We start from the raw sequence: 144,179 nt of genomic DNA, 5'->3' as shown, positions 1-144,179 counted from the left end.
GAGCCGTTTCGTTGCGCTTTGAAGAGACTTGAGTGGTGTTGGCGCTGGTCACGTTGGTGGTAGCGGGGGTTGTGCTGAGGGCGGGAGGGTCAGTGCTGTTGCCGGACACTGTCACGTTAAGCGCGCCAGTCGGTAGCTCCGTGGTTACCATCGGCTCCTTCATGGCTGGTGTGGACCGCTTGGAGATGTCGTGGTTTGAATCGTCTTCGTCCGACGAAATCTTCTCAGTGGTAGTGTTGGCGGGCGGTAGTACCTGCGAGGGGCTCTCCCCGACTTTGACGGGATGCGGAGGGGGAGGAGTCTTGTCCTGGCGCGCTTTGTCCGACGGGTTGTCGTCGATCTTGTCAGCAAACTGGTGCATGCCCTGGTCCGTCAGGAAGCTCTTGAATGACTCCAGATTCTTCTCTGTGGGCCCGCGGACGTCGCTGGCCGCTTTGATCTGGGCAGTGGAGCTGGGAGGGTCCGAGTCCCGCCGCCTGCGTCGTACGGGCTGAGACTTATCGGCCACGTAGCCATAGACACCGCACGTCGCCTTGGCGTCACTGAAGGTGCTGGCATCCCAGCTCCACCCCCGCTTCGCCAGGCCCGCCGCTCGCTGAGCACTGCACGGACACAACAATAACATAACATCAACAACCATGACTTGAATCAAGAATAAGTACACCTGGAGTAGAAACAACAATTCGCAAACCAAAACAGCTGCAAAAAAGACAGCGTTCTACCGAAAAGTGAGACAGATGAGAGGAACACAGGATGCGGGTTAAAGGAGTACAAAGGTTAAACTGGGATGAGAAGAAAACTTACCCCGTGTATGGGAGGACCATGCCTTTCCCTGGTTCATCCCATACCTGACGGCCGCCCTCTTTGTGCATGCCCGTCCACACATCGCCCACACCTGCAACACATCGCACAACCATATCTTAGACACTTTGTTTACACACAGGACAACAAGTAGAATGTATGGATTAAATTCCCCTTCTTTGAGCCATTCGACTTTAGCAGCCGAATAAAACTCATATTTTCGCGGCTCGTCAAGACTGCATTTGCATGTGTGCGTTAAATCATACCAAATTAAAAGAATGTAGGGGAGACCGGGGCTAGTCCGCCTACTTTTATGCTTTTGGTAGCATAACTGGCGAGTTTGATGAACTAGAAGACTGATTTTTATATTTAGTCAAGTTTTGACTAAATATTTTAACATCGAGGGGGAATCGAAACGAGGGTCGTGGTGTATGTGCGTGTGTGTGTGCGTGTGTGCGTGTGTGCGTGTGTGTGTGTGTGTGTCTGTGTGTGTGTGTAGAGCGATTCAGACTAAACTACTGGACCGATCTTTATGAAATTTGACATGAGAGTTCCTGGGTATGAAATCCCCGAACATTTTTTTCATTTTTTTGATAAATGTCTTTGATGACGTCATATCCGGCTTTTCGTGAAAGTTGAGGCGGCACTGTCACGCCCTCATTTTTCAACCAAATTGGTTCAAATTTTGGTCAAGTAATCTTCGACGAAGCCCGGACTTCGGTATTGCATTTCAGCTTGGTGGCTTAAACATTAATTAATGACTTTGGTCATTAAAAATCTGAAAATTGTAAAAAATAATAAAAATTTATAAAACGATCCAAATTTACGTTTATCTTATTCTCCATCATTTGCTGATTCCAAAAACATATAAATATGTTATATTCGGATTAAAAACAAGCTCTGAAAATTAAATATATAAAAATTATTATCAAAATTAAATTGTCCAAATCAATTTAAAAACACTTTCATCTTATTCCTTGTCGGTTCCTGATTCCAAAAACATATAGATATGATATGTTTGGATTAAAAACACGCTCAGAAAGTTAAAACAAAGAGAGGTACAGAAAAGCGTGCTATCCTTCTTAGCGCAACTACTACCCCGCTCTTCTTGTCAATTTCACTGCCTTTGCCATGAGCGGTGGACTGACGATGCTACGAGTATACGGTCTTGCTGAAAAATGGCATTGCGTTCAGTTTCATTCTGTGAGTTCGACAGCTACTTGACTAAATATTGTATTTTCGCCTTACGCGACTTGTTTATTTTACATCAAGACAAATGTGTAGCTGATATCAATGTGCACACAGTTTTTATGTGCGCATGAACATTTGTTGTACATACTGCTTTAAGTAGACCTACCCTAACGTAGGCGAACTTGCCCCAAGTCGGGGTAAGTCCGCCTACAGGGTGGGGCAAGTCCGCCGCTCTCATCCCATAGTAGGTACAAGACTAGTAGTGGGCAAGCTTTAGTGGGAAAGCTTTTTTAATTCTCTTCAATATTTAGGTTCAAAAATGCCAATGACAAAATACGAAAGAATGTAACACAAAATTACGTTAGGGGAGACCGGGGCTAGTCCGCCTACTTTTATGCTACTTTTATGCTTTTGGTAGCATAACTGGCGAGTTTGATGAACTAGAAGACTGATTTTTTTATTTTACATCAAGACAAATGTGTAGCTGATATCAATTTGCAGACAGTTTTTATGTGCGCATGAACATTTGTTGTACATACTGCTCACGGCGAACATGCCCCATGACAAATAGGCGGACTTGCCCCTGCACGGGCAGGCAACTCTAGTGCCAGATAACGAGCACAACATGGGAAGGAAGAAGCAAAACTTTCGTCAGAACTCGACCTTAATTAATGCACTTTCACTCGACACCAAGACTAAGTATTTGTTCTCAGAGGTAATGCATCAAAACCTAAGTCAACTCCTATGCATTCATGTTACAAAAATGAAGAAAAACACTTTTTGTGATCTGTACTCACGATATATGGGCGCGCAACCTCTGAACTTCTGCAGGATATGGCGGGAAGAAGAGACACCACTCCCACATGGTGTGAATGACTAAAAGGTGGCAAACGTAAGAATAAACAGACAAAGACGGATGTGCCCCGGGGGCGGACTAGCCCCGGTCTCCCCTATCTTATATGCATTTGTTTTTATCAAAATTCTCCTACAACTCCCACTTACCTTTGTCCTTGAGGTACTGCAGAAACAGCCGGTCCTCTACGCTGAGCACGGAGTCGAGCGACAGAAGGACACTGTCCTTGGCGTGACAGGCTGCACGTGCCTGGGCCCAGGGCAAGGTCTGGGCGTGCAGGTACAGACACAGGCCCGCTGACTTGTCCTTGAAAGACTGGTCCCCTGTCGCGCCGCGCACCTGCACGTGGTACACAATGATGAACATAGAGAATACTACTTGGCTTGTTGTGTAAGACCAGGTTTACACGAGTTTTGGAATGCGAGCGAAAGCGATGGGTGCTTGTCTATATGTAGGTGAAGTTAAGTATGTTTAAAGGCAAACAAAAACAAACAGGGGGACTGGCAACCACGCAAGCACACACACACACACACACACACACACACACAAACGCACACACACACACAAACGCACACACACACACATACACAAACGCGCACACACACACACACACACACACACACACACACACACACACACACACATTTGCATGCATGACTGTATACTTCCTTAGTGATTTTGGTCCAATGTTGAATTGGTTTTTATATTTAGTCAAGTTTTGACTAAATATTTTAACATCGAGGGGGAATCGAAACGAGGGTCGTGGTGTATGTGTGTCTGTCTGTGCGTGTGTGTGTGTGTGTGTGTGTAGAGCGATTCAGACTAAACTACTGGACCGATCTTTATGAAATTTGACATGAGAGTTCCTGGGTATGAAATCCCCGAACGTTTTTTTCATTTTTTTGATAAATGTCTTTGATGACGTCATATCCGGCTTTTCGTGAAAGTTGAGGCGGCACTGTCACGCCCTCATTTTTCAACCAAATTGGTTCAAATTTTGGTCAAGTAATCTTCGACGAAGCCCGGACTTCGGTATTGCATTTCAGCTTGGTGGCTTAAAAATTAATTAATGACTTTGGTCATTAAAAATCTGAAAATTGTAAAAAAAAATAAAAATTTATAAAACGTTCCAAATTTACGTTTATCTTATTCTCCATCATTTGCTGATTCCAAAAACATATAAATATGTTATATTTGGATTAAAAACAAGCTCTGAAAATTAAATATATAAAAATTATTATCAAAATAAAATTGTCGAAATCAATTCAAAAACACTTTCATCTTATTCCTTGTCGGTTCCTGATTCCAAAAACATATAGATATGATATGTTTGGATTAAAAACACGCTCAGAAAGTTAAAACAAAGAGAGGTACAGAAAAGCGTGCTATCCTTCTTAGCGCAACTACTACCCCGCTCTTCTTGTCAATGTCACTGCCTTTGCCATGAGCGGTGGACTGACGATGCTACGAGTATACGGTCTTGCTGAAAAATGGCATTGCGTTCAGTTTCATTCTGTGAGTTCGACAGCTACTTGACTAAATATTGTATTTTCGCCTTACGCGACTTGTTGTTGGTTACTCTTAAATATTCCCCCAAAATAAGTGTAAAATGCGCTTTTGTTCCTCCTTGTACGGAGCATTTGTGATTATGCTGCTTTTTTATGTCTTTCTTTTTTCTTTTTCTTGTTTTTTATATTTAGTCAAGTTTTGACTAAATATTTTAACATCGAGGGGGAATCGAAACGAGGGTCGTGGTGTATGTGCGTGTGTGTGTGTGTGCGTGTGTGTGTGCGTGTGTGTGTGTGTGTAGAGCGATTCAGACTAAACTACTGGACCGATCTTTATGAAATTTGACATGAGAGTTCCTGGGTATGAAATCCCCATACGTTTTTTTCATTTTTTTGATAAATGTCTTTGATGACGTCATATCCGGCTTTTCGTGAAAGTTGAGGCGGCACTGTCACGCCCTCATTTTTCAACCAAATTGGTTGAAATTTTGGTCAAGTAATCTTCGACGAAGCCCGGACTTCGGTATTGCATTTCAGCTTGGTGGCTTAAAAATTAATTAATGACTTTGGTCATTAAAAATCGGAAAATTGTAAAAAAAAAATAAAAATTTATAAAACGATCCAAATTTACGTTCATCTTATTTTCCATCATTTGCTGATTCCAAAAACATATAAATATGTTATATTCGGATTAAAAACAAGCTCTGAAAATTAAATATATAAAAATTATTATCAAAATTTGTTTTTCGAAATCAATTTAAAAACACTTTCATCTTATTCCTTGTCGGTTCCTGATTCCAAAAACATATAGATATGATATGTTTGGATTAAAAACACGCTCAGAAAGTTAAAACAAAGAGAGGTACAGAAAAGCGTGCTATCCTTCTTAGCGCAACTACTACCCCGCTCTTCTTGTCAATTTCACTGCCTTTGCCATGAGCGGTGGCCTGACGATGCTACGAGTAAAATGGCATTGCGTTCAGTTTCATTCTGTGAGTTCGACAGCTACTTGACTAAATATTGTATTTTCGCCTTACGCGACTTGTTTTTCTTTTACGTCAGATTAAAAAATTAAATTATCATCATTTACATTATCACCACCATCATGATCATCGCAAGCATCCCCAAGACGTGTCTAGATGAATGCTCTGCGCGCATCCTTGGCCCCAGTACACGTTGTATAGTACAGTACATCAGTATGCAAGGAGGTAGGTAGTCAGGAGATACACACCCATCCATCAGGACACAGCGGGCGGGGATGGGGGACGGGGGGCGCAACAGACCCATCACCCGGTTGTTGTGGAGCTTCTTGTTGTGGCTGTGGTTGTGGTGGAGCTTCTTGTGGCTGTGGTTGTGGTGGAGCTTCTTGTGGCTGTGGTTGTGGTAGAGCTTGCGGTGGTTGTGGTGGAGCTTCTTGTGGCTGTGGTTGTTGTGGAGCTTCTTGTGGCTGTGGTGGAGCTTCTTGTGGCTGTGGTTGTGGTGGAGCTTCTTGTGGCTGTGGTTGTGGTGGAGCTTCTTGTTGTGGCTGTGGTTGTGGAGGTGCTGGTGTTTCTTGTTGTGGTGGTGGTGGCGGTGGTGGCTGCTGAGGGTCCGGCGGCACGGCGGCTGAGGCCGCCCCCTCCACCCCCACCAACGTGCACAGTACTGTGACACCTGAACACACACACAAACAGAAAGATATTAGACAGACACACAGACCGACAAAAATGTATTAGACGGACAGACACAGACGCAAACTCAGAGAGACAGAGAGAAACACACCAGACAGGCAGACACACAAAAACAGACATGCAAACTGACAGAATGAAATACACTTGACAGGCACACACACAAAGACAGCCACACAAACAGGCAGAGAGAAACACACCAGACACATACAGATATAAGCACATACACAAAGACATCACACCACACAACATACGCATAGACACAGGCAGACAGAGAAGAACCACCGGCACATCGACATTGCCATCGACTCGCGCACGCACCCACGCACACACACACACACACACACACACACACACACACAAACACACACACAAACACACAAACACACACACACACAAGCACACACACACATGCATACACAGACACACGCACAGACAGACAGACACACACACACACACACACACACACATGCGAGCAACACATCCTAAATCCATCATTGCTGACTACGAAACAAACATCTCGACACGCTTTTATTTTACCCCAGGCTGTACACTAAGAGTGATGCGATACGATTTGGTGAGAGTGAGAAGAGTCTTGGTTGACAACGATTAATGCCCCAACGTGAAAGTCTTTCGGATGAGACGAAAAACCGAGGTCCCTTCGTGTACACTACATTGGGGTGTGCACGTTAAAGATCCCACGATTGACAAAAGGGTCTTTCCTGGAAAAATTGTATATGCATAGATAAAAATGTCCACCAAAACACCCGTGTGACTTGGAATAATAGGCCGTGAAAAGTAGGATATGCGCCGAAATGGCTGTGATCTGCTGGCCGATGTGAATGCGTGATGTATTGTGTAAAAAAAATTCCATCTCACACGGCATAAATAAATCCCTGCGCCTTGAATATGTGCGCGATATAAATTGCATAAAATGAAAATAAAATAAAAAAATAAAAATAAATCCCTGCGCTTAGAACTGTTGCCACGGAATACGCGCGATATAAGCCTCATATTGATTGATTGATTGAAAGGTGAATGCTCGCCCTAATAGGCTTGAGGTTTGCTGGCCGATGTGAATGCGTGGTATATTGTGTAAAAAATTCCATCTCACACGGCATAAATAAATCCCTGCGCCTTGAATCCGTGGTTGAGATATGTGCGCGATATAAATTGCATAAAATAAAATAAAACGACACTTCAAGACAACGAACAATGGGAGGGAGCAGTTCAAGAGGGTCATTGTTGACAGCGACACAATACATAGTATGAAGCTGATGAGATGAAAACAACACAACATATGAATTATGCGAGTGATATAAAAACAACACAACATATGAATTATGCGAGTGATATAAAAACAACACAACATATGAATTATGCGAGTGATATAAAAACAACACAACATATGAATTATGCGAGTGATATAAAAACAACACAACATAATTATGAATTATGCGAGTGATATAAAAACAACACAACATATGAATTATGCGAGTGATATAAAAACAACACAACATAATTATGAATTATGCGAGTGATATAAAAACAACACAACATATGAATTATGCGAGTGATATAAAAACAACACAACATATGAATTATGCGAGTGATATAAAAACAACACAACATATGAATTATGCGAGTGATATAAAAACAACACAACATATGAATTATGCGAGTGATATAAAAACAACACAACATATGAATTATGCGAGTGATATAAAAACAACACAACATAATTATGAATTATGCGAGTGATATAAAAACAACACAACATATGAATTATGCGAGTGATATAAAAACAACACAACATATGAATTATGCGAGTGATATAAAAACAACACAACATATGAATTATGCGAGTGATATAAAAACAACACAACATATGAATTATGCGAGTGATATAAAAACAACACAACATATGAATTATGCGAGTGATATAAAAACAACACAACATATGAATTAAGCGAGTGATATAAAAACAACACAACATATGAATTATGCGAGTGATATAAAAACAACACAACATATGAATTATGCGAGTGATATAAAAACAACACAACATAATTATGAATTATGCGAGTGATATAAAAACAACACAACATATGAATTATGCGAGTGATATAAAAACAACACAACATATGAATTATGCGAGTGATATAAAAACAACACAACATATGAATTATGCGAGTGATATAAAAACAACACAACATATGAATTATGCGAGTGATATAAAAACAACACAACATATGAATTATGCGAGTGATATAAAAACTACACAACATATGAATTATGCGAGTGATATAAAAACAACACAACATATGAATTATGCGAGTGATATAAAAACAACACAACATATGAATTATGCGAGTGATATGAAAACAACACAAAGTATGAATTAAGCGATCGATACGAAAACAACAGAGTATAAGGCGAGTGATGCAAAAACAGCACAAAGTTTAATTAAAGTGAGCAAATAAGAAAATCATTGTGAATTTAAGCGAATGATACGAAAATTACTACTGATGATACCTTGACTTTGTCATCAGGGGCGGACGAGGGGGGGGGGCACAGGGGGCACGTGCCCCCCCCCCCCCCCCCCCGAAAAAAAAAAAAGAAGAAAAAAAAAAGATTTTTCTATGCTGATTCTATGACCATTTCTAAGTTCAAATGGCACCAGATGGCACCATTTTGCTTCTTTGGGCAAAAAAAATTTTCCGGGGGGGGCATGCCCCCGGACCCCCCTAGCAAATTCGGGCGCTTCGCGCCCATCACATTCACTTTCGATTCAAAGTGCCCCCCCCCCCCTTACAAAGCAACTGATCCGCCCCTGGTCATCTTTCAAGGTTTCGGTCTGGAAACAGAAAGCCCTCTTGAACTGAGCGGTGATGCTTCAAAATGCTTCAAGATCCTGACAGTTTGACTAAGTCAGACCTAAGTTTGCTGGATGCATGCAGCGTATGAACGAATATTGCAGCCAACGGTTATGGGCAGTCATAAAACTTTTTGTCAGTAAAACACTACAGTGCGCAGTTTGTCTTATCGTGGAATGTGTGCTCCCAGAAAGGTGCTTGCCGTGTCAACCCTGAAATGATGATAATAATAATAAATGAGCATTTATATAGTGCAACATCATAACTTTACAATTATGCTCTTTGCGCTTGACACATTTAAAAACTAAAACACAGTTATACAAGCATTTACATCTACATTCATAGTCAACAACGCTTAATCAAAAGCATACACCATCAAACATACATTACAAAAAATTCTTCCACTAACTATGTAATAAAGATGGGTCTGCAATCTTTGTGATGACGGTTTATGAGGGTCAAAAGACATTTCTGACAACGATCTTATAGTTAAGAAAACTGTTCGGTGCGGCTCGGAAAGAAAGGCACTGTTTAAAACGTTAAATATACATACACCGAAAAAAGTACATAGTACACCGTGTTCTATTTTTAAACCGTATTTGAGACTTGTTTCTGTTTTTAAGTCGTGGAGCACGATAAGTGGGTCGAGTATTGCCACGTGTGGAAATCAAGAATGAACAATGATGCATGTTTCATTTGGGAACGCAAACGGTCATCTTGTTTAAGATGTAGTTCTAGACAGAAAACATTCATTCTGACCGCATCGCAATACACTAACTTTTTTGAAGGTGTATTTTAGGGGTGCATCAGATTACTCAATTTTCTTTGTTTTTATCAACATTTTCCGGGAGGCATGCCCCCGGACCCCCTAGGAGATTCGGGCGCTCCGCGTCGTCGATCTGTCCCGAAAAGAAATTTGCCCCCCCCCCTCCCCCTCCCCCCCTTAAAAACCGCCCCTGAAAGACACCAAAAAGTGTGCAGTACAACAAACTCACTCCAGAGAGTGATGAGAATAAGATTGCTGATATATATATCATAGTTCACCTCCAGACGCATAAATATCTCAAACGCCACTTCCGACAAACCACGTGTTGAGTGTGGGGTTGAAAGAAGAACAACAAACAATACTTGTTACTGGTTGTCTCGATTACCAGAAACAAACCTAAAACACATTGTCTATGTGTCTGTCTGGATGCCTATATGTCTGTCTGTCTGTCTGTCTGGATGCCTATATGTCTATCTGTCTGTCTGTATGCCATATGTCTACCAGCCCCAAGCCAATATCCCCCTCCCTACTTCCCCTCCCCTAGCCTTACCCACCAATCTAACCCCACCCTCTACCTCCCCTCCTACCCTCCCCATATCTCCCCCATAGCCCCTACCCCTTCCCTATCCTCCCTCCAATATTCCTCCTCCCCTAGCCCCTACCCATACCTCCCATCTTACCCGCCGATCCCCCCTCCCTAACACCTAACTCTTCCCCATCCTCCTATCCCCCCCCCCAAGAAAAAGGGTGTGGAGGCTGAGCAGAGGAGGGTTCAGTGCATCATCCCATTGCTGCCCCTCCGTCTTTATCAGACGGGTGCAAGGGGATGGGACGGTTTGACAGAACCTCCTCTCTCATATCTAGCGAGATGGGAACACAGCGAACCTTCACATCCTGTTACTTCCCTCCATCTCTGTGAGATGGGTGCAGTGGGAAGAGATGGAGGAAGGGTTGACAGGTCCCTCTCTCTATTCCCTCTAACTAGAAATTCGAACCTCATTTAAAATCCTTTTTCAAATTTGCCAGGTGACTTTAGGGCACCTTGTTTGAAACAGAACGGTAAGTGTGTCTGTAAACAGAAACTCTTGAAAATCATCCTCGTTACGCAGAATGCACTATAAATGACTTTTGTCGTTTTACTTTTGTATTTTTTAAATTCCTCTAATCGATGGAATATCCCAGTAAAACTAAAAGTCAAAAATTAAGAATGTTACTTTCCCAAAACGTTGTGGACGCCCAGCGCATAATAAGAAAAATAGTAGTCGTGGTCAACTAGTGAACTCTACGCATTTCGTTTGGCGATATTCACAAATGCACCATCTCTGTAATACAGCCTGCCAAACTTCCGCTGTAAACACAAGTGTTATTGTGGAGTTGTGTCTTCGTGAAGTGTGTGTGTGTGCGTGTATGTGTGTGTGTGTGTGGGTGTGGGTGTGTGTGTGTGGCTGCGTTTGTGCGTGCGTGTGTGTGTGTGTGTGTGTGTGTGTGTGTGTGTGTACACAATCTACACAATTTACCAGTGTGTATCTTTGTTAAACTTCAGTATCTGTTTCTGTGGCTGTGACTGTGTTGATAAGAACAAACATTATGAATAGTCAACATGGGCATCAGTAAATCTTTTCGACATTAGAATTTGAAAGAAGTATGTCACTGTCAGAGTGAACAAGTGCTGAAGCTTTTTGCACTTGTACAGCGTATATGTGCGTCAATGACTAATTCGTCACTGTACGGTACCTAAAGAAAGATACATTCACACTGACTAGTTGTGTATTCTCAGAGCATCTTAATGAATTGACTGTTGGAAGAGAGGCGACATATTCCGGAGCACAGCAACGTTTACAAGACTAAGTGTGTCAACGTTTACGAAAGACAAAAACACGGAGACAACTAACAGAAACGGCAAAGGTGACATGAACAGTCACACGGAAGTGCCCTTATAATACGCACTGAAAATGCGACCAAAAAACAACAACACACAAAGAAATGATGAGAACAGACATAGCAAAATCAGACAAACGGCATACCAGACATTCAGGAACTACGACCAAGTTTTCGCAGATGATTCATCTTGATTTTCATCACCTGTCCTCTTATGTCCTTGATTCCTTTTTTTTTAACGATATGCAACATTTTCACAAACATGTGACTGCTGTTTTGTGTGTGTGGTAAAATCTATAAAAACAAATGACCGCCAGATCAAGAGACATTGAGGCATATCGGACTAATGCAATGACATTTATATCATTAAATGCGAAAGGGTAGGGGTTAGTATGGCGGTTGTGGGTGAGAGGCGGTTATCATTTTTTTGAGACACTGACTTGTAAAGAGGAGGACAGAGGTGGAAGAGTTAAAAGATGAAAAGGCACACTTGAGGAGAAAGTCAGTGTGAGAAGGAGAGAAAGATCCACACATGATGTAGATGGAACCTTGAAAAGAAAAGCGAGAGAGGTGGGAAGGGAATAAAGAGAAGGCTCCATCACGAGTCATCGACTCATAAACATGCCATTAGGATGTCGTGACACAGCAAGACGTTATGCAGTTAAACCCTGGCTGACCACTGGGGGCTTACACCAGTCAATCATGACAAGTCACCACTTCCTCTCCTGAATGAAAGCACGTTCTTGTTGCTGTGTGTGCACTTGTACACGTCGGTGAACAATCGTCGGCTTGTGTGTGTGTGTGTGTGTGTGTGTGTGTGTGTCTGGAGGGTGTGTGCGTGCGATAGGGGACTATCGTGCGATCGTGCGTCTGTGTGTCTATGTCTGTGTGTCCGTCTGCCAGTATTTCTGTGTCTCTGTGCGCGTTGTTTTTTTGTGCTGTTGTTGTTGTTGTTGCTGCTGTTGCTGTTGTTGTTGTTGTTGTTGTTGTTGTTGTTGTTGTTGGTGTTGTTGTTCTTCTTCTTCTTCTTCTTCTTCTTCTTCTTCTTCTTCTTCTTCTTCTCCATGCATGCGGTCTAAGCCATATCGCTAAAATTACTGACATGAAAAAGTCAGAGCGTAGCAAAAAAAAAAGACATCAGAGCAATGAATTTCATTTTGCTTTGGAGCAGACTTCCTGTCGGGTTTTATTCAGCCTCGGCTGGCCATGAAAAACTCAAGTTTAATATAATAATAGACGTGAGCGTGTTTGAAATATCATGAGAGATAAATGTAGGCCGGTCCCAGATACGTCATACACGCTTCCCAGTCTCTTATCTAATTTACATGTTTCCCAAAACATAAAATAAAATACATGTAAAATAAAATGTATTAAAAAGTATATGCGCAGAACGCCTCCCGGTTATGACATTGTAATTAAGCTAGGTCAAATGTGACTAATACCAGTGTCAAAATGTGAAAGTTTTACAAACTAAGATTATAAAAGGATTGTATACGCAGTTACTGCAAGGTCGAGTTCAAGATTCTCTCCCTGCCAACAAAATTCGTGAAACAATTCTGCTCCGGGGTGGAATAATCATACGTCGCAGTATCCAAGACATTTTTTACTGTGCAGATATATGATTTAAAGACGCCGTCCTAAACTAGCATGCACGATCATGTATTTACGACACAATATATGCAATAAGGCAAACAACAAAAGTCTGTTTACGGTATCCCGACCGACTCTATTTTTTCGCGCGACCCTAGACTTTTTTTTTTTGGCATTTGGGGGGGAAAAAAAAAGTCTTTGTTTTATGGCAAAATAACTTAAAAATATGGTTTGTGGGAGAAAAAAAAAGGAAAAAAAATCCCGACCTACCGACACTATTTTTTTGCCTATGTTACCGTAAACAGACCTCTTTTTTTGGCCTAATTAACTTGGCAAAGAAAGGTGTCACTTACAAAATATCTTCAGCAACAACAAAAACAAAACAAAACAAAACATGAACAACAAATCCCATTTTAAACAGAAAGCAGCCAAGCTGTAGATGTTGGTGTGTGTCATGTTGAAGATGGTTGTATTTCATGTAAAACGACCAGAGTGTGTTCATACGTGTAGCGGTCATTGCGTTACTGAAGTTGTTGTTGTTCCACTTGTTTCGATTTTATGTTGTTATTGATGTTGGTGGTGTTTTTCTTTGAAAAATAAATCCTAACCAACATTCTGTGCATTTTTGTCTTCAAGAAACAAAAATCCATTACGGTTTTGTTCTATTTCTTTCTTTTCAGTGTTTAATAATAAAACGATCGTTCCGAGATATTATAATGACCAAATACGTGTTTGGTGTGTGACCAAGTGGAAGGTGGTTGCATTTCATGTAAAACGACCCAAAGCGGTTTCTGAAGGGGCCCGCTCATCTCCAAGTTTTAAGACTACGCAGAAACTGTCATGTTAAAATCGGTCATGTAAGTTAAAGCCAGTCATGGGGACTCCAGTCGTTCATGTTATGTCGTGTTTTGATGTAATGCGGACCACCAAAGCCTCTGATGCTCATGTCACGAGGGCAAGTCTGTCGCTGAGTCAAATGATGTAGAGTATTAGCGACAACACTGTGTACGTGACACTTTCATGATCTTGCAAGCTGGTCTGGCGTTGTTGTTGGTGGTGATGATGGTGGTGGTGATGGTGGTTTTGTTGCTGTTGTTTTGATTTATGTTGCTGTTGGGTTTGGTTTTTTTTTTCGTTTCTTAGTTTGTTTGTTTGTTTGATTGTTTGTTTTTGTATGTGTGTTTTCATCCTTTTGCGGTTTTCTTTGTTGGTTGGTTTGTGTCACTGTCTTTGTTGTTGTTCGACTTGTTTCGCTTTCATGTTGTTATTGATGGTGGTGGTGATTTGTTTTACAACAACATAATATCCTTACCAACATTCTGTGCCGTTTTGTTCTAGTTCTTTCTTTTTTCTGTGTGTAATAATAAAACCAATCATTTCGAGTTATGATAATGTCCAATGCTAGGACTGAAGACGACGACAATAATGATGATAGCGATGACAACAGCGGGCCTTCAAGCCAAGCTGATTGTTGACAAGTAGGAAGATGTTGTACTCACCGAAAAGAAATGTAGCGAAATAAATAATGTTCACCGGCTGCTCAAACAATATCCGTGTTCTTGATAATCCCATTACGTAGACTGTGTCAAACTACCTGCAACAAAATCAAACAGACATGAAGTTAACCTTCGGTTTATATATATTAGTCCGTAACAGGTTTTCCTTTTGCATCTTACTCCCTTGCCTACGCATCCGAAAGACGTTAAGGACGAACTATAGAAGAAGAAAAATAGAAGAAAACACCAAAAAAAACCAGAAAAAAAACAAATAGACCAAAAAACGAGGATAACGAAACAGCCAATTATCAGCTAACAAACAAACAAAAACAACCAACACATCAGCAAACAAACAACACAAGAAATAAAATCACGATTTACGATGGTTTTGACGTAACACAACGCTTCTCTTACATTGTAGACAGCATCTAACTTGAAGGTAAGAGAGGAGGTGCGCTCTGCTTACTGCACTTGCTACGTCACACTATCCGGATGACAAGCAGTGTCTCAAAACATATACGTAAATTCAATCAAACGGAGATGAAGATGATGAAATGCATTGTCAATCTTTTCTTATTTATTAAACAAACTATGCGCATGTACGGACGGTGTGTGTGTGTGTGTGCGTGTGGGGGGGGGGGGGTCAGAGGCGGCGGTGGCTGAATGTCCTTTGAATAATATCTGTGACCCACAAAGAAAACAAAAGCTTACAAACGAATTGTGTCTTTTTCTTTTGAGAAGAAACAAAGGCTCTGACTCGGCTACTTACAACACTTACATGTTTATTTTCAGACATTACCTGGCATTATTTAGATAATGTGTCGCTAGAAATGACAGTCAGTAATAAATTGAATCTTAAAATTATGTTCTGTTGGTATTGGTGTCTGCTTTATATGTGACAAGAAAAAATACAGAATGCAACAAAATGAAAATGGAAAAGACAGACATACGCCTCGAATAGCATCTGATACTTTCTCTCTCTCTCTCTTCAGTCAGAGTTTCAAGCCGAGGCAAAAACAGTGGAACCAACTACTAAAAAGTTGAATACATAGAAGATGACTGAGATAGAAAACATCTGCCATTGTGCCTAAAACAGGTTTCCCAAGAAGTACACAACGAAAAATACAAGCTAATCGTGAGGAGAAAACACAAGCAACAATGGGGCCACACACAAAAAAATAAGGAGGCTTCACGTAGGTTTTGTTTTTTAGAGTTAAGGTACAGTGTCCTCGTGTGTATACATGTGTGTATATACAATTCTACCTTCGCTATGAGGCCCTTCTGATGCGAAGACACCTTCCACTTACACCAGAGGTCCCTTTGTCTGTTATCTTGACCACAGTATACCTGTCATGAAGGCCTCCTGCAATGTAGGGACACCTTCAGCTAGTCCCAAGGGTGCATGTCCCTTCACGGCAGGTAGCACTGTATGTGTAGGTAAGCAATGTGGTGTGTGTAGGTGTGCGGCAAAGAAGGGGAGCGTTGTGGAGAGGACGTGACAGAGAGTGATGGATGCCTTCTCCGCGCCGTGACCCGTGTCGTGACGCGCTCACCTCGTCCCTCCAATAAACATCTGTCTGCTACTGCACAGCTTTCCTTCTTAGTGATACACGCCTAACATCAACACAAACGAAACTCTTCGTTTTCTCAACACCGTCACTAAAATAGAACACTCAGTTTAGACGAATATCGTTGACCTGTTCAGTAACAGTGAAAGGAAGGTACTCACATGTTTTCTTCAAGTCGTCGTGGAGGACGGAGAGGAGAGTGAACGAAAGTGACTCGGGGGAGATCTGGGAGGAAAACTGGAGGTCCCTCTCTGTGACACCTTGCTGCGTTGCATGACGGGACACCAAATAGAGGGGCGGGGGGTGGGGGTGGGGGTGGGAGGTCCGGTGTGAGCGGAGGGGGTTATGCTCGCACCCGCAACACATATTTATGACTGTCATCCCTTACACATGCTTAAGATTCGTCGGCTTAACAACATGGCCAAGGAGAGACGCGAGACACATCGCTGAGTATTGCTGTCACTTGGTCTATGATCTCGGACATCTGTTTGTCAGGTGTTGAGCCTGTTGGGTTTTTTTTCATTGTAGAGTATTCTGAAAGTGATCAGAGAGCTCACGTGCACGTTGACGCAGACACGGACCACCCGACGGACCGACCGACCGAACCAATTGCATATACACGCGCACACCCGAATACATCAGTTAAGCTTGAGAGCGAGCAAGAGATAGATAGAGAGATAGAGAGAGAGAGAGAGAGAGAGAGAGAGAGAGAGAGAGAGAGAGAGAGAGAGAGAGAGAGAGAGAGAGAGAGAGAGAGAGAGAGAGAGAGAGAGAGAGAGAGAGAGAGAGAGAGAGATGATGATGGAACTTTATTTTTCAAGGATAGAGGTTTAAGGCGACGCCTTTTCTTACAACCGGTCCTTACTTCTAATACAAATGTCTAATAAATGATAAACAAGTAAAGCAACATGACAAATAAACAAAGTAAACGAACGAATCAGCAAACAATCGACAAGTAAGCAAACAAGCAAATAAACATAAACAACAACATGACAAAGTAAGCAACAAACAAATCGAAAGCGAAACATCCAACATGTAGGTTACACATGTAAAGAGAGAGAGAGAGAGAGAGAGAGAGAGAGAGAGAGAGAGAGAGAGAGAGAGAGAGAGAGAGAGAGAGAGAGAGAGAGAGAGAGAGAGAGAGAGAGAGAGAGAGCGAGAGAGAGAGAGATCAAATCAAATCAAATCAAATCACATTTTATTTTACGAGGGTTCAATCAATAGTCAATCAATAGGAAGCTTATATATATAGCGCGTATTCCGTGGGTACAGTTCTAAGCGCTTGTCGAAGAGTTGTCAACACAGGACTAACAAAGAAACTAACATCTACAGACGGACACGAACCCTATCACACACTAGCAAACCCTGATAAACATACAACAAACAACGGTTTAACAACAATGTACACATCAATAGCTAGGTCCAAACAAAATAATATTAAGCACAAAGAAAACACCTCTCACAGAGCACAGCACAAGAATGTCTTTTGGGGCACAACACATCACGTCGAACATGAAAGTCGCAGCCAGCTACGAGAAGAACTGAGTCTTCAACCTACTCTTGAACGCGTCAAGAGAGGGGCTCTGGCGAAGCTCAAGCGGCAGGGAGTTCCAGACAGAGGGGCCCGCGGAGGGAAATGCACGTTGACCAGCAGATGCGAGTTTTGAGCGAGGGATGTGAAGGCGGAGTGGGTCAGCAGCAGAACGAAGGGGACGGTCGGAGGGCTGGGTGTACAGGTCCAGGGAGGATTGAAGGTACTCGGGAGCAGAGTCGTTGAGACACTTGTAGACCAGAGTGGACAGTTTGTAGGAGATTCGGGTGTTGACAGGGAGCCAGTGCAAGGAGCGAAGTAGGGGGGTGATGTGGTCTCGCTTCGTCTTCCTCAACGTCAGCCTGGCAGCAGCGTTCTGGACTCGTTGTAGGCCATGAATGGATGAGGCGGGGAGGCCAGCCAGAAGGGAGTTGCAGTAGTCCAGACGACTGAAGATGAGGGAGACAACCAGCTTGACACAGGCGTCGTGGGTGAGGTAGCGACGGATGGAGGCGATGCGTCGTAGGTGGAAAAAGCAGGTCTTGATGATGAAGGAGATCTGTGTCTGCATACAAATTAGCTTCTTTTCAACCAGCCCTCGCCCAGAGAGGGACTACTCTAATCATAGAGAGAGAGAGAAAGGCAGAGAGAGAGTGATGATGATGATCAGTGATGGTGGAACTTTAATTTTCAAGGATAGAGGTTTAAGGCGACGCCTTTTCTTACAACCGGTCCTTACTTCTAATACAAATGTCTTATAAATGATAAACAAGTAAAGCAACATGACAAATAAACAAATTAAACGAACGAACCAGCAAACAATCGACAAGACACAAACAAGCAAATAAACACCCCAAAAAATGACAAAGTAAGCAACATACAAATCGAAAGCGAAACATGCAACATGTTAATTGAGGTTACACATGTAAAGTGATCGACGGTAAAATTCACACGATACCAACGTTTACACTAATGCTTACAATGATTATATGGTGTAAATGATGATGATGAAGATGATGATGATGATGATGATTGTAACATTGTACATGATACACAGACCATTGGAGACAATCCGCCCCAGATGTAATGTACATTATGCAGAGTAACTTCCCTGCCCTTCTTCCGCCATCACGAATAAAGAAGCACATGTCATGAGAACTCGGTCTTGTTGAATCAATGTCTGACCACAAACAACGGCCACCCATCATAACAATGATGATGATGATGATGATGATGATGATGATGATGATGATGATGATGATGATGATGATGATGATTTGATAATGATAATGATGAGGATGATGTTGATGATGATGATGGAAAATCGCAACATAAATTCCACATAATACATGTAATAAAGAACATACTTTTGTAATTCATAAAGCTTTGCCAATTGTTGACAGCTACTTGCACATGTTAAGACTAGTATAGCCATCTAGGTAGACATATAATGATTAGGCCTATGCAGAGCTTGTTTAAAACTCTTTAGTGAGGTTAATGATCTTATTACAGACGGAATGGAGTTCCACACGAAGGCCAGAGAAGGCTTGAACAAATCAATCCCGGGTATTGGTGGTAGAAAATTGATAGACCCGTACCTTTCGGTGACTCTGTGAAATAGGTCCTGAATATAGTTGGGCACTTCGCCATGATATACTTTATACATCATTACAGCCTTATTAAACTGTAACTGTTTAACTAGCGGCAGGTAGTTTAGATTCTTTAACTTCAAATCAGCTGATAATTCATATCTGATAACTGATGATTCGCATTCGAATTCCTAAGAACTTCTTCAAATACAAATAAATGGAATTTTTCACATTGCAGAGCAGCCTTATCCAGTCCCCATAGCTCAGCACCATATACTGTACGATTGGTTGTACTTCGGAATCAAACAACTTTAAAAAAAAAACCTGAATTATAGAGAGAGAGAGAGAGATCAAATCAAATCAAATCAAATCAAATTTTATTTTACGAGGGTTGTGGCATAAGCAATATAAACGAGCTTCTTTTCAACCAGCCCTCGCCCAGAGAGGGACTATTCTAGAGAGAGAGAGAGAGAGAGAGAGAGAGAGAGAGAGAGAGAGAGAGAGAGAGAGAGAGAGAGAGAGAGAGAGAGAGAGAGAGAGAGAGACGCAGACTTGTTTTTTCTTATGCTTGCTGATGATTTATTGCTGTTGTCAGTGACTGTTGTGTGTCTACAGGCTCAGTTAAATAGTTTACGTAGGGCAGTGTCCTCTCTTCACTTAAAAGTAAACATGAGTAAAATTAATATTGTTGTGTTAGGAAGGATGGAAATTTGAGTGCAAGGGAAAGATGGACATATGGGGGAGATATTTTACCTGTTGTCAACCGCATGGTTGTATAAGTACGAGCCATTTCGAAGTTAGAGTCGACTGGTTGAGCAAACTAACTAACTAGGGGATCCTTTACGTCCTCACAGAAAATTTTCCTATTAGGGACATGAAATTGATGATATGCTAAAAGGCTGGTAAAAGTGAACAAGACAAGGGGAGGATGACGGAGTGGGTATAAGAGTGATGATGACAAAAGTTTGTTAAAAAATATCGGGTTTTTTACTACGCAATGTAAATTTGTGTATGTTTGGGTTTACACCCATTGTCTCCAAAAGCGTTTGGGGTATAGGGTTTTAAAAGAAAACGTTTATTTTCGAAAAAGATACTTTATAAAAAAGGGATAACATTTCAGAGCCACTTTTTAAAACCAAAGGTTAAAAAATATGATTTACATTTATACAGAGAAAGCGTATAAGTATTTAGGAATATTGTTTTTAACTCGACTCTGTTTTACTGCTGCCTGTTGGCGAGCTCTCAAGCCGGGCCAAACATGCTCTGATTATTGGGGCCATACGGATAGTTTTGATGGGGGCCATGGGCAGCGCCATTTTGTTGTGAAATACGTCATCAGTTTGTGTACACAGGAAGTTGTGACATCCGTCACCCTATGGGAGGCCTGTGAAGGCAACATTGTTCATCAGTAGAAAATTGTGAAATCCGTCACACTATGGGAGGGGTGAAGGCAAAATTGGTCATCACTGAGTTTGTGTAACACAGGAAGTTGTGAAATACGTCACCCTATGGGAGGGGTGAAGGCAAAATTGTTCAACAAAAACATCATAGGTCGAACTGTGCAGGGTCAACCGCAACAAACTCAAACCATTCATACTGAACTGCATCTGAGTGACTTATATACCGATATTTTTATTTCTTATTTTCAGCACAGGTGTAGGAAAAAATCATGAACCAAAATGTTATTTATTTTCTAATTTAACATTTGTTTTACAAATGTGACCATGGTCTTTCAAACATACAGTGACATTAAACATTGTTATGTTAAAAAAAAGAAAAAAGAAAAAAAGCTTTTGTGCACAAATCAGAAAATACATTGTACATTTTACCTACAGGCCGCCAAACAGTGTCTGTGGCTAAGCCCGACCCAGCAAATTGTCAAGAACAGGCGCTTGCATTTGGATGTGTCCAATGATAGTAGGTTTGGTTGTGATCAATCAGAATAATGTAGGAATAAAAATGTATGACAGTTTGGTATGATGACATGTAATTCACATATGCTGAAATATAATATTATACATCATATAATATTATTATGGCTGTTGCCATGACCATGAAGCCCAACAAAGGTTTAATGTTATGTAATTCAAAATACCAAAATCAAGCACCTATTACGGATTTTGCGCGTGAAGATTGAGGCCTTCGTAAACGTTCAACGTTGGCCAATAATGATTTTAACAATGTTGTGTCGTTTTTTATTATGTTTTATTTTGTTGATCAATTGATAAATATGTCTTCCCAACATATTACAAATCAAACAGAATTAAAGTCTTAGAGAACTACAATAATTATTGTTGCTGTCAAAACCTTGCAAGGCCTCAACAACTGACAAAGCTTTGTGTGGAAGAATGGGGAAGAATCTATTTTTATGCACAAGGTCAAGGGGTCTACAATAATGTTTGCACGTTTTAAAAGTTGCCGAAAAAAAATTATGACTAGTATTATTTCATTCTGCTTTGTCGAATCATAGCATTTAAAACTTAAAAATTGAGAAAAAATAGTTATTATTATCACACGCCGAAACCACACGCCGAAGCATATCCGGTCGATCGATCGGCCCATGTCTGCCAGTAGCGGTTAGGTATAATAGCACTAAATTCACTGACTGAGCAATGAAGAGTTTGTGGCTGGGTGGTAAGACGTCCGGCGAAAGCGGTCCGGGTTCGTTTCCCAGCATGGGCAGATTATCTATTTTTTTGGTTTTTTGTGTTAAATTCTTGTTTATTATTATTATTTATTATGAACGTTTTAATGTTTTGTTTTACTCTAACTAATTTTTTTAATGTTTAAAATAAATAAATAATTAATTAATTAATTTTGTTTTAAATTTTAATCCTAGGCCTGCGGACAGAGGGGGGGGGAGGGGGCGAAGTATACCGGTATCAGACCAAATGAGAATTGAACCATTTGAGAACATCCTTTTTTTTTCAATCACTACATCGAAGGCCTGCGGCCCGGGGGGGGGGGGGGGGGGGGGGGGGGTTCACATGGTTTGTTTGTTTGTTTGTTTCAGACCCACACCCATATACATACATTTCACATTTAAACCATTTGTCGGCCCCCTGTCGATATTTATCGACTAAGTTCCTTGTGTGTATTGTACAAAGGTTATCTGAGCTCAATAATAATGGGCCTCAAGTGCCCTTTGTAAATTGTATCGGTACGGTAGGGCTTATTTGGTTTTGTGTATTTGATTTTTTTGCTTTTTTAATTTTAGGGAAAGGTTGGTCAATTGCAGTTGGCAAGAGTGGGATTCTCATGTACAAAATAGTTATAGATTTTTTGTTGTTGGACATTTTGTACTGTACATGATATTAAACCCTGTCTTTTGTTGAATATGGATAGGCATTTAAAATTCATTATGACTAGGTTTTGACTCGGCATTTCATAAATTGCTGTGCATGCTTACCGATATAAAAGACACAATGCCGATGATTTGATGTGTTCGCTTTGTAAAGAATTAACATAAAGATGAAGTCAATTGTGTTTTGTGTTGCCCATAGGCAACTTAAGATAACAACTTATTTCTTTTAAATATTGTAAAAAGCCAAGCCTCTTTCGGATTAGCTTGCTTTTAGCCTCATCACAAGAAATAATTGTCAGAAATGTGTCCTTGTATTTGTATAAAGCATTTGAATAAAGAGAATTATTGATAACCTATTAGTTAAAGGCACAGTAAGCCTCCTGTAAACCATCACAGATACTGTCATGCTTTTACACACAATACAAACACCCTTCCATTTGAACGCTCACCAAACGGGAACATCCTAGCTGCTTTCCGTCGAGAGTGAGACATTTTCAAAGAATTTATTTTCGTGGACCGTCTGTTCTACAATCAGGCGCCTCGTTTGGCGCTAGAACTAACTTTTAAAATCTAAATAATACATTGACAGCTTGTAACACAAACATTCTTAAATCATAAAAGATTTCTTTTTTCATCAAGACAAGATCAGTACAATTTAAAGTTTTGAAAGTTTTAAAAAAGATAGCCCGGAAGCAGGGTCACGAAAGGTCGTGTCTCAAAGCAGACGATTTTTCTGAATAGTGCTCGCTTTCTTTGAAACCAGCCGCAGCCGACAAGTTCGTGTGACTCGTTTGTTGCGTTTTAGAATCAGAGGTACACAATAACGTGCTATTGCAGATACAGCCAGTCGCATTTAAATCACAAACTGACGACTAAATTGTGAAAAAAAGGAAAGTGGATCACACGGGTTCACGATGGCTCAGGGGTTAGATAAACCACGAAATCTGGTGTGTGGTTTACGCGAGCTAAATAGCAATTCAAACGAACTGTTTCATTTAATGTTATTAAATTCTATTGCAAGTGTGTTCCATAAGGCTAGAACTACTTTTTTTCATTAGAAGATTTAAATCGTTTTGTAAACCCTTTGAGACATACTGGGGCTTTAAATGCCGTGTAATCAGTGTATGTTTTAATCTATATTATTGTTCGATTATCATTGTTTCTTCTTTTGCACCTGTTCAGTGCAATTATATGCAATGTTAACTTTTTGTTCACAACCCTTCATAAGGGGCAATGGCCTAATGAATAAACCGTCTGCGTCTCTCTCTCCAGGACTAGATGTTGAAAAAAAGCACACAGAAAAAAAAAGCTTATATCATTACCCTCGAGAATAAAATAAGAATGTTATCATTTTATCTTATTGGTCTGCATGCACGTGCGCGCTCTTACATGTGTGTCTAAAGGTACATACTGCATACTAATATTATTGTCTCGTAAATATCAATAGATCCTTCTAGGCTTTTTACATGGGATTAAGCGCATCATCCTTTCACGTAGACACGTACAACAGTCTGACTGTGTCCAGTGCGAAATGTTCGGGGTTTTTTTCGAGGGGGGGGGGGGGGGGGGGTGCGTTTAAATTAAGTTTTCAGCTGGACGGACTGATTATAAAAAAAGAAGTTTAATCCCACCTTGCACAGAACGCAGCCAGATTAAATGTTGTTGGCATGTGTCAAGTAGAGGGATGCATTTACCCCACGTAAAAGCCTGGGCAATTTGTGTGACAATGTACAAGGTGGTTTATACGAGAAGGAACGTATATTTATATATATTTAAGTAGCTGCATGGCCGTTGATAATATATCGCTTTCGTCTGGCAGTTAACAAAACGGCAAACCAAAGAAGACCGAAAAGGAACTGTTTTGATACAGACAAGAAGGTGCCTGTTGCTGTTAAGTTACTATTCTCTTAAGCAAAACTTCTAATTATGCACGTTTACGATTCAAGCTTCATTGAATCATTGACTATCAATCGTGAAAGAAAACACACGGCAATTTAGGATATCAATAAGCAAATAGGCCTACAGCGTATCTTTGGCTACTTCTCATAGGAAGGGGAAAAATTAGTTCCCCCAGGGCTGATTAGGCTATTGGGTAGAATGCACTGCAATAAAATAGGACATCAAAGATTTCGCTAAGTTGTAAAATCTTTGAAATAACGCAAACAAGTCTGAATAGTGAAAATTCAGTCACGACACTGAGATTGTATATTATAGATGTAACCATATGTGAGTTTAGACACAAATCCAGACGTAATTTCACTATCCAAAAGTGAATACACTATATTGGAATGTGTGTCCTATCTCAAACAAGGAACAGTATCTGGAAGTGAACACACTACCTTGTAATGTGTGTCTTTTCTCAATCGAGGAACACTATCCAGAGGTGAACACACTATCTTGGAATGTATATGTCGTGCCGAATTCGCGTAATTGCCGATTCCGCGTAATGGGCAACATTTTTGCCCATTTCGCGTAATCGGCAAAACGCTGCCCAATACGTGAAATCGGCAGCGTTTTGCCGAAATCGCGTAAACGCCTCTAAAACTTGCCTATTTCGCGAATTCAGCAGCCGATTACGCGGAATCGGCAGCCGATTACGCGTAATAGGCAAGTTGCCCATTACGCGAAATCGGCAATAGTGAGTTTAGTGTGTATGTTTGTTTGTGTGTGTGTGTGTATGCGTGTGTGTGTGTGTGTGTGTGTGTGTGTGTGTGTGTGTGTGTATGTGTGTGTGTGTGTGTGTTGTCGTCGATACTGACCATGAATGTGATAATATACTTTTTAGCACGTACGCACACACTCACAAACACACACACACACACACAAACACACACACACACACGCACACACACACACACACACACACACACACACACACACACACACACACACACACACACACAGTATACTAGTGATGCAAACGAGGCAAACATTTATTTTCGAAACAAAAGAACGATAATAGGAAAAGATGAACAAATAGATGAACATGAAGAATTACGCATAATTGTGAAAAAGAACGCTCCTCAACAATACAAGTTAAGCTGCTATTTTCATCTTTCAGTACCACAAACACAGGTTATAGTTTGGCTGACATGCAGTTTGGTAGTAATTTTTATTTGTTTTTACATTTGCTGTTTTTCGGGTGGCAGTGACTGTGGCAGAGAGTGCAGCTTTTTCTACAAGCGCATCTCTTGGAGCTGCAGGATGTCTGACAGGCGCATTTTGCATACCCCTGACCACCATGGGCGGAATGCTTTGTAGCGATTTTTCTAAAAGAAGAAACGGCTGGGTTTGTATCTTGAAGCTTTAGGATTTGACAATCTGCCTTCTGTAACTGGTTTCTGGAATAAGCAGTATTGACGACGCCGTGCTTTGTAGCGATCCTATATACGCGCCGTGTTCTGTGATTTTAGACACGACTCCAGGGATATTTCTGGCGTCGAGTCGACCCCTGTCAAACTCAGACACTGGAAGTAGGACACAGTCCCCGACGTTTAGGGAGGGTTGTTTGGCATTGCTTGAAGACAGCACATGACCGCTACTTTTTTCTTGGCCAAGTGAAGCCTCCGCTCGGCACGCCCTTATCTTCTTCATGTGTTCAGCATTTGTGGGGTCATCAGATGTATTGTCATTCTCTTCTTCTTGAGATCTGGGATCTGCCTGGGAACAATCGGATTGTGCTGATTCCTCATCTCCAGTCTCTAAATCTGCACTGGCAGCCACATCTTCTTTGTCTACTGCCATAACGTCTTGAGCAACGAGTTCTGCCGCCCCTGTCAACTCTGGTATGGCCATGGCTTCGTCTGTAACTCCCTCTGGCCCTGTCATCTCTGGTACGGCCATGGCCTCGTCATCAACTTCCTCGGCCCCTGTCATCTCTCGTATGGCAGATTCCAGCTCTTCCTCTGTCGTCAGCACGTCTGCAACTTCTTTAGGCAGAAAGGTCTTCTGCAGACCCAATCTCGGTTTTTCCCCAAACAACACCTCGTATGGAGTTTTGTTCTGCAAATTTCTGTGTGGGGATTAATTCTTTTGTAGCTGGACAAAGCGGACCCCTTCAGACCAGTTACTGGTGCCGTTGTCAATGGTCCACGCTAACAGCATTTGCTTCACATCTGCGTTCGATCGCTCTACTGAACCCTGGCTCTGGGGATGTCGAGCCCGCCCATGTACAATGCGAAGGTTTTGCCACATGTTTTAGAGTTCGTCAACCACTGAAGCAACAAATTCTCGACCATTGTCGCTTTGGAGGATACACGGAGCGCCAATCATTGTGAACATGTCAATTAAGTTGTATGCAACTTCTGCCGCTCTTTTGCTTTTCAGCGGTCGTAGGACCAGGAATTTTGTGAAATGGTCCTGGTAATTAAGAACGTGCACGAAGCCGCCGTCAGGGGATGACTCCATGTTGATAAGGTCCACCTGGCCTCTGTCGCAGAAAGACTTTGACCTGACAGGTTTCACAACCAGGCCTTTGCTTGGATTTGCCTTTTTTCGTTGGCAGGTTTCACAGGCCGACACAAAACAGTTAATCATTTTACCGGAAATGTTCGCGTACTTATTTTGGAGAATTGTTTTGTTTTTTTTCTCGCCTCCGTGCCCAGTGTTGACATGTGCCTCAAGCAGGACGTCGAATAGCTCATTTTGGGTGACGATGTACCGGGGAGTTTCTTGTTGCGTTTACGAACGCGAACACTTACACATTTGTGTGTGTGTGTGTGTGTGTGTGTGTGTGTGTATGTGTATGTGTGTGTGTGTGTGTGTGTATGTGTGTGTGTGTGTGTGTGTGTGTGTGTGTGTGTGAGAGAGAGAGAAAGAGAGATCAACACAAAATGACACATTAACAAACACGTCACACAAACAAACTTGATTTGTCAATGCAAAATGAACACACGTTTCGAACAAGCTTAAGCACGTAAAAAAATGAGAGAATTTTTTTTTTTCGTGAATAGAGAGAGAGAGGGAGAGAGAGAGAGAGAGAGAGAGAGAGAGAGAGACACACACACACACACACACACACACACACACACACACACACACACTTAACTTGCTATTGCCGATTTCGCGTAATGGGCAACTTGCCTATTACGCGTAATCGGCTGCCGATTCCGCGTAATCGGCTGCCGAATTCGCGAAATAGGCAAGTTTTAGAGGCGTTTACGCGATTTCGGCAAAACGCTGCCGATTTCACGTATTGGGCAGCGTTTTGCCGATTACGCGAAATGGGCAAAAATGTTGCCCATTACGCGGAATCGGCAATTACGTGAATTCGGCACGACATATACATGTCCTATCAATCGATGAATCTTTTGACTTAAAAAAAAAAGTGTTATATTCAAATGTTCCTTCCATCCCGTGTATGCCTAGATTATTTTTAAATCACGACAGAACCGCCCAAGGCTCAGTTTACTTAAAATGAAAACATCCTTCCATTTGGACACATAACACAAATCAAGAGCCTGGCTGGTTTGTGTGCAGCCGGAGTGGGTTATTTTTCTTCATTTTTTCCCCCGGAATGACTGATGTTATCACAAAAACCTTAGTGTGTCAACTTCCGAAAGGGGTTGAACAAAACGTTGGCCGCACTATGCACAGAAAGCAGCCAGGATGTGGACATTTCTGGGTCCGGGTGGAAGGATGCTGTATCCAACGCAAATGCCTGGACAGATCTATTGTGATTTATAAGATGATCTATAAGGGAAGGAAGGTGACTTTAAAAATACTGTCCTTCTTGTGAAAACACGTAACTGTTAATCGATTGACTTGCAATTTAGACAACCTGATAGGTTTTTAATGCTGCAACATACCTGCATCTGTTAAAGAAATAGCTGCGAGACCCAGCGTGTAAACTGAGCCTGGCCAATCTGAGATGGTTCCCGGAAGCCGAACTAAAAGTGTTAACCCGGGAAGGAGTGTGCCTTTAAAGAGTGTCACTGTCGACACTGGCCGTCCAGTTTACACAAAGCAACTAATTCATCTGGAAGTACACACGCGGACGGAGTGACAAGTCTTCTCCTTTAATCATCCCACGCTTGGCTGAACACTCTTAATTGTTCTTTCTTCCACTGCGTCACCGGGGTGACGCTTGACCTTGAATAAACACGAATGCCACGTAAGTCATGCGTCTTCTCGACCAGCTCCCTCGTCACGGCCCTTGCACACTGAGGCTGCTGTTAACACGTCTGCAACAATTTACGGACTCCAAGACGTTAACTATCCTTAGCGGATTATGACTTTATTCAGTTATTCTGCAGAAAAACAGAAATGCTGGAGAAATGTTTGTTTCTGCAGCATTTCTGCATAACTTGATGTCATCTTTCGCGAGAGCAACGTTTTTTTCTGCAGTAAAACAGTTTTACTGCAGTAAAATTAAAATCAAGAATGCTGCAGTAAAACGGTGATGTTGTTTTACTGGAGAAAAACTGTTTACACTTTTTCTTCAGCATTTTGGCATTATTCAGTTATTCTGCACAAAAACAGAAATGCTGGGGAAAAAACTGTCTTTTCTGCAGCATTTCTGCATAATGTCATCTTTTGCGGAAGCAACGGGTTTTTCTGGAGCAAAACATTTTACTGCAGTAAAATTGAAATCAAGAATGCTGCAGTAAAACGGTGCTGTTGTTTTACTGCAGAAAACCTGTTTACACTTTTTCTGCAGCATTTTGTACTGGCTCATTATAATATTGGAGCACGCGAGCCCCCCTCTGTCAAGAGATGGACTCATCCAGAATTACCAATAGTTACAAACTATTATACTATCCCAGGGGGCGACGAATACAAACCCTACTTTACAAGGTCGTTCGTTTTTCTCCAGAAAAACTGTCACAGACTATTCTGAAGAAAAAGTTAATCGCAATAATGCTGCAGAAAACCAAGTAAACATTATGCTTCAGAAAAACTGTTTTACTGCAGTAAAAAATGTTGCTTCGGCGAAAGATGACATTATGCAGAAATCCTGCAGAAAAGACAGTTTTTCTCCAGCATTTCATTTTTCTCCAGAATAACTGAATAATGTCATAATCCGCCAAGAGCCAGTACAAAATGCTGCAGAAAAAATGTAAACAGGTTTTCTGCAGTAAAACAACAGCACCGTTTTACTGCAGTATTCTTGATTTCAATTTTATTGCAGTAAAATGTTTTGCTGCAGAAAAAAACGCTGCTTCGGTGAAAGATGACATTATGCAGAAATGCTGCAGAAAAGAACGGTTTTTCTCCAGCATTTGTCTTTTCTGCAGAATAACTGAATAAAGTCATAATCCGCTAAGGATAGTTAACACTGACTCCTGTGTACTTGCGTTTTTAATAAATAGCTTATAGTAAGAGCCATTTTCATCATCGTCCCATAAAGAGAAAGAGAGAGAGAGAGAGAGAGAGAGAGAGAGAGAGAGAGAGAGAGAGAGAGAGAGAGAGAGAGAGAGAGAGAGAGAGAGAGAGAGAGAGAGAGAGATGATAATGACACATTAACATGCTTCCAATTGAAACTTCGAGGTCTTCATCGGGGATTGACGCCCGACAAAAGCTAATTGAAGCCCGACGGAGCGAAGCGACGGAGGGCTTCAATTAGACTTTGGGAGGGCGTCAATCCACGATGAAGACCGAGAAGTTTCAAATGGAAGCATGTTAATGTTATTGTAATTCAATCTGACGACGATCTCTTTCCTGCTTTCATGCGATGGTAAACAGACAGAATTTCTTGGGGCTTGACCCTTGCAGGTAGGTGGACTGAAAGTAGTGTGTGAACAGAACAGAACCAATTCTGTTTGTTTACAACCGCATGAAAGGAGGAAAGAGATCGTCGTCAGATTGAATTACAATAACATTAACACGCTTCCATTTGAAACTTCTCGGTCTTCATCGGGGATTGACGCCCTCCCAAAGTCTAATTGAAGCCCTCCGTCGCTTCGCTCCGTCGGGCTTCAATTAGCTTTTGTTGGGCGTCAATTACACATTAACATGCTTCCATTTGAAACTTCGAGGTCTTCATCGGGGATTGACGCCCGACAAAAGCTAATTGAAGCCCGACGGAGCAAAGTGACGGAGGGCTTCAATTAGACTTTGGGAGGGCTTCAATCCACGATGAAGACCGAGAAGTTTCAAATGGAACCGTGTTAATGTTATTGTAATTCAATCTGACGACGATCTCTTTCCTGCTTTCATGCGATGGTAAACAGACAGAATTGGTTCTGTTCTGTTCACACACTACTTTCAGTCCACCTACCTGCAAGGGTCAAGTCCCAAGAAATGTGTCTCTGTATTCCTCCTGTTTTGTTTTCTTTCACATACATTTTCCCTTCTTTTTTGACGAGTTTCTGGACAGCAAACTCAAAACAAATTCTTTTCATCACAAAGAGAGGCAGAAGGATGATGATGATGGAACTTTATTTTTCAAGGATAGAGGTTTAAGGCTACGCCTTTTCTTACAACCGGTCCTTACTTCTAATACAAATTTCTAATAAATGATAAACAATTAAACAAAATTAAACGAACAAACCAGCAAACAAACAATCGGACAAATAAGCAAACAAGCAAATAAACACAAACAACACAAAGACAAAGTAAGCATACATAAAAAATAAAAAAAATAAGACATTAAAAAAAACATACAAATCAAACAAGCGAAACATGCAACATGTTCATTGAGGTTACACATGTAAAGTGATCGACAGTAAAATTCACAAGATACCAACGTTGACACTATTGCCTACAATGATTGTATGGTGTAAATGATGATGATGATGATGATGATGATGATGATGACGATGTTGATGATAATGATGATGATGATAAATCGCAACATCAATTACACATAATACATGTAATACACAATATATTTTTGTAATTCATAAGCTTTGCCCATTGTTGACGGCTACTTGCACATGTTAAGACTAGTATTGCCATATAGGTAACATATAATAATTATGAAGGGCTTGTTTAAAACTCTTTAGCGAGGTGAATGATCTTATTACAGACGGAATGGAGTTCCACACCATAGAGCCAGAGAAGGCTCGACTAGGTATTGGTGATTGACCCGTACCTTTCGGTGACTGTGAAATAGGTCCTGAATATAGTTGGGCACTTCGCCATGATATACTTTATACATCATTACAGTCTTATTAAACTGCAACTGTTTAACTAGCGGCAGGTAGTTTAGATTCTTTAACTTCAAATCAGCTGATAATTGTGGACCATGTATCATGACTAGGAAGAGGGACTAGGCTGTACCCTCTGCTTGGAAAGTATGGCTTTGAAATCTTTGTCTGCATGTGTGTGTGTATGTACATGTGGCTGTCCGAGTGTACGCGAGTCTGCGTGTTGCTAGGTTTCAGTCTACATGCATTTTCTTTTATCTTGTCAGGGCTCATGTGCGATATAAATGGAGAGACAGTCACACACACACACACACAGACATTTTTTGCTTGTGTAGGCCTTAGGCTTATGTACATGCATCTTTCACTCCAACAGGTACATACCAATAGATTGCAAAGTGTAGTGGGGGACATTATGTGACTTGTTGATTTTCGGGGCCATTTTCACTCAAGAATAAAACTTGGATCTTGTGTTTGTCTTTGACTGTGAGCATTTACTTTCAATTACTGTTGTCTTCCACATTCAGAGCTTACGTTCATTGTTATTTGATCGTGTTGTTATTGCTCTGGTTGAATGTGGTTACGCTTTATTGTAAAAATGTTCTTAAACTGGAGATATGAACTACAATATACTTTCACATATGCACTCACACACACACTTCTGTGAATAAAATATGGTGAGAAACGAATCTGGACAAATTATTTTATTCTCTAAATTGTTGCGCACAAGCAACACAAACAACACCAATATCAAAACACAAACAAATAAAAATCCAAATACAAGCACACAAAATATAATCTTGCATCAAGGTACACATTACTACAATAATTTTATATTTACTACATTAGTTTTACTGTACGTAACAAGATCTAACAAAAGTTTACACACAGTTTTAAATTAACAACACCAGGTACATGGTTTCCATTCAGAGTTTGAATTTCAATCACAATGTATGATAACTATTGTTAGGAAAGAAACCATACCAACTGATGAGCATCCTACCTTTCTTTTATATTTCAAACAACAAAACCACATACATGCACACAAACACACACCATTATACACTTACACTCTCTGCTTTGCACACACACACACCACACACTAACACACACAGTCTGTCTCTGTCTCTGTCTCTGTCTGTCTCTCTCTCTCTCACACACACTATCGCACCCAAACACACACACCCCTTCCTTACCTCTCTCTTTTTCAATATCACATAAGCAAAATAAATAACCAAATAATAAAACTAACACAAAATCCTTCTTTCATTGTTCTTCACACAGCTTTATAGTGTTGCTAGTATGTGTTTCAGGGGAGATTCAACAAGCAGAAACAGTGCTGGTGGCGGAGCGAGGAGGCAGTCTTGTCAGCTCTCTGCACAAACATACAAATGACAACAAATGAGATCATAATTACTGGTTAATAGTGTGTGTCCATATTTGTGTTTGTGTGTGTGTGTGTATGCAGGCATGCGTACGTGAGAGCATGCGTGCGTATGTGCGTGAGAGCATGCATGCGTATGTGCGATTCATGTGTGTGTGTGCGAGTATGCATGCGTGCGTACGTGAGAGCATGCCTGCGTATGTGTGATTCATGTGTGATTCATGTGTGTGTGTGTGTGTGTGTGTATGCATGTGTGTAAAAACAAGAAAACTATGTCTTCAATACATCTCATGAAAAAGACTTGGTATATATATTTGGTGTCTGCGTCACAAATAATCAGAAAGCTTACCTTCAGGCAAGTGTCCATTGTGCAGTCTTTAATTAGCTTGCTGGTTTCTGCAAAATAAAAGGGAAGGATAATAGTTACAGGACTGGAAGATTTCAAGTCTTTCCCCTTGGACTGACTCTCTCAAGCAACTACTAACAGCATGCCACTTAGAAATTAACAAAACCTGGGAGTTTTACCTGTTCATATACATTAGTAAGAGCTTGAACCTGATTTGACTGTTAGTGTGCATTATGCATGACACTTTTAACTAAATCACTGTCAAATCAAATGGCAAAGGGAAAGAAGCATTCAAAACACAACACAAATTGACAGTTATTCAAAAAGTATTCGTACCAGAATTGTCATCAGATGCACACAAAATGTGGGCACCAGAGAATATGACGTATTAATTGACAAGAAGAGCAAATGCTCATATGACGCTCCTACATCATATGATGAAAAAGAGGATCTGCTGTAACACAAACAAACACAAATGCATGCACACACACACCTCCTTTTATTGTGCTCTGGCTTAAAACAAATCTTCAGAAAAGTGATCATTGTTTGTTCTTTGTTCCTTAAATTTCAACTTGGACCAACCAGACTTGGGTTACACCGGAAGTATAGATAATGGATACTAGTTGCCAAACGTTGTGCAGTTTCAAGATCTGGCTTCATAAACGTTCAAGAAAATTATAAACTTCCAACTTTTAGACCCCAACTTGACCCCACAGTGACCTTGAAATTGAACGAGGGTCTACCTAACTCGCACCATGTATGGAGGGCATCAAACCCAGGAAGGAAGTGCAAGGAGTATCTACAACCAAGCTCCAAAATTCTTCATTATTTGAGATCTCGCATAGTTCTGTCTGAATCAACGCATGTTTCTCATTTCTAAATAGTAACTGATATCATTTTGAATGTTTTGAATTTAAAAAAGCCATTATTCTTTCAACAACAAGAAAAGCAAATGCTTACACGACTCTCCTTCGTCATTTCCCATTACAGTGAAACCACCTTTTCTTTTCTTTATTTGGTGTTTAACGTCGTTTTCAACCACGAAGGTTATATCGCGACGGGGAAAGGGGGAGATGTGATAGAGCCACTTGTCAATTGTTTCTTGTTCACAAAAGCACTAATCAAAAATTTGCTCCAGGGGCTTGCAACGTAGTACAATATATGACCTTACTGGGAGAATGCAAGTTTCCAGTACAAAGGATTTAACATTTCTTACATACTGCTTGACTAAAATCTTTACAAACATTGACTATATTCTATACAAGAAACACTTAACAAGGGTAAAAGGAGAAACAGAATCCGTTAGTCGCCTCTTACGACATGCTGGGGAGCATCGTGTAAATTCTTCCCCCTAACCCGCGGGGGGGGGGGGGGGGGGGGGGGGGGGGGGGGGGGAACCACCCTTTTAAGACCTCTCCCCCTCTCCCCAAAAACAAGACCAACACAAATGAATACTAAGACTCACCCATTACTCAGGCGAGTCAAAAAAAAAATCATGGTGGCTATCTCACAGAAAACATCCATGCAAGGCACATGCAGCTGCACCAGCAACAATGACAATACATTTGATTCATTCAATGAAACTGTTGAAAGACTGCACAGGGAGCAGCCATACTGCCAACCTGTACTATGTGTTAGTGAAAAGATACTTGTATCGCATGTAAAAGCTTGCATGGGTCTGTAGTGGTTTCAATAATTGCCATGGTTTACATATTTAAAGCATGGGGCAAAACGTCTTGTAGCTGCATTCAAGAAAATAGTAGAAAATCATTTCCAGAAATAAGCGAGTGTGCATCAAGAATCTAAAGATTAGAACTAAAACACAAAAAGCAAACATAGTAGTATCTTTGCAACATACACATGCATAGTAGAAAGAAGAAGAAATAGCACAGTGTACAAGAGAAGAAACTCAAAATTATGTGAACATAAAACCAGACAAAGTCGTGTTGCTTAACACACCGACAATAAAAATCACCAAACGTAAACAAGGAAAAGAAACAAAAGTAAAAACAACAGAAATCATCAGAACAGAACACAATCAGTAAACAGGTTGGGAACATATGCCAACAAAATCAAAAGTTATGTTGCTGTATCTGAAACCAAACATTGAACAACAAAACATAATGTCACACGCTTTCCTTCTTTGCCACTACTAAAGCAAACGTGTGCAAGATTATATGGGTGTTTTTCAAAAATGTACGAAAAACGTGTCTTTGATTTTTAAATTAATTCAGAAAGAAACATGTCCTATCTATCTTAATATAATACATTTTTTTTAAAAATTTTTTTACAAAAATGAATAGACAACAACATGAACATTCATTAAAGTACATTCTTGACACTTGAAAGTTAGTTTTGCATGGTTTAAACAAGTAGGGGTATCTGAAAATGCCTGTCTTTTTAAAGGCACTCAAAACGTGTCTTTGATTTTGAAATTAATTCAGAAAGAAACATGTCCTATCTATCTTAATATAATACTTTTTTTTTTTTTTTTTACCAAAAATGAATAGACAACAACATGAACATTCATTAAAGTACATTCTTGACACTTGAAAGTTAGTTTTGCATGGTTTAAACATGTAGGGGTATCTAAAAATGCCTGTCTTTTTGAAGGCACTCAAAACTTCCACCACCTCTAAAGAAGAAAAAAAATTGTAGACCATTAAAAAAATATCAAAAAAATTGCTTACGGGATGAGCACCTTTGGATTATTGCAACAGATTGTGATTGTAAGGTTGACCCAGACTCTGAATGTGGACTTAAACTCTCAAAAATGAGTGTCTGTCACTTTTTTTGTCAGTGGTGTTACCAGAACAGTTAAACAGACCTAAACAATGAGTACTCCAGTTTTTTTAAACCATTTTGGGCCTGTAGTTATCCCTCATCCTTCAGCAGCTTTCTGCAGCGGGAACAGCTAAGCGAGTTTGATCGCTTGTGTATGGTGGACTTGATAAGTGTAGAAAGGTAAGATGTGTTTTTTTAACGAATCAGTTGTGTTACTGTGTGTCTCTGGCTATCTTACTGTGTGTCTCTGGCGATCTTACTGTGTGTCTCTGGCGATCTGAAGGAATTTACATTCTTCTGTTACTTTTTACATTTAGTTAAGTTTTGACTAAATGTTTTAACATAGAGGGGGAATCGAGACGAGGGTCGTGGTGTATGTATGTATGTGTGTGTGTGTGTGTGTGTGTGTGTGTGTGTGTGTGTGTGTGTGTGTGTGTGTGTGTGTGTGTGTGTGTGTGTGTCTGTCTGTGCGTGTGTGTGTGTAGAGCGATTCAGACCAAACTACTGGACCGATCTTTATGAAATTTGACATGAGAGTTCCTGGGTTTCCTGACACGTAGGTATTCGATATAGCTGTTATGTTACCTTCGGGTGACATTCCTAATTTTCTTTAGTAAAGTTGGTTTATTTTAAATATTTGTAATGTTAAACTTGTGGGGTCCTGATTTGGCCTATATGGTGCGCTGGACCCAAAAAGCAACAACTAACTAACTAACTATTCTGAATACTTCTTGAAAGCAGAAAACCTGAGGAAATGCTTCGAGACCAGCAAATAACGCAGAGGACACATCATCAAGAGCTTTGCAATGTATTCTGACGAATACCTTCCTGGAATGTCCCTGGACGAGAACACCGTAAAACGAATATAGGAAGCGGAAGTGATGAAGATAATAAAGCAAAAAACATTCATGGGCATATATGGACGTCTGCACGTGTTGACATGAACATGACGCACTGGATCCCAAACCACTTCACACCGGGTCTACCATATTCACCAACTGCTGACTGCACTCCTAATCAAGTACCTGAGTAGTTGAATGTGCTAGAGTCCAGCTAGGTCACTGTACTGTTCGTGCCAGAACGTTGGGGATTCCACTGCTGATCTGTTTCAGAACGTTTTATTGTTTGTCGAAACATCTAAAGGCAATTTGGTGTCAGTGGTGTTACCATGCCTGTAATGTTACTGTTTAAAAAAACTGTGCAGCTTTGGTTGTTTAAAACAATCCTGTTTATGCTTTGTCTTCGCCGTTTGAGGAAAAGAATTGTATTTCTGTCAAACAGTATAACACTGCTGATCGTTTTTGTACGTGTAACTTCTGTCGAAACCAGCCAAGGCAATTTGGTCTCAGTGCTGTTACCATCTGTCAGTAATTTTGCTGTAATCAATAATGTTACAGTGCATTGCAGTACAGTTCTGTAGTAATGCTGCAAATAAATAAGATTTTGTTCTTTCCTTGAATCATATAAAATTGCGATTTTGCTAGGCCTGTGCAAATTCACGGCGCGATCATTACAGTTTATTTTGTGATAAGTTTGCATTTTTTTGGTCAAGTTGTGGAGTTAGGCTTAAAAGGTGGAAATAAAGTAAAAATGTCTTACTACATATAAGCAATTTTTTTCCCCATTTAATTAACTTTACGTTTAAAGTTAAAATCAGTTCATAAATCAAAGTTAGCTGAGGATGGTCAGTCGTGTTATGAGATGTCAGTCATGTTACTCAGTCGTGTTACACACGTCATTGGTGTTACTGAGGCTTCTGAATGCAGAATTTCCAGGAAGATATAATTCTTTTCAGTCTGTTTATCTTTTGCTCAATGCTCTCATAATACTTGATTCGAGAAAAATACAATTGCAAGAAATGAACAAGTTTCAAGCTGCTGGCGATGTTTGACATTTTTCAAAAATGATTTTTATTCATTTGAGTGACAATTTCTTTAATTTTTATCGCTTTCTTTCACTTTAAGGTATATATTTTTCTTCAGAAAGTGAAAAGTGTATTGTTTTTGTCATACTGGAGGCAAACTAGTCATCTGTCAACATTTCTTCAAAACTAAAAAAAAATTAAAGAAAGAGTAACACGACTGACCACTGCAACAAAATATTTTTTTGTGATTTTTTTTTGTGGCAAAACCATTCTTTATTAAGAGTACATATCTTATGTTAACATGGCACTGGGTGTGCTGAATAATGTCAACCCATTTGTTAAGAGTTTGGAATAAATTCACTTTTAACCATTCACTAGTCTCATTTTTCGTTCTTTTTTGAAAAACACCCATATGTTACACGCTTTAGAAGCATGGCAAGAACGGATTCAAACTCAAAATCGTCCCTCCAAAAGCCAAAAAATGCACACACGACTTTTATTTCTCCTGCTGTTATTGTTTCTTCTCTTTACAAATTCTTCAACGCTCAGAATACTGAAAACGGCATCCCAGACGACAGTACTGTTTCCATACGCGAATTTACCTTCCCTTGGAGAGTGGCTCGCTCAAGAGGCCTGTTAGTCTGACACTATAAGGACAGAGTTCTGAACATAGATGACAAAGATTCCGGAATGAACAAACATTTCGCGGATGCAGACACAGAAAGACGTCATGAAGAATGCGATGCTTCAAAAGATACAGACTGTGACGATGACTGTGATGCCATTCACATATACCGAGACGTCATTCACAGTTGTTCGGTCACTTCCGTCAAAAAGTAGATCTCTCCACAATGGCTGCTCCTGTGTTTAGGTTTGTCAAGCTTGAGTACACAAAACGTGTTTGTTCTCTCCTCTGTTGAAGCTGTGAGACATAAATGCTATTCCGACTTGGTCGTGTGACAGAGTTTTCTTCCACACTCGATTAGCTGATGTCTAACTCAGCCTGACGGCTTCGTTAGACAATCAACGTAATCTCGTGTGGAAGAAAACGTCTGTCACACGACCAAGTCGGAATAGCAGGTACTATTACATGCACAGTGACCACAGTTACTGGTGTCCTGTTAAACGGTATTACCCAAAAGACAGGGAAACTAGGTCTCATAAAATACGGTCCTTTAGTTGGAGGAAACAGTTTAGATAGGGTGTGATAATATTGCGATAGCTTTTTACCAGGTTAAACTGTCAAAAGGAATCATAGCTGGTACAACTGACTGGTTGCCAATTTCCAGTATTTTAGAATACAGTAACAACATACAAAAAACAAAAACAAAAACACACACAAAAATTCAAATATATAAGCAAGCATTGCATGGGAGAGACAGCTTGTCTACTATACGGCTCCTTCAGAGAAAAGGCAACACAGTGTTCCATAACAAAAATTAGTAAAAGAAATAAAAATTTCAGATAAGTTTAGTGTTAGTTCTTTCTAAACAAGCTGTTTTAGTATAACAATTGTTTTCCTGCTTATGCATTCGAAAAAGCTGGAGGAACTTAGCACAAGCGTTAGCTGTTTGAGTAAATGTTAGTCGTTTGCATAATTATATGTGTACATACTATTTAACTAACTCACCCATTCTTTTTTGTTTCTTTGTTGCTGTTCTTGGTTGGTCTCAAAAATATGACCTATCCACTTTGTGCTTCTTGGAGACTGTTGAGTATTTTCAATATATTTGGTGTTAATTCTCTTTTCTACGCAACTATTGAAATACAAAACAAAATGAGCCCCCCAAAATTGTCAATACCGATCACCACTAGGCTCTACTGTGTCTTGATACAGTGGTACCTCTGATGAGAGGACACCCTGAAAACAAACTAAAATGTCCCTAGATTGCATGTGTCTTCTCGTGGCAGGTATACTTTAGTTAAGTTTACTGACTGAGGGACAAGAAAAGCTGTCCTTTATTGAGAGGTGTCCTCTCATCGGAGGGGGACTCACATCACAGATACCACTGTACAACACCAAGTTCAACCTTAATGACCAAATAAAACCAACAAAACTGGTCTGCAAAACTGAAAACCTGTGGTGTGGTCAGGCATGCTTCTCATCAACTGACAAAAACCATTCCACCTAAAATCACACTCACCCACAATTCATTCAGCACTATGCAGCCTGGAAAAAGTCATTTCATTATTTTTGGCACACACCATCAAACATTATTTCACCATGCCTATTTACCCACCAGGCTGGAGAATAAGAGCTGCATGAAGAATACAATCTCTGAAAACAGATTGGGGACTGGTCGGGGCAACTCCCTCGTGGGAAATTTAAAAAATCCTGATTACCTTTTCTGGCAGCTAGTACATATGGCTGACAAATAGGGTGGATTTGGAAATAGACTGGGAAAGATTGCTTCTCTTTTCACAAAAATGTTTTTGGGGCAGGCCCAATTTTTTTTCCTGGAAATACAGTTGCTTTCCTCAGGAAACCAAGGATCTGAGCAGAGTTCTCCAGCCTGCCACACTCTTCCTATTGTCCTAAATGACTGCATTCAGCGTAGCACACTGCTTCTTCTGCACACCCTTTCGATTAAAGATACCTCCCCTCTCATGTACACAATCATATTGACAATTACACATCCCTTCATGGTTTTACTGGAACTAGAGCATCCTCCAACTCAGACTCATACCAAATAACAACAGCTTCCTGCACAGGGTGAGAATATTTTGCTGAATTGACTTTACATATTGAAATAAGCTTAAGTTTCATAATTAATTCCGCAAAAATAACAAGCCCACCACTCCCATCGTACAGGAAACACCCAGGCTGTTGATTTCTGGTAAGTGTCTCAGTGAAATTCCTTGTCAAAGCCAGGACAGATCTGTGGTGGTTTACAACATCATTTACATGGGAAGCAAGGTACCTTTTAATCCAGAACGCTACACAATCACTTTCTCAGTGGATTGCAATCAATGAGTTTCACAGATGTGTCAGATAGATTTCACAAAGTGAAATTACACAAACGAGCAGCTTAGCATTAAGTTTTGAATCCTTCATGAATTAGTTGTTTCAAAATGCATGATCCTGGATCTGCCATCAACTTCATGCATCAGTGAAGGAAACAAAAATATTCAGAAAATTGAGTGCAATTACATAAATAAACAACAAAACATGTAAGTTAATTGAACAAAAATGTTCAACAATTGTCCATTTTTTTTCCCCAGATAAACTATGTAACTCTGCTTTGCCAAAATATGTGTGCTTCTGTACAAAGCGCTCATGCATCAAGTTACACACAACTGCTAAAACACACCAGAATACAGACCAGGGAACCCCTGTTTTGCACTTAGAGTATTATCAAACAAACTTGGTGTATATTCATAAAAGTGAGCGTACTCCACACAGCGTTTGAACATCCATGATTAAAACATGCTTCACACGTGTCCGTCACACCGTTAATCAAGTTTACCTATATACATTTAAAACAAATGCTTTTTTCAAAGTTTACTGACAAAAACTGTAATCATGTGTCAAAATACTGGATCGGCTTCGGGATGAATATGGGCTTGTGAAGAAAAGTAGTCTAGGAATCTTTAATTCTCGTCGTATTTTTTTCCCACTGACCGTACTGATCGTATTCTCGACAATCATGCGTACAAAATACGGCGAAATCGTATGGGTTCCCAGGTCTGAGAATACCGGAGTAGCCACGATTTCAAAAATGCACATCCAAGGCCCAGTAAAATATGATCCCCTACCTACTCTTGCAGTGGACAGATACATATCAACAGAGGGTCTGTTTCTTAATTACATAATTAATTGCTACCGTTGTGCGGAAGTGGCAAAAAGCTGTGATGCATTAGATAGGGCTTGAGTTAGCAAATGTAGAATAGTAATGTCTTTCAGAAACTTTTGTCTTGAATAATACTGTCATGTCTGAATGTAGCTTATGAGCAATGGCAACTAACCATGAGGAATATTCATTCTGAATCAGTTGTTTAGCAGGAAGTAGTTAAACAGAGAATATCTGAAGCATTACTATTATGGAAAGTTGACTTAGTTTCAGGCCAGAAAGATGGTATTGAAGAAGTCACAAGAACCAAAGTCCTTTAGAAATATCAGTGTTAATTAAGAGGTGAGCACGGAATTAGTTCTACAAGTTACCTGGTCTGTGTTTTGGGCTTGATGTCATCGATAATGGCTTGGATGACGTCTGTGGTGGTGGCCTGTCCACCCATGTCTGGCGTTTGATGCTGCAAAACAGGGAATACAATGTGTGTAACTCACAAGATATTCAATGACTAAATATCAAGACATCATGCAGGTGTTTTTTCTATCCAATCTGGTGTTGTTCTTCGTTTAAAAACAAACTTTCACTCTTTAAAGTGTCTTCCTTTCTCTCTTTCTATGACAGACAGACACAGACACACACACAGACACTCACAGAGCTACAGAGACAGACACACATACACACACTTTAAAACTTCTAGTGTCTCATGTTGATACCTGAGGTTGTGCGATGACGTCCAGGACGGATTCCCGAATTAGTGCTCCAACGTTGTGATGGCTGGAAACATACAAGAGAGAAAAAATCAAGTTATCACATCAGAGTGGATTTAGCTGTGCAGTGTTTGTTTCATGAGTTCTCCATCTCTGTGTGTATGTTTTCATCCTTATAATATGCATGTACAGAACTGCTTTGTGAATAAATAAAAAGTATGATTCCATAACTACTGGTGCATATGCAACATGGTTTATTTAGATTTTTTTAGGCACAGAACTGTTTCAAACAGAAGCTGTAGCAGAACAAAATGAGAACATATTCACTGAATCCTGGTGTAAGACTTTTACTGAGCATCAAATCTTATACAAATTTCCCAGGTAAGCACCAAGTCATTTGGTCATGTAAGCATTTATTACAGTTCCCCCTGTATTGAAGTTACTGCGAATAAATGGACGTTGTGAAAAAAATGCAAGCTTTATGAATCTATGCCAGAAGCAGATGGAAATTCTGTACCTTTTTAGCAAAACACTGTACAAGCAATATTAATCAAACAGAGCAGGGTGGCCTGACATACCCAAGGTAGTCCAGCATGTCACAGCTGGCCAGCAGCATGCCTGTCGGGTTGGCGATGTTCTTGCCTTTCAGCGAGCGCCCAGAGTTACGTGTACCCTGTTTGAAAAAAAAGTTCCTGTCAACCACAAGACTTCTTTTATGAAACACAATGGCAGAAAAACAATGGTGACTGCACGTGAGAGCAATAAATAAAAATACCAATCAATACTGTACTTACAAGTGAATGAAGAATACAGATCAACCCTGGGATCTTCTTCAGACACAAACAAAGTGCGTGCGTGCATATGCATGTGTGAGTGCGTGCATGTGTTAACAATATCATGTCTGTACGTCTGCTTGCACATGTAAGTGCGTTTCTCTGTCTTCGTACAGCAGACAAAAAAATGTAGCTGAAGCTCATGTAACTGAAATAACATAAAACTCACAGATTCAAATACTGCGTATTTGGCGCCCACATTCATTCCTGGCACCAGACCTGCACCACCCACCAAGCCTGCAGCGATACTGCTCAGAATGTTGCCATACAGATTTGGCATCAACAGCACGTCAAACTGCTGTGGTCTGGACACCATCTGTACAATTCACATATCAGTAACACAAATTAGACCTCATAACACAACAACTATTTGTTTTGTCTTTATTTTTACTTACTGTGAAATGATAAAGATGATATTAAATGTATTTCTCAAGCAGTATAATAAAATAATCCTATATATTCAAGAAGTACAGTATTTGCTTTCTTCACCGCTGAAAAATTATATTAGTTTTACTCAGAGCCCTTCTCTCCCTTTATTTGTTGTTGACTATGAATGTAGATGTAAATGCTTGTATAACTGTGTTTTAATTTTAAATGTGTCAAGCGCAAAGAGCATAATTGTAAAGTTATGATGTTGCGCTATATAAATGCTCATTTATTATTATTATTATTATTATTATTATTATTATTATTTGACCTTTGAACCTTTGAAGTACAGTATAATTTTGCTTTTTTCACCGCTGAGAAATTATATTATTTATTTTTTTATCAGGAGACACATATAACTCTCACTTATTGTTGACCTTTGAACAAGTGCCCTAGCCTGGTTTGTGCCTAAAACCAATGCCAAAGGCAACCTTCCTGTTGTGTCTCACCTGCATGCTGGCATTGTCAATGATCATGTCAGAAAACTTGATGTCAGCATAATCTTCCGAAACCTTTCTGCAGCTCTCCAAGAACAGGCCATCAGCAAGCTTCCTACAAATAACAATACACGTTGCATAACACACATACATGCACACATTCACATTCACACACACACACACTCAAATTATCCATCCATCTCTGCCTCAACAAGGATACAGATTTTGGAAGAAAAACTGTCCCAGACATACTCAATCTCTGATATGGAATGATTTCATGACTATTTACAGAACAGGTGATTGTTTACAACAAGATAACACAGAAGTGATCATTTTACACCCTCTTTAATGCAAAAAGATCTCACAAGAAATGCTTTAAACTTTGATGTCCATCATTAGATGTTCTAAATTTTGAGTTTGCTTGAAAAAGCAGAACATACTGAAACATTATAAATAACCAATGACAATGTCCCCTTCATACTTTCTCGAAAATAATCAATACAGTGGAGTCCAGCTATAACGAACCTGGGTATAACGAAATCCCGCTTTTAACGAACTGCCATTGATTTCCCGGCAGACAGCCTTCTATTTCTTACTTGTTACTTTCCGGCTACAACGAACCTTTTGAACTCATTTGCATAACGAACCCCTCTTATAACAAACACGTTTTCATCGCCCCAGAGCTGTTTTGTCTCTAAAAGTCACAAGGCTACAACAATAATTGTCTCCAAAGACAAAAATACACAAACACAAGTGCACATCGCGTGATGAGCGAACTCTGAACAAACAGCGGGAGGTGCACGGAACAGCCACCGCCGCTGTGTTTTCACTATTCCAATCAGCTGCTAAGCTATGACCGTGCTCTAAAACGTCACAAGGCTACAAGGATCTGCGTGTGAGGCAGATCAAAGGCAGGTCCATTGTGATAGCTGGGTGGCCTTGTTTAGAGACACTGACCTTCTTCCCAGGGGTCATTGACCCAGTTTTAGCTATGAGAGGTGGTTCCCCTTTCATATGAGGAAACACTTCCTGCACCCGGGTCAGTGACCGAGTTTAACCTATGGGGAGTTTAACCTATGGGGCGGTCTCTTTGATGTCTTGAGAGGAAACTTGGCCAGGGTAGTACATGCACCAGAACTGGTGGACACCATGAAATCGGAGATTGATCAGAATGTACATGTACATGCTTTTACACGACTTTTTAAATTTTACTTCTAAAATTGTGACAGTAAAGTGAACATTTGAACTATGCCTCTATGGATTATATTATTAAGGCCATTTAGGGTTGAAAACTCTACAGCGAATTACTGATATAACGAACTAAAATGTATCTCCCTTGAGATTCGTTGTACCCGGACTCCACTGTAGTTGGTTGGACTATTAAAAAGAACTGCACAAGATTACCTGCAAAATAACACAGATGAGGAAGATGATAGCTGGTGCTAACCATGAAAGAAATGTTCACCACTGTCTAAGAGAATGTTTGTGTTCCACTCACATGATGTTGGCTTTGTGTATGGCCGTGACCTTCTTCCTCCCATTGCGAGCAGCAAAATCAAAAGCGTATCGAGCAATGCGCTCACATTTCTCGGCTGTGATGATCTTTAGACTCTCCACAACGCCCGTCACACTCTGAAAAAGTAAAAGCTCTTGAATATGAACAGACATGGAACAGTGTGTAAATGTGCATTCAGAAACAGCATAAATAAATGTATGTTTGTGTTATATATTATATATGTTCTCTGTTAATCATGTTCACACAAGTGCATACACATACATGCATAAACACACACAGAGTTGGAGTATTATTCTCATGTCAATTTTAACAGCATCTTATTCTCACCTCATGTTCCAAAGAGGAATACTCTCCCTCCGTATTTTCTCTGATCAAGACGATGTCAATATCATCATAGCGAGCGTTTACTCCCTTGAAGGAACGACACCACACAATGTTGCTCCACAGATCAAGTCTGCTTCTATAACACGAAACCAGGAATGAAACACAATGTTATTAAAAGCAGTTAGTCAAACAGGGTACAGGCAAATAATTATGCACCACTGAACATTTATCTAAAGAATTTTAATCAGTAGTGAGCTTTTTCTTTAACTAAAAGTAACAGTGTACTTTGCCATCACAGGTTTATGTGGAACAATAAACCACAATTCTCAAGTGAAACACATAATTTTATTTTGATACTTGTCTGCACTTTCTTTTTATATTGCATGTGCAGACCTGTTCACCCCCCCCCCCCCCCCCCCCCCCCCCCCCCAGAATGGCTCGCAGGAATGCAGGCAGTTGCTCCACAGTCATTTGAGGCATGTGTCAGTAATCAAACACATCCGACTGGAAACCGAATATTTGAAACTTCTCTTAAACAACCAGACCAACACTGATGTAGCATACACACAGCTTTACCACAAAAGACAAATTATGCAATCAATCCAAGTTGCCCTTCAAAAAAACGAAGTCACACATCATGGATGACAGGTCTGTTTCGTTTCGCATATTGACAGTATACTCTCACTACTTATCTGTAATCTAAAGTTACTTGATTGACAAAAGACAAAGACTGACATTTTACCCAATATTGACGGACTGTGTGATGATATCTTCTGCTATGGTCTGTTGAGACAGTGATATGGTCGAGATTTTGATATCACTGTCGAAACACACCAATAGCAGAAGATATCATCACACAGTCAGTCAATGTTAGATATATTGCTAATTCTCTGGACATTTTGTATTTACTGTAAAGAAATTACAAAAGTATTTGTCTCAGTTTTGGCTGTTCCATATCCCTCCCTCTGATTATTATTTCTTTTTGTTCACTCTTTTCTTGTACTTTTCAGTATTTCAAAATGTCTTTTCTTTCAAAAAGTCTTTAGTCACTTGCTCAACTAAATTCTGGGATAATTACATTTTCATATATATATATTTGTTTGTTTTTAAATTTAGGTGTTTTTGTTTTTGAAGTGGGGATGCAATAAAGAAGTCGTTGATATCAAAACTGATATCGACGGAAATGTCGTCGATATCACTTTTGCACTGAGCTCAGTTTTGCCCAATTGACCAATGGAAATCCACGTAACATATGAAATAGCAATATTAATGGTAATTGGCTACATGATAAAATATGAAACATAAGCTGCCAGTGCCATATGCTTCTATATTCTGATATGGCATAAAATCATGACTTGCTAAGGTTTTATCTTGGAAGAGTCTCCTCCTCCCCCCCCCCCCCCCCTCCTCCTCCCCCCCCCCCTTCCCCTCCCCCCCCCCCCCTCCAAAAACCAACCCTCAATTTATAATGTACCATGATTAGATCAAAAGCTCTTTAGTGGACAGATGCAAAATTAGAAAGATTGCTTTCCTCTGAAGTCTTACCGTAGTGCAACATTCATTGACCGAAATTCTGCATCATCGAACTTGGTTTCAATGTTACCTGTGCAGAAACAAAAAAGAACTCTCAAAGACCTTGACAGTTGAATAACCATCAGTACAGTATACAGATATATGCATATATGCAACAATCTTAGTGCATAAAGGATGTTAACATGTTACAAGTAGTATCAAATAAGCTATTCATAATTCTTGAAGTTGTTCAAACTTGCTAGTAGTGAACTCTGTAGCCAATGAGAGTCATATAGACAAACAGGCAGATAGACACAGAGAGACAAAGACTCAGAGAGAGAGAGAGAGAGAGAGAGAGAGAGAGAGAGAGAGAGAGAGAGAGAGAGAGAGAGAGAGAGAGAGAGAGAGAGAGAGAGAGAGAGAGAGAGAGAGAGAGAGAGAGAGAGAGAGAGAGAGAAAACAATGCATGTGTATAAATTTATTGTGTGTGTGTGCATGTGTTAGTGTGTGTATGGCCCCTGCTTTCAGGGTATATGAATATGGCCACTACCTGTCCTAACATTTATCAACAAAGGACCCATGAAATCTGCGCTTTCTTTCTTTCTTTATTTGGTGTTTAACGTCGTTTTCAACCATTCAAGGTTATATCGCGACGGGGGAAGGGGGGAGATGGGATAGGGGAAAGGGGGGAGATGGGATAGAGCCACCTGTTAATTGTTTCTTGTTCACAAAAGCACCAATCAAAAAATTGCTCCAGGGGCCTGCAACGTAGTACAATATATGACCTTACTGGGAGAATGCAAGTTTCCAGTACAAAGGACGTAACATTTCTTACACACCGCCTGACCAAAATCTTTACAAACATTGACCATACTCTATACAAGAAACACTCAACAAGGGTAAAAGGAGAAACAGAACCTGTTAGTCGCCTCCCACGACATGCTGGTCAGCATCGGGTAAATTCTTTCTCGTCCCAACCAATATGGGACTCCCCCTAACCCGCGGGGGGTATGAAATCTGCGCTGGTGTCTGTGCACACTGACCTTTCAAGGCCACGCCATTTCTTTGCACAGACAGTAAAGCAGCTTCTAGGTAGGCTGCATCAGTGGTCGAGGAGTTGATCTCCACCGTTTCAAAATCAATGGGAGCTCCTGCATATCTGTCCAACATTTCAAACCATGGTTTTTAAGCAAAGTTCATTGTGTTGAAGTCAAAATATCTTGGAGCAAAATGACAGTGCATAAACTGAAAAGCCTGTGCTTCCCTTCAAATCTTGCCATCAATGTTTCTGTAATGAGGATCCACAGAACACATAACCTTGAAAGGTGTACAATTATTGGGAGAAATCTGCAAAAGTTTCTTTTATAGACATAGCTACATGAAAAACCAAAAGTAAAAGAACATTGTTGTTAAATGTCTATGGAATTCTGTTGTTGTATGCTCTGACTTTGCTCTATTTTGTGCTGTATTATATAATGTACTGTGCTGCACATTATTCTACAGTATACCTTAAACGTATAGCATTTGAACTTACCTGAAGATTTCTTGAACATGGGTCAAGATCTCAGGACCAACACCATCCCCGGTCATCAAGGTCACACAGTGTCTGCCTCCATACTTTGCACATGACAACACCTTAAACGCAAACAATACAAGAAAGGTGAATGCTCATACGACGCATACTTGTCTTACGTTATATGACTCCGAAATTTTCTGGCGCGTATAAGGTACGGAAACATTGAAGAAAATGAGTACTACTTGTCGACCTGAACTTGACCCCCTTGTGACTTTGAAAATTGAATAAGATCAACCAGATTTGGGTGATGTTTAGAGAAACTAATTTTATTATCACACCCTGAAATTTGGAAGCACGTGAATTTTTGAAGATCTAGCTTAAAAAATATTCAAGAAAAGGAAGGCGTTTTAAACATTTTCAACCAGAACTTGACCCCACTGTGACCTTGAAATTTGATGGAGGTCAACAAGACTTGGGTCATTCCTGAAAGTATTTAACCATATGGGAGAGAGTAAAGTTTGAAAGCTCTAGCCCAAAAACATCAAATAAAATGACAATTTATCTTTACTCCAAAATGACCCTGTTGTGATTTGAAATTTGACTACGGTCTCCAAAGCTCAAATTTAAAAAATCATTGAGAAATTGATCATTTTGATAATTGATAATTTGCGTCACGTATTGAGGTCAACAAAACATAGCAAAGTGTCGAGTTTCAAAGGTATTGTGACAATAACATCTGAGAAATATCAACATTCAGTGATTTCACCCACAGACAGCTGTCCGGACGGCCTAAAACTGCTACTTATTAAGAGTTATTAAGACTCTATTTAATGATTACTTGGGGGAATCAAAAATAAATGATTGCTTAAATTCATGTCAATAGCTTAAAGTTAAATACACATATAATTCACACAGATTTGTACTATACACTGGAATCACCCCCCCCCCCCCCCCCCCCCCCCCCCCCCCCCCCCAAGAATTTCCCACTTTTTAAGACCTAATTGCTTCTCCACAGAAATGTACCAAAAACTGAAAAGAAATAAAACAAAAAGAAAAAACACAAGTAAACCGTATCTATCCAATGTTCACACAAAATTAGATGATAGTAATATACCTGTTGTTCTGTTGCATTGATGGTGTAATTTCTGTTGCCAAAGCTAGACAGAGAGGGTACAACAGTCTGTCGCCATGCCTGAATGTTGAATAAAAAAAACTAAATTAGTAAATATGTGTGCATACGCATGCGCATAGGAGAGAGTATGGGTATGTGTGTGCAACATGTATTATGGCATATACGTGTGCAGGTTGGGGGGTAGGTATTTTAAGTGGATGTACGTGTTAGGGTATACTTCTGGATCTGGTAAAGGTACGTTGCAGGAGCCAGTATTGGCTATCGTTGCAACGGAAACTGGGAGAGCGCAGCGCCTATTTAAAAATTACCTCTATGGGCATAGTGATGTTACTGCTGTCTCGTCGTCCCTCATGCCCCCCCCCCCCCCCCCCCCCCGACGGCCAGATCGGTCAAGGGAATGAAATGAAATGAATGAGTGATGTTAAAAGTTTTTGCCCCACTTTTCTTGCTCTACATATATATACAGTTTCTTTAAAAGTTCCTGTACTGTTCACTGAGCACTGATTTTCGTGTGGACAGTCCATCAGCTCATGGTTTCAGTTGGAGTTCCGTTTAAAAAGCTGGCTAAAAACACTCTACTGTCTGATACTAGCTAGTACTAGTAGGTAGTTGGGGCAGACCGCGTTGGTGATCCACCTGGCGCTGATGGTGCTGCGCCATAGGGGTCTGCTGTGATAGCACTGCAGATGGCATTGTCGGTCAGCTGGTTCCACTCCAGCACAGTCTTCACGAAGAAGGAGTTTCTGTCCTGTTCAGTAATACTAAGTGTTACTTCTCATTGTTCATCAGCTCACTAGCTGGTGGGGTATGGATTTCAAACCGTTTTCCAAACCGAAGACCTTACAAAGATTCGGCAAACGTCTCAGTTGTTCTTCTGATAACATGCCAACTACCCGCACTGTTTGGTGGGCATGTCTGACATCGTCACTTGTTAAAAAGCCACAGACCCATTAGCTTAATACATTTTAAATTGCAGAATTTTCAACAACGATTGACGGGAGACCAGCATGACATCGACACACAAGTTGGCTACAATCACATCAAAACGATCGTATGCACCAATGCAGTCACGTTTGTTTGTTTGTTTTGCTTAACGCCCAGCCGACCACGAAGGGCCATATCAGGGCGGTGCTGCTTTGACATTTTAACGTGCGCCACACACAAGACAGAAGTCGCAGCACAGGCTTCATGTCTCACCCAGTCACATTATTCTGACACCGGACCAACCAGTCCTAGCACAAACCCCATAATGCCAGACGCCAGGCGGAGCAGCCACTATATAGATTGCCAATTTTAAAGTCTTAGGTATGACCCGGCCGGGGTTCGAACCCACGACCTCCTGATGACGGGGAGGACGCCTAACCACTAGGCCAACCGATGCAGTCACGTTCAGTGGTTCACAATCATTCAGATGAATTCACTTCTGCAGTGTATAACTTGTGTTCGTGCTTCGATCCAGGCCTCTTCTTCTTCTTGCGTAGAGGACTGGGTTCTTGCGAACGTCTCAGAGTCCTGCGGTTGAGTCACTGTTACCGAGAATGGCTAGCTCCGGCAAACAGGGAGATTAAAAAGGTGGGGAGGTTAAAACTATGATTGTACAGGGGAGAGTGCGTTCAAGGGGCTCTCATGCCCGACTGCAGGAGACTGCTGCCGAGGCCTAAATACGAACTTGTTTGCTCTACCAGTGCGAGCTCGTACAAACTAAGAGTCTGGAAGGATCTTGCAAGGAATGAGCATCTCAGTAAAAATCTGAAAAGGCCAAACTTACAGTGTTGCACAGGAGCCTCCTTGTCAGAGCTGCCATGATGTTCCAATCCGTTCGTTTGACCTTCACCGCAAAGACGGTCTTTAGTTATGAATCTGTCCTCCGACAGGGAGTGACCGGCACACATGTTGTACTGCCAGCCGATGCAGCCACACACAAATTTGCGTCCCTTTCTTGAAATCTTCAAGTATTTCATAGCTGGTCTAGCTGATTTAAACCATGAAGTAATCAGTCTAAAGAGCAAACAAAGCGCATGACCAAGGTGCTTACCTTTTCACCACAATTCCCCAAGGGAGGTAACTCTAAGCACACTGCAACGCGGATGATGCAAACTGAGGGAAGGCAAATTGAGGTACATGAAACTAAAACTAAACTGGTTCACGCTTGGTAAGAATTGATTGTTATGGGTAGGATGGGTGTGGATGAATAAGTACATTTTGTATTACTATTTTAGATTTTACTTTGAGATTCCACAAGTTTGTGTGTGTTACAGTGTTAATTAGCCTCTCTTCAGCAGCTGTCAACAACTTTCTGTTTTGCAGCCAGAGGTAGCTTTCTCTTTATTTTTCCCCAGAAAAGTCCACATCTGCTTATCTTTTTTAGATCCTTCTTTTCATGCATTTATCTTTTGCAGTTCATGCTTTGTATGTTCTTTTCTGTCTATTTTCTGTCCAGACAAATAAAATGATTGCGAAGATGACCAACAGTGGTTCCTGCAACGTAAAGAATCCAGATCCAGATCCAGATTGGTTGATTTTGGGATCAAATTAAACACACAGAAACACAGAAACACTCAAACAGGTACACACACACACACACACACACTTTTGACAATTGCATTGGCCTTCTAATATAACTAGACAGAAACAATCATGCCGGCACATATATAAAATAAGCCTATGCATTATCATATAATGATATATACATGATATATAGGCAAATATTTAAAAACAATCTTCTCAAGAGTTTCTGTGATGAATATGGAATGTTTATTTATGATAATCCCGTAGACAGCAGTAAAATGACAACTCATCGAATGAGTTAGAACACAACAACACATAATTGAAGAAATATAATTTAATATATATACAGGCAAATCCAGCTAACTCACAAACGGTTAAGTCAAAAATTCGCTTAGCACACAAAGAAATTCTGGTCCGGAATTATATCCCTCTTTATCTATACTGTACAAAGTACCCTGAGCTCGAAATGGGATTTCTCTTACGTAAGTCGAAAGACGGATAGGACACAACAGAAAGTCAGTCCCAAAGACAAAGTTTACTCTATATTTACTACAGCAACTCGAAACACGAAACTTGGCGTCTCACACTAGCGCATTGTGTAACCTTATTCCCTTCTTCTCTACACGGACGCCACACCGACTGGTCAGTCGGCACCCAATAAAGTATGAACTGAAGTTAGGAGGGGGCGAGGAGTAAGGAGGGGGCGAGGAGTAAGGAGAATTATCCAACTCCAAGAAAACTTTCTGAAAAAGGTGGGGAAGTGGTGACAAGGCAGTGAACGCACTCACCATGCACTGACATCATACGAAAGCAGCCACACAAACACAGCACAGAGGCAGAGGCAGGTGTGCAGATGCTTTGTGAGACTTAAGCGTTGAAAACCAGTTTGAATAAAAAAAACAGCAGATAGAGCCGCATGTCATAATCATTCTTCTTGTCTGGCTTTATTGACTGCATGCCGATCTTGTGGCAGTGACTTTTCACTCTTCAGTCGGACTGTACACAAACCGCTCTCACTCTCCCTCACTGACTACCCTAAGCCCTGACAACTGATCCTTGGACATTGTTTGGAAGAGTACACCTCTCTATTTCTCTCCAATGCTCTTTCTGCTGACTTCAGTGACACCGGACACCCCACTGAGTTTAGCCAGCTACCCCCCCCCCCCCCCCCCTCTCTCTCTCTCTCTCCCCCCAGCCATGTACTGTTTGGTGCTGTGGCCAAAGAGGTGTCACCGGCTAATTGAGGCCAGCTGCACTGTTCACTCAGAGCAAAACTAGTTGACTGTGTCTAACTTTTGACAAAGCAACACAACTGAAGGGTTCACAGATTAGGTAACCGACTCACTGGTCAAGGCTGCAGGGAAACAAGAGTATCTTGTCAATGAAAGAGGTTACACACAGATACGCGATGCTGAGAACGGTGGCCGATTTTTCACTCTCTTTCTCGGAGGGCCTTCATCATTGCAGGGACTGCTGTAAAGAAATGCTTGCTCAGAAACTAACTCTTTTTGCATTGAAACATGCACCAGAACTGGTGGACACCATCGACAATGTCAAACATGAAATCGAAGCAGTTTGCTTGAGGAAACGGTCGTCAGCAACTCAAACTTCTCTGTTTTCTTTTTTTAAGAAAATCTGAGGTGACTTTCTTTGTGGCCCCGCCCCCTCCCTCTGTAAGGACCCCCCTCCATAAGGACCGATTTTTGTCAACATTTTCAAGGTCGCTAGAGAGGGGTTCCACTGTACTATGACCAAGTCGAAATTTCGGATAGGACACAATAACAATTCGGTCCCTTCAATTTCGTCTTATCCGGATTTGCCTGTATATATATATATCAAAAAGGCATCAGAGGAAGAAAATTAAGAGGAATTAAGCTTTTAAGATTTATGATTAACCCCTTCTTCCTATCCATTCTTTCATTTATTTTGTTTTCTTCTTCTACAGCCCAATATGCTCTTGAGTGGCTTATGAAAGATGAAAGAAAGCCTCAACAAAGCTTTAGTCGGGTCAACAAAGTCAGCTAGTGTATTGAGTCACATTCCATCCCGAGTCATCCTCATCACTGGGAAATTAACCACAGGGAATCATTCTCATGGTCTTAACACAACATTTATCACCAAACTGCAGTACAGAAAGTACTACATACCAATGGGAACAAAGAAATTCTTCTTTTTTTTAGATAAGATACGACAAAACAAAATTTAGATTCAGACTGCATGACACCCAATTTGGCGAACTGCATTCTCAGTATGGTCTGTCTGTATTCCCATTACCAAGATGCTAGTCTCTCTATGTCTACAACTGATCTCCATAAACCTTTATGTGAAAAAAAGAAAAGACAAGAAAGTATATATATGAGCGTTTTTCAAAAAAGAACGAAAAATTAGACTAGTGTATGGTTAAAAGTGAATTTATTCCAAACTCTTAACAAATGCGTTGACATTATTCAGCACACCCAGTGCCATGTTAACATAAGATATGTATTCTTAATACAGAATGGTTTTGCCAAAAAAATAAATTAAAATTTTTTTTTTTGTTGCAGTGGTCAGTCGTGTTACTCTTTCTTTATTTTTTTTTCGTTTCAAAGAAATGTTGACAGATGACTAGTTTGCCTCCAGTATGTCAAAAACAATACACTTTTCACTTTCTGAAGAAAAATATATACCTTAAAATGAAAGAAAGCGATAAAAATGAAAGAAATTGTCACTCAAATGAATAAAAAATCATTTTTGAAAAATGTCAAACATCGCAAGCAGCTTGAAACTTGTACATTTCTTGTAATTGTATTTTTCTCTAATCAAGTATTGTGAGAGCATTGAGCAAAAGATAAACAGACTGGAAAGAATTATATCTTCCTGGAAATTCTGCATTCAGAAGCCTCAGTAACACCAATGACATGTGAGTAACACCACTGAGTAACATGACTGACGTCTCATAACACAACTGACCATCCTTACGTAACTTTGATTTATGAACTGATTTTAACTTTAAACGTAAAGTTAATTAAATGGAAAAAATAAATGTGCTTATAGTAAGACACTTTCACTTTATTTACAACTTTTAAGCCTAACTCCACGATTTGACACAAAGAAAATGCAGACTTGCCACAAAATAAACTCCAATGATCGCGCCGTGAAACTCTGAATTTGCACAGGCCTAGCAAAATCGCAATTTTATATGATTCAAGGAATGAACAAAATCTTATTTATTTTTAGCATTGCTACAGAAATTTACTGCAAACATTTTGCACTGTAACACTATTGATTCTAACAGCAAAATTACTGACAAATTGCCTTAGCTGGTTTCGACAGAAGTTACACGTACAAAACCAATCAGCAGTGTTTACTTACTGTTTGACAGAAATACAATTCGTTTCCTCAAACGGCGAAGACAAAGCGTAAACAGGATTAGTTTTTTTAAACAGTAACATTACAGGCATGGTAACACCACTGACACCAAATCGAAAATTTTATAAGTAAATTTTCATTTGATTAATATACTTACCCGAATCACATATAGCATTGACGTAGTCTAGGATTAAGGTCTGAAAACAATTTTAAAGGGAAGCAACCCCACCACAAAAAGTGTAAACGTAGCCATGGTAATGACCACACACCCGGGGAGTTACCTCCCATTGGTGTGTCCTACGTCACTACCTCTACTCAACACGTGGTCAATATCATACGGCTTTAAAGAAAACTAAAAAACCATAAGCGGGGTTGGCGGGAGGGAAATCACTATGTGATTAAATTTTCTATTAAATTACATATTCTTACTCCGAATCACATATAGCAGATAGCTTCAACAAGGCGGTGGGAAAGAAAAATCTAACTCACTCTAAAAAACCCTGCCAGAAACTGGCCCGCTGCCAACAAGTCAGGAAGGGCCCGGTGGGAAAGAAAAATCTAACTCACTCTAAAACCCTTGCCAGGAACTGGCCAACTGCCAACAAGGCAGGAAAGGACCCGAGAACCATCCTGATTGACAGCCGCGATGTCTCTCAGGCAAAAGTTGCGAAAAACAACTTCAGAGAGCCAGTAAGCTGCCCAGCACTTCTTCCAATAACCTGGACCGTAAAAAACGGCCCGGGAAGAGACCCAAGCCTTGGATTAGTAAACCCGAGCCGAGTCGAGGGAAAGACAAGCTGCCCCCCCCCCTTTCTATTGGAAGGAAATGCCAATGCCCTGGAACGATCCGTGCGTAAGGTTGTCCACTCAGTGCTGAGGAGGACGAACCCTCGAGGAGACCGTAAGACAAACATGCCAAAGTATGCAAACCTTGGGATGGAGTGAAGCCCGAAAGGCCTGTGAGATAGAAGTCAGCTCCAGAGAAGAGTGACCGATCTCCACCAATGAGAGAGAGAGAGAGACACCTGAGTACAAGGTACCAGAGTCCCACTCGATGAGAAAATTTCAAAAAAGAGACGGTCGCCAGTTATTCTCTACCAGTCCATGCGAAAGCAGAGAGAGAGGTAAAAGGAGGAAGCAGCGACTTACGATTGTGAGTAAGCCACCGGAAGTGCGGAAATCACAGTGGTCGAAGACTGGTGTGACTCAGGTGACCATAAACAAAATGACTAAAAGCCAGAGTGTTCGCAGATCAGTCTGTTTGTAGGTAATTGAATGTGAATCAAAACCCCAAAACAGAAAACAAGACTGGTAAGCATAAACGGAAACCGTGAAGCCGACCAGCCATAAGACTCCCGAGACAAGTGTTCTCAGGGAAAAACCGGAAGTTAACTTCGCGGCCAAATCAAGAGCCTTCCTGAGTTTGGCCGAAAAACCAGCACGCGTCTGTCTACCTCTGAAAGACTGAGAGTCAGACGCGGAGATCAACGGGCAAACGCCGTAGTCATAGTTGCCTGTGGTAGAAGGGTGACTGTAAAAGGAAAACCGACCCAACGGAAGTCGTCCTGACTCACCTCACGCTAGGATGAGGGTGAAGAGAGGAAGAGACAAAATCCGAAGTCACAGGAACCGAAAATGCCATAGTCGCACCGCGACAGGCAGGAGACTATTGCACAGGCTAAGGCTAACAGCCGTGATGCCCGTAGGACAGCCATTGTACCAAAGTACCCACAGTACATAGGTAAACGTAAGAAACGGAAGTTTCGGCTGCCAAATAAGCCCACAGCAAAGAAACCGGAACATTAGCTAACCCTCTGCCAGAAGGAGAGGAGTAGCCAAAAACCTGAGAGAGGTGATAAGCCACAAAGAATGACTCCTCAAACATCCATTGCCAAAGACATTGATGCCCCCTCAGGAAAATCTGAATGTTACTTCCGAGGCCAACTCAAGCGCACCTTAAGTTTGGACGAAACACCAGAACACGTCTGATCGCTAGAGAAAGACAGAGTCAGACTCTGCGAAAGACCAACAAGGACCATAGTCCAGATGCTTGTGGCAAAAGTGAGAAAACGGGGTAACCTGAAGACAGAAACCCCACCCAAACGGAAATTGTCCTATCTCATCTCCAGCATAAGATGAGAATAAAGGAAAGAAATGTCGAAGTCCGAAGCCACAAGAACAGGGAAAACAACAACCACCACCGCCGACAGGTAGAATGGCTGTTGCACCAGCCGAGGCTAAAAAACCTGGATGCCCTAAGGTCAGCCGTTGTTCCAAAAACCCTGACGTACCTATGAAACGTCTGTGAGAGAAACAACCTCTCCGGTTAACACTATTGTGACTAGCATTGCCACGGCGTTAACGTCCTGCCTGCCCAAGCTTGCCACCAAGAAACTTCCCAAAAAACAGTAACTGTAAAGAAATCTGTCTAGCAAGCTTGAATTAAGTCCAATCACCACCAAATTTTGTGTACTAATTAAAAAATGGATGCCCAGTTCAGTCGTGCTATTTATAAGTTTGTCACGCGATTTGTTTTAGCAAAGGGGGGGTGAAAGGGGGATAATTTGTGTTTTTTAACGTTTTTTTGTGTGTGTTTTCTTTTCCACTGCTTTTTTAAAAGTTATTTTTTAACAGAAAGTATTAAAACTAACTTTCAAGTGTCAAGAATGATTGTACTTTAATGAATGTTCATGTTGTTTTCTATTCATTTTTGTACAAAAAAATATGTATTATACTAAGATAGATAGGACATGTTTCTTTCTGAATTAATTTAAAAATCAAAGACACGTTTTTCGTACATTTTATAAAAAACACCCATATACTGATTTCTGTATGCTTAAGATTATCTTTTTGCAGAAACCACATGTTTCCAAAGAGTGATGTGAACAACTACAAGATTAAAGCATCAGCATGAAGGCTTCCAATATCCTGGCCAGTACGGCCAGGGCTACCTCCTACAACATGCTTTTACAGGTCAGTGTTTATAAATGCATTCATTAATGTTAACTAATCTGCAGTGGATGTCAGTAGCAAGAGATTTTTTGAGAGGCATCTGTATAATTTTGGTTTGAGATTATAACTATGCAATATATTGTCGCTGTAATTCACAAACCTCATATCTCAATTGTTGCTGTTTTGAGAAGAAAAAAAATGTTTTGAAAAATGACTGTTTCAAATATAACTTCAATTCATGGATTGATATTTTCTTTAAAACATTGCAATACCATTATTAATTTGTTTTTATGTCAGTTATTAATGATATTCCATACAACTGAGAAAATATGGAGATAATTATTGGAGCTTTTTATCCAAAGGAGTCATCCAGAATAGGTATATGCAAGCTAAAAATACCACAGCAGAAACCCCATATCTTTCATATTATGACATATTTTCTGTCCAAGTGTTGCACAAAAACCTCAGGTTTAACTTAAGCTCTTTTTTTTTGCCGCTCACTTCAAACAAATGAAGATACAAGTTTTTTTCTCACAAACTTTTCTTCACTTTAAAAAGTAGTTGGAGCTACGCGCTTTTATCACCACACAGGCAAACATTATTAAGGGAGCTTACTATTGTTTTAGTTTCAAAACCTCAAAAATTGAGATACAAGGTTTGTGAATTACAGCGACAATATTTAGTTCTTGTTGCATGACAGTGAATGACAAATTCCGCTCGGTTTAAAACAAAACAACCCAGAACAGACAGTCACTTTTATGCTGCATGTTTTTTGTTACCCAAGTGCTGATGTTACCTCAAGTATTGAGTATTATAATTATTCATTCTTTCAGGTGACAATCAGGGTGATGACTTTCGTGCTGAATGCTGTTGTGCTGCGCTACATTTCACGAGATTTGCTGGGTGTCGTCAATGTCAGGTATGGTACTCCACAATGCTGACTCCACAGCTGCTTATTGGTACATGACAGAGTGGGCTCAAACCAAGTTCACATAGAATAGATACATAGAATGATAGATATACACAGAAACCAAGAAAGAAAGTGAGAAAGAAAGAAGACGTTATAAAACAAGAGGATTATGCATTGTGCAACTGTTACATTTACAATATCTTTCTTTTCTTGTTCTTTTTTTAATGTGGTTATTTTTAGCTCAAGGGATAGGAAATGCTGTTAAAAATGGGGATCAGTTGACGTAAAATCTGTGCATGTGTTTATTTAGTTAAACTAAGTCCTTTTGTGAATAGGCATCATAACAAGGGGAGAGTAATGGCGGAGAGAGAGAAAAACAGGGGTGGGGGCTGGTTGAGGGGAAGATTTTGCAGAAAGTGCAGCTTTTGGAAGAGATTTGGGGATTAGGGATGACAGTAAAATACAAAAGAAGAAGATTGATAGATGGACACTTACACCTTATATCAGTTAAATCTCTAGAAATGTTACAATTGAATTACTCTTAATTAATATTTAAAAAGTTAAATTTAATATTGGAAACTTGACTGCTATCTGTTTTAGGCTTACACTGCTGTACTCAACCGTCCTGTTCTTGACGAAAGAAGCGTTTCAAAAAGCCTGCCTCAGTCGCAGAGACAGTCAGGATTGGAGACAAGTCATAAACCTCATGTGGTGCACGTAAGTGACATCTGCTGTATTTCTAGTCTCTTACTCAGTTACTGAAATGAATAGAGGTGTAAAAGTAGTACAGATTTGCTGAGGGGATTATCAGGGCCAAGATTTATATAACATGGGGACTGACTGTCGAACCTGTTTACAGCGTTTAAAAGCATACATTCCTGAATGTTTGTTGCAAAGCATTTATGCATGTTTTAGTTTTTCATGGAATGTGTGGTTGAGTTAAATAACAAAGGGATTTAAAGGCATACTATTGATCTGATTGTTTGGGGGGAGTTTCTTGCGAATTTTACGAATTTGATGTGCACTCTGAGCTCACATATGGTTATGAGGTCAAGTGGTTGCTAAATATTTTTTCTTGGAGGTTGCTCCTGCTGAACCTCAGTAATAAGTGTCAACGCTAGTTTTAAGCATGTTTTTTTTTATTATGTATTTCATTGCAAGATTTCAATTCGGTGTCTGGATAGGTACACAACTCAGTGTGGTTTGACTGCATTTTCTGAAGAAAAAAACGACAACATGTGAGGAAGCTATAGTTGCTAGCATGATGTTTTTCTTTCTCAGATTTCCACTGGGTGTCTTAATAAGTACACTGCTGAGTATGGTATGGCTGTACCTGCTGGAAACTCCTGACCCCAGCATTGTTGCCAGCTACGGTGTGGGTGTGGTGGCCTTCGCTGTGTCAGGGTGTCTGGAGATACTGGCCGAGCCCCTCTTTGTCACAGGCCAAGCTTTCCTCTTCATTAAACTCAAGGTCAGTGAATCAGTGCAGCACTCAAAATTCTCATAGGTCTCATTTTCTTGTACCTGTAGATCACAGCACATGCATGTTACTGAGACTGCTCTATTGTCCTATTCTGTGTGCCAACCCAACAGAAATGTGAGCAAAATTGAGTGAATATCACCAGGAGTGTTCAACGACTGTCCTCGTTTTATGCTGGTATTGCTCCTGCTGCCGAGAAAGTCATGTGCAGTTGACCACACTATTGCTTTTGGAAGACCAGGCCTATTTCTATCCATGCCTTTATAATGTGCTTTGAATTATTGCACTATTAGACAAACTGTATTTACGTCTCACAAACCGAATGGTAACGGGTTGTGTAAAAAGAATGTTTACAAGCTGGAGTGCTCCAGTACAAGCAGAGAGCATTCAAACGTAATGAAGTATTTCACTGAAGAAAATAGCACATCGGCTGTAAACTGAATCTGTTCTCTTGAACACTTTTAGTTTTCAGCCAGAGTGCTATTTTCTTTTGTGAAATTCTTCATTGCATTTGAATTCTGACTTTCCTCAATATCTCTGTTGTCCTGTTATTTGTTTGCCAGGTTCTCTCACTGGGCCTGTCCCAAGCTGTGAAGTGTGTGGTGGCAGTGGTCTTGGTGCTTGCCTTACCGCACTGGGGGATCTACAGCTTTGCCCTGGCACAGCTTTTATCCAGTCTCACCTATGTGGCCATCTACTATGCATACTTCACACGCTACGTCACCAGCAGAGCGAAAAATGATGACGGAGACAATTTCCCATTGATGTCTGTGTCAGACTTCTTTCCTCACGCCATTCCTGGAAAAGTGAGCATGGTTTAGTAATCAAATAGCACTAACCTAGGGTTACATTTCATACTGTTGTGAATTAAAGACTTCATGCCATGCATTAGTATTATGTGGCTGCTGTATGTCTGTAAAAAGGCACAGCTAAAGAATTGTCTTGTCTTTCTATTGTGACTAATTTGAGTCATACCTGTTCCAGAATCTAGGGATGTCTTGATCCTGATTTTTGACTCACATGCGAAGCAAAAGTGAGTCTATGTACTCACCCGAGTCGTCCGTCCGTCCGTCCGTCCGTCCGTCCGTCCCGGCGTCCGTCCGTCCGAAAAACTTTAACGTTGGATATTTCTTGGACACTATTAAGTCTATCAACACCTGATGTGGCCTGATGGTGTATGGTTACAAGATCTCAAAAAACATGTGCGGCAACTTGACCTCACTTCAAGTTCAAGGTCACAGGGGCCGTAATTGTTGTCTTAAAAACGACCATTTTTCACATTTTCGCATTTTTTTCTGAAGTTATCGAGAATGGCAACCTTAGCTATGTATGCTGTACAGGGCAATGTAAGCCCTATCTTTGGACACCAGTTTGGTTGACCTTGCTTCAAGGTCAAGGTCGCAAGGGTCCTTTAAAGTTGGATTGTATACATATTTTGAAGTGACCTTGACCCTGAACTATGGAAGATAACTGTTTCAAACTTAAAAATTATGTGGGGCACATGTTATGCTTTCATCATGAGACACATTTGGTCACATATGATCAAGGTCAAGGTCACTTTGACCCTTATGAAATGTGACCAAAATAAGGTAGTGAACCACTAAAAGTGACCATATCTCATGGTAGAAAGAGCCAATAAGCACCATTGTACTTCCTATGTCTTGAATTAACAGCTTTGTGTTGCATGACCTTGGATGACCTTGGGTCAAGGTCACATGTATTTTGGTAGGAAAAATGTGTAAAGCAGTTCTTAGTGTATGATGTCATTGCTAGGTTTAGTTATTTGACCTTGACCCTGAAGGTCAAGGTCATGTAAAGGTCAAGGTCAAGCATGTGAGTCGTATGGGCTTTGCTCTTCTTGTTAAGATTGACCTTTGCTTCTCATGACATTAATTATGAGTGTCTAAAACAAACTGATGATGTATAACGTAGATCTTTATCAATGCATGTTATCAAAACTGTCAGCTCGGAGTATCCTTTCTTTCTTTATTTATTTGGTGTTTAACGTCGTTTTCAACCACGAAGGTTATATCGCGACGGGGAAAGGGGGGAGATGGGATAGAGCCACTTGTCAATTTTTTCTTGTTCACAAAAGCACTAATCAAAAAATTTCTCCAGGGGCTTGCAACGTAGTACAATATATGACCTTACTGGGAGAATGCAAGTTTCCAGTACAAAGGACTTAACATTTCTTACATACTGCTTGACTAAAATCTTTACAAACATTGACTATATTCGGAGTATCGTATTTCATGATTTCTTCATACTGTATTTAAATCATGTTGTAAGGTATACTTACCTTATTATGCAAGGCTACAATACCTGCTATTCAGACTTGGTCGTGTGACAGACGTTTTCTTCCACACGAGATTACGTTGATTGTCTAACGAAGCCGTCAGGCTGAGTTAGACATCAGCTAATCGAGTGGGGAAGAAAACTCTGTCACACGACCAAGTCGGAATAGCATTTATGTCTCACAGCTTCAACAGAGGAGAGAACAAACACGTTTTGTGTACTCAAGCTTGACAAACCTAAACACAGGAGCAGCCATTGTCGAGAGATCTACTTTTTGACGGAAGTGACCGAACAACTATGAATGACGTCTCAGTATATGTGAATGACGTCATAGTCATCGTCACAGTCTGTATCTTTTGAAGCATCGTATTCTTCATGACGTCTTTCTGTGTCTGCATCCGCGAAATGTTTGTTCTTTCTGGGATCTTTGTCATCTATGTTCAGAACTCTGTCCTTCTAGTTTCAGACTAACAGGCCTCCTGAGCGAGCCACTTTCCAAGGCAGCTAAATTCGCGTATGGAAACAGTACTGTCGTCTGGGATGCCGTTTTCAGTATTCTCAGCGTTGAAGAATTTGTAAAGAGAAGAAACGATAACAGCAAGAGAAATAAAAGTCGTGTGTGCATTTTGGGGCTTTTGGAGGGACGATTTCGAGTTTGAATTCGTTTTTGCACATGCTCCAAAGCGTGTAACATACAATCTTGCACACGTTTGCTTTAGTAGTGGCAAAGAAGGAAAGCGTGTGACATTGCCTTTTTATTTTGCAGGCTTTGTTTGATGTCCATGTGGTCCATTTAACATGGAGCTTCTTCAAACAGTCTTTTCTCAAACAAATTCTTACAGAAGGTAAACATTTTTTTAACAAATTTTAAACAGAATCTAAAAAACAAAATGGCATGGCTGTAAAATACATTGAATGCCACTTCATGTATTCTTACTTTAAACAAGATTGATAAGCAACAATATGGCAGATACATTACATTTAATGTGGATTGTATGTTCTTACTCTTAACAAGAATATTCAAGCAAAAATACTGCAGATTTTTGTTTTAAGACTTTGTAGTAATTTGCTATCTCAGAGCAAAGAAGAATATTTTAACAAAACAAGCAAACATGGTTTGAATAATAAGCAAGAAAGCAAAACAAACACACAAGAGGTCAACGCTCTAACCATTTGAAATTATGAACTGAGGTGTGTTTGGTGTTCATGGTCTCTTGTTCGGTGATACCTCTGATATTTAGCTACTTCCAAATCAAAGAACTTTTGCATATTGCAGGAGAGCGTTATGTGATGACCTTTCTGGATGTCCTGAGCTTCGCTGACCAGGGTAAGTTGGACAGGTAAGACTAAACAAAAAAATAGAAAAGAGAGATGGAAGGCAGATGTCATTGCATTTAACATTGATGACAATATATGCACTGTAGCACCTCTTGCTAAAGTGTCAGAAGTCTTTCTTTATTTGGTGTTTAACGTCGTTTTCAACCGTTCAAGGTTATATCGCGACGGGGAAAGGGGGGAGATGGGATAGAGCCAATTGTTTCTTGTTTACAAAAGCACTAATCAAAAAATTGCTCCAGGGGCTTGCAACGTAGTACAATATATGACCTTACTGGGAGAATGCAAGTTTCCAGTACAAAGGACTTAACATTTCTTACATACTGCTTGACTAAAATCTTTACAAACATTGACTATATTTTATACAAGAAACACTTAACAAGGGTAAAATGAGAAACAGAATCCGTTAGTCGCCTCTTACGACATGCTGAGGAGCATCGGGTAAATTCTTCCCCCTAACCTGCGGGGGGTATGCAAAGTCATGAATTTTTTGGACACAAGTGAACAATCATACGACGAGTTTAAAACCTTCTTTCAAAACATTGCATAACATTTTAACACATTATTGTAACGATCCAAATTTTCGCTTGAAGTATCATCAGTATGTTAATGAATTATTCTGAAAGTTTCAAAGCAATCCACCAAGTGCAGCGCTTTTTGTCATGATACCCCCCAAAAATGATGCAAAACGTCCCGTTTTTGACCCCTCTTGTGATCGACACCTGCAGCAGTAGGAATAGCATAGCACACGAAATACGCAAGGTAGCTAAACAAAACAAAGTTTTGTTTATTGTGATTTTTTGTCGATTTTTAATTGGGCCCTTCCGTTTTTGTCTGGTCGATTTTGAGGGTACCCTTATTTGAGCGGCGGTCACGTGATCCCTGTGAAAGATACCTTTAATCCAAAAAGTGATCCTGATAGTCGAGTGAATGGCCTTAACTGGCATATAATGTTTTAATTAAATGAATGTTGCAATAATTTTTTGGCCAAGTTTATTTTATTATAGTTTGGAGAATCAAATACATGTAGTCTACTTTAAAATAAGAGATTTGTTGTCTTATTGATCGATAGACTGAAAGGCTACATAGTGTACTCCATTGTTTGTCACAGTCAGATAGATATATAACTGTGTGCTTTCTCATGAATGTAAAAAGTTGAAAAGTTTACATAGGCAAGATTTGTAAATGCTCAAGGCTGAATTTCTTGGGGTTTTCTATGTCTAGGCTAACTTGTTTTCATTGTGACTTTGAGTCAGGTCAACGTCTGAAATCAGCGGCTCAATTATGAAAAGCGATTGCATGCCAGATGCCATAACTCAGGACATCTGTCTGCAGGTGTCTATGATGTCATCAACAACCTGGGTTCCCTGGTGGCCCGCTTTATCTTCCTGCCTATAGAAGAAAATGGCTACCTCTTCTTTTCTCAGACACTAAACAGAGCCAAACCTGCCAAAGAACAAGCACAGGTGTGTGTGTGTGTGTGTGTGTGTGTGTGTGTGTGTGTGTGTGTGTGTGTGTGCGTGGCTAGGTAAGGAACTTTCTTCATCAAATTGTTCAGACTGAGACTCCATATTCAGACAAACAAAAACCTGCCAGTTTAACCTTCACCGTGCTTCCTGGGTCTTGGACGACACAGATCGAGCCTCACAAAAGTGTCTGTATTTCTAAAACTATTGTGAGTTTTGGATTGAGACTTCATGTAATCCTCAAACACCATAGAACCTTCATATCGACCAATTTTTAAAGGATTATCTTTGTAAACAAGCAAATAAACAATGACATCATTTGAACTACACAGTCCGAAATGTTATGCGTTGTGGACCACCCATATGGAATTAAAGAAGGTATGTTATGGTGTTTATCCCTATTCGGATGGCGTGGGTTGTGTACGACCCATACTCTGCAAAGAGGCGGTAAAGCGTTTACCCCTATTCAGATGGTGTGGGTCATGTACGGCCCATATAACTGTTTACGTTAAATCCTTCTTTACAAAGTATTTGTCGTACACGACCCACATCATCCGGACTGTCTAGTCCAAAGCGTGATCCGGTGAAGGTTAAATGTTACAGGCAATATTTGAAAAGAATTGATAGTTCCCTACTCACAATGTTAGACCGGTGTAAGTTATTCTATTATTTGTGCTAGTAAAAAGGTAAATTACATGGAGTATGCAAACAAGTTCGCTTGTATTTGAGAACAAGAGAGATAGAAAAAAAGTGTGCGTGTGTGCGAGCGCGAGCATATTATCATACAGATCCTGACAGGCTTTGGTGTTTTCTGTTGGTGCAGGACTGCATACAGTTAAGCAGCAGGGTCCTTGGGGTTTTGGTGAAGATCGTCACCTTGATCGGCTGTACGGTGGTCGTCTTTGGTTATGCTAACTCCTACTTGGCGCTGCACATCTATGGCGGACAAAGTCTAAGTACTGGAACTGGTAAGACCGCTGATATAGTACGTAGTTGGAACAGGAAGAAAAGTAGTCTCTTGATTTTCTGTTCTAATTCTGTTTACGCAAATAATATGGAACATTTGATGTTTCTGTTCGATTTCTCTTGGATATGAGTTGTCAACTGCTCATTTGCCCTTTAAGATAGCAATGACATTGTTCTTTAAAAATATGCACATGTACATTTCATGTGAGACGTTTTTGTTCTGCAAAGGCAGGCACTTTTGCATTGATGCTTTGGATTGTTAATCTTTTGGGCAATTGGTATCACCTCACTGCAGTGATATTATAGGTTGCCGTTTCTTTCTTCAGTGATGGTATTATTCTAGTATACAGTACAGTGGAACCTCCCTTTTAATACCAAAAACCTGAGAAAATCCGGTCTTAAGAAGGAGAGAGTCTTACAAAGGGGGTCAATTTACATCCAGGTTATGGACAGAAAAATCTGAAAACAGGGTCTTTAAATGGAGAGGGTCTCAAATTGCGGGAGTTCCAGTGTAGTAGTTGTGGTGATATGCTTTTGATCATTAATATTTGATACGCTGTACAGGGCCGACACTGCTGAGATGGTACTGTGTGTACGTACTGCTGCTTGCTGTGAACGGGGTCACTGAGGGCTTTGTGTTCGCCACCATGAGCAAGGAACAGGTCGACAGGTCAGTTGTTGGACAGCCTTCAATGTATAGTGCTTGTTTTGAAACAAGTTTGAAAGTTTTCCTGGGCACCAAGTTCTGGGACTGCTGACTTCATGGCAGCCACCGACCTGAAGATATGACGGCCATGAATATCGAACGCAGAAGAAGAAACAGTTTTAAGGCTTTTGGGCATTACAGACCTGTTTACCAGTACGATTTGGGCGTATTTTGTACGCCAAATTATTATCGGTACGCAAATACGCGACACACGCACAAAATACGCCTAAGAAAAAGTCTAGAATACGTTTTCCGTTGTTGGTGTGCTGATTACGGAATGGTACAACTGATACCGATTTCGGTCGAAGGGAGATAACCATGACAGCGAGTCTTCAGTTGTGGAAACCTTGTTCAGTTGTTGGCACGTGCGATCGTCTGGACAATCGTGGCAAAATGAAGCGGAAAAATGTGCCAGTTTCGGATGACTGTACCAAGTCTAAACAGCAGAAGCAGCAGATTTTCTTGGACAAATATAAGAAAGAGCCAGGAATTGTGGAGTCTACTATGGGAAAAAGTCATGCACACTGCAAGTATTGTAAATCAGATTTCTCCGTTGCCCATGCTGGGAAATATGACATCGAACGACACTGCAGTTCCAAAACTTACCTGGACAAGGTTGCTGCCAAGGAATTATGAAGTTCATTCCCGCAAAGCAAATCCTGCCAGAAGAAAAGGCTGTAGTCCGCGCTGAAGCAATGTTTTCGGAGATGATTGTAACAAGAAGAGCAAACGCTCGATCGAGTCACTTTCGCAGTTCTGAATATTATATGAGGCATCAGATGGACAGGAAGAAATTGCTATTCACAACACAATGAGTCACGTTCACATAAAATTTGAGCCCGGTCACTTTTATAGTTTCCGAGAAAAGCCCAACGTTAAGTTGTGTGTTGCCGAACAGAAAAGGCTAGTTATCTCCCTTGTTTTTCTGATAACGTTCGTAAAAGGCTACAGATGTAAATACTTTGATGTAAAGAATAATCCTACAAAGTTTCAATCACATCCGATGAACTTTGTCAAAGATATAAAATGTCTAATTTTTCCTTTGACGCTGACCTGTGACCTTGAAAAAGGTCAAAGGTCAACGAAACCATCGTTAAAGTGTAGAGGTCATTGGAGGTCACAACTAAACAAAATATGAGCCCGATCGCTTTGATAGTTTCCGAGAAAAGTCCAACGTTAAGGTGGTGTCTACGGACGGCCGGCCGGACGGCCGGACGGACGGCCGGACGGACGGCCGGCCGGACAGACTAACACTGACCGATTACATAGAGTCACTTTTTCTCAAGTGACTCAAAAATGAACTTGCCACTGTCAACCGCAGATGCTATTTCACAAACTTCATCTTTTCATTATCAATCTGTTTGGAAGACACTGGTTATTATGATAATGCTATAAACTGACAGGTAAATAAAATTGTTGTATTCCTGTTGTATTGGAAGGAGTTAAATTCTGAAGGTGTTCACAAGACATGCTATTCTTACACAAACACGTTTGCACCCACGCGTACATTTTCCCTAGCCCATATGGCTTTGCTTGCAAAATACACCAACTTTTTGAAAAATACACTCAACTTTTTGGGAAAGTACTCTTGCCTTGGGTTTAGGGTAAACAGGTCTGGCATTACCTTTATTTACACTGTAAGATGCCTGTTACAAATCTGGAAGAGTTTTCTTAAACCTAGGTCAGTAGGTTAATTTGGCTTCATGAAATCTTAATCATCGAGTCTTTGGATGTAGGGGAATACTTCCATGCTTGGTGCAGTTCTGAACTACATTAGTGGGACAAAAATAATAAATTACAAGCACTCACACAGAATTAAAAAAAGAGAATTATTCAATATTGTAATTCAATCAAGTTGGCGTTTTAATGAAACAGATCCTGTGATTGGTCAGAATGCCCCAACTCATTAAAAATTACCGGTCATTAATTGTCGATAACCACTCGCTAAAAAGGCCATTAACCACCTGCTGGCAATTAAGGCGCATTGATACAACCTCAACTAGTCTCGGTTAGCTTTGAGGGTCATTTTACAAGTAGGAAATATGAAGGTCAACGAAATACCGAGACCATAAGGTATGCGAAGTGATGACGTCGAATACGTGACGTAAGTTGATGCATGAATTCTTCCGGAGACATATTTCTTGGGACTTGACCCATGCAGGTAGGTGGACTGAAAGTAGTGTGTGAACAGAACAGAACCAATAGACCTTTTTCACTTAAATTTTGGCACATGCGCTGTGAAGTTTATTGTCAGATCTACCGGAACTAGGGGGCAAAAGGAAAAATCGACAACGAGGCTTGGTGCAAAGTCAAGTGCGGAGACGACGAGGCAAACTGTTGTGTTTGCAACTGCAAGTGCAACAGTGGAATGAAGAAAGAGAAATACGGTGGACAGAATTTGTCATTGTATGGCTTTCCGATGGGTGCAAGTGCGAAGGCGCAACAGCGAAGGACGCGATGGGTGCAAGCAATCCGACGATAGGGGTTTGTCGTGCCATTGAAAAGTCTGCTCGAGTCACTTTGTGTCTGGCAATGGCACGGCTATCAGCGATGCCAACTACGTTGACTTCGTACCCACCCTTAATCTTGGATTTCCCCCTCCCCACTCTCTACCTCTCTCGATCTCTCTCTCGCATGATACCGTATATACATACACGGATGTTTTTCTGTGTGTGAGTTTGTGTGTACGATACCGTGTGTACGTATGAGTTTGTGCGTGTGTGTGTGTGCGGTGTGTGTGTGTGTAATGAAGAGAGAGAAAGAGAGAGAGAGAGAGAGAGAGAGAGAGAGAGAGAGAGAGAGAGAGAGAGAGAGAGAGAGAGAGAGAGAGCGAGCAAGCGGTAATTGAATTTGGCTTTTACTGAATGAAAACTATTGTCAAAAACAGTGCATTAAGAACTAAAACCAACCAACCATAAAATAAAAAGCACCCTCCATCCCTTTTAACTGTCTCTCTCTTCCGCTTTCACGCGCTTTTTCTGTCTGTCAATCCCCCCCTCTCTCTCTCCCCCTCTCATTTCATAAAAGAATTTGGGAGAGAAGAAAAGGTTTCAATATCCTCGGTTATACCTTGTGTCAATATTTCCATTTACAAATATATGCAATAACACTGTCTTACAATTAGTCAAAAACAAAGCCCTTTTTTCTAAAAAAATCAAAATCCGAAAGAAACAACTGAAAATCATGCAGAGACTTTCTTCCAAAAATTACAAATCTCTGGCAAATTGATAGGAACAACAAAATATTCCTTCAGAGAGAGCGAGAGAGATAGAGAGAAGAGAGAGAGAGAGGCAGAGAGAGAGAGACAAATCAAATCAAATCAAATCAAATCAAATTTTATTTTACGAGGGTTGTGGCATAAGCAATATAAACGAGCTTCTTTTCAACCAGCCCTCGCCCAGAGAGGGACTATTCTAATCTTGAATACATATATATATATATATATATATATATACATACGTAAAACAATTACAAAAGATAAGCAAGGCAGAGAAACTATTCACATGAGTGAGTGAGACAGAGTGAGTGAGCGAGTGAGTGAGCAAGAGAGAGAGATAGAGTCACACACACACACACAGGCACACACACACACAAACACACTGAAACAGACAGACACACGCACACACACATACATACACAGACATACATATACACACACAAACCACGAGTGAGAGCGAGAGACTGAAAAAATGAGAAAGAGAGAGTCGTCAGTAAGTAGTGGTATTGACACGTAGCGATAATGACACGTCGCGCTAAAAGATGTAGTGCTGTCGACACGTAGTGATAATGAACGAATGATGGCGACTCATCGACAAATTATTTGTAGCACTAATCAACGTAGCGATAGCGGCACGTAGCACAAATGACACGTAGGACAAATGACACTCAGCACAAATGACACGTAGCGCTAGCGATACGCACCCTCGCTTATGCAGGGGAAGTTTGCCAAGTCTTTCGTCCATATACCACCAATCGCCGTTTCAAACCATACCTTCGTGCATGTCCTTGACTTTTTGTTCATGATTTTGAACAAGATAATCCGTTTTCTTGCAGAATTTCTCAAAGTAATCCTCTGGCAAAGTAATCTTCAAGCATCGAAAGTGAAAGAGGTATTTCAGGCCAGGCACCTATTGCCCCCTAGTTCCGGTTATCAGAGAGAGGCTGCCGTGCCCTAAAATCTGATTGGTCGAAACGCTGGGGGCAAAGGTTATACGAAAAAGGTCTATTATGTCTGTTTACCATCGCATGAAAGCAGGAAAGAGATCGTCGTCAGATTGAATTACAATAACATTAACATGCTTCTATTTGAAACTTCTCGGTCTTCATCGTGAATTGACGCCCTCCCAAAGTCTAATTGAAGCCCGACGGAGCGAAGCGACGAAGGGCTTCAATTAGCTTTGGTCGGGCGTCAATCCACGATGACGACCTCGAAGTTTCAAATGGAAGCATGTTAATGTGTAATTAGTCATTTTTTATCCAATGTGAGTGCTTGTATTTTATTCCCCTTTTCACTTGTGTAGTTGTTTGTTACAGGTACAACCAGAAGATGCTGGTGTTGTCAGTGTTGTTCCTGACGACATCGTGGTTCCTGACGACACAGATCGGCAGTGTAGGCTTCATCCTGGCCAACTGTTTCAACATGGCACTGCGCATCACTCACAGGTCAGGTCTCCCTCTTTTTTCCCTTGTCATTCTGGACAGAACAAACAGTTATCTCCCTGTAGACCTTCCCAGAACCATTTTATTTTGTAACTTCCATGTGTCAAATCACACAGAAGGGCAGCTTTGGCCTTCTGTCTGAAATACTTTAGCACTACACCAAAACTTTCTTCAGCGTAAAACGTTAGCTGTTGTACTGGACGAATTCTGGAAACAACTGTATTGGGATTTTTAATTGGCTATGGAAGGGCTGTGCTCCTTTGAAACACCGAGACAATCACTGTTGATCAGTGGACTCAAGCAATCATTGCATCACAGTGAATAGTGACCTCCAAATGTTTGAAAGAAAAGGGCATCAAGTGGAGCGGACACTGCGTTACATGCACATAACTTGTTTATCAACAGTGACGCCAGGAAAGCTTAACTCATTGTATCCCAGGTACGGATATATCCGTACCCACTCATATGGCTCTATCTGACCAGGTACGGATATATCCGCTCAGACTGTTAGCTTCAGTCGCTTCCTGTAACGTCCATCTAACGCCTGCATTCCAGCGTGTTGATACACAGTTACTACAATTCTGAGTGACCTGCTGCAGCACAGCTGGTCTCGGCTAAAAAAAACTTGGTCAACATAGGTGGGGTAAAAAGTGTTAAGTCGACTGATCAGCGGCTCACATGATAAATGTGGACATTACAAAACTAAAGATGTTCTTCTTTACAGTATAATCTTCATCTGGAAATACTTTGAAAACACCAGCTACACACCACTGGCAGAGATCATACCATCTGGACCTGTGATAGCAACACTGGCTGTCTCTTTTATCATCACTTCCATATCAGAGGTACAAAATTCCTAGGTTCATTGTAATTGCTTGGAGATAACCATCTGTTGGCTGAGAACTGTGGATCATGTATTGGAGCATCGTCCTCTACAACATGGCTGGTAGGGAGAGGGGGAGACCCTTTGAAACATACATCATCCTCTCCAGAGGCCTGGCTGAAACTAGCACTATTATGCATGCAGGTTTAACTGATTCTTTCAAGCTCAGATACCCGAGATCTTATGCTGTAGGTCCTGGCACAAAAGATCATGGTTTTCAAACTTAGAAGCGATTGAGGGATGAAGCACTGAGAGAAGAGGGGTGTAAATATTTCCAAGACACTTGTTTGTTTCATTGTATTGCTTTCTGTCATAATAAACAATCTTGAGCAAAACAGGCCAAAGGCAAGAATGGCCAAAAATTGCACTTTAGTTCATTGTGTATGAATGGTGTGGCTCCGACTTGGAACATAACTGCAAAACCATGCTTCTCTTTGCAGAGACAGTGGGTCATGCAAGGGAATCTACTGGGCAACTTACTACACATAGGAGTCAATGGCATCTGTCTACTGGCGGTTCTCGGAACAGTTTTCTTCACAGAGAAAAATATGGTGCAAGTGATCAGAGACCAGTTATTGCACAAACATCACACAGAATAAAACCTGGCTACAATAGCATGAGAGTTGAAATGCTTGATGACCAGTTCTTCACTGTGTCTTTCAAAACTTTCTGTCCTGAATGTGTGTTGCTGGCAATGTGTGTGTGTGTGTGTACGTGTGAGTGTGTATGCGAGTACTACCATGCACGTGTAATGCAAAATGTATATCACTGTGTATGAAATGTGTTCTGTTTGTATATGTACATACTGGTGTCACTGTCTATGTGTGTGTTTAGTACCAAGAACTTTATTTTGCTCTACAAGCTATCCTTGTAATTAAGCTTTTGGAACAATAGAACAGTTATCACACAAAAGGACTGCCACAATGACTTAATAGAATGAAGTGTTAGGTGTTTTTTTACCAGCAGTAAAATGATATATGAGACTCCACATGCTAGAGAGGAACACTTTGTTGACATTAAACTCATTTGAACAAAGGCAAGTGTGTCTAAATAGTTACATTGAAAACAAATATTTCTGAGACAACAGAAAGTAGTTTGTAACTGCATATGTAAAGGTAGAAACTTTGCAGGAGGACACACACACACAACCATACACAGAATGTTCAAACAAATCACAAATATCACTGACTGGTTAGCACATATAGTTTGAAACACAAATTAACGTTCAGTAACAACACTTTAAAAAAAAAATCCCCTTCACTGCTGAGGCGTTTGACACTGTGCCGAGGAATAAATGAGTAATTTACACTTAATTTCCCTTTTTTGTGTGTTTCTCCTTAGTTTGATAAAGGATAGCTACCAAACTTTTTGACATGTTTGAAAAGCATTACTTTTCAGTTTTGATTGAAAAATATTCATTGGTGAAAAAGAAATCAGAAAATGTTTGTAAAAAAAAATTTTTTTTTAAAAAAGACAGAAAATGTGTGTAAAATAAAATAAAACATAAAAGACAAAAAATGTGTAAAAAGCCGAGTCACACTATTACTTTATTTGGTTTGTACAACTCAAACACAAACATTCAATCACATATTCTTACCTCAACTCACATAAATGGCATTAACTTCAGTTCATTGCTAAGATATTGAAGTAGTACTCGACCCTGGTAAGGGGGGAAGTAACTCCCTAAGAAAAACAATCCGTAGTCAAGGACGGGAGTCACCTCCCCTACCGGTAACCCGCTCATGCGCGGTCCTGCTACCGGCCGTCATTCCACCCACTTCAACACTACTGCACAGACGTGTTGTTGTACTCCGGCATATTTTTTGCCTTGGCCTTTCGTGGAAGGCCATTTGACCCTGGTCTTTGCGTTGCTATCTTTAGGTAAGATCGTTTCACTATCTCTTCGCTGCGTTCGTTCGAGTTTTTTCGTTCGTTTGAGTATTTTCGCTGTTGTAATTCATCTCCACGTGCGCGTGTTCGATATTGCAAATGGCGGACAAAAACTCAAAAAGCAAGGGCAAACTTGTTTCCCTTCTCTCTTCACCGGGAAAAGAGAAGGATAAAGACAAGTCTAAGTCTAAATCAAAGACGCGTGCCTCTGTGTCTTCTTCACAGCCTACTTCTTTAATTCTGGTTACTGACCCGGTGACTAAGAAGACAGAACGGGTGTCGCTCGACTCTACGTCACCGTCACCGGTTTTCCCTACGCGGGAACGTTCTTCTCCTCCTCTCTCGCGCTCGCAGACGCCACGGTCTAGCGAGTCCGTGTCGCGGGAAGAAATTCTGGCTATGTTTGCCACTCTGAAACATGACCTAGTTGCCTTACATTCGGCTGATAGGCCTGTCGCTCCCCTCCCGCCTGGCGTGGGGGGGGTGGCTTCTCTTTCTCGGCTGCGGCCGTCCGCGACGATCACGTCGGCTGATCTCGGGCCGGATTTTTCTGGTTCGGTTGCGGATTCCCCTGCCTTTTCAGGGGGGTTCGCGGCCTTAGCGCCGCCCGGTTCCAGCGCTTCGGCGTTGGGCGGCGTTTGTGGGAGTCCCCATCTTTTTGGGGGCTCACACTTGCCTGCGGGCCCGGGTTACGCTCTTGCGTCGCCGGGTTCGCAGACGGCTCCTCCCCGGCAGTACACCGTCCATCACGTGGCGGGTGCGCTAGGGAGCGGCGTAGCGCGCCAGCCTGCCCCCCTGGGATCAGTTTCGGCTGTCCCGGCCTCTGGGGGGCAGGCAGCAGCGTCTTGTTTGCCCAGTTCTGGCCTACAAGATTCTGTCGGCGGTCATCGACCTGTAGCTCTTGGTTCGGCTGCCGCCGTTCCTGGTTGGAGTTCGCAGGGGGTAGGCTCCTCTGGTTGCCCCTCGGGGCTTCCGGTCGGGCCTGCCCGCGGATTGTCGTCCTCGACTTCCGGTTGTGCTGTGGCAGGCACTTCCGGTGGAGGACAGCGGGCTAGTGGTTCCGGTGGCAGTGTCCCTGCTATCCCGTCCCTGGTTACGCATCGACTTCCGGCCCCGACTTCCGGTTCCGCCGTGGCGGTTCCGGTTGTCGGCGGTGCTGTTGGTGGACAGTTTGCGGCGCTTCCGTCTATTGTTCAACCGACTCTAGCCACTTCCGCTTCCGTGGACGGGTGGGTTTCCGGTTTACCGGACCCTCCTTCTGATGGAGATCAGGAAGGTTTTGGAGAGGAACAGGAAGGGGATGAGGATCGTTCCGAATCCGTTACCCCCTTACGGATTCCCAATAAGCTGGGCCCTACTCTGGAGTTGGCTGCGGAGATAACCTCACGGTACTTCCCTGAGGGTGTCTCCGCCGACTCTACTGTTGTCGCACCCCCTCCTTCTGCTTTGGCAGACTTTGCGGGCGCGGGGGACACGAGGGCGAAGTTCCGTTTCATGGAATCTCCTTCCGTCCCGTTTGTGATGGCTCAGGTGTTGGCGGACGCTAACACACCCTACCCTCTTTTGGCTGCTCATGGGGAAGCCCCCCCTTCTGCCCAGCCTTGGTTAACCTCGGCTCAGGCAGGCGGCGGCCTCCCAGCCAACTCAAGAAGATCGCGGCTGCCTAGCAGGCCACATTCTCTTCTCTCCTCTTTTTCGCTGCCCACAGCTCCACTTCCGGTGACTCCGGAACTGGCTCGCTTGCGGCAGGATGGTTATAGCCGAGATAGGACTTCCGTTTGTACGGAACAGAGTCTACTCGGGCTGGAGGAAAGCGGGCGTTCTTCCCTTGAACTGACCTCTTTAGCGGAAACGCTCATCCGGTCTCTCACGAGAGCCATCGCTTCGTCCATCGAGCCTTTTAGGTTTCGTGACGATGCTATTGAGGCTGATGCTGCCATGCTCCTGGCGGCGCTTGCGAAGGTCACTGACAGTCAGATGACGCTTGCTGCTCGGCTCTACTCTCAGGTGGTGTTCTGGAGGCGCGAGGCTTTTCTTAACGGCTCTCGCCTAACGGATAAGACCACCATAGACTCTTTGAGAGTCTCTCCCTTTTCAGAGGGTGCGTTGCTGGGGTCACGCTCTTTGGATGCCCTTCGGCAGCAAACTGAGGAAACTCGTGACCAACATGTGGTGCAACTGACGGAACTCGCTCTTAAGCAGCACAGCAACAAACCACGGAGTTCTGCGTCAGCGCCAGACAGCTCTTCTGGGCAGCAGTCGTCTCGCGCAGGTAGGGGTGGGTCACGGTCCCGTCCTTACCAGCGTAAACCTTCCTTCGGGAAGCGGGGGTCTGGGCGCAAGCCCAACCCCCAATGAGCCACCCCCGATCCAGTCACCCCCCCCAGCCTCTACCCTTTTGGTAGCAGGCGGCCTCTTCCGGGTCCTGCCAGCTTGGCTGTCTCGGACAAGCAGCCTATGGAGCATGGGGGTGATTCGATCGGGGTTCCGCCTTCCTTGGCAGGAAGGCAAAGCCCCTTCGTCCAGGGCGCCGGCCAACTTCCGGTTTCCGGTCAGCCCAGACGCTCAGGAGACTTTACAGGCGGAAATCCTTCTCTTTCTGCGGAAGCAGGCTATAGAGGAGTTTCTCGGCCACCCCTTCTTGGGACTTTACGGCAGAATTTTGGTTGTCCCCGGGGTGTTGCACCAAGGCATGGTGTTCGATTCACGGGAGTGGGCAGTCCGTCCCACTCAACGTCGTTTATACAAACTACAGGCGCGCCCTTTGCAGGCGGCGCTCAGTTCAGTCTGGAATCCGACGTCACACGGCTGGGACGTCTCAGTTCCGTTTCGGGGTCTGGTTGCAGCAGACCACGCCTCAGTGGATGAACACTCCTTGGCTTCTGTTTCATCACTTTCTCTCCGCTTTCCAGGGCACCCATTTGTTGTTTCTTTACGACAACACGGCGGTCTCTGCTTATTCCAACAAACAGGGCGGGTCCCGATCTCGGCTGTGGTCCAGCCGAGCATGCGAGACTCTTTCTTAGATCCTGATCTCGGCTCGCTATCTGCCTGGCTGCCTGAAAGTCCTTGCTGACGTCATCAGCCGTTCCTTCCAGATCCTCCACACGGAGTGGACCATCCCCCATCAGGCGCTCCTCCTTCTTTGGGCGCAGGTAGAGCGTCCGATGGTCGTCCTTTTCGCCACGAGATTTTCACGTCGCCTCCCGATCGTTGTGTCTGTTTCCGGGCCCGGAAGCTTGGCAGATCGACGCGAGGACGATCAGCTGGGCAGGGCTAGAGGCTTACGCCTTCCCTCCCACTCCACTCATCGGAAGGGTTCAGCCTAAAGCCGACTTGGAGCGGCTTCATCTCCTTCTCGTGGCACCGCGCTGGCCCAGTCAGCTTTAGTTCCCGGACCCCATGCGGCTCACCAGCGGCCCGCCAATCCCGCTCGGCCGCCGGCGAGGGGAGCTTTTCCAGCCCAGAACGGGGACTCTGCACATCGCCCCGAGGGCCTGGATCCTCACGCCTGGAGAGGGTTCGGAGATCACTGGGGTGCTCAGGCGCCTCCGTTTTCGCTTTTGGACTTAGGCCAGAAGGCTCACAGGCCACCTCCTCTGTCTACTAGTCACACTGGCTGGCTTGGACTCGATGGTTTGCGGCTAACAATGTTGTCCCGGTCGCCCTGCGATCAATGCAGGTCGCAAACCATCTGGCATGGCTCTCCGCTCGGGGACGCGCCGCGTCCGCTTTGCGCGCTCGCCGCTCAGCCATCTCTGTTACTTTTAAGCAACTTGGACGCTCCATCTCCCTCGGGGGAGTTATCGCGAGTGTGCTAAAGGGCGCGGCCCTCAGTTCTGCAACGGAGAGAACTTCTGTCCCGGCTTGGGACGTTCTTCTAGTACTCGAATTTCTCCGTTCTAGTGCTTTTGAACCTTTACAAGACGCTAGTCTCTCTGACCTTACGCGCAAAACTCTCATGCTCATACTGCTCGCTTCCGCGCGGAGGGGCAGTGAGATCCACGGCCTCTCAGGCCTAGACCGGGATATCACTTTCGGAAGAGACGGCTCGGTTTCACTGCGTGTCCGTCCCGATTTTCTCGCCAAGAATCAAAAACCTGGTCCACTTTCACCGATCATTTCCATTCGGCCTCTCCGGGACATTTTTAGCCCCCGGCGATCCGGATTTTTCTAACTGCCCGGTACGCGCGCTTAAGGCTTACTTGTCGCGCTCCGTTTCGAGCATCAGCTCCGAAGTTGTTGTTTATTTCGATCATTTCAGCCCGAAATAAAGACTTTGCAAAAACCACGCTTTCCAGATGGTCTTCCACACTTATAAGGCATGCTTATCAGTGGTGGCAGACACAAAAAGGGGGGGGGGCAGTCAGTCCTTCCTCCTCGATCACCTCGTACGCACGAGGCCTGAGCGTGGGCAACTTCCTTAGCTGTCCTCAAGTCTGGAAGGATGTCAGACGTCCTCAAAGCTGCATACTGGACGACTCATGATGTCTTCCTCAGCTACTACCTCCGGGGCATTGCCAGCACTCATCCGGACGGTACCAACTGCCTCCCAGCTATGGTTGCCGCAGGCCAGATACTTCCAAGAGATTAATGTGAGTATCCCACCGCCTTTATGTGCAATCTGCCATTTATGTGAGTTGAGGTAAGAATATGTGATTGAATCGAAAATTTCAAAACTAAATTTTCATTTAATTAATATACTTACTCAACTCACATCGTTTATACCCTCCCATCCATCCCCGCTAACATTATATGTGTTACAGGTGTGTGTTTCCGTGGGGGAATGACGGCCGGTAGCAGGACCGCGCATGAGCGGGTTACCGGTAGGGGAGGTGACTCCCGTCCTTGACTACGGATTGTTTTTCTTAGGGAGTTACTTCCCCCCTTACCAGGGTCGAGTACTACTTCAATATCTTAGCAATGAACTGAAGTTAATGCCATTTATGTGAGTTGAGTAAGTATATTAATTAAATGAAAATTTAGTTTTGAAATTTTCGATTATTGTGTATAATGAATGGGTAAACTTCATGCTGAGACAGGGAAAGGTTTTAACTTGAATCTACTGCCACAAAACTTGCTGGGTGTGGCAGAATTAAAATAAAAGTGGGTGCAGCTCTGCCAGAACGCCCTGTGCCACGCCCCCCCCCCCCCCCCCCCCCCGCCCCCCCCCCGGCCGGGTGACACCCCTCCCCGTACTTATTCAAAGTCATGAACTTATTAGGGAGTGCGGCCATGATGCAAACCACATGCAAGCAGAACCATTCACACAAAAATTCTGCAAATGGCTTCCCAGATATGATTTTGCTTCTAAACATAAAAGAATTGACAAACGTTGGCTTTAAAACGTGTTTGTAATGGTCGGAAGAGTAGTATCCCCTCGGAAACAAACAAGAAAATATCTACGTCACAGACCCGAGAATTTCTCGGCTTACTGGCGCACAGCAAGCAACCTCATCGCCGAGAAATTCTCGGGCTGGGGCAGTGAAGGGGTTAAGTACAAATTGAAACATAAGTTTTGGAAGTTATGGAATAGGATTACATTCTCCTTTATTTGAAAAATAAACTACATGTATCGCTAAATGAAATATGATTTCTACAATCATAATCGTTTTGATATAACTCGCACATTCAGACAGAAAAGGTCATCCTTAAAAAACTTCAGAATCATACAAAACAAGGAATCGAGTGAGTCAAAAACAAGCAAGAAAAACAGACGATCAAACAAAGGTACCTTTCTTCACACCATACCCAAATCAGTCAACGAGTATCATAAGATCAATATACAATTATCACAGGAGAGAATTCATGACTCGTTTGCGAAGCACACTCAACAATCTACAACTAACCAACTTCATGAAGGTTTAGATTAAACATGTGTATATGTACACCCTTACATGCACACAGCTTAAAACATGGACTTCATGTCTGAAAACAAGCAAATTGTGTAAACTACTTCATTTCAATAAAACAGTCATGTAAAATGCTGCAAAATAGTTCAGTCATTCTTATATAATGTGCTTTGTAAGCATAAACTGAGTTCATCTTACACATAAAAAAATCCATGGTCCCATCCATTAAACATGTTCATCTAAAACGCAATATTTGAATAAACATTATTTCCTAATAAATAGATCCACTCTCCATAAAAAATAAGTCCAATACTGCTGAGGTAAGTACTGGTGAGATTTCGGCAGCAGTCGTCAATGATGAATATGTTTGTGTACAAGGCAACACTTGACTAAAAGAGGTAACTTGCACGGGAACCTCAGAGACCTCCGCAGGACGGCAACAATTGTCCAGGCCACTGGTATGACCAACTAGCGAACAAGAACGAAAAAGGAGAAGACCGGCAAGGACTTTAACCTCCACCGCACACCTCAACAGTCACACCTCACAGCTCATTGAGGACAAAAATCATTTGCGTGGCTTCCCCCAGAACTCATCTCGGCGGCGCCGGGCTCGTTCGTACACCTCGGAGGCGAGAGAACTGCTGGAGGCGATGGACATGGCGGACAGGGACAGGGCATCGTCCTCCACCACGTGGCTGGTGGCAAGCGGCAGATCGTCTGAAACAAGCAGCATCCTCACACTTCACACTTCTTCTTTCAGACGTAAGGTGTCTAAAATTATCACTGTTTTGCTTATCTTCAATTTTACAACGCTGAGTGTTAAAATTGATCAAAGGAAGTGTGGCAGATTTGATCAAGACCGGCAGCTGCCCCAGAAGGTTGTGCAGAATAATTCTTTTGATCTAGCTGTATTTGTATTTTGTCTATGACCTTGCATTGTGTTAGTAATGCCAAAAGAATGTCTTCCATTCCCCCCTTAATCCCCCGATGCAGTCAACAAACTCTTACAACGAAACACCCAAGATCTTGCAAATCATCTAGCCCAGACCGTGGTTAAAAGGAACACAATGCTTCTGTAATTTATAACAACTTATTCTACCATTACGTCACTCTTATTTCATTGATTCTTTCACTCGATCATCTTTCTTTCTTAATCTCATTCCTTCGTCCGTGCTGTTTCTCGTCGTTTGTCTACATCTTGAACTCCTCTCAGTCAAGTTTAGCACAAGATTAGTGCCATCAGTGCAATAGTCATGTCATGCTACCCTCTTGTCAAAGCCGATTGTAGACAAGGGAAAACATCTAAGTCATTATAAAGATCGCTGAATAACATGCAATCTATCTATCCCACTACCCTCTTGCCAAAACTAATGATTGACAAGTAAATAGTGTAAAATATATTTCAAAGACCACTAAATAACATGCGATCTGATACTAATTCAATAAAAAGAAATAAAGCAGAACCGCTGGAAGCAGGAAATCTAAGACATTATATATAGACCTTGAATTTGGCACTATTTGTATAATCATGCGCTAAATTTATCACATTAGATCAATTTCAAGACAATTAGCAAAATTTATTTCTGACGCTAGCACAAAGTCACTTCTGCTCACGGCATCGGTCCAGTGCAACAATTGTAACAATAAAGTCGCTAGGCTATGATGTCACATTGTTGCAAGAGAGATCGTTCTTTCTCTCAACGAAACTATCATTGAACATTTGCTCCATTATGGCACAATCAAAAATAGAATGAAAATACATTACCGGCAAGGCAACAAGCATAACAACTCAATGAAGTCTGATGACTGCAATCTTTAGAGTTCTTGCTTCGGGGTTAGTAGGGCTATTCCCTCACAGAAGAAAGACAAATGAGAAAACTGCTGCAGGCAAGTTTCATTTTCAACGATTATACTCAACAGAAGAAAAAAACAAATGCCTAAATAAAGATCCTGTAGACAGACCACAGGTTTGAGGTAACTCGTGTCTGAAGCTGGTTAACCTTCGCCCGACCAGGTTATCGACTACACACGGAAGACATGCTTCTCAAACCCATTCTTCTCAAAGAAGGAAAAATATGCATACCCTTCCGTAGACCCATGCTTTCCAAAGAAGCAAAAACGTACATCCCCTTCCGTAGACGCCGTGGCTAAATTTTCGCGAGAAGAAATTAAATTAAATTATTAATTTAATTATTACCGTGCGGACTAAAGCTTCTCAAAAAAAGAAAAACGTGAGTACGCTTATGTAGACGTCGTGGGGCCGTGTTAATTTCGCTCCACGCGACTTGCTTATTAACTCCAAAATTAAACAGATCGTAAAAAATGATGTTTAGAGCCAATACCTGAAGGTTTGTGACTTCTCTCCCTAGTTTTTATGTAAGTTTCTTCAGTTAGAGAAACATGGGTCCGCACGGCCCCACGATGTCTTCCGTGTGTAGTCTAAATTTGACCTTTGTTTTTTTTTAATTACTTCTTGCTGAAATTTAATGATCTTTTAGGACATAAGAGCTTTTTAGGTGTCTGAGGCATTCTTAAAAGCTCATTGAAAAATTCCAACTGGTTTAAGAGATATTTGCAATTAAACACCCTTCTGGGTCCCCACGGACCCACGACGACCGGCGAAGGTTAAAGGACCAGACCATGCTGTTTTAAAGGTTATTAGAACCACTAACCGATGACTGAAGGTTAGAGAAATGCACCTGAAGATGCCAAAAATGTAAAGAAATTCACCGATTCGTAGCTTTATCATTGTGATTTAATTAAAAACGTTTTCTTCGAAAACCGCCAAATTCGTCTGCTACACGAGACTTCGAAATGGCCGCCAGTAGACGAGAACCGGCTGCGACGTCATCTAGTGTCCGGAAACCGAAAGTTACAGCTTACGCTCAAGTGGGCGTTTGCCTACATCGAGCATCAACAACACGCCGAAGGAATGCGCACGGCTTGCTGATAGCTATGAAGTATAGAAAAAAGGTTCAGGCATCAGTTGTCACCTTTTTCCGATGGGCTTACAACTGCTGCAGCAAGACTGATTAACTGGAAACGGTCAACACAATGTGCTGTGTTTCGCAACACTTTCTTCCAATGCGAACGCAGTTAAGCCGGCAAGAAAACCTGGCACACAAAAAACAGCTGTTGCCTAACGCAGTTCCAGTTCCGACAATTGTTGACCACTCACAGGTCAGAAACCGGATACCTATGTCATCAGAACGAACTGCTTTCACTAAACGCAGACGAAAGGAAGTGAGTACATGTATACTGAATGTGTTCTGTAAGGGATAGGGGTTCAGTTGTCACTGGGCGTTTTTGTCAGACTGACAGTATTTGTGGGGGAATGGCATCTGTTCCTAATTTTAGGCACATGTGTTAAGATTTTACAGATTAAACATATATCTGTTACTACATGTCCGTCCCCATGCACCCACCTTAAAGTTCCCTCTCTCTCTCCCTCTTTTACACTCACCTGAGTAATCGATGAGTCTCAGGTTTAATCAGTGTCCGTCCATATACACATAGACATTCACACAAACACACGTTGTTATAGTTGTTATCTTTTAATTCAGTGTTTTATTAAATGGATAAAGAAATCGTTAATACAGCAAGCTTGCATGAATAATTTGCTGTTGTCCTTTTTTTCAGATCAGGTTCTGTAATACAAGTACAAATTCATGTTTGCAGTCATACTCATAGTGTGTGAGTGTATGTGTGTGTGTGTGTGTGTGTGTATGTGTGTGTGTGTGTGAAAAGCACTTTGATACTTAAAACATCTGTGTTCTTTGATTTTATTACAAAACTGCAGTCAGAATATTAAGCAGACCTATTCCAACAATACATTTTGATCAGCAGTAAATGTAATGTCAAATTATGAACAACAATCCTGTGAGCAGATATATCTAACAGAAACAAATAGTCTAGCAAAATAATACAACCAAGTACATGTACGGACATCATCATCCACATCAAAATTGATTGTAGGAAGAGCACAACTCTATGTTATTACCACTGCTTCAGTCAAACTGCCAGTTCAACTTAATCTCTGTGGGTTTTTTTCTTTCTCTCAGAGTAACATGGTAAAAAAACTAAAAAAAACTTGCATGCTATAGAGCTGGATTGTTTCTAGTGATCATGCAGCATGATTTATCCGCATAGAAAACTACTGAAACACCTAAACAAAAATAACAATGTCTACAGAAAAAATCCACTGTTTGATTGCTGACTGTAGTACTCCTCTTGCTAACAGTGGCATTAAAATAATTAAAACTAAGCTATGCTCTCTTGTGGGGGGGGGGGGGGTGGGGGGGGGGGGGTGGGGGGGGGGGGGAAAGTGCTCTAAGTACTTTTTGTGTCTACATAGGCAAAACAAAACTATGCAATGTTTCAGATTTCCTGACCCACCCTATGTTTTTCCTCCTTATCCTGGACTATTTTGGACCCTTACAAAAATGTACTTCAAAAATGACAAATCTTAATTTTGCAGGCTTACAAGGAAATTGACTCTTCTCTTACAACCAGAATACACCATGATTTCAAGCAAATAAAAAACTACATTCACCTGAGAAAAAAACACTTTAATTCAAGAAGTTAGACCTCCTAACCCCAGCTTTTCAATTCAATACGTTGTTGATGTTGATTATGGGGCTTAACGTCCTCTCAGGTAACTAGGGACCTATATTGGGACATGATTTTTTATACAATGTTAAAAGTGGAGGGTGTAATGGGGGGAGGAGGACTGGCGGGTGACGGGGTATAGTCGCTAATAAGTTTAAAGGTGCGTTTATTATCTAATATACCAGACATTTTGTTTTGGCTGGTGTACAGAATAGCATCACATAAAATCGCACTCGCAAAACATACAAAACACAAAATGTACACATCAGTACACACATAACCCAAACCACACATACAGCACCATCACACACATATCCACATACATACTCTAGTTTGTTCATTATAAAAATAACTACATTATGATTAATATCATTACTAGTCAACTTAAATTAAAGGCACAGTAAGCCTCCCGTAAACCATCACAGAGCTCCCCGAGCGTCTACATACAGTACAAGCATAGTTCCATGAGAAATGTTCAAAGAATTTATTTTCGTGGGCTTGGTCTTCTACAACAATGGCGCCTCGTTTTGGTGCTGGACGGCTGTTATGATACCGGAAATCACGCCCGGACAGTAAGCCTCCCGTAAACCATCACAGATACTGTCAGGCTTTTACACACAGTACAAACACCCTTCCATTTGAACGCTCACCAAACGGGAACATCCTAGGTGCCCTACGTAAAGAGCGAGCAATTTTTAAAGAATTAATTTTGCAGATTGTCTCAAACACTTTTTGGACCCATCCTGAACTCGGGTCAAACATGAGTTACTTCCCTTCGGGTCTCATTCTATCGATGTAAACTGGCGATAGCCGTGAATCGATGATTATCAAAATGTTTTTGGACCGTGGTGCGTTTTTGCGCTAGACCTAACTTTTAAAATCTAAATAATAAATTGACAGCTTGTTACACAAACATTCTTTAATCATAAAAGAATTCTTTTTTCGTCAAGACAAGATCAGTACAATTCGAAGTTGTGAAAGTTTGAAAAAAGAAAAGCCCGGAAGCAGGGTCACGCAAGGGTCGTAGCAGACGACGGTTTATGCATATCGCCGTTCCTCTCAACAGTCAAAAGCCATCGCTAGAGTTCTTGTGAACCACAGCCGTTTGTTTCGTGCATAAAAACGTGCTATTGTAAATAAGCTCACATCGAGTCGCATTCAAATAACTAACTGACGACTACATTGTGAAAAAGGGCAACTGGATCACACGGGTTCACGATGGCTCAGGGGTAAGATAAACCACGCAAAAATAAATTCTTTGAAAATTTTTCGCTCTTTACGGAGGGCACCTAGGATGTTCTTAATCGGTGAGTGTTTAAATAAAAGGGTGTTTGTACTGTGTGTAAAAGCCTGACCGTATCTGTGATGGTTTACGGGAGGCTTACTCTGCCTTTAAGGCTCAAAATAGATCTTAAGATGGATGTTATTTAGTGTAATGAAGAGATTATAAAAACAAAAAAATAAGCTATGAGAAAGAAAGTATGAAAGAATTATGCCCATTCTCCAGTGAAAGTTCTGCTGATTGTGGTAACTTTTTTTTTCTGTCTAAAACAGGCGTTGGAAAGAAGTGTGAATACTGTGCCCAATCTACACCGGAGGGTCCAGGCGAGTGGAACTACAGGTGAAGGCTAAGTGGAAAACAACCATGTCAGCACAAGGGGCATGGAGACAGCTTCCTGAAATGCCTTCACAGTGACTTGTCCGATGAACCACGAGCCTGGATAATAAAAGGTAAACAAAGACATTTTAACATTTACTACTCAAGATTACCTCACCGAGATTTTTTCTTTGACATGTATGAAAATCTACAGGTGATAGCATGTATAGGTTTTTCTCCTTCTCTTGTTTTAAACTTCGAGCTTAAGTTTTGACATTCTACCTATACACACACCCCCCCCCCCCCGACACACACACCCCCCAGTTGAAAGATGTAATGTACCTTTTATTTATGTGACATATTTGAAGCCTGTGTAGCTTTGTGACAGAAAGAGGTCTCTGATGGCAGCGACCAGACAGGCAGGAAGAACTTTCCTGTTCTTTCGGCAAGTCAGTATGCAACTTGTCTGTATGTCCTGAACACATCAAAACATTTTCTTTAATTTAAGCTACATAATATCATGTGGATGCACTGATTGGGTGTAAATAACAGCAATTGGTACAGTCAATTCACTAAATGTGCAACAGAACCCTAATCATCAGACATTTTACAACAGCAAATTTCAACAGTCCTTTTACTTTCATGAATGTCATTACTATTTATTAAAACATGCATCTAGAGCAACATACATATATCTAAATCTTCTTTTATTAAAGTTCACCTGAAATTCAGGCTGCTTTCCCATGCAAAGTACAAATGCAAGTGTCCATAAACCAGGGTTTAATAGTATGTGAGTGAGTTCTGATGAAAAAGTGATTGTGTTGTAATATTGGTTATTACTGAGTGTTGATGTTACAATGATTACATTATAAAAACAACAACAACAACAACAACAACAGAACAATGTGAAGAGCAAACTTCTTTTGTGGGCATGCAAGTGAGTTAATTATTGTGTGTGTGAAACTATATGTGACTGAGTGTTACAAATTTAAATGACAACAGTTGTTCAGTTTAAATTTTCTTGGTAGCCTTTAAAAACAACAACAAATAAATACATTTAAAAATCAAACAAATATAGGCACCCCAAAAAAGGTTGTATGTACACCTTCGTGGCTGGTGATGCATTCTTGCTCCCCTGCAAGTTTTCATTCTACAATGTACCTCAGGGTAGCTTCCTCTCTCTCCTCTTCTGCCCCTCCCACACAGTACAGCACGTACAGTGGCCACTCTGACACCAGTCTCTGAAATCAAGAACAGTTAAAACTGCGATGAGCTGTTGTTCTTTCACTCGTGAATGCAATGCATGAACACTTACACAATATCACACTTATTCGCGAGTGCGTTGACATTTCAGTACACAAACAATCATGAGCAAAAAGACGAGAGTGAAAAAATAGCACAGACTCGAAAGCAGATGATAAGTTCAGCACAGAGAGTGGGCGTGTTTACCTTTGATCGCTGAGACAAACAGAGTCGCAATTTTCGTCGTCACTGTTCTCACCACAGCTGGAAGTGGCCTCCTCATCTTCCGTGCTTGATTCTAGCAGAGAAGCGAGTGGTTCGAACATGTACGGTTCAATTTCGTCTGCAGTTACGCTTGTTGGTGCAGCACTCACCATTTTGACACTGTATGACGTCACGGATAATTTATTCATAAGCCAAGAGTTCCGCCAGTCTCGCGAAGAAAACGAGACACAATGGCGGGTCGTTTTGGGGAAGAAATGCGTCGCTTCAGGCACAAAAATCGTCGCATTACGGCCTTAGAAGATTCCGAAATAAACCAAACATTGTTGAAGACGGTAAGAAAGCGGTTTTCTAACTAACTGCACACATCGGGAAGTGTTCGGTCGCGCAGGAACACGATTCGAAGCGTTTTTGACGCTAAAACAGCATGGTTTGGTCATTTAACTATGATTGGACAGGAGACATTTACCGTATTTTACGGACTACATGGGTGCAACCTGGAAAATTCCAAAAACCGGCAAAAGTTGGGGTCCAAGCTTTTTTAGTATTTAAAATGCCAAAAAAAAACTCTCCTGGAACAAAAACATCGGCAGCCGATGAAACCAAAAACCGGCTGCCGGCGTGTAGCCGGCAGAGTTGCACCCATGGGACTATAAGGTGCAACTTTTTTTCTCAATCTTGACCCCTGCGGCTTATTGAACGGAAGCGCCCTATGTGTTGTTATAATAAAAATGCCTGGCCAAGTTTCATCTCAGACATCAAAGAGACCGCCTGAGTACCAGTCAAACAACGTGTGATAATGCATGTTTCAGCTACTAGGTACTACCCTGGCCAAGTTTCCTCTCAAGACATCAAACAGACCGCCCCATAGGTTAAACTCGGTCACTGACCCCCGTGCAGGGAAAGTTTCCTCTCTCGGATATGAAAAGGGAACCACCTCTCATAGCTAAAACTGGGTCATTGATCCCGGGAAAAAGGTCAGTGTCTGTAAACAAGGCCACCCAGCTATCGCAATGGATGCCTGTCAAATGGTTGTGTGATGTGTCTAGTGTGTTGGCGAAGTGTTTTGTGCTTGTCACCTCTCGCTTTCAGCCCTCACCGCTGGCTAGCACCGTCCTTTTCAGGACAACGCGAAAAGAGAGCAGCTTGCGTCAGTCTCTCCTGCCAGTACATAACCTCTCCACAGCAAGCCCTTTGTAGTGCCTCTATCGTGGCGACAGGCGTGAACTGGGTACCGAAAGGCCCCAGGCTGAACTACAAGGACTCGGAGGAGGTTGGCCCCTAGACGTGTGGCATGCAGGCCCACCGGCGTGTGGATACGCCCTGGTGCCCACGAACCAACCCCCAACTATGGGTTAAATAGCCGGGCAGGACAGGCTTGTCAACCCTGGAAGGCAGCTGTCCTAGGAGAAGATCACTCCAAAATTAAAACGAGGGCAGAGGAGGCTCACTATCCCTGCAAGGAAACTCCTCTAGGAGAAGGACCACTCCAAATTTAAACCCACGTAGTCCCCCGAAGACGGAAGACATCGGCCATTAGGCGGGGAGCAGACCGGATGTCTACGCTTACTACGACAAATGATTGTGTCTAGGTCGAATCGCAATGGATCTGCCTTTGATCTCACCGCACACCAGTATTTCCTCTAAATAAAACTCGGGCATTGACCCCGGGAAAGAAGGTCAGTGTCTGTAAACAAGGCCACCCAGCTATCACAATGATCTTGATCTTGCCGCACACACAGAGCACAAATATTTCCACTCTGTATTCTTCCTTCGATGTGCGGCTTATAGACCGGAAGCGCCTAATGTGATGTTTTTTTTCTATTTTACCTCAAAAATTGGGGTTGCCCCCTATAGAAGGAAGCGCCTTATAGTCCCGAAAGTACGGTACTTACCAGCATGGAAATGTCCATCCTTGTTATATGTCAACCCCATCCTCTCGTCGATGGTTGTTGGGACTTTAGCATTAAGTTTCCTCTGCTCGGCTCTCTTCTTCTTGTCCACTTTCACTGATGGAAGATAAATGAAAACTATGACTGGATAGGAAATTCAACTTATCACTACCCAAGCCACTTTTAGTAGTTTCTGGCTGTGAATATGAAACATCAGTATGATTTTGAACTATTCAAAACTTATTTTAGAACTACAAGCTCTACTTTGGGATGAACAAAACTTGTAAGATTAATAAACTATTTTGAATGTGCAAATTTCTTCACCAGCAGCCACAGCAGGAGTGTGTATGAACTGTGTGTGCAATGCATGGTCGCTCTCAGCATCGTCGTCACGCAGGGGATGTGTGTCCGGAGTCGGTATGCCAAGAATTGGGGAAGTTGCTAGCTTCAGAGTGGACAGCTTCAACTGCACACAAAAATAAAATAATACAATGATAAAATAAAATAAATATTTAAAATTCAAATTGTGTTTGCATGCACGAAGTTTGTTCTCTCTGCTGTCTTTTTCTTGTCTGTACACAACTCTGTCCTACTATTTTAGGCTCACAGGCCTCAGGAGCAAACCACTTTTCAATAGGCAGCTAAATCGAAAATTTCAATAATAAATTTTCATTTAAATAATATACTTACCCAACTCACATATGAGCATTGACTCAGTTTAGAATCAAAGAGATTGAAAAACACGTCCCATCAGTTTAAGGGAAGTAACCCCAGAAAAAAAGACTGTCTGTTTGGGTTACCCACCCTTACGTGACGTGAGGACCGGTCGGAGCCACGTGGGTTCGCCACAAAGACATTTCATAGAAGCCCCCAGGACCACACGCAAAACTCGTCCATACACCTCTCAACTTCAAGAAGCTGAATCCTCATCTAGAACCAGTTTACCAGAGACTGACGGAAGATCAACTGCTTCAGAGATGTGTGTCAGGAAAAACCCAAAACTCTAATGAGTGTCTCCACAGCAGCGTTTGGGTTCGCTGCCCCAAGGACAAATTTGCAGTCGTCACAGGGGCTAGGGAGTTCAATTTTGGACCAGCGGCTGCTCTCAACACTGCACAGTTCTACGGCTTTACGACAGGCTGTAACATGAAAAGACTGAACAAGGCTAGGGAGTGTAAGAGGGTTCTTGGCAGCCTCAGGTTCAAGAAAGATCAGCTAAACAAGAGACGCGACACTGTGCGTGCAGCTAAACTCAAAAGACATGAGGAGCTCATCAGACTAGAAGGGGGTGCAGCATATGCTGCTGGGCAGTTTTAGGTAAGCCTGTAGTTACCAGGTGTCTGTGAAAAGTACTTGAACTATGGTAACATTGATTTGAGGTGAATGAAAGAGCTTTGAAATGTTCTCGGCCTTGTTTTTCTGTTCAGCGTTTTTGCATGACCTGTTTTCTAGGAAACTATTTTTTTTCAATCCATCTGTTCAGAATGCAATGAAACTTGAGGGACATGCTTATCAGAGGACAACCTGTGGAATGACAACAGGAATTTCCTTTAAATTAATAAATAACAGTTCAGGCGGGTCATATTTATTAAAATTGTGCTGCAAAACATGACAAATCATCTAAAAAAAATATTTTGTCAGAACTATTCACCCTAGAAAAAATCCCTGTTGTCATTCCACAACGATGGACTCCTACATGAGTTGTTCTTTGCTACTGGTGACAAGTGGGGGTCAGCTCACACGGACGCATTTTTCAATACAGTCTAGGGGAGAAACTGGTCACAAACCACCCAGTACATGCCAGAGAGATAGGAGAATCGCCACAATCAAAAAAAAATACCACAATCATTCAATAGATATGGAAATGTTAAAATTTACTGTGAAAATGCTAGCAAAAATGGCAACCAAAAACGGGAACGCACACTAGGAGTGTCTTTGCCGACTTACCTCCCGTTCTGTGTTGTTGATAATAGTCGTGTCTTTGCTGTTTTTGTTTAAATAGTATCTAATAAAACTGATGCAGTTCTTGAAATGTTGCAAATTATTGTTGTCTTTGTGAAATGTGAGAGTGTTCTGAGGCGTAATCTGCATACGGCTGATGTCACACATAGGGTACCCCACTTCGATCAGCGTATCACTCCAAATGAGCTTCATAGTAGAAAAGCAGATACACTACCAAAACATGGGTGCAACTGCTGGAAAATGAAAAAACTGAAAAGGCCGCGGTCCAGGGGCCGTCAAGGCTCCGGCGGGGTGCAGGGGCAGCGCCCTTGCTGGGAGGCCCAGGGGGGCAGCGCCCCCCACTCAAAAACGAATTTTCGCATTTCAGGGAGGATTTGAGTGGCCTCTTTTGACTCTAAATCTGATAAGAACAAGCTTTGCAGATATGCATAATATGAACAATCTTGTAAACTTGAAGGTATTTGTAACCACCCAGCCGAAAATGAATTTTAGCATTTCAAGAGGGGCTATTTGAGCCTCTCCTGGCTTTAAAACTGAAAACAGCAACAACAACAAAATTGGGGGGGGGGGGGGGGGGAAGGATGCACAACATGAAAAACCTCTATACTGGAAGGTGTTTGGTTGCATCACGCTTGCTAGAGGGTCTACAAAAGGTCAACACATTTGAATAAGGGTTTTAGAAGCCTCTCCTTGCTTTCAAAAACAAAAATTTTAAATTGAAGATGCCCAAATTAAAAATCTTGTAAACTTGAAGGTGATTGATTTTATCACCTAGTTTTGTCTTTGATTTAAAAAATGTTTACCGAATTAAAGGAAAATCACCATTCTTACAAAAAGTTTTGACAAACACAGGAAATATCAGTCACCTCCCTTGTATTACAACTTCTTTACTTGAAGCTTATGAATTTATAATTGCAGGAGGTAAATTCTCAAATAATTGTCTTCAACCAAATGAGAAACAAGTTTCAAGTCACTGAGTTTGTTTCAATTGAATACCTTCAAAAGGGCTAACTGTTCAGGTTAAAAAGAAAAAGGTTTAGACAAAAACAGAAACCTCCAGAGTTATATCCCTTGCCATGCACATGCAATCTTCTGATGCTGCTTTTTAATTCATCATTTTAGGAGTTAAATTCGCAAATGATTGTTGAATCATAGCTTGAATTAAAAGAGAAATAATTTTCAAGCAAGCTTGTTTCAGTTGCTAACTTTCTAAAGGACTCAATGTATCTGAAGCGAAATACCACTGGTTCATAGTTCAGGAATGCAAACTTTCTCTACCACTGAAGGTCTCTGAAGGGGTATACAAGGTAGGCTAAATACATAGCACTTAAGATGCCACATTCACCAGAATGACATGACATCCCCTTCCCCCTCTCTCTCTTGGCACCTTTACACAACCATCCCTCTCAGACATGGTCAAGCTGACCTCTCAAGCAACCCCCCACCCATACACAATGGTCTTGCTCCACAATTTTCAAAAAAACGGATTTTCCGTCTGCAGCCTCCTAAGAAAAACGGAAATTCCGTCCTAGACGGAAGAGTTGCACCCATGCCAAAATACTGCATAACAGATCTACAAGACTGAGCCAGAACCATTCAAATTTACTTCCTGTATAAAATATTGCAATCAAATTTATTCACGCCGTCGCACATGCAACGCAGGTTACCCTCGCCTTCAATTCAAAGTAACTCCACTCTGACTGAATTACCATCGAAACGCAGATAACGAACTGATTCGGAGATTACACGCCACACATTTATGATATTTTACACACAAATTTCAACTGTGTTGTTTCACGATAAACAGCCATAAACAAACAAATGTGGCGCCGTCACGTCGCCTCGGAAGGAGAAACGCAGGTTACCAAGAGGTTGTTTCCGATACCTGTCTGATTAAAATCATCGTTTTTCACGAATGAAGGCTCTTTGGCAGATCTGGTGAGTTCGAAATTGTCTATGAATGTTTCATTTAATGTCAAATGCGTACATTCTTGTCGATATTGTTACCTTTGGGTAAAGGAAGTCCATGGTCGTGTTTTCCTAAAGTGACTTTTGTCAGAATAGAACTTACTGTGCTTCGATCATTGACTGAGAAGAATCTTCCGATGACACTAGTTCATTTCACTACGCGACTGAACTTATGGCAGGGGAAATAAGCTTAACTGAAGACGAATAAGCGGAGTAACTGTTCTTCAACGGATTGCTCTCATTGATCTAAATATTTAGATCTTGTCGTCTGCTATAGTAAGTAGTCTTCGGTCGTGTGAAAGTCACATCTATTTCGACTGTGTGCATCGATCCGTGTAGTGAAATGTTGATCTTTGATGATTTGGCAACATAACTTCGCTAAATGTGCTTCGAGTGTATCTCCCCGTTAACCATTTGAAAAAGTCGTTTAACAGGACCATGTTTTGACAGCCCAGACGGGGAGGATCCTCGATAGCTCACAGAGTATATAATGTTTTCCCGCCGTTTTTCAAAGAATCCTTTCAAATTTGCTATTCCAAAAGTACCCTATGACGCGACTCGAGTGGCAAAGAACATTCTCTGCAATTCCTGTCTCAGTCCTATCGTCATCATACAAACATACACACAGACACACAAGAACCAGCTTTAAAAGTTAGATTATGTAAGAACCATGTGAACCAGTGACTTTCTCATGTACAGTAGTCCCTTCCATTTCCGGCCCTTTCGTGGGCGTGAACCTGCCCGGAGCGGCCAGCTTTCCCATGACTAATGAGTTTTCCTTCTATAATTGACTCTTAATGGCCGTTAACCTGTCTGACGCGGTCAACGGTCACTGATTTTTGCCCTAAGGTGCCCCTCATACTCGACAGGAGCGGCCACTTACGCATGCGCAAACTGTAAATACAGACATGCGCATACATGTACATTTACGGCAGTCACTTCCGGATCGATCACAGCTGATGTGAGTTTGAAACACTTGTTTATCTGACACTCAAATACATATATAATAATCCAAACAACACACATAGAAACATACGAAACAATAGCTTAGCCAGGACGATCGAGTTAAACACGCAAATAATTAAGATGTATAAACGAAAGCAAAACTAACAGAGACAATGAATCGGCGGCTCGTGGATGATCGCTTTCTTTTCTTCATGAAAACTTGATCGTGTTTTTGGTGTTTTTTTGGAGGAGGAGGGGGCCTGTAATGAACGGCCACCTGATATTTGCGGTCACCTTTGCAATGACTAATGGGTGACCGGATATGGCAGGTACTACTGTACATCGGATACTACAGTATTTCTGCTTTATGAAAAGCTATATTTCAAAAACAAAACTAGAGATTTGAATTTTGACCACTTTTCCCCCTTTCTGTCACCAGTACTGAAGAACAAAGTTCTCACATCCTACATGCAAAAAATCACATTCCTATGATTGAAGGGGAAGCTAAAAAACGTTTTCCTTTCTTTCTTTCTTTATTTGGTGTTTAACGTCGTTTTCAACCACAAAGGTTATATCGCGACGGGGAAAGGGGGGGAGATGGGATAGAGCCACTTGTTAATTGTTTCTTGTTCACAAAAGCACTAATCAAAAAATTGCTCCAGGGGCTTGCAACGTAGTACAATATATTACCTTACTGGGAGAATGCAAGTTTCCAGTACAAAGGACTTAACATTTCTTACATACTGCTTGACTAAAATCTTTACAAACATTGACTATATTCTATACAAGAAACAGTTAACAAGGGTAAAAGGAGAAACAGAATCCGTTAGTCGCCTCTTACGACATGCTGGGGAGCATCGGGTAAATTCTTCCCCCTAACCCGCGGGGGGTAAACGTTTTCCTAGCAGCCCATTATGGCAGTTGGAGATTGTCGTTTCCATGGTAACGGACAGTGACGGTACTGAAAACGTTATCCATTTTGAAATCGTATGTGCCTTACCACTTCATAAGTGTATAACAGTAGCCTATGGTATAAGTAATTGAACATTTAAATTTTAGTGGCTCCCTTTGCCTTAAAACCCACAACTAAGATTAATGTAATGAAAGTGGTAGACGAAGTCACACTCTTCCTGGCACCAAAATTGTTGGCGGTTCAGAGGTTAAGCTATACAAGTGATTGCACAAACTTATGTCAAACCTGGAAAAATCAATCCTCACAGAGAACTGAAATCACAGGGTATAAGGTTATGTGAGGAAAAAAACCAATGTTAAGTTACCTTTGGTGATGACTGGCATTCTGATGGAGTTTCACCAGAATCCCCTGAAAGTTGAACAGCACAAACATGTCAAAACAGTTATACGTTTATCACAGTGTTTCGTGATACAGTACTAAAAAAACAACCCAGCCCACTTAAAAATGTTTCTCACTGAACTCAATAAATAAATATCAGGCAAAACAAGAAGGGCAAAGCCCATACGACTCACATGCTTGACCTTGACCTTTACATGACCTTGACCTTCAGGGTCAAGGTCAAATAACTAAACCTAGCAATGACATCATACACTAAGAACTGCTTTACACATTTTTCCTACCAAAATACATGTGACCTTGACCCAAGGTCAAGGTCATCCAAGGTCATGCAACACAAAGCTGTTAATTCAAGACATAGGAAGTACAATGGTGCTTATTGGCTCTTTCTACCATGAGATATGGTCACTTTTAGTGGTTCACTACCTTATTTTGGTCACATTTCATAAGGGTCAAAGTGACCTTGACCTTGATCATATGTGACCAAATGTGTCTCATGATGAAAGCATAACATGTGCCCCACATAATTTTTAAGTTTGAAACAGTTATCTTCCATAGTTCAGGGTCAAGGTCACTTCAAAATATGTATACAATCCAACTTTAAAGGACCCTTGCGACCTTGACCTTGAAGCAAGGTCAACCAAACTGGTGTCCAAAGATAGGGCTTACATTGCCCTGTATAGCATACATAGCTAAGGTTGCCATTCTCGATAACTTCAGAAAAAAATGCGAAAATGTGAAAAATGGTCGTTTTTAAGACAACAATTACGGCCCCTGTGACCTTGAACTTGAAGTGAGGTCAAGTTGCCGCACATGTTTTTTGAGATCTTGTAACCATACACCATCAGGCCACATCAGGTGTTTATAGACTTAATAGTGTCCAAGAAATATCCAACGTTAAAGTTTTCCGGACGGACGCCGGGACGGACGGACGGACGGACGACTCGGGTGAGTACATAGACTCACTTTTGCTTCGCATGTGAGTCAAAAAAGCAAGCTGCTTCATTAAGGGTAGGCAAACACTTTTTTTTTTCTTTTTGAAACATTTGCTGCTTGTTTGATTTTTGCAAGCAGAATAACTTAATTAAGGGAAACCATTTTAAATTTTGAGTGAAAAGCAATTTTTTTGGGTTTTATTCACCAAAAACTGAAAAAAACATCATAAAATGTGCTTATTTTGAAAATGTTGCAGTTTGTGAACCAGTGCATGTTTTTAACCAATTTTTCTTCTTTGCAGCGATATGTGTGTGTTTAATAATTCTGTGTATTGAAAAGCATTTCTAAGCAATATATTATTTTAATTTAGCATTTTCAGTTACCAGTCCAGTCCTGATAAGAAAATATACATGAGATCCTAACTGTCAGACTCATAAAAACCCAACCAATGCACTGAACTCTAAAGAGTCTTATTCCATACACAAAACTGACGCTTTACAAATCATAAACAACATAAACAAAAATAAAACAAATCCATCAAGCCATTCAAAAGTTGCAACATTTTAATTACAGATTTTTGTCTGAAAATTACATTCAGAGAAAACAGCATTTGAAAGATTCCAACCAGTACCTCAATAAACTAGTAGCACAGTGCAGCCGGAATTGATATGTTTTTATAAGAATAACCACTTTACTATGATGGGGAAATGATTTGACAATCAAATTATCCGGACTTTTTTTTTAACATCATTTGAAAACTCATCTATGTTAGTGCAGATATGAATCGAAACAAAACTGTCAGACTCATAAAAACACAAGGGATCCACTGAACTCTTATTCCATACACAGAAATGGTGCTTCACAAATCATAAACAACATATACAAAATTGGAACAAATCCATCTAGCCAGTCAAAAGTTGCAACATTTTAATTACCACATTATGTCTCAAATTACACATAGAGAAAACAGCATGTAAAAAAAGTCCCACCAGTACCTCAGTAAACTAGTACCACAGTAAAGGTTGAATTAATGGGGTGTTTTTTTTAATCAGAATAACACTTTAACTATGAAGGGGAAATGATTTGATAATCAAATTATCTGATTTTTTGATTTTTAAAAAAATCATATGAAAACATTAAAAAAGTCAATAATCTGTGTTTGTGCTGATATGAAAATATGGATCAGAACCAAACTGTCAGACTCATAAAAACCCAACGGATGCACTGATTTCTTATTCCATTGCACAGAAATGATGCTTCACAAATCATCAACAACATTACATGTATACACAAATGGAACAATTTAGCTATCAAGCCATTTAAAAGTTGCAACATTTTAATTACAGTATTTCTGTGCTCAATCCTTACACTGCAGTAATTTTCTGTAAAGCTGAATGTCCCTTTCCAAGTTTATGTACCAACATGGTCATAAGCGGATTATTTTAAATGCAACGTTACCACCCGAAGAGTTGCAAACACCAGGGGAAGAGTAAACAACTGCAGATTTGAATGGACACTCATATGCACTCCAGATGCAGGGCCTGTGCAAGTCCTTGGGCTGATGCATCACCTTCTTTCATAATCGGACTGCTATCAGACAAGCATTCAGTACAGGATACACCTTGCAGCAATAGATTGAGCTGATCAATGTTGACAATAACCCAACACATGTCAGCTGAGTGACTTGCACAGTACCAGTATCCATATCTGCTTGTGATGGGTCAGGAGAAGATGGCAAAGTATTTGTATCTTCTTATGGTTGGTCAGAAGATGGCAAAGCTGATGTTTCTGCTGTGGAAGAGGGTAGTTCCGGTTTAGCAAACTTTCCCATCAGGTCAATCTTTCTCCTCGCTGCCACCACAGGAGGACTGGCTCTCCCCTTGCTCCAACCTAATAAATACACAAAGACTGATTTAATATTTGATTTGTCCATGGTTTTTGTTTGTAATAAGCTGCAAATGTTAAGACTCAAGCAATACATAAACGTCAACAAGTGCTTGTACTTAATTTTGCTAATGACCATGTCACATGCGGTGTACCTCAACTTTTTGGCTAGGCCGGTAAATCAGAAATCCCAATTGGCCCCCAACCACTGAACCAGGCGGGTTTTCTTACAACCACCTCAGCGGCTCGTACCCACATATGTCGGTTGACGAACACACACACACACACAAAAGACATTAATTTAACAGTGACTCATACTAATAATGCATAATATTAATAATAATAATATTAATAATAATGTGTTTTCTTTTTCTTTTAATAATGCATACATCATTACATGTGGATTTGCACTACTTATTAATACCCAAACACACACAACTTAATGACAAAAAAGTGTATGTTTTAATATATATAATAATAAATAATTGAAAATAAAAGCAGCCACGAAAAAGCAAAAGAAATCAAAGTATTCTCACCCTGTCACACACTAAACCTCACTGAAGGTTATCCCATATATACATACCGGCCCCTATCACAAAATTTACATGTCAAGTTTACTATGGGATTTGAGTAACCACACAATCACATACACACACGAACTAATACTGAAACTAGCTGAATTATTTTCTTTCTTTCTTTCTTTCTTTTCATATTTTTCTTTTAAAATTAATTTATTTCATCACACTTGCTATGTATTTGCTTGTTTCTTGTCTGTTTTGTGCGTGTGTGTGTGTTCTGTGTGTGTGTGTTCTGTGTGTGTGTATACATTTTCAGATTTCCTAAACCTAGCACTGTTTGCAGGTGATCTTTATGCTTTTGATTCATAAGACTAAGAGTTGCATCCCCAGTCCTTTAGGCCAAAAAAAAAAATTGTCTGTTTCTGGTCACCCGACCGACCCTAAATTTCGGCGCCGACCCTAAACTTTTTTTTCCAAACTCAAATTTTTTGTTTTTTTGTTTTGTGGTATAAGGACAGGGTGAGAAAATGAACAACAAAAACGTGTGAAAACGAAAGTCCGCTGACGATTGAAGGGGCATAACCCTCGATAGGGCGCACCAAAATTGAAAAAGTATACCGGTAACAAACCGTGGAAGAATGAAAATAAGCTGCACATCAAAGGAAGAATACAGAGTGGAAATATGTGAGAGGTGGTTCCCCTGTCACATCTGAGAGAGGAAACGCTTCCTGCACGGGGTCAGTGACCGAGTTTAACAGACGGGAAATGTGTGTGCTCTGTGTGTGCGGCCAGATCAAAGGCAGGTCAATTGTGATAGCTGGGTGGCCTTGTTTATAGACACGACCTTCTTCCCAGGGGTCAATGACCCAGTTTTTGCCATGAGAGGTGGTTCCCCTGTCATATCCTGCACCGGGGTCAGTGACCGGTCAGTGACCGAGGCAGGTCTATTGTGATAGCTGGGTGGCTTGAGAGCTCGAGGAAACTTGGCCAGGGCAGTACCTAGTAGCTGAAACATGCATTATCACAAGTTGTTTGACTGGTACTCAGGCGGTCTCTTTGATTTTTTTTTCGTATTTCATACACGGATTAGACGCTTCGTTATACAAGACGCAGGGGTCAAACACCGAAGCATTCACGCTGCGTTGAAATATGGAATCTAAAGGTGATGTTCGACACATTCTGGTGTTGACGCTGGAGAAGTGCGTGCACGAAAAAACGGGAGTTAAACTTGCGTATCCTGAAACATTCACGCTCCGGGATGTGTTTCATGATATCCATACACCCGAGTTTGACTTGAAAAAACATTCGGTGCAGGTGAAAGCTTCTTTCTTTCTTTATTTGGTGTTTAACGTCGTTTTCAACCACGAAGGTTATATCGCGACGAAGGTGAAAGCTGACGAATACGACCTTGACTGGTCACTGACGATCAGACCAGGTAAACAAAGAAAAACATGTCATACTATTTCAGTCTTTGTCACAGATTTGTAAATGTGTTGAGTGTCTTGTCTCTATGTATAGTGAATCCAGTCTCTTTGCGCGATTTTTAAAGTTAGTTTTATTGGTCTACATTTGGGGAAGAAAAAAAAAAAAAAAAAAAAAAAAAAAAAAAAAAAAGCCGACCTACCGACCCTAATTTTTTTAGCCATGTTACCAGAAACAGACAATTTTTTTTTTTTGGCCTTAGTTTAACTCTTTTTTTCTTTTTCTTTGTGAAGTAAATTGGATCTATTTTTGTTATTCCTTAGTTAATGGAAAAGATCTGACAACAATATTGCTGTCAATGATAGGTTGGTCAGCCATGCTGGTGTAAACCAATCCTTAAGAATTAGAGAACGCTCTCTAGTAGATTTTCCTACGGTCAATGACCAGAAACAGAAACTGTGTCAGTCGTACATCGCTCAGATGCTGCTTCTCAGTTTGACCCCAGACAAAGAATAATGGTGACATGTTACACCATAGTAAGCTCTCAAGGACTGACCAGCGAAGAACAATAAATTAGGGGTTGTGAAGACTATACCACAGAGTCAGAGATGATCGAGAGGGGAAGGGGGGGGGGGGGGGGGGGGGGGGGGCGGCCGCGGCATGGTCAGTAAATTGGATCAAGAAACCCGCAAAATACTTCAGACACAAACTGTTTATCATTTACCTGCAAACCCTAACACATTCTTACGACAACAACAACATAACAATGTGCAATAAATCACGTTGTCAAACAAACAAGATCGAAAAGAGAAAGAAGCAAAACCCACCTCGTCGAGTCAAGAATCTTAGAATGTCGTCTGCTTCAATGCGATCATGTTGGTTCATTTCGCAGTGTTGTTACTTCCTTCTACTGTTCGCTGCTGCTGGTTCATCTTTCTCTGATATTTCTTGCCACTATGCCGAACATTTTCAATGTTAGGGTTGTTCTCCGTAGCTCAAAACTTTGAAAAATGCTGCTGAATCGGTGACTTTGTTGACACCGGGGACTGATAATAGTTGTCTACTGAGCATGCGCAAAATGCCTTTGACCTACATATATTTGCATATAATTAATTCCGGGGTTTCGGTTGGAACGGATTCTCTCTCTTTGTGCCTATCTCAACGGAAATTCCCCAAAGGTGATGACGTCATCTTGAAGAGCGGAAATTTCCACACAGTTTTGAACAGCGAAGGGCCATGTCATGTGCGCACATTTACCAGCACGGAGTATCCAAAGTAGACAATTTTTTCGATTTTTTGGATAAAACACAGACAAAAACAACAAAACATCGGTTTGAAAATGGTTTTATTTACATGAATACATGTCTAAAATGATAAAAGCAGATTATTGAATGCATTCCAGGATGATCAAAGGTGTGAAAAATGCAACAACCCCAAAAAGGTGTATGACTCTATGAGACCAAAAATAACTCATTTTGCCTGCCCGGTCTCCCCTTAAGGGCAGGTGGGCCAGTGCAAAATTGACCAAATCGTTCAAAACACTGTTTTGGGTATTTTAGCAGATTATGTTTCCATAACATACCTATCATCCATGTGTGTCGGTGTTTTTGTCAAAAGTGTCCTATTTATCTGTCAATAAAGACAAAATGTGAACATGTGTGGCATTGATTGTCTTCTGTAGTCGATATTCCCCCGCCAAAAAATGTCTCATTTCAAAGGCTAGTTACGGCTTTGTCCTCAGCAAAACAGTGCATTCACGACATACGAAACTGCGCAGCAGCTCTTGACCTATAACATGACATCAGTGTTTTGATGAATGTTCCATTCACTCAGCCACTTGTCCGTTGCAAAGGCAGCAATCGTAATCGAACGGAAATGTCCTTATTTGGAAGGTACTCGACATCCATTGGTTCGTTTCATAAACCGAAATCGGGAACCAGTTTACTTTGTGAGTGCGCATGCTCAGCTTACGAATTTTGCATACGGAAACTACCGAAGAGACTCTCGGCCATGACGGGAACACCCGAAGTTCACTCGGTTTCACAACATCCTGGTTACACATCAAACGATCGGTGACAACCGAAAGCGAATTTTTCCTTGAGAAACAACCTTTGATACGATAACAATGGCTCGAAATAAGAAAGAGGACAATGTCTTTATTAGTTCGGTTAGCAACAACAAGTAGTTCCGCTGGTACTAGGCCAAAGTTTGGATTCTGTCGGTGTTTCCGATACAGAGGAAAGCTTTGATCTCCACGCAGATCCACAGGTCGCCATTTCCGAACACGCCATGCAGCACACTTTTTACGTCTCGGCACTGGCTTGCTTTGCGCTGAATTTGAGTCAGTTTCTGTGCAGTATCTCCTCGACAAGCAAGTTGAGCATTTGCTACGCAAAAAAAAAAAAAAACAGGAGAAAGTATCCAACATCAGTCAGATTATCGGTAATGTTTCCTGGGCCTGCCATTTCCCGAACGAAACTGGATCAGCAACTGTTTGTATCAATCTGCACTTTCGTAAATTCCGTCACTGTCTTGACGAACTGTGTCATTTTCTTCACCGCGGTACACAGTTCATTGCGAAGAGCTTCCTCAGTAAATCGTTCAGATTCCACGTACGATTTGTTGTCAAAAAACAACTCAAACGAAAGTTTCAAACTCATCATCCTCCATCTTGCTTGTCGAAGCACCAAAGTACTGTATCGATGTAAAAACAAAAGCAGAAAACTTCGAGGAAACCAACAAATCGACGAGATAACGGAAGGAAATAAGTCTCGTTCTGGCTCAAGTAAGTTACCGTTAAAAATACCGTTATTCTCGCATGCAAATACAAACGAGAATCGGGTCATTGATACACGTTTAGCGCTGGGGCAGTATCCCCAGGCTGGTTGACAGAGGGAAAGAAGGGATGGACGCATAAATTCTCTGCTGACGTGCTAAAGGCTAAGTAGTTTGCAATTCAAATAAACTAAGCTGTTCATTCATAACACAGTTTTGTCCTTGTGTGTCTGTTTCAATAGTGTTTCTGTGATGTTCAATCTTCAATGTCGTTTTTCTCAGTTCAGCCATTTTGCCTACGGTTACGTCTTGGGTTACGCGATTTCTCTGGCTGTAATTTAGCTAGAGCAATATTTTCTTTTGTAGTTTGTGCAGAATATAACATTCTGGGGGATTACGAAGGGATTTTGCTGAAATTTTATTATAGTCATATCCAGATTATTTCAAAAAATAATTTCGCAAGCGTTACCCTAAAGTTTGACAGTTGTAACAAAGAAGTGTTCCTAACTCCAAATATAAATATAATAAACAAAATCTGCTTCGTAATCCCCTAGAGCATACCCAGAAGGATAAAATAAAACAATAATTAGAAGTGTGACAATCACATCTGATGAAAATCCGTGTATCTCCTGTACTCCACTTTTGTCTGTATTTTGACTGTTTTTGTCGCGTAAAACAAAAACCAGCAACCGAAAATACAAAAAGTGACTATTCTTTGTCATCATTTGTTCATTTCTTTCATAAAATAACATTCAGACACAATAAAACATTCAAAATTGAAAAAAAGGTTGTGCACTGGCCCACCTCCCCTTAACTTGAACGAAACCCATGTTCTTGCCTAACGTTCTCTAAACTGCAGTTACCTGATAACAGTATCTTCAGCATAGGTGACATTTGTTGAGCCAGTTAAAAGAGTGGATGTACTTGCATGCATGCAGACGCATCCATGTGTGTGTGTGTGTGTGTGCGTGTGTGTGTATGTGTGTGTGTGTGTGTCTGTGTGTGTGTGTACATGCATGTGCACAACTGCACACAAGTCTTTCCTTCCAGCAGCATTGTCGTGTATGTATGATCAAGGCCTAACTCCACCTGTCAGAGTTGAGAGGTCGAGGAAAAGGCATGTTAACAAATGTGTAAGCATGTATGTGTGTGTATACCTGCATGCCCACAACTTGAATGTATAAGTCTTTCCTAGCAGCTGCATTGTGTGCACATTGGAACTAAGACCAGTACCTGATCTGTCAGTGGAGAGTGGCTGGCGAGGGAGGGAGAGAAGAACCCCGCCCATAGAGGGAGTGGTACGGTCCAAGTGGTGGCGAGAGGCCTTCAGTCCCTGCTGTCTGATCACAGGCGTGGGTAGTCGGCCCTGCACCCCTGCATTCTCATCACCCCTAGGTGAGAACATAACATGATGCTCAAAAACCACCATCACTACATTATTGTGCACAGAATAATGTGCACTATTGTCAGTGCCAAGGAACCCTTGCCCTTTGTCCATCTAAAATGACCAAAACTGGTTGCTTTGTGTGTGTGGGCAAGGGAAAAGAGGCATTGTTGGCAGGATATGTGCCTTGTTCTTGGAAATACTTCAACTTGCCCTCCTTCACATACCACGTGAAAAACAATGCAGCAAGAATCCACCTACTACAGTCGAACCTGTCTATAACGACCACTCAAGGGACCGACCGAAAGTAGTCGTTATTGAGCGAAACCTCCAAGCTCACTATTCAAGAATGAAAGTCAAAAACAATTAAGAGAGCTCTTCCGGAAAAAAGAAAATTGCCTACTACAATTTGATTGCATCCAAATCGCAACACAACCTAAAGCCATAGCAAAGTCATTTTGAACGGAAGAAATGAAAATAACTATTCTGTATTTTCTTGTTAATTTGTTCTCCTTCTCTACAAATATCACAGGCAGAAAGTCATTCAAAGGACACTTGTCACTTATTGTTAAGGTCAGCGGCAATAATTACCATTGCACATGCTTAGTGGGATGCAGCTAATGAAACAAACTTGCATAATCTTTGCCATGCTCCACTGTGCACAGCCACCCCAGTTGATTGTCACCAGCAAACAATGTGGCCACTGTGCACAGCCACCCCAGTTGATTGTCACGAGCAAACAATGTGGCGACTGGGTAGTGCCTCAGGTCAGTGATCATGTTTAGCTGTCTATGCGTTTGTCAAGAGGAGGGTGTTGCGTTACTTTGTAATGGAAGACGAGGGGATGCCTTATTCAAGGACATAATAAGATCATGTCAGACAATAAAATTGCAGTCTCACAACATTCTTTTCAACACCCAGGACAGGTGGCTACCGACTGAGTTCAATGCACTCAGAAGTCTTCTTCTAGTCGATCGCCGGCACTCAAAAGTGAACGGTACTGTTACTGTTAGCAGATTATGGATAGAATGTGGTGTGTGAGTCAAAGTTTGTACAGGAATGATGGTACAGTTAAAGAAAAAAGACAATGGGTGATCGCCTCAGACAGGTTGAAACCGTGAGTTGGAACAAAACTGACTGCCCGTGATCGCATTGGACAGGTGGTCGCAGACCTGTTTACCTCCATAAGTGTTTTGGAGTAATGCTCAGCCCCAAAAATAGTAATCCTGGCACAAAAATAGTAATCATCCACATTCGTCGCCAATTACAACGCACATGACAACTGTGTCTGCGAAACGCAATCATGCACATAATATATCCATCATTCACAAACAAAACACATCAGTCAGTTTTTCTAGTCATCATAATTTCAAAGAAGATCACATCAAAAGCACATGCATCACTGATTCTTTTCTTTTGCTCATAGTAGGCCTTTTTCAGTGTGTCAAGCGCTTCTCTACTGTACTTGCGCTTGCCGAATGAGTGAGGGCGAGACTTCACCACTAGAATAAGGCTCTCCAGCGTCTCATCAGACAGACATGATCTCTGGTCAGTCCTGTGCTTTTTCACCCCATTTTGCCATTGAAAAAAACAATGCCAAACATGTGAATAAAAAATAAAAAAATAAAAAAAAGGTTTTTTTACATTTTTTTTATTTATGAAAATCGTAGTCTTGACACGGATAGCGGAATGGCGTATTTTTTGCAGAAAATCGTAATAAATTACGCCAAAATCGTAAGGGTAAACAGGTCTGTGGTCGCCATGGAAAGGTGAATTATATAGTAAAACCCATCAAGAATTCCTTGTAGTGATTGTTATGGGCAGGTGGTCGCCAAGGCAGGTTCGACTATACTACCGTTTCTTAACACCCTAGCAGGCCCATAAGCCTAAAAGAACATTAACTGAAATCTATACCTCATTATTGTGGCTTTTAAAACCACAGAGGTAAACTATTACATTACAAACCTGATATATGGACAGGCAGACATTTTGAACAGGCAAACAAGCACCAAACAATCTGGGGATGGTTGTAGAGACAAGGATGCAAGAAGATCTTGCTCACATCCCTCAGACAAGACACACAACTTACTCAGTCTGGACAGCAGCGTCAGAAGCAATCTCACTGCAGTCAAGGTCAACCTGCACGGAAGCACTCTCGGCGAAGTCTTCCATGGCTTGAGCTGCAGTATTTTGGCGCATGTTGCCAACAAATTCTGCCCGCACCGCCGCATTCTCCTTCTTGTCCAGTCTGGCCTGGACTGCAGCGTTTTGATTGGAGTCCTTGTGTTGCTGTGACTGCTCCTGCCAGGCCATGACCTTGTTTCTCTTACTGCTTCGCCCTGCAAGCCACTTCAATCATCACCACCTTAATACTCTTACCATCGCTACACAATCTGGTACTAACAAAAGTTTAGCCTCAACTGGGCTGGGTTTCACCGAGTCCAATGAATGAAGCGTACTTCTTTAAAGGAACAAATGGGTTGGAGTGCTCTAAAACCTTTTTCGTGTACTGCTGACTTTTTCGAGTTATTTGAAATTTGAGTCTACTGCTAAAACTCAGTTTTGACATGAATAGAGAACACTGTTCTGTTCTATCAAGTCGACAAAAATTTCAAGCTTTCTTAAAGCTGTGCATGTAGAAATACATAACATATTTGTGAGTGCAGAAGCCTTCATGTTAAGACCATCACTGACCTGGCGAGGGGTGCTTGATCTTCTACACAAGACATATAATGTGTACAGCTCTAAGAAGTAAAAACAGCTCTCTTTATACAAACCTCTCTTTTCAGAATGCTGGTTGCTTTGGTTGTTATTGTCTCGTGGTTTGGGAGAGTCACCTCTAACAGCAACATGAGATAGTTTGTCCACCGGGTCCTCCTCTTGTTTAGACCTACACACACATCAACACAGCGTGCAGGACAATTCAAAGAGACCATCACATCTCATTTTATAATTGACTGAACATCAAGACAGCCTTTCATAATACATATAAAGCACAATCATACAGCTTCAAGGTTTCTTCTCTTCCTACAGCAACTCTTTGCACAATATGTCATACAAGTCCACACATACCCCAAAACCCAATATTTGTGCCTTTTCAACAAAAGGCAATGCATAATCTTTGTAAAAAAAAAATTTAAAAAAAAAGTCATGGGTTCCTTAGGAAAAAGTCAGGCACCATTCATAATGAAGGAGACTAAGCAAATACTGCAAGGGTTAGCCTAGCACATGATGGAAAAAAGAAAAATTCAGGCTGGCACTATTCTACAACCTCTTACTACATGTAAAAGCAAAAGGTGAAACTCACGGTTTGGCACGCCGTGCAGGGGGTTTTGCAGGCTCCAATGCTAGAGCATCAAGTGCAGTGACTGTTGCAGAGTTGTCACAATCGTCCCTGTACGTCGCCTGCTTTGCAAGCAGCTGCACCAAGTGTTCCCGGGAAAAGTGAGTACCCTGTGCACACAGCATCATGTCACGTCAACACCACACTGAACAATGGTGCACCCTCATATCCACCTACAGTGACACAGTTCAACCTGTCAATAGATCTACATTTAACTGTCTTCGCAAAATATGTGCACTACATGATGATAAGGTGCACGGTAGCTAAAGCCATTGCCAGATAATTCTCTTTCTTCACACTGTGAAAGTAAGCATGAATTGTAACTGAACAGACATAAAAACCATTGTCTCCATATGAATAATTCTGGCTGTGTCGTCCTTTGCATGAAGGAAGTGTGAAGGGAAAAGGGACAATGTAAAAATCAGCACCTTCAAGCAAAATTGAATATTTTTTGCAAAGCCCCACAAAGGCTGAACAAAATATCCAAGTATTCTTCTCACAGCAATACTAATCTTACCTGAGCTCTACGTTTATATTCGTTGGCACGGCGACGAAGCTCTAGCACCTCAGCAAACCAGTTTGGTACTGAGCCTGCTTCTTGAGATTCTGGTTCCGCCTTTGGTTTCTTCACCTCTTTGTCATCTCCACTCCCATTCTGCCAGACACATCACAACAGGCGAAATAGGTTAAGCAACGCTTTGAAAGATCAGCACCTCTTTTAAAGAAATCTAAAGCCGAAAGACAAATGAAGACACAGGTCCATTCAATGCTTTGTGTTGTCCAAGGTGTCTGGAGAGCTCTTTTCTTTCTGTGATCAATGTTTAGAGTGCACACATCCTTTTAGTAATTGATTTAATACTTGTCACCATAGTTCTGGAACCCAACGCTTCCTGTCTGACGATAGATAACACAGTCTAACATTCTCAAAGAAAATATAGACGTAAATGGTTAGTGTTGTCAGTGAGACCCTCACAGCAGCATGCCTCCTTGCAAATCTCAAGTAAGAGATGAAGTGCTCACAAACACACAACAATTATAAACCCCCAAAAGTAACAAGACAAACACTTCACACCATCACAATAAAGAGTAACAAAGCTTCAAGCTGTCAATTTGTTGAAGACATACGTAGTTGACTGCAATTATCAAATCAACGAAACACGAAAGTAGGGCAGAAAGAGGGTGTATACATTTCGGTCTTTGAAGAAAAGTCTGTCTTACTTTCCACTTTTCGTCTTTGACGTAGAATCTTAACATTAGTTTGATTCACCACTGATTCCTCTGCTATTTGATCTACAGGTGACCTGAATAATGACAAGAAGTCTCACCTTGACCATGGCCAACTGTGGGGGGTAAGCGTTTCTCCATGCCCCTTCCTCATAACTGAACCCTGTTGGAGCCTTGAAGTTGGATCGGTACTCACTCACAACTCGCCTGAAATTAGACAAAAATATTCATATTTCATGCTGACCTTTAACTGCTGTCTTGCACTACATGAGATCAATCAATCAATCAATATGAGGCTTATATCGCGCGTATTCCGTGGGTACAGTTCTAAGCGCAGGGATTTTTATTTTTATTTTTATTTTATGCAATTTATATCGCGCACATATTCAAGGCGCAGGGATTTATTTATGCCGTGTGAGATGGAATTTTTTTACACAATACATCACGCATTCACATCGGCCAGCAGATCGCAGCCATTTCGGCGCATATCCTACTTTTCACGGCCTATTATTCCAAGTCACACGGGTATTTTGGTGGACATTTTTATCTATGCCAATACAATTTTGCCAGGAAAGACCCTTTTGTCAATCGTGGGATCTTTAACGTGCACAGCCCAATGTAGTGTACACGAAGGGACCTCGGTTTTTTGTCTCATCCGAAAGACTAGCACTTGAACCCACCACCTAGGTTAGGAAAGGGGGGAGAAAATTGCTAACGCCCTGACCCAGGGTCGAACTCGCAACCTCTCGCTTCCGAGCGCAAGTGCGTTACCACTCGGCCACCCAGTCCTTAATTCACATGGGCAAAGAGGTTAAGAAAAGTCAAATAAACTCATCTTGAAAAGCAGATCTATTGGTGTTCCATCAGCCTGCTTTTTGTTTTTCAATCCCAAAATATGCGTATGAAGACATGTCACACTCAATAGTTGAAATGCAACATCAAAATTCGACATCAATATTGACATGGCGTCTGTCTGTAAACAGCAATGCAATGAATGACCACATCAGCGTGAAATGAAGATTATCAACTCATATCTAAGATTAAGTTAGCGTCAGTTTACTCGGCATAAGAGTATCCCTTTCAAAGGAAAACATAACAAAACAAAAACAATGCAAAGAGATTAAAAGGAAACAATTTCTGACTCCATGGTACTCAGTACTAACTTGAGCCTTCCGTGAGGAATGGGCACCTTGGGAGCAGGGATGCCTTTACCAGACTCCCTCAACTGACGTGGGTCATCAGCATATGTGACAGGGGGAACGCCTGCTGCGCCACGGTCAACCGCTGAAAACAAAACCGTCACACACTTGTCTCAAAATTCTTCAGCAAATTACTTAAAAGCACTAATGTACAACTATAGGAATCTTCAATAATCAGGCGTTTGAAGTTCAATTAAAACTCAACAAGCACTCACTTAAAAGACACACAATGTCATATCCAACTGATTCAAGTTTTGATATCAGAATTGTTTATTTTAATACACATGAAGGAACTAGCACAACTTTTCTCACGCTGAACCTACCTCCAACACTCTTGCTGCGCTTCATCTGCAAAGCAAGAAAAAAATGTTTGAGGTTTTCAGAGTTAAGTGATTGCATGTATCAAGGCAGTCTCTGAAATAATACAAGCAATTCCCTACAACAGGATCAACATACAAACAAACAAACAAACAAATAAAGAGGGACAACAACAACAAAAAAGAGAAAAAAAGGTTATGCATTTACGTCTGTTATGTACTAAAATTGTACTGGTAACATGCTCCACTTGTTTTTGGTTCAACTGCATCACGGTGACATTTATTCTCTATTTCACTTTAGAATCACTCTTCAGCAATAAAATAAAAAGTGAAACAGTGACGTAGCATATCTTGAATGTTTACAAGGCGCTTAAGTTCTTATGCCAGGACACTTTAACACCTAAATACTCATATTGCTAGATGAGTGACCCAATGCAGATAGGTAACAGTTGGTTGACCAGATTAAACAAGGCTAAAACACACAGACCCTAGTCACATTTTTTAATTAACAAAAAACAGACCTGAGTCTTTGTGCGTCCAGACATCCCTGCTGGTTCCTGGCTCGGTTTGGGAGCAAAGGACACTGTTTCAGGGATCTCGTAGGGCTTGAACTGAGTTTGATATTCAGTCTTCTGATGGAATTTTACTGCTTTTACAGGGGAGAGTGCAGTATTGCTGCTGTAGACAATCTGTAGAAAAAGTCAGAACATCTGAAAACATGTCCAAATGTAACTTACCCTGTACCTGTGACTCTGTTCATGTCATATTCCCTAAGTTTAAGGATACAAATGACTGAAAGGCACACATCAGTATACAAAAACAGAACAATAAGGAAAACACACACCAAACAAGAGGTGAAGCCTTCAAGGCTCCCGTAAGAAATCGACAAACAGTAACACAAACTCAATCACTCTGTCACACATACACACACACAGTAAGCATAGACACGGTGCAAGAGTGGGAGACGCTAGATCTAGATCTGTCTGTCTGTAGCCTACTTACGGGGACACGACTGCCACTGAGATCGACACTGCCCTTTCGACAGCGCTTCCTCGCGCAGACACTGAAAACACGCTGTGCAGATCAACCTGTAGGAAATCTCCTTTGGTATCTTCTTTATCTATTTTTTCTGGAGCCGCTACGAAACCGAACAATGTGAAATTGTCTTCCCCGAATCGGTGAATGCAGCTCGGTTAGAACTGAGAAGTGAATCTATACCACAATCCTTCACGCGATCTGACCTAACCTTGACCCCTGACCTGGTCTACATACCACACACAACACAAACCAGTCACCTGTTTTTACCCCCCCCCCAAAACCCACCACCACCCGTTTTCTTTGGATACACACTTTATCTACATACGTGCCGACGAAATGTTGCTCATTGCTTCAATACTTTGAAGCTGTTGCTTGGATAATAACCCGGTAAAATTAGTATTTCGGTGTTCAGTCAAATGTTAAAGTTTCTATCACACACGCACGCACGCACAGACAGACAAAAGTTAGCATCGCATAGGCTACACTTACGTGAGCCAAAAAAGTCAATCACAATATATACAATGTACCACTACCCTCAGCATTTTTCACAAAGTAGTGTTCTAAGCTAATATGTTTTTGTTTCTCGTTATTGATTTCAATAAATCATTTTGCAATTGTAATGTTTCATATGTGAAGCCCATCATAACTCTGTATAACTACAAGACAAGGAAGGTGGTAGAGTTTACCTGCTCTGCATTCAAGAGAGGGGAAGCAGGCACAGCATTCCTCCAGCGAAATTCTTTCTGATACTCTGAAGCCTTCCTGCCCAGTTTTGGAGCTATGCCAGCCTTGTACTTCAAGCTGTAGTCTGACTGCAATCAATGTTAAGTTTGACACAATTATTATTTTAATGTTCTACTGCTTACATGTAAAGAAGTTTAATACTACAGTGGAACCTCCCATAACAACCCCCTCAATTTGCTGACCCATTTTCTGGGCACGGATGCCTTCGACACTGTAACTAACCACTGAATGGTGATGCCTTCCTTTTTCAGATGCCGACCTACCAACAAAGGCTTTCACCTTATTACCAGTGAGTGTCATTCTCTGTCAAAGTTAGTCATTACCCAGCACACGCCCCCCCCCCCCCCCCCCCCCCCCTCATTTGATCCGCAGACCGTCATGAGCCAGGTGTGGTAGTCAGCAGTCAGTAGTGCATGCAAATCTAGTGGTCTGCGGCTGTCCCCATCTCACCTTTTGCTTTTACAATTGAAGGACCGCAAACAACTCAATAATGATAGAGTGGATGCTGCTCTGCTTGCTGACCCACTAGCATTATTTTTGGCCTGTTCGGCGTGTTTGTTTGTGTACGTATTAATTGTGTGCTTGCCTAATGAGAGAATGAATTATCCTGAATCAACATTTACAACACTTCTCTTGACTTGAGTTTGTGAGGTGTTGTTTGTCAAAGCGCTCTTAGTTCAGCTTCATTTTACATTGTTGAGAGGTGGTATTAAAATAGCGACTTCAACAAAACAACTGAAAACTGTGAGGCTAGAAGATAGAGTAAGTCATAGAGAGAGGCAACAAAGGTAAAACCACAAAGGGAATCGCAAAAAGTCTGGGCGTTGGTAAATCCCAGATTCAGTCAACTATCATGGCTGCCGGGTAAAAACTTCCATACACGTAAAAACCCACTCCTGCAAAAACATGTGTACATGGAAGTTTTAGCCCATGAACGCAGAAGAAGAAGTCAATTATCAAAAACCAGAAGTCTATTCGCAACAGGTGGGAAAGCGTAGACAGCTGTGATAAAGTCAAAACAAATTTGCCTTTTCTGTGACAAAATGTACACTCAAATACCCAATAAAGACCCCTCATTTTTACGACCGAGTTTTCTTGACATTGTCAAGGTCTTTAGTGGGAGGTTTTACTGCAACTGAATTTTGAACAAAACCTGAGCTGTGGGGGCTAGCGGTGGGTGGTGGTGGTAAGAATGGGGGAGAGAGGGCTGCAGCTGAAAGGGGTTTAGCGAGGCAGACATGGACTGGGAATTGTTGTTTAAAATCAATCATAAGCACATAGATCTATGAATTATGCATACTACTCACTGTAGCCTCAGGAGCAGACAGGGCAACCCCCTTGTCCATGTTGGTCTGGGCAAACTCATTCAGCTTGTCTTTGGAATGTGCAGATTTAGCCCTGGGGAGGATGTCGCTGAGGTTCTTGTCCCTCAGCCCCTCCTTCACCACCTGCTGATCGGTCTGCTGTGGCTTGCGGGGAGCAGGGGGCGGGCTGGTGGGAGTTACGTTCTCCTTGCTCTGCTCCTTCTTCCCTCTAGCGTCACTCATTTCCACCTTGCGTCGGCCATGTGTCTGAAAAAGCAGGGCCAAAAACAGTGTCAAGTCTTTTTGCTTCCTGCTATCTTAGAAGGACAGGGGTGTACCATAACTTTTTTTTGCTACCGGCCGAAGTCAAAAATTGAACCGACCCCCCAAAATCCCAACCGGCCCCCAACCTGCCGGGATTTCTTACAACCGCCCCAGCGGCTCGTCGCGTGCTAACCACATACACAAAAGACGTACATTCATACTTATAATGCATACATGTGGATTTGCACTACTAATAACTACCACAAACACACACAAAACTTGATGACTAAAATGCTATGTTTTAATATAATGATAATTAACCTTGTTTTAATAAAGAATTTAAAATAAAAGCCGCCACAAAAAAACAAGAAATCAAAACCACATTCACACCCTGTCACACAATCACACACTAAACCTCACTAAAAGTTACCCCCTTTATGTACCCCCTACCACACAATTTACAAAGTAATTTACTATGGAACTTTACTTACCACATAAACACACACTACAAAAGAGTAAATCAGCAATTTTTTTTAATTTAAATTATGTTTTTTGTTGTGTAAAACCAAGTATAAAAAGCTGACTACAAATTTTTTTCTAAGTTGCTTTCTTGTTTTGTTTCTTTTTCTTTATGTCTGTTATTAATATTACTGTTAGATCAAGCAGAAGTATAAAAGTTGCATACCAGCCAAATTTACCACAGCTTAAGTCATAAATAATCAAAAGCATTATATTTCATTTCTATTTCCTAATGAAAGCAAACAGATGTTCAGATTTCCTGATCCTAGAATTGTTCACATGTGATCTTTATGCTTTTGATTCAGCAGAGTTGCATCCCTTGTCCTATTGTTGAAGGTCTGTCTTTTCTTCTTTATCACATACTAGATGAATACCCGCTTCGCCGGGTAGCCGGGAAGAACTAGAGCCGAATACCCGGCAAACCGGGTGAGTGGCGCACTGTACGCGATTGACGCCACACGAAGGAAAACTTCTAAAAATAGTAACGGGAATATGGATTGAGCGTTGTGGACAGTGACCTTCTAAAAATAGTAACGGGAATATGGATTGACGCCACACGAAGGAAGGGAGATAAACGCAAAACACTGGAGAAGATAAGGAAGAGTTACTGGGAATGGATCTGGGAAGATGAACAGAAAAACCAAAATCGGTTCAGCGCTGCGCGCTGAGAGCACATGTTGAAAATTCTCATCGACCAGGTTGTGTCCGGGGTCTACCTGAATATGCCCACCAAATTTGAAGCAGATCCATCGAGAACTTTGGCCGTGCATCGCGAACACACACACACACACACACACACACACAAGTCGTATATATATATACTAGAATGAATACCCGCTTCGCCGGGTAGCCGGCTTCGCCGGGAAGAAGTACTTAGAGCCGTACGCCGGCTTCCCCGGGTCCGAACAATGGACCCGCCAAGCTTAGGTCCCTCCCAGATTCGTGGAATGGGAACAGCACGAAAATGATTCAGTGGCCATAATGCCATTCCTGACCATATCGAGTCCCATCCTTGTCGACGAATGTAACCGTGTCAATCACCTTTGGAGGCGAACTCCACTAAAACAGGATTGAGCAATTTAGAGCTTATCTCTAAGCCCTTTTGAACTGTTATGGCTTCTCAAAGGAAGGCCAGTACATACAATTACATAAAAGCCGCCAGACCACATCACAAACAGAACTGAACAATCCCCAGGTGTTGCCCACATAGAGAGAGACACACACACACACACACAAACACAGAGAAGCCGTATATATAGAGAGATAGATGACAGTGTATTTTTCGCGTGGCTATAAATTGATTCGACCTTTGCACTTTTACAGTGAGGATAATTTACGGGTCCAATTTACGTTCTGGACACTGCGGTGACCTTCTAAAAATAGTAACAGAACGCCGGGAATATCCGAAGATGCCCCACTCATACTATAGTGCACCATACGAAGGGAGGGAGGTAAACGCTGAAAACCTGGAGAAGATAAGGAAGAGTTACTTATAATGGTGAAATGAACACAAAAACCAAAATCGGTTCAGCGCTGCGCGCTGAGAGCACGTGTTGAAATATCTCATTGATGATATTGTGTCCGGGGTGTAGCTGAATACGGTGTCCAAATTTGAAAAAGATCCACCGAGAACTTTGGCGTTGTGATGTGGTGTAGCGGCTTTGGTGTGTCGGTAGGGGGGCCCGGGTAGCTGAGGTGGAACCAAAATCGGTTCAGCGCTGCGCGCTGAGAGCACGTGTTGAAATATCGACCAGGTTGTGTCCTGTCCCGGGTCTACCTGAATATGCCCACCAAATTTGAAGCAGATCCATCGAGAACTTTGGCCGTGCATCGCGAACTCACACACAGACACACACACAGACACAAGTCGTATATATATATAGATATATATAGAATAGATAGTGGATCGGGTTTTTTTTTTTACTTCCTTAGTTGAAGGGAAATAATTGACAGCAGTAGTACTGTCACTACTTGTACTAAGTTGGTCAGCAAAGTTGGTGTTAACATATTTTAGAAAACGGTCTCAATGAGTATCCCTGCAGTCAATGACATATACATTTCCCAGAAACTGGATCAGTGGTACATAGCAGGCACATCAAAGAAAAAATACAGAGGGCTAGGGGGAATATGTTTGCTCTGGATGGGCGGTCAGATCAAAGGCAGATGCATTGTAAAAGCTGGTTGGCCTTGAGACCTGGGTCAATGACCGGTACTTGCAATCTGAACACAGCTGCCTGTCCAGACACTGACCTTCTTACTCGGGGTCAATGACTGAGTTTTTATCTGAGAGGAAACTGTTTTACAACATGTGAAAGTCTCTGAAGGATTGGTGAGCGCAGGATAAGATAAGAGAGGGGGTGAAGTGAATAGCGCAAAGAGGGGGGATGGAGGTTTTTTTTTACTATTTTGACTGCTGATGCCATCGCCAGCGGCTCGTGGCACTGGAGGGGTGATGACACGGTCAAGTGAGGCGGAGGGGGGTAGCTGTCTAGCCAATGTGTCTGGCCTTGATTGGTGGTAGTCCTAAGTCCTTCTCAAAGTGGGGGAAGGGGGGGCCCGCCGTTCAAATTAACTACGTTGCCTAACGACTTTGTGCTTCAGCGAAATTTAAACCCGCCCGGCGGGTGATTTCAGAGGAATTTCGAACCCGCCCGACGCGATTTGAACCCGCTGGGGGCGATAGCCAATATTCACCCCTGGAAGGATTCACACTCAACATCCGAAGCTTGGTGTTCACGTTTTCATTATCATTTGTCTGTTGCATATGATCTAGTTTGAACACTTCAAGATCCATAGATCAAGGCTTAAAGTGAATGTTTTATTTTGTTTTATTCCATGTACTAACTTTTGTCTTTGCCATCTCCCTGTATTTAAATTATACCCAATAACTACCAATTATTACACAAACAAAACTGAAAATTGGCGGGTTTTTTTCCGAATGAGGATGCAAGCCTTATTTTAAAACGAGCTTGCTGAAAAACATAAAAAGCTTAAGAATGACTAAAACACACCTGTTTGTCACCCATCTTCATCTGCTTTGGCGGTGGGGGCTGATCCTTGGCAGAGTTACTGCTGTTCACGTTTGTCGGGTTGTTTGCAAGCTTGCTATGCTTGGCTGGGCGAAGTGAGTAACGCACATTTGGAGCAAACTTCTCATGTTGCCCAAGAATAGCGAATTCATCCGTAGCTGGATAATTTCCATCGTCCAAGTTGATTGATAGGGACGTTCGGGGTCCCTCCACCCTCTTCTTATGCTGAAGTGGTGGCTCCGCACAAGGGCCTATGGATACATTGTGACACAAGTATGAGTCTATGACATTACCAATACATTTATTTAATCAAAATAGATTTAAAAGAAGTGTACAGCTAAAAACATAGCTTACTTATCTTGAAATATTGTCCCAGTCAAAATTAGAATAAGCATACATGTACATCTGTCCAATATTTCAAAGCATAGCAATGAATTTTAAACACAAAGTACTCAAATAACCTGAAAACTGTATCTTGATGCCTGCATTTACATAATTGTTATGAAAGAAACAGCATACCGGTATATATATAAGACCAGTTAGTCATACAACACTAATATCTGTGTCTAATCACTAGATCTGGTGTACAGAGAGGCCAGAGGCAGCCTACCAGTGAGTATAATACTGGGAACAATTTTGTAAAACAATCAAAGTGATGTACACCTATCACAAGTATTATTTTAAATGATACGAATCTACCCATTCATGTCTGTTAAAAGTGCAAACCACCATACACACGAAGGCATGCATTCTACACATTCTATCAGAATACAAACACAAACTACATCATTACCTACAGACGCATGTGCATGCATACCTACACAGACCCCTCAGTGCAATAATGTCAAAGATGCTCACTCTTAAAAGTTTAGATCTACTGAGTTAATCAAGTGATGCTAGCAAAGTATGAAAGCTAGGTTAGACGTGAAATGTATATGTGTGCACAGAAGGAGAAAGCAGGTGCATGAGAGCACATCTACAGGAGTGACAACGCAGATAGGTACCAATTGAGCCAGAGGGGACCCCAGCCCAGGGAGCTGACCGTTGGGAAACACCGTACCCTTGATTCCCATCTTCTCCACCCTGCAAGGCAGTCAAACCAATGCTCTTTAAAGTCGTGCTAAAGTCATCATCATTTTTTTTGCTTGCAACCTCCATGCTTTCTGCACACAAGGGAAAGGACTGGTTATGGGATCTACTTTATTTTGTGTCAGGAATATCACTGTGAGTGTGATTAGTTTTTTCATTTGAAAAAAAAATAAATAAATAACCATGAGCTCCTTACAGAACATTGTTTTACTATCACTCCATATTTTGACAGCAGACAGATATTCAGATTCTAAGATACAGCCACTAAAATAAAAATCCATTGCAATTATTTTCCTACATGATTCTTTATTTTCTGCAACAGCTTTGAGATTCACATGAAACACTCCTTGTGAAAATAAGTTTTGAAAATCTTTTCCAGAATTTTCACAGAAAAAGAGACCATCCCAGGCAAGTAACTTTGAAGCCTCAAAAACGAATACATTTTTTTTTTCCACACCAAACTTAATATTAATGTCCAAAATTATCATCATAAGCAACGACATGTCCAAAAGCATGGAGGTTTGGAAAGTAATTAATATGTCACGTTAAACAACTGAATCATAAATTGCCTGCAATCCAAATCCCCTCCTGTCGTGGGAACCTGGGCTGGAATGCCATATCTGCCTGGAAGATATACTATGATGAATCACTAGCAGAGGGTGATTACATACAAGCAGGAAAAAATACAAGGTGAAGCTTGAGCACATGCACAAAATAGTTCCCTTTCTTCTGCATCATTCAGCTGTATCAACTGTCTTCTGCAACCAGACTAGCTGCAGCAACCAGACTGCTTTGATGTTACGGAACTACCTAAAAAAAATGTGTTGCTTGTCGGTTCTTCAATACACAGATTTTTCTGTTTTTTCACCAATTAAAGCATCTCAAAGGATGTAATTTTTGCTTGACACCCTCTCACTTTCATGAGGGAAAGGAAGCATTATGACTTCTTCAGCTCTAGACCTTCTGATTCTGAATGAAACAAAGGAATACTTGAAAACACAATTGCAGTGCTTCTGATTAAGACAGCTGTTTGTACACAATGTGGACAGAAGAAAGTGAACTAGTCTGTCTGCCAGACGTAAAACACCATACACCTTATAGAACGTAAGACCCGTTAAAGCGATACAGTGGAACCACCTTATAAGACCACCAAAAATCAAAGAATAGCTGGTCTTAACATGGTGAGAGTTTTAAATGGAGGTAAATTTACAGAACTTATGAGCTGAAATCTGACCAAATCTGTGTCTTATGAAGGGGAAGCGTTGATCTTAAATAAGGGGTTCCACTGTTAAAAGCAACAGTATTTAAAAAGAGGTTAGCCTATTATTAGGTCATGTCATGCATTAAGCTATTCTGCATGAGTAATATCATAGCTAACAACCATTCTGTTTACACTTATAGTTACATGAGGCAGCAATATGTCCCATGGTAGCACTGTAGAGTTAGCAGATGTCAGTGTAATAACATTGACAACACATAGCAACTAACATGGGACATTGACAACAAGACTAGAATGTAACACACAAAATATTCAGCATGCGAACAAGACGCACTGATAAAGACAGAACCCAGTCCAGCAGGTGGAGCCATCTGCTCTGGTTCGGGTTTAAACCCTTTGCCACGGAACGACTCGAGCCATTTAAAATGAGTCTTGTACTCCGATTCCTGCAAACAAATTCAACATTGAAATGAAATCAGTGCAAAAATATCTATATAATTTGCAAACTCAATCTGTTTTCTTTAAATGCACACAACTACTTTAAATCAATAAATGGAATGATTCCAATGGAAAGGAAAGAGACCAGTGATAATGTTTGTATCTAAGCTTTTCTGATACTCCGAGAATGACAAATGGACACAATCTCAGTCCGTCAATGCAGGCAAGCAATGCTTGCTACTATTAGTAAGCTAGCTGCTTGCTGGGCGAGGGTATCTGGAACAATTTTATGCTAGAAGTAGAAGGCAAGAATTAAATGTGACTGCTTGACATCGTGTACACTACATTGGGGTGTGCACGTTAAAGATCCCACGATTGACAAAAGGGTCTTTCCTGGCAAAATTGTATAGGCATAGATAAAAAATGTCCACCAAAACACCTGTGTGACTTGGAATAATAGGCCGTGAAAAGTAGGATATGCGCCGAAATGGCTGCGATCTGCTGGTCGATGTGAATGCGTGATGTATTGTGTAAAAAATTCCATCTCACACGGCATAAATAGATCCCTGCGCCTTGAGTCCGAGTCTGGAGATACGCGCGCGATATAAGACTTCATATAATAATAATAATAATAATAAAAGAGCTCTCAGTGAACAGTCAACAAATAACATTTCCAGCACTCAGGGCCTCACATCCACGTCGGACATCGGAGAATATTTTTTTCAAATGTCCCATACATTTTTCATGCAGGAGAACAAATGTCATATTGGTTTTTTTCACAAAGTGGTCAATGTCAGATTATTCTATCATTTGATCCGGACATCGTCAGTACTTCTCAATTTACAGTAGTTTGAATGCTATTTTATCGATGTATTGCGAAGCGATGTGTAGCAGACGAAATTAGACACTTTGTGCCTCTAGTACCAAAGAGTTTCCAAGGCTCGCAACTCGGAATGCTCGAAGCCAGTTGAGAGTTGCCTCCCTTCGCGCTTTCCCCGAAAATAACAAACATGCCGCCTAAACGAAAACTGATCCCAGAAAAGGGACAGAAGAAATTACACTTCAAGTCCCTTCCCTCATCATCTGTCAGTAGCACGGAAACTGAGCTTCCTCCAGCCCCAGAGCAGTTAGAGCCCGATCGCCCAGGTGAGAATGTCCATCGCGATAGTCAAACATCGGAGCCAAAGAAAGACACTACCCCCTCCCTCACCCCCACGCGTAACTTCGTCTCAAGCTGGGCGACATCATTCCCGTGGGTGTCGCACGACCCAGAGAGGAAACTTATGTTTTGCACCTCATGTCAGCACACAGTGACAGACAAGTCCAACACTTTTACCGTTGGCTGTTCGAACTTTCGCAAATCGGCCCTTACCGATCATCAAGAAACCAAAGACCATGCTGTTAGTGTGCAAGTGCCATCTCTCCAGAGAGACAAGGAGATAGTTGAAACCCGACAGCTGACAAAACAAGAAAAGGGCAGTCAAAGCTGCTGACTGGATGGTACAGGAGTGTTTGCCGATGACAAAATTCAAATCTTTGATGGGGCTGTTGCTCGAACTAGTCAAGTTTAATTATATTTATGTTTTGTTACGGGAAAAAAATGTCCTATTGATTTGTTTTTGCTACCTCTCATGGATGTGAGGCCCTGAGCACTGCAGTCATAGTTTTTTTTCTTGTCTGTTCTCTCAAAAAACCTATAGCCATCCAGTGAGTCGCTATGAAACAGGTGATTGTCAATACACCACTTAGGAGTCTGAGCAACTCTTTCAAGATATCTGTCCCACATGCTCTTTGTTCTGCTTTGAAAATTGAATGTCGCGAGAACTTGGAACATTGAGTCTTCGCAGCTCTCGTTAGATATTCATCCCACACACTTTGCTATGAATGAGCTTGGAATTTTGTTAGAGTCAAATGTCCTATTCATGTTGATGAGGTCAGGAGATTTGTCTGATTCACAAAAATGTGTAGCAACATCCCTGTAATTTGTAAATGTCACACGCTTTCCTTCTTTGCCACTACTAAAGCAAACGTGTGCAAGATTGTATGTTACACGCTTTGGAGCATGTGCAAGAACGGATTCAAACTCGAAATCGTCCCTCCAAAAGCCCCAAAATGCACACACGACTTTTATTTCTCCTGCTGTTGTCGTGTCTTCTCTTTACAAATTCTTCAACGCTGAGAATACTGAAAACGGCATCCCAGACTACAGTACTGTTTCCATACGCGAGTTTAGCTTTCCTTGGAAAGTGGCTCGTTCAGGAGGCCTGTTAGTCTGAAACTAGAAGGACAGAGTTCTGAACATAGATGACAAAGACCCCGGAAAGAACAAACATTTCGCGGATGCAGACACAGAAAGACGTCATGAAAAATGGAATGCTTCAAAAGATACAGACTGTGACGATGACTGTGACGTCATTCACATATACCGAGACGTCATTCATAGTTGTTCGTTCACTTTCGTCAAAAAGTAGATCTCTCCACAATGGCTGCTCCTGTGTTTAGGTTTATCAAGCGTGAGTACGCAAAACGTGTTTGTTCTCTCCTCTGTTGAAGCTGTGAGACATAATCGCCATTACGAGCTAGTCGTGTGACAGAGAGTGTTCTTGCACACTCGACTGCTGCTGTTTCACTCCGGCTAAAGCCGTCGTGAAACATCTACAGTCTCGTGTGCAAGAAAACTCTCTGTCACACGACTAGCTCGTAATAGCGGGTAATGTGTAATGGTTAAACAACCTTTTTTTTTTAAAGTAAGACTGCACTAGAGCACTGTGCTTCCACGAGCATTCAGGGTTGTCCTGGAAAAGAGAAGGATAAAATGGGATTTGCAAGACTACTTCATCTCTTTATAAATTTTATTTTATTTTTACTGATGATTAGCACAAACTTGATTAGGAGCTATGCAGATTCTTGCGACTGGAACCGTGCTCATACCCTAGGCCAGCTGGAAAGGTTACAGAATTTCACCGCGCACGCGGTAGTTATACGCCTCTGGCTCGTCATCGCAAATCTATATCTTTAAGCTTCGCGCCACACTTCAGCACAAGTTTCATTTTGAGCGACTAGTAACTGTAAACACTACTTCGGATGTGTCTCAACATGTATACCCGCAACTTTCAAAATACCGTAGGACTCTAGGAGGCACTGACATATTCCAATCTTAACCAACCTATCCTACAACACAGGCATGTTTACTCTCAAACGAATGCATCTCCATACAACGAACAGACTAATCCATGAGTAATGTAACAGACCTTTCCTTTTGCAGGCATCTTCCCCGCTGTTCGAAAAACAATCGATCCGCTACCAAAGCGTCTTCAGCGACGAGCATGCGCAGCGTGCATGCATTGGGGCAGTTTCCGGGAGAGAAAAAGAGGTTCTGTCGTTGGAGTAAAGTTTTATTTTAATACTTATGCAATTAGAATGACCAATAAGATTATAAATTATTCAATTGATATCAAACTTTACTACCACTATGTTTGTTTATTTTGAAGTAATATTTTGAGAAAGTGTATTTTTAACTTGTTTGATCTGTCATAAAATCCTTTACTTGTACCCTAAATAGATTTCCTTCGAGTACAGGTTTCTGATGATTTTATGGGGCACAAATATTCAAAATCGTAACATGACTTACATATTTTGACTCACTCAACTGTAATGAAACACAATTCTACAATTTATATTACTTTCACGCAAATCTCGACGGCGGAATATCCATGGAAATTACGAAAACAAGATGGCGGCCGACGAAGCACCAAGTATGCCTCCAACTCGCGTAGAAGAAGCTGATGAATACTTGACAAGACACCGTGTCCTCGATTTGTTTAATAATCTCACATCTCAGTTGATCTACGCCCGACCAGGTACTTATGTTTTCAATCTACGGTTGTAAAATGATTACCTGGTAGAACAAAAAAGTAACGATCTTTCTTACTACAAAGAAGTGTTTCCTATTTCCAGGTGTAAACCTCACTGGTAAATTCATGTTAAGAATGTAAAGTAATATTACGTTTTATGAAAAGCGTAGCCTGAATTTCTTTACCATTCACATCTGTTATTGATATGGACTCATAAGCTTCACATACAAGCAAGCCCTTTACAAATCTTTTAGTAGGAAAAATGTTCTTCTGTTGTATTGACTATAAAGCATGTCAACAGTAGAAATTTCAGATTCCAGACACAAGGTTTGCCACCTTTTTGTGTATTTTTTCATTAACTTTGGAACGGTGAACAGGTCCTCAACGGGCCTCAACCACTGATCAAGTCAAGTCAAGTCATTAGAAATGCTCTCTCTCCCCAACCCCAGAACAGGAAGAATAATGGGAATGAAAATATCCTCTTTTATTTGAGTGACCTCACAGGCATATATATGAATTATCCCTATCCTCCTATCCTCATACAAGGAGAGTTGGAATGAGCAGGATCTGACCCCTAACAAAACAAAACAAAAAAATCAACAACAAAAATATGAGCTTTGAAATCTCATTTCCTGAATTCTTCAAACAGACTCCTATAGATTGATACACACAATTACATTCAACACATAAACTTGTGCATACTTATTGTAAGAACTGTGTGTTCGAGGAGTTCAAATCAAAGGGTTTTAACAGAAACTTTTAGATGTTGCTGAAGGGAGAACACTGTGCAAATGTTTTGGCTGCTGTATTTAAAAGAGTTGTTCCCCTTAGGTTAGTTGCTGACAAGTGAACATGCTCTGGGGACCAGCATGAGTGCCTTCCTAACATATTTTGCTTAAAGGCACAGCAAGCCTCCCGTAAACCATCACATATTCTGTCAGGCTTTTACACACAGTACAAACACCCTTTCATTTAAACACTCACCGCTTGAGAACATCCTAGGTGCCCTCCGTAAAGACTGAGCGAGCAATTTTCAAAGAATTTATTTTTGCGTGGTTTATCTTACCCCTGAGCCATCGTGAACCCGTGTGATCCAGTTTCCCTTTTTCACAATGTAGTCGTCAGTTAGTAATTTGAATGCGACTCGATGTGAGCTTATCTGCAATAGCACGTTATTATGTACCTCTGACTATGCACGAAACAAACGGCTGTAGTTCATAAGAACTCTAGCGATGGCTTTTGACTGTTCAGAGGAACTGGCAATAGGCATAAACCATCGTCTGCTACGAGAACTACGACCTTGCATGACCCTGCTTCCGGGCTTTTCTTTTTTCAAACTTTCAAAACTTCGAATTGTACTGATCTTGTCTTGATGAAAAAAGAATTCTTTTATGATTTAAGAATGTTTGTGTAACAAGCTGTCATGCAGTTTATTATTTAGATTTTAAAAGTTAGGTCTAGCGCCAAAACGCACCACGGTCCGATTCTTTAAAAATTGCTCGCTCTTTACGTAGGGCACCTAGGATGTTCCCGTTCGGTGAGTGTTTAAATGAAAGGGTGTTTGTAGTTGTACTGTGTGTAAAAGCCTGACAGTATCTGTGATGGTTTACGGGAGGCCATTAATAACATTTTATTCCTTATATTATATCCATGTAAAGCTTGCAAAGAATTATCAAGTGTAGTATAGTTTTACTGTTACTGTGATTTAAGCCGATTGAACAAGCAGACTGCTTGTTTAAACAAGTTTAATTATAGTCAGAACAGTTCACATTATACACATTTTTATGATCAACATGAGGCTAAATCCTCTTTTGCAGAAAATCCAAAAACATTTATCACTGATGTTTTAACAAGACTACAGAAGTCTAAGTCAACACAGTTTGATCTACCCTGTCTGTTCGATGAGAGCAACATTGCTTCCATATTTGGGATGCTGGACCCAACTGGGCGTGGTTTCATCAGTCATCAACAGTACAAAGAGGGTGAGTATCTGTCACAGGTTTGTCAGCTTATTCCAACAAGGCCTGGGTACACATGCAGGAATCAGACATAGATTTTGTCAGGACAAGACAAATATCTGTTGACCCTTTTCTGACAACTAATTAATTAAAGGCACAGTAAGCCTCCCGTAAACCATCACAGAGCTCCCCGAGCGTCTACATATAGTACAAGCATACTTCCATTTGAACGCTCACCGAACGGGAACATCCTGGCTGCTTTCTGTAGAGCGTGAGACATTTTCAAAGAATTTATTTTCGTGGACTTGGTCCTCAACAACAATGGCGCCTCGTTTTGGTGCTGGACGGCTGTTATGAATACCGGAATTCACGCCCGGACAGTAAGCCTCCCGTAAACCATCACAGATACTGTCAGGCTTTTACACACAGTACAAACACCCTTCCATTTGAACGCTCACCAAACGGGAACATAATAAGTGCCCTACGTAAAGAGCGAGCAATTTTTAAAGAATTAATTTTGCAGATTGTCTCAAACACGTTTTGGACCCATCCTGAACTCAGGTCAAACATGAGTTACTTCCCTTTGGGTCTCATTCTATCGATGTAAACTGGCGATAGCCGTGAATCGATGATTATCAAAATGTTTTTGGACCGTGGTGCGTTTTTGTGCTAGACCTAACTTTTAAAATCGAAATAATAAATTGACAGCTTCTTACACAAACATTCTTTAATCATAAAAGAATTCTTTTTTCATCAAGACAAGATCAGTACAATTCGAAGTTGTGAAAGTTTGAAAAAAGAAAATCCCGGAAGCAGGGTCACGCAAGGGTCGTAGCAGACGACGGTTTATCAGTGCATATCGCCGTTCCTCTCAACAGTCAAAAGCCATCGCTAGAGTTCTTGTGAACCACAGCCGTTTGTTTCGTGCATAAAAACGTGCTATTGTAAATAAGCTCACATCGAGTCGCATTCAAATGACTAACTGACGACTACATTGTGAAAAAGGGAAACTGGATCACACGGGTTCACGATGGCTCAGGGGTAAGATAAACCATGCAAAAATAAATTCTTTGAAAATTGTTCGCTCTTTTCGGAGGGCACCTAGGATGTTCTCAATCGATGAGTGTTTAAATGAAAGGGTGTTTGTACTGTGTGTAAAAGCCTGACCGTATTTGTGATGGTTTACGGGAGGCTTACTGTGCCTTTAAAAGAAATGGTTCCTTAAAACAATGTGTGTGTGTGTGTGTGTGTGTGTGTGTGTGTGTGTGTGTGTGTGTGTGTGTGTGTGTGTGTGTGTGTGTGTGTGTGTGCACAGAGTTAAGAGAACATTATTTTATCAACCCTGAGAAACATTGCCTCGCACTTGTGATTTTGAAAGCATTGAAAGCCATCATGCATTATAGTTTACTGATTTAAAAGAGTTATAATACTCAAATGGTAGAATGCAGTGTTACCTTTCTCTTTCATGGAAGAAATACATATCCCTTTGTTGTCTGTGTCAGAGATTCTACAGCCCTGATATTGCTGATATATGAAGTTCTTTTTGTTTAAACTGAGAATGTAGTCAGCAGATGCTGTTGTTAAGAAACAAAAAGCGCTGATATTATCACAACTATTTCCTTGTGTTGCAGCTCTGGTCACCTTGGGCATCAAAGACTTTGACCAGGAACCTATAGGCCATGATGTGGACAGGATTAACATGGACACATTCGTCAGAGAGGCGTAAGTCATTGGTATCATTAGACCATTTGTGTATTTCACCATGTCTCCAGACCACTCTTTAATGGTGGCAGTATGTTCAACACTGGCACAGTACCTTACTTCCCCATCATAAAATGAAAAGAGCTGCATCTTACACGCACCAGTCAACTCAGTAACCAATCTCGCTTAACATACATCCCGGCTCGCTACTTTCAAACTTTCAAAACTTCAAACTGTATTGACTTTGTCTTGATGATAAAAGAATTTTTTCGTGTTTTAACAACATTTGTCTCACAAACTGTCAATTAATTATTTAGATTTTAAAAGTGAGGTCTGGCGTCAAAACGAGGCGTCGGATCCACACATGCTACACATCCACTCAAAATTAATTCTTTAAAAAAAAAGTGCTCGCTTTCTATGGAGGGCACCTAGGGTGTTCTCTAGCGGTAAGTGTGTAAACGAAAGGATGTTAAGAAATGTACTACATGTAGATGTAAAAGCCTGACGGGTGTCACTGGCCAGAAACTGATGGTTCACAGGAGGGCCTTTAAACATCCCAATAACTAACCATTCTTGCTTTTGATCACCATTTTGTTGGATTATCGTGTAATCGTTATTCAACAGTTAAGTCATCACAAAGTCTTTCGGTTAGAATGAAAATCAGGAGCAGACTAGAGTCAGTTCAGATTAGGATTACATTTTTTTTTAAATGGATGTTCCAGAAGGAACCTCCCAATATCACAAAAACAAACACAAAACAACACAAACTATCACAAAACTTAAACAGGATTAGATATGTCATTGATTTGAAAAATCTTTCTTGAGAATGTATTACTTACAGTGTTCTTTTACGATTGCAGAAAAGATGGACTAGTTCGAGCGTCTGCAACCTTTGCTGAAAACGAAGGACACTAGGACAAACTTTGCTCTAGAAAATGTTTTTGCAACAAACATTTTGTTCATCTTTCATCCATGGCTACTTTTTCTGGAGTGGATGCACTCGTGTGCTGAACCAGAAATGTGACCATTCGCATGGACAACAAATCTTCTTAAAGTGTACAAAGCTCTGCTGAGGAAGTCAGCTGTATTCATGAAAGGGAACTCATCAGTATTGTAAGATATGGCCATCAATAAAGTTTTTAGCCTATAAACATATTTGTCTTTCAGTGAATGTGTTGATGGTTTGATTGGACGTTTTTCAAATAGTTTGGCTGTTCAGTGGCCTTTTCTTTCTTTCTCCTACATGTACTGCTTTTTTTGTTTGGTGTGTGTGTCAGTGTCACTGTGTGTGTATGTGTATGTGTATGTGTGTGTAAGTCCCTCATATTGTGCCATTGTCATTTAAATTTTACCCTTTGAAAACATCACTAACGCTTTGGTAAATGCTATTGGCTATTCAGGGCAGTCTTAATTCTTTTTAATTTCTTCTCTTGATCAAACCTCGCCATGGTCAATACTATCCTTAACGGAGTATGACTTTATTCAGTTATTCTGCAGAAAAACAGAAATGTTGGAGAAAAACTGTTTGTTTCTGCAGCATTTCTGCATAATGTCTGTAATCTTTCGCGAGAGCAACGTTATTTTCTGCAGTAAAACAGTTTTACTGCAGTAAAATTGAAATTAAGAATGCTGCAGTAAAACGGTGATGTTGTTTTATTGGAGAAAACCTGTTTACACTTTTTTTGCAGCATTTTGTACTGGCTCATTATAATGTTGGAGCACGCGAGCCCCCCTCTGTCGAGAGATGGACTCATCCAGAATTACCAATAGTTACAAACTATTGGAGTTTACACTTTTTCTTCAGCATTTTGGCATTATTCAGTTATTCTGCAGAAAAACAGAAATGCTGGAGAAAAACTGTCTTTTCTGCAGCATTTCTGCATAATGTCATCTTTCGCCGAAGCAACGGGTTTTTCTGGAGCAAAACATTTTACTGCAGTAAAATTGAAATCAAGAATGCTGCAGTAAAACGGTGCTGTTGTTTTACTGCAGAAAACCTGTTTACACTTTTTTTGCAGCATTTTGTACTGGCTCATTATAATGTTGGAGCACGCGAGCCCCCCTCTGTCGAGAGATGGACTCATCCAGAATTACCAATAGTTACAAACTATTATACTATCCCAGGGGGCGACGAATACAAACGCTATTTTACAAGGTCGTTCGTTTTTCTCCAGAAAAACTGTCACAGACCATTCTGAAGAAAAAGTTAATCGCAATAATGCTGCAGAAAACCAAGTAAGCATTATGCTTCAGAAAAACTGTTTTACTGCAGTAAAAAACGTTGCTTTGGCGAAAAATGACATTATGCAGAAATGCTGCAGAAAAGACAGTTTTTCTCCAGCATTTCGGTTTTTCTCTAGAATAACTGAATAATGTCATAATCCGCCAAGAGCCAGTACAAAATGCTGCAGAAAAAATGTAAACAGGTTTTCTGCAGTAAAACAACAGCACCGTTTTACTGCAGCATTCTTGATTTCAATTTTACTGCAGTAAAATGTTTTGCTGCAGAAAAAAACGCTGCTTCGGCGAAAGATGACATTATGCAGAAATGCTGCAGAAAAGAACGGTTTTTCTCCAGCATTTGTCTTTTCTGCAGAATAACTGAATAAAGTCATAATCCGCTAAGGATACAATACTGACCCTGTGCCCTGAAAAGACGTTTCTACAAACAAACAAAAAGGTCACAATCATTGGGATGACTCAAAACTGTCTGAACAGTGTGTTATTCATTAAAATGAGTAAACGGATGAAACAAAAACAAATGGCATGTCACTCTCATTGTCCACGAAAAGAAAGACCATGGGGGGCGGGGGGGGGGGGGGGGGGCGGATGTTCCGCACATACATGTAAAAATAGGTGTGTACGTATGTGCGCTTGAACTGATGTAGTTGAAAGACTTTTTCTTTCTTCATACGAAGAGACGCTTCTTTGCACCACTTATAAAGGTTAAAAAGAATATAATTATACCGCCAGAAATACAGCTTGATCATTCGACTTATTCCAAATCCAATGTTGGAAAAAGAAAAGGAAAACAAAAGACCTTCTGCAGGTGAACAATGCCCCTATATTAACGCGTTTCATATCAAACCAAGCATTAACTGGCGAGGAAAGTTCAAATATGACTGGGTCCAGTGGCCTCGATTTCCCCCACAGGTGTGGTGGCCCAGCTGGGCGAGACCATCGCTCCGCTTTAACTATATGCTATTTTATTCCTGCCAGAGGTTGGGCAGAGTCAAAGCTTTAGCTGCTGCTATTAGCTGTATGGATGCCCATAGATGCCGAATATTGAATTCAATGTCAGGTGACTATGGGCAAACATGAGGGTTAAATTTTCTTAACACAGGCTAATCACGGATCATTTGTCCAGTCTCAGCTAGGTTTAACAACACAATTTTCTTTAAGTGAAAGTTTACCAATAAAAGCATTAAACTGGGGTTTTTTTTAAAGAAAGAAAGGGATAAAGAATTGCAATTACCGGTAGTTAATTGCGCAAATGTTTATTTTAAGCAATAGTGAATGCAAAAAATAAGAAAGCAGAAAAAGGAAGCAAATGGTTTTTTAATAAGAATTGCAGTCAGTTTATTGCAAACATGTTGATTTTGAGAATCTGCTTTGACTATTTTGATAATAATCACTCGATCGAAAGGAAATGGGGAACAAAATCAATATTTACTAGAAAGGGACAGCACCGGTCTAACAGTCACTCCGGAACCAGTCTGGCACTCTCACTCGGACACTCAATCTGGTACTACCATTCTCACTCCGTCACCACCACTCTCACTCTAGCACCACTGTGACTCTGGGTCCGCTCTGACACAGGTCTTGCACCACCACTCTCCCGCTGGCACCATGATTCTTATTCTGGCACCTCCAATCTCACTGTGGCATCATGCTCTTGGCACTGGTAATGCACGTGTCTGGATCCTCCATTTTCACTCCACATCCACTAGCACAGAGACACTCACACACACGCTTGCACGTCACGCTGGTACCGCCAGTCTTGGAGCGGTCGGGACAGACACACAAACACACACACTGAGAAATATTGACGGGAGTGGGATTTGAACTCACGACTTGGGAGGTGATAGTGTTTGAATACTGTCGCTCTTATCCCCGCAGCCACTCTGCTCGCTTGACAGTCTGAGGAGAATTTGTAAACATTAAGTTATAACTGAGCGAATGTTCACAAAAGAAAGAATAAACAACTGCACCACTTAATCATATCAATAATAATAAGGGTATTTATAGGGCGCAAATCCTAAAATAGTTCTAAGCGCCTTACAATCTTAAATATAATCATCTTAATAACAGCAACAATACACAACACCAATATTGTGGCAATCCCGAACCAGCTTAGTTTCATTTAAAAAGTAAATGGAACAAAAACAGCACACATGGAAACCGCCTTTCCAATACACCCCCCACTTTGGCATCATTCCAACTCTCAGAGCACCACTCTCTGGGTTTCTTAATCTCGCACCGGTCTGGCTCTCACTCTGTCACTCTCAATCCGGTACAGTAACTACCATCCTTACTCTGGCACCATCATTCTCACTCACTCACCACTTAATTTAGCACCGATCTGGCACCACCACTCTGACTCCGGCACGTGTCTGGCACCACCACTTTAAATTTACCTCCCGCATAGGTCTGGCACCATCACCTTAGTCTGACTCCGAGAAATCTCGTAACGATATTTAAAAAAATGTGTGGAGTAAAAACTTCGTGGCGGGAGTAATTATTTAGTTCTTTCCCAGATAGCATGCTAACGTTAAATTAACGTTAAATTAACGTTCGCGGTAAACGTTACATTAACGTAAAAAGTTAACGTTACATTAACGTTACTTTGCTCATCTGGTTAACGTTAATGTAACGTTAACTTTTTACGTTAGTTTAACGTTAGTTTTACCAAAAACTAACCATAAAATAACGTAAAATTAACGTTAATTTTACGTTAACCTCTAACGTAAAAATAACTAAAAACAAACCAAAACAAAACCATAATATAACCGTTAGATTAACGTTTATTTAACGTTTTTTTAACGTTTGCATGCAAACATAAAATTAACCAAAACAAAACCATAATCAAACGTTTTCATGCAAACGTTAAATTAACGTTCACATGCCAACGTTAAATTAACGTTCACATGCAAACGTTAAATTTACGTTCTCCTGAAAACATTAAAATAACATTTGCAAATACAAATTTGAATTAATGCACAGAAAATTCAAGATCACAAATTTTATTTAAAATTTAAATTGTTGGGGTCTTTAACAATTCAATATGTGAATACTAATTTGATAACAGTAACACTTTTAAAATGTTGAACAATGCAAACTAAATTCCTTCAATTGCTAAAACATGAAAATGTGAACTAAAAAAATATTACAACACATTTTTCAGTCTCAGTAAAATACCACAGCATAGTATTATCAATCGGGCAGGCAAAAATTATATGTAGACTTAATCTCATTGAAGCAATGCTACATTGACTAATAATAGTCTGAACTTGATAAAAAAAAAAATCATCAGAAGGCGATAACAGGATCAGCAATTAAGAATTTCAATCACAATGCTGGTATGGGTTCATCAAGGTAAATACCATAGGGCTGTGCAAACTCATTATCGACAGCGATCATTGTTAATGACAAAATCAGAGATGAAAACAATACAAATTATTTGCACAATCACTAGGGACATCCAGATTCAACCTTCGTCAGACGAACATTCGTCGGTGGTGGGGATTTCCTTTCTATTTTTAACTTTGTGCCTCAATGCGCATGCGCTCGGGTTTTCGCGCCCACCACGGCTTGCCGAAGACCGGGATCTGCGTGGTGAAAAAGGCGTGTTTGACGAACCTTAATCAGCAATCTTCGCGAGTACTTTTAGTCCTTTTCATAATGTTAAAAATATGTTTTATGTGCGCAGTGTTAAAGTTTGATATCTTTACGACGCTTCTGTGGACTGTGCATCTGTAAACTGTTCATTTTGGAGGCCTAGTGCATGAACACGGATACCCACACAAAACTCAGAACTTGAGTCAACGGGCGACATATCCTGCCAATTATCTCCCTTGATCTCTCTTGCACAAGACACTTGTTTCCACTAGGCCTATTTTGTTTTAGAGTTGGGAGATTTTACAGGAATGAATCTAAAAATCGAAAAAAATTGTCAGTGTTGCGTGTGTACCCAGCATATTCAGATGTCTGGAATATTCCGATAAAAAAGACTCGTCATATATAACGCTACTCGTCACGTCATCACTGTTTCGAAAAACAGACGAACGCGCACGAAGAATTTCGCGTAGATCTGGACCGAAATTGGAAAGTGGTGACCGTGACGGGATGTGACGTCACCACTTCAACAAACTCGCGAAGATCGGAACTCACGAACTTTTGACGAAGGCAAACCTGGATGTCTCTAGTAATACAAGCAAGTCAGTAGCACAAAATATGAGAAACGAAGGGATGTAAGCGCTATTAATGCATACACGTGCGACATGCATGTAAAGTCTTTTGTTCATTCAAAAGCGTGTTATTCTCACAGGTGCCAAGAAAATTGCTTCCACATAATCTCACTTACTCTTGTTGCACATGTCAAATAGCAGAGCAATTACGTCCCTTTGTTTCTCAGATATTAAAATAGCGCTCTGCTTCATTTCATTAAAATTCTTGCTATCACAAAAGATATTAACATATTTTGTGGAGTAGCTAGATGAAAAACAATCATCGATGAATAAAAATTAACAAGCAGCAAGACTGCAAGTTTTCTGCTCCACTTTGCCAAACGTGTGTGCACAGTGAATATTTGTTTATGAACTGTTGGTGTTAGTCCTGAATGATGGCACCCATGTAAATGAGGCTTGATGCCGGGCTGCTTTGCAAACACAGCATTCAGAAGCTGTGGGTCAGCAAAGGTGTTGAATCTTGTTAGTGAGATGGCGCGCAATGATGTCCTGTAGCACTGGCAGCTGCCTGCACTCGCTCTTTGACGCTGGTCAAACTTCTGGTCGTAGGTGAAGTCCACCTCACAGAATATGATGATGGTAATGGTGAGGGAGTAGTTCAACTTCTGCTTGAACTATGTGGCCAGGCCCAGCTCCCTGACTTTGAAGTGGTCATAATCTTATGCAGGATACCAACCTGGGATAGAGAAGGAAAAATGGTTCTTAGTCAATGGCTGGGATTACAAACTAAATCACACACGGTCCTTAGTCAATGGCTGGGATTACAAACTAAATCACACACACACACACTAACACCAACACACACTAACAGACACATACACTGACACAAATATACACTTACAAACACACATCTTTCTTTCTTTCTTTATTTGGTGTTTAACGTCGTTTTCAACCACGGAGGTTATATCGCGACGGGGAAAGGGGGGGAGATGGGATAGAGCCACTTGTCAATTGTTTCTTGTTCACAAAAGCACTAATCAAAAAATTGCTTCAGGGGCTTGCAACGTAGTACAACAAACACACATTCACACACATTAGCAGTAACAAACACATACAATACATGTACTAAGAAACACACCAATGTATACACACACAGACACACACACACACACAGGCACACACACACACAGGCACACAAGCGCACACACACACACACACACAGGCGCAAGTCCACATATGCAAAATCAAAAGTCTCAGCCCAATTTGTAACAACAGAGAAAGAAACAGAGAGAAAGAGAGAGAGAGAGATTGTGTGTGTTGCAAGCATTACACAACTGATATTGAAATTAAGCACCACAGAAAACAAGAAGAGCAAACGCTCGATCGAGTCACTTTCGCAGTTCTGAATATTATATGAGGCATCAGATGGACAGGAAGAAATTGCTATTCACAACACAATGCATTCCTGAAGAATGAGATTGCATGGATCGAGCAACAAAATATTTACCTTGGCATTAAAAATACTCTCATTAATCTCACATAAACAAACCCCATTAATAACTTAATTCACATAAACTAGCATCATTAATTTTTTTTCGAAGCAATCATATTAACAGTAGACACACTAACATTTGTTACTCTTAGAGCTGTGTCACTTTTATAGTTTACGAGAAAAGCCCAACGTTAAGTTGTGTGTTGACGAACAGGAAAGGCTAGTTATCTCCCCTGTGTTTCCGATAACGTTTGTAAAAAGCTACAGATGTAAATAATTTGATGTAAAGAATAATCCTATAAAGTTTGAATCAAATCCGATGAATAGTTTCAGAGATATGATATTTCAATTTTTTTCCTTCAAGACATACCTGTGACCTTGAAAAAGGTCAAAGGTCACCAAAGCAGACGTCAAAGTGTAGAGGTCACTGGGAGTCACGTTCACATAAAATTTGAGCCCGGTCACTTTTATAGTTTCCGAGAAAAGCCCAACGTTAAGTTGTGTGTTGCCGAACAGAAAAGGCTAGTTATCTCCCTTGTTTTTCTGATAACGTTCGTAAAAGGCTACAGATGTAAAAACTTTGATCTAAAGAATAATCCTACAAAGTTTCAATCACATCCGATGAACTTTGTCAAAGATATAAAATGTCTAATTTTTCCTTTGACGCTGACCTGTGACCTTGAAAAAGGTCAAAGGTCAACGAAACCATCGTTAAAGTGTAGAGGTCATTGGAGGTCACGACTAAACACAAAATATGAGCCCGATCGCTTTGATAGTTTCCGAGAAAAGTCCAACGTTAAGGTGGTGTCTACGGACGGACGGACGGCCGGACAGACTAACACTGACCGATTACATAGAGTCACTTTTTCTCAAGTGACTCAAAAAAGACGACACTGATTTAAACAATTCACTTACTGGTCAACAGTGTGAACTTTCAGCACAGACAACGGAAACTTCGATGTTTTTTCCCTCTTCCGATTGAATAATTTTGGTACAATCATCTGTCATCAATGAACTCATCAGTCTTCCCACCAGTCCAGACACCTCCCCACCAATTGCAGACTTGCTTGTTATCTGAGCGAATAAAAATCAATATAAATACATGTGCACAGGAATGAGAACAAGGATTCTCAGTTATCACAAAAACAAACAAGCACAGAATGACAACATGTTTTCCTAAATGTTATTAAAAACAGAAAAGTTCATCATACCAGTCCATCACTGAAACAGAAACGGTTGATATTGAATTTATGAGTGTGTGTGTGTGTGTGTGTGTGTGTGTGTGTGTGTGTGTGTGTGTGTGTGTGTGTGTGTGTGTGGGGGGGGGGGGTCTGTTACAAGCAATAAACAACTGACAACAATAATTATACATGTACCAAATTGTACTCACTGTTTTCAAAGCTGATAATTGTAAACCTTGATGGGTTGTCCCCTTCCAACTGCATGCTTTGGTACAGCCATCCTTCAGACTGTGGCCCCCTCCCATTGCCACCCCCATCTCCGATTGTAGACAGGATTTTTTCATCTGAAAGAAATAATGTCCAATTAATACGAATTTGCACAAAGGACTGGAAACAGAATTGTAAGTAATTCTGATTTAACCAACAAATGTACAAAAGCACAATGATAGATTATTTTCCCTAATATGTTCCAACTGACAGTTGAGTAATTACAGGTCACCAGAAAGGTCCACCACTGAAACAGGAACAGTTCAAATTGGAGTTTGTGTGTGTGTGTGTGTGTGTATATGTGGAAAGGGGTGGGGTGGGGTGGGGGATGCGTGTGTACATGTGTGTGTGTGTGTATATGTGGAAAGGGGTGGGGTGGGGTGGGGGATGCGTGTGTACATGTGACTGTATGTTTTGCAAGCATTACACAACTGATTATAATAATTATACAACAAATTGTTCTGTCAGTTACATTGAAAACTCATTTAAAAAAAACACTTACTGTTTTCCAATGCAAACCTTCAGCTTGTTGAAGAATGGAAACTGGTTTTGCTTTTTACCATCCAAATGCGATGAACGGCCATGCCATCAATCGGCTCACTTTTTTTTTGACCAGTTAAGGCACCTCCCCACCAAATGCAGACAGTTTTTTTTGTGGTATAACTATAAATCTGAAAGAATAAAAGCTATTTATTATGCACAACAGAATCATAAAAGGAATAGATTCTTAGTTCAAATCACCATTTCAGGCAACAACAACAATAAAGAAAAACAGCAAACACCTAAACACACACACACACGGTGACACACACACAGTGACACACACACACACACACAAACACACACACACATAAGAAACAAACACACTTTTTAGTCTTATATTCCAAGAAAAATACATAATAAAAAAGAAAAAGTCTCAATAATTAGCAAATCTATATCTTCCAAGTTCACTGAGGCAATACTCACTCAAAGTTTGTAAAACTCTTGAAACCAGTCCAGTAATTATGTCTTGCGCCTTCGGTCTTAGTATTGGACTGTCCAGTCTGGTTCGTTTCTGTTGGTGTATCACATAGTGCTCTTGCAACTGCCAGTTTTCAATCTTCCCAACGCATTTGTTGACAACGTGCCGTTACGTCCAAGTTCGATAACTAGGAACGAAAATTCTGAGTGACCTCCCTTGATCGCCAAGGGACAGTACTCTCAGTCTCAACCTTTCACAGTGGAATCGAAATTAAAAAAAGTTTCTGTAACAGTTTTTAAAACGCTAGCAACTTCAAAGCCAGTGTGACTGCTGACACATGTATAAGATAACATGCTACACTTCAGCATATATCAGGACTAATAGTAATACAGATCTTGTGACGCTGAGGCGAATGGCAAATGGAACTTTCAGCAGGAAGAAATTCAGGTAATGTTGAACTGTGCTGTTGTAAATTCATAGTTCACGATCCGTTGGCATTGTGATTGTTGACTTATTTTTCATACGAGTCACAAATATCAAAGCAATATCATGCATAACGATTGGAAAGGTGGATTTCTCTCTCTTTCTTTCCTGCCTTCTGTCTCTTTCTCAGTTTCAGTCTCTCTCTCTGTCTTTGTCTGTCTGTTACTCTCTCTCTCTCAATCTGAGACTTTCTCTCTCTCTCAATCTGATACTTTCCACACATGTGCACGCAGGGCACTTACTGTTCAATCTTACAGCTTCAGGTCAAATGCATAACTGTACAGTAAATAAGAGATCTCAGGAGAGGCATGGGGAGTTATTTTCGAAAATGATCTATTCAAAGACACTTAAAAATAAAAGTTAAATTTTTAAAACAAGGTTTGATTGACAACTGCTCTCTCCCCTCCCCCCACTCTATTCCCACTCTCTATCTCTCTGTCTTCATTAACAAGTAAAGATTTGAGTGTGTTTAGACTATTGTAATTAATGCAATTCACACATCAATGCTTTCAATTTTCATTGCAGGGTGGGAGGAATTACCATGAGGATGGAACAGAAAGCATTCACAGGGATGTAAACTACAAGGTACAACCCCGACATTCTGGCTGTTGAGGCCAAGTAAGTGTGTGTCACTGTGTGTGTGTGTGTGTGTGTGTGTGTGTGTTTGCAGGTAAAATCCTTGTTTAACGCTAAGATGAATCAGAATGTTCCAGCAGTCATATTATTATATTTATAACAGAAAATCATATTTGAGAGAAGGCAGTGTTATTGTCAGGCCTCAGCCTAGGGTCATTGATACATGCTGATATTATATGACGCATTGTTCTAATCCTTGGCTGGTCGGCCATCACATCATTTCGGCATGTTGGAGGTCTTCCGACAGAACAATTTGTTGTAGCTGGGACATCTTTACCTATGCATATTTTTAGTCAAGGTCCAACTGACATTCTATTGTCTTAGTCTGGGGAAAATTTTGTTGGAAGGTGTTCTGTGTGAGTGTGTGTGGGTGGGGTGGGGGTGTAGGTGGACGGGTTGGTAGGGCTGTTATCCGTGCCAGGCAGCATTGACATAGAGCATTTCATTCAAACACACAATGATGCTATCAAAGTTAGCAAATTCACAGAAGTAAATTCAACAATATTGGCATAATGCAAAGACAATTTAAACCTTATTTACCTTCAGTTCTATGTTCAGCAAAGAACAGCAAAGAACACCAACAAAGAAGACATAATTATAGTGTTTACACTGAAGTTCTGAAATAACACTGAATTCTTTGTTTTAAGATTGTTGCATTCTTTGTCTTTGCAGGTGTCATAGCATGTGGAGCAGATCTTCAAAGTCGCCTATTGCAGACATGTCATCGTCTGCACTGGTTGTATCAACAACTTTTTCCATGGCTACTGCTGCAGATTTTACAAATATATCGTCTGCTGCAAATTCAACAACTTCTTTGTCTGCTGGTGCTGCAAACTTAACAACTTCTGTGTCTGCTCCTGTTTAAAATTCAACAATTCTTGTTGTCTGGAGCTGCTGCAAAGTGAATGACTTCTTTGTTTGCTGCTGCAGATTTAACAAGTATATCGTCTGCTGCAAATTCAAGAACTTTTTTTGTCTGCCGCTGCTCCTGCTGCAAACTTAACAACTTCTGTGTCTGCTCCTGCTTAAAACTCAACAATTCTTGTTGTCTGGAGCTGCTGCAAAGTGAATGACTTCTTTGTGTGCTGCTGCAGATTTAACAAATATATCGTCTGCTGTAAATTCAACAACTTCTTTGTCTGCTGCAGATACTACACATTCAACAACTTCTGTGTCTGCTCCTGCTTCAAATTCAACAATTCTTTTTATCTGCTGCTGCAAAGTGAGCGACTTCTTCCTCTGCTGGTGGTGTTGCAAATAACCTCATATTTCCTTGTCTCTTCTGGCATCATTTCAGATGTATAATATATATCTGCAAAGACTTTTTTAAACCCAAAAGATGGAATAGAATTGGTAAATTTCTAGGTACAGAACCTAAAAGTGTGATATATCCAAACTCACTTCTAGAAACTTTAGAACTGATTCAACTTTTGACATTTTCATCATGGTTGTGTATTTTTTATTTTTTATATTGTGGAAATATCAGGGAATGATGAATAAATGTTTAGAACATATTCTCAAAACATGTTTCTAATGGTTTTATTTATTTGTCTTTTGTTTTGTTTTATGTTAGCATGTACACTGTTTGGCTCAAAATATGAGACCTGGCCAGTACCATCCTTCCAATGAGACAGAGATCAAAAATCAACAGCCTGCATGCTCTCCGGATTAAGTAATACAACAAGATAAAATAGCGTTAGCTGCAAAGTTAACCATTCTCACCAAAAACCTTTTTCAAACTTTGATTTGTTGGTGTTTGCTTGTCTTTTTTTAACACGGTTTTAGCTACATATATAACAAACACTACAACAACAGCAGACAGAAAAGATTATGGGAAATGCATCTTCAAATAAGAAAAAAAAATTACAAAGCAAAAAAAAAATTTAAATACAATTATTTTCCTTATGATTTGTTTGATTATGTTTTTGGGGGTTCTTTTTAATGTTAGCACTCAACGTGAAAAATACATTCAAACAGCAGTTGTATTATACTTTTATTTTGGTCAAATTGACATTAGCGGTAAACGTTAAATTAACGTTAATTTAACGTTATATTATGGTTTTATTTTGGTTAAATTAACGTTTAATGTTAACGTTAATTTAACGTTTATCTTGATGAGTAAACTAACCTAAATCTAACGTTAATTTAAGGTTCGCCATAAAACGTGAAAGAAACGTAGCCATAAAGCATAAAACTAACGTTAATTTAACGTTACATTATGTTTTTTTTTAATTTTTTTTTTTTTTAACAAATACATTTTTTTGAAAGGTTTGTTTTTGATATATATGTCAATTAAAAAAAAATTATATTTAAAAAAAAAAAAAAATTTTTGACATTTTAAAAAAAAAAGTTTCTTGTTCAAGTTGTTGCCACCACAACAATAACTTTTTTTTTTTTTTTTTTTTTTTTGATTTTGCTTTGATTTTGAACGGTTATGTGTCAACGTTTATTTAACGTTTTTTTTAACGTTTCAGTGCAAACCGTTTTTTAATTGTTTTCGGGCAAACGTTAAATTAACGTTTGAAATTGGTTTGATTTTGAACGGTTATGTGTCAACGTTTATTTAACGTTTTTTTAACGTTTCAGTGCAAACCGTTTTTTAATTGTTTTCGACCAAACGTTAAATTAACGTTTAAATATGGTTTGATATTGAACGGTTATGTGCTAACGTTTATTTAACGTTATTTTAACGTTTCAATGCAAACCGTTTTATATTGGTTTTCAGGCAAACGTTAAATTAACGTTAAAAAATGGTTTGATATTGAACGGTTATGTGTCAACGTTTATTTAACGTTATTTTAACGTTTCAATGCAAACCGTTTTATATTGGTTTTCAGGCAAACGTTAAATTAACGTTTAAAAAAGGTTTGCCATGAAAACGGTTTGCTTGTTAACGTTAATTTAACGTTAATTTAACGTTTGCTTTATAACCGTTTTTCTGCTAACGTTAATTTAACGTTGATTTAACGTTTAATGCTAACCGTAAACCAAAATCTAACCATGCAAACGTTAAATTAACGTTAAATTAACGTTAGCATGCTATCAGGGTTGCTCGTACGAAAGGCACACCATTAATTTTGATTTTTACATGCGTAACATTTTAATTCAGATGTTGATGGGTTTATTGGGACAGTTTTAACTTAACCCTTGCAAGGCATATACTGAAAAGGCTGCTGCACGGGGTAGGAAGGAAGAGCTGAATGGTTACTGTCGTGTCTTGTTGGACCGGAAGTCAGAGCATGTGGTACACCGTGTAGCTGGATGGCTCTGTTACTTTCTCGCTAATCTACCATGCCAGTCGATAGGCACGACCCCTTCGCGA

General features: G+C 41.0%; 6 protein-coding genes and 2 long non-coding RNA genes across 14 annotated transcripts in view; 4 read left to right on the top strand and 4 right to left on the bottom strand.

Moving 5' to 3' along the window:
* Positions 1-16,463, bottom strand: part of LOC138964126 (uncharacterized) — a 47,487-nt gene extending 31,024 nt beyond the window's left edge. For both annotated transcript variants that reach the window (XM_070336009.1, XM_070336010.1), the window contains exons 1-6: positions 16,356-16,463; positions 14,630-14,724; positions 5,585-6,006; positions 2,995-3,184; positions 805-895; positions 1-602 (exon numbers count right to left, since the gene is read on the bottom strand). The exon at positions 1-602 is cut by the window's left edge and continues 1,476 nt beyond it. In XM_070336009.1, the coding sequence (XP_070192110.1) occupies positions 1-602; positions 805-895; positions 2,995-3,184; positions 5,585-6,006; positions 14,630-14,702 (1,378 nt within the window). In that variant the 5' untranslated portion in view covers positions 14,703-14,724; positions 16,356-16,463. The remainder of the gene's footprint in view (positions 603-804; positions 896-2,994; positions 3,185-5,584; positions 6,007-14,629; positions 14,725-16,355) is intronic.
* A 15,930-nt stretch (positions 16,464-32,393) lies between these two features.
* On the bottom strand, positions 32,394-52,138 carry LOC138964134 (isocitrate dehydrogenase [NAD] subunit gamma, mitochondrial-like). Of its 3 annotated transcripts, none has more exons than XR_011455029.1 (15): positions 52,045-52,138; positions 50,259-50,336; positions 49,163-49,263; positions 48,672-48,787; positions 47,662-47,719; positions 46,120-46,252; positions 45,775-45,908; positions 44,289-44,391; positions 43,583-43,729; positions 43,159-43,253; positions 42,587-42,647; positions 42,245-42,333; positions 40,227-40,252; positions 33,438-33,484; positions 32,394-33,079 (listed from the first exon to the last, which is right to left on the bottom strand). XR_011455029.1 is itself a non-coding variant. In XM_070336022.1 (14 exons), exons 1-13 carry the CDS (start codon positions 52,078-52,080, stop codon positions 33,466-33,468), a joined length of 1,170 nt encoding a protein of 389 aa, XP_070192123.1. In that variant the 5' UTR covers positions 52,081-52,138; the 3' UTR covers positions 32,394-33,079; positions 33,438-33,465. The 3 variants fall into 3 exon arrangements, 1 of the variants encoding a protein (XP_070192123.1); XR_011455028.1 differs by lacking the exon at positions 40,227-40,252 and adding an exon at positions 39,713-39,790; XM_070336022.1 differs by lacking the exon at positions 40,227-40,252.
* Positions 52,139-52,334: 196 nt separating this feature from the next.
* LOC138964133 (man(5)GlcNAc(2)-PP-dolichol translocation protein RFT1-like) lies at positions 52,335-75,245 on the top strand. 2 transcript variants are annotated; one of them, XM_070336020.1, is made up of 14 exons: positions 52,335-52,393; positions 58,989-59,105; positions 59,918-60,003; positions 60,595-60,711; positions 61,276-61,465; positions 62,038-62,280; positions 64,536-64,614; positions 65,046-65,096; positions 66,440-66,570; positions 67,394-67,538; positions 68,101-68,206; positions 72,776-72,904; positions 73,626-73,746; positions 74,225-75,245. In XM_070336020.1, the coding sequence occupies exons 2-14, from the start codon at positions 59,043-59,045 to the stop codon at positions 74,381-74,383; spliced, it is 1,620 nt and encodes a 539-aa protein (XP_070192121.1). In that variant the 5' UTR covers positions 52,335-52,393; positions 58,989-59,042; the 3' UTR covers positions 74,384-75,245. The 2 variants fall into 2 exon arrangements, with proteins under 2 accessions (XP_070192121.1, XP_070192122.1); XM_070336021.1 differs by having other exon boundaries at positions 52,353-52,428.
* Positions 75,246-75,773: 528 nt separating this feature from the next.
* Positions 75,774-78,032, top strand: LOC138965513 (uncharacterized). Its single transcript, XM_070337695.1, has one exon. It carries the CDS (start codon positions 75,774-75,776, stop codon positions 78,030-78,032), a length of 2,259 nt encoding a protein of 752 aa, XP_070193796.1.
* Positions 78,033-81,207: 3,175 nt separating this feature from the next.
* Positions 81,208-125,271, bottom strand: LOC138964130 (nuclear protein MDM1-like). 3 transcript variants are annotated; one of them, XM_070336016.1, is made up of 19 exons: positions 125,169-125,266; positions 121,814-121,925; positions 120,176-120,254; positions 119,154-119,422; positions 115,363-115,626; positions 113,998-114,123; positions 112,795-112,962; positions 112,280-112,304; positions 111,921-112,041; positions 110,859-110,964; positions 110,051-110,188; positions 109,498-109,643; positions 108,968-109,080; positions 108,280-108,529; positions 106,040-106,197; positions 97,240-97,283; positions 91,412-91,553; positions 91,091-91,204; positions 81,208-82,243 (listed from the first exon to the last, which is right to left on the bottom strand). In XM_070336016.1, the coding sequence occupies exons 1-19, from the start codon at positions 125,243-125,245 to the stop codon at positions 82,092-82,094; spliced, it is 2,604 nt and encodes an 867-aa protein (XP_070192117.1). In that variant the 5' UTR covers positions 125,246-125,266; the 3' UTR covers positions 81,208-82,091. The 3 variants fall into 3 exon arrangements, with proteins under 3 accessions (XP_070192117.1, XP_070192119.1, XP_070192118.1); XM_070336018.1 differs by lacking the exon at positions 121,814-121,925 and having other exon boundaries at positions 125,169-125,271; XM_070336017.1 differs by lacking the exon at positions 120,176-120,254 and having other exon boundaries at positions 125,169-125,265.
* Positions 125,272-125,615: 344 nt separating this feature from the next.
* Positions 125,616-130,585, top strand: LOC138964136 (EF-hand calcium-binding domain-containing protein 10-like). Its single transcript, XM_070336024.1, has 4 exons — positions 125,616-125,777; positions 127,589-127,753; positions 129,361-129,451; positions 130,291-130,585. Exons 1-4 carry the CDS (start codon positions 125,651-125,653, stop codon positions 130,343-130,345), a joined length of 438 nt encoding a protein of 145 aa, XP_070192125.1. The 5' UTR covers positions 125,616-125,650; the 3' UTR covers positions 130,346-130,585.
* Positions 130,586-134,436: 3,851 nt separating this feature from the next.
* On the bottom strand, positions 134,437-139,883 carry LOC138964125 (uncharacterized). Its single transcript, XR_011455027.1, has 5 exons — positions 139,744-139,883; positions 139,280-139,448; positions 138,720-138,854; positions 138,245-138,403; positions 134,437-136,573 (listed from the first exon to the last, which is right to left on the bottom strand). It is a non-coding gene; the product is annotated as an uncharacterized lncRNA (long non-coding RNA).
* A 162-nt stretch (positions 139,884-140,045) lies between these two features.
* On the top strand, positions 140,046-142,501 carry LOC138964124 (uncharacterized). The gene is made up of 3 exons (XR_011455026.1): positions 140,046-140,185; positions 140,747-140,839; positions 141,530-142,501. It is a non-coding gene; the product is annotated as an uncharacterized lncRNA (long non-coding RNA).
* Positions 142,502-144,179: the final 1,678 nt, after the last annotated feature.

This window comes from Littorina saxatilis, linkage group LG4 (genome assembly GCF_037325665.1).
Source record: "Littorina saxatilis isolate snail1 linkage group LG4, US_GU_Lsax_2.0, whole genome shotgun sequence".
Taxonomy (NCBI): domain Eukaryota; kingdom Metazoa; phylum Mollusca; class Gastropoda; order Littorinimorpha; family Littorinidae; genus Littorina; species Littorina saxatilis.
Note: the sequence above shows the minus strand (reverse complement) of the source record. Positions and strands in the feature narration are given on the sequence as shown.

Bases quoted from the DNA above. Each gene is read 5' to 3' on its own strand.
- LOC138964134 (XM_070336022.1), bottom strand. From the start codon at position 52,080: ATGGCAGCTCTGACAAGGAGGCTCCTGTGCAACACT. The intron at 50,337-52,044 runs GTAAGTTTGGCC...TTCAACATTCAG, and splicing joins GGAGGCTCCTGTGCAACACT to GCATGGCGACAGACTGTTGT. The intron at 48,788-49,162 runs GTAAGTTCAAAT...AATGTTGGACAG, and splicing joins CATGTTCAAGAAATCTTCAG to ATATGCAGGAGCTCCCATTG.
- LOC138964133 (XM_070336020.1), top strand. From the start codon at position 59,043: ATGAAGGCTTCCAATATCCTGGCCAGTACGGCCAGGGCTACCTCCTAC. The intron at 60,004-60,594 runs GTATGGTACTCC...TATCTGTTTTAG, and splicing joins CTGGGTGTCGTCAATGTCAG to GCTTACACTGCTGTACTCAA. The intron at 66,571-67,393 runs GTGTGTGTGTGT...CTGTTGGTGCAG, and splicing joins CTGCCAAAGAACAAGCACAG to GACTGCATACAGTTAAGCAG.
- LOC138965513 (XM_070337695.1), top strand. From the start codon at position 75,774: ATGGCGGACAAAAACTCAAAAAGCAAGGGCAAACTTGTTTCCCTTCTC.
- LOC138964130 (XM_070336016.1), bottom strand. From the start codon at position 125,245: ATGCTCGTCGCTGAAGACGCTTTGGTAGCGGATCGATTGTTTTTCGAA. The intron at 109,644-110,050 runs GTAAGATTAGTA...CTGTGTGCACAG, and splicing joins AATATAAACGTAGAGCTCAG to GGTACTCACTTTTCCCGGGA. The intron at 91,554-97,239 runs GTAACTTAACAT...TTTTGTGTGCAG, and splicing joins AATGCCAGTCATCACCAAAG to TTGAAGCTGTCCACTCTGAA.
- LOC138964136 (XM_070336024.1), top strand. From the start codon at position 125,651: ATGGCGGCCGACGAAGCACCAAGTATGCCTCCAACTCGCGTAGAAGAA. The intron at 125,778-127,588 runs GTACTTATGTTT...CCTCTTTTGCAG, and splicing joins GTTGATCTACGCCCGACCAG to AAAATCCAAAAACATTTATC. The intron at 127,754-129,360 runs GTGAGTATCTGT...CTTGTGTTGCAG, and splicing joins TCATCAACAGTACAAAGAGG to CTCTGGTCACCTTGGGCATC.